This window comes from Phyllobates terribilis, unplaced genomic scaffold (assembly GCF_046119375.1).
Source record: "Phyllobates terribilis strain yellow unplaced genomic scaffold, ASM4611937v1 Scaffold_11__3_contigs__length_659146591, whole genome shotgun sequence".
NCBI lineage: Eukaryota > Metazoa > Chordata > Amphibia > Anura > Dendrobatidae > Phyllobates > Phyllobates terribilis.
In genome coordinates, this window is record NW_027362771.1 from 385,902,005 (window position 1) to 386,046,183 (window position 144,179).

The following is a 144,179-nucleotide window of genomic DNA, read 5'->3' on the forward strand; positions in this document are numbered from 1 at the left end:
ACACATTGTGCTTTTTGATACTCCAGTAACGTTGCAGCTCTGAAATATGGCAAAACTGGTGGCGAATGTCATCTTGGCAGCTTCACGCTTGATTTTCCTCAATTCATGGGCAGTTATTTTGCGCCTTTTTTCACCAACACGCTTCTTGCGACCCTGTTGGCTATTTGCCATGAAACGCTTGATTGTTCGGTGATCACGCTTCAAAAGTTTGGAAATTTCAAGACTGCTGCATCCCTCTGCAAGACATCTCACAATTTTGGACTTTTCAGAGCCCGTCAAATCTCTCTTCTGACCCATTTTGCAAAATGAAAGGAAGTTGCATAATAATTAAGCACACCTTATGCACATCACCAGATTTACTTAATTGGTTGCTCTCAAGCCTATGCAGCTTGGAGTAGGACAACATGTATAAAAAGTATCATGTGATCAAAATATGCATTTGCCTAATAATTCTGCACACAGTGTAATGCATGCAGCATTTACTCCTAGTATTAGGATATGTGCACAAATGTCAGATTTGTGCCATAACTTTTGCATGGGTATCTCCAAAATCCATTCAGATGTGTGGGACTATTAAAGAAAATGTAAGTGTGAACTAAACCTTAGATTCCCAGTAATACTTGAATGTGTAACATGTAAATTTTGCAGAGGATTTTTACTTCAGAGCCATCATGAATCTCACCCCTGATACACTGAAAAGGGAGAAATCTGCAGAGAAAACTTGCAACAGAAATTGACACAGTTTCTTCAATACAAACTACAGGTCAATTTCTAGCCAGAAAAAAATTTCACCTCATGTGAATAAAGTTTGTAAACCTCTTGGACACCTGACCATTTCTCTTTTTTTTGCGCTTTAATTTTTTCCTCCTCACCTTCCAAGAGCCATAGCTTTTTTTATTTTTCAATTAATATAAAAGGACTTGTCTTTTTGCAGGATGAGATGTAGTTTTGAATGACACCATTCTTTTTATCATGTAATGTACTGAGAAATGTGAAAAATCCAATTGGGGTGGAACTGAAAAAAAAATTCCAGTGTTGTTTTTTTTTGGTTTCTGTTTTCACAGTATAAAATTGTGCTTTGTGCTATGAACAAAACAGGCAGACAGCACACATCTTATTGCAGTTATCCAGAATTTTTTTCTTCCTATGGTGCTGAGAACTTACCAGCAGGTTGCTAACTACTTGCTATTCTGCTCTGTGATCTCTCGCTTAGGCGGCGCTTTTCCTGCTTCTTCACATCAACAGAGCAGCTCTTCCTCTTCTACTCTGCTGACAGGTTGTCACTGTCAACGTCATGCTGATTGATAGCCAGCTCCCTGCAGTTAGGCAGTGGAAAGCTAGCTGTCAGTCAGCATAACGTCTTTAGTTATTTAGTTATGTCCCAGCGACAGAGCAGAGTGGAAGAGAAGGAACTACTCTGTCAATGTGACATCACACGAAGCAGGAGTAATGCCAGCAGGAGCAGTCCGTGACCGCTCAGAGCCAGGAGGGATTGTTGCAGGGCAGAACAGGTTAGGACCTAACCTACTAGTAATTTCTTAGCCCCATAGGGTAAAGAAACAAGAGTCTTGGATAACTCATGGCCCCCATACACATTAGACAAATTAAGCTGAACCTGCCAGATACTGATAGGTTTGGTTAAAGGTCTAGTGTGTGCAGAGGCTAATAGATGATTATTGAGGGAGTTAAAGGGGTATTCCCATCTCCAAGATCCTATCCCAATATGTAGCAGGAGTAATAAAAATAATATTAGCAAATAACTCCAATTAGAAATGCAGTATATTTTTTCTGATTCTGATATAGTGACAGTTAGTTAGTTGCTAGTGGTCGTAACCATGGATACCTCTGAGAGCCCCACCTGGAGCTACACTACTTTTAACTGTATCAGCATGCGCCGCATCAGCGGGGAATGAGGAGGAGAGGTGAGTATTATATTGTATTTTTTTAGAACATTATGGTGGCAATAAAACTTTATTGAGGACTATGGGGGTGAGTTATACCGTATGGGAGTGCATTATACTGTATGGACTATGCAGGGGCATTATATTGTATGGGGGTGGATTATACTGTATGGGCTATGGGGGTGCATTATACTGTATGGGCTATGGGGGTGTATTATACTATATGGGGTGCATTATACTGTTATACTGTATGGGCTATGGAGGTGAATTATACTATATGGGGGTGCATTATACTGTATGGGCTATGGGGGTGCATTATACTATATGGGGGTGCATTATACTGTATGGGCTATGGGGGTACATTATACTATATGGGTGTGCATTATACTGTATAGGAGTGCATTATACTGTATGGACTATGGTGGTGCATTAAACTATATGGGATGCTTTATACTATATGGGTTATGGGGGTGCATTATACTGTATGGGCTATGGGGGTGCATTATACTGTATGTGCTCTGGGTGTTTAATATACTGTATAGGCTATGGGGGTGCATTATACTGTATGGACTATGGAGGTGCATTATACTGTATGGACTATGGGGTGCATTATACTGTATGGGCTATGGGGGTGCATTATACTGTATGGGCTATGGGAGTGCATTATACTGTATGGGCTATGGGAGTGCATTATACTATATGGGGTGCATTATACTGCATGGGCTATGGGTATGCATTATACTGTATGGGCTATGGGGGTGCATTATACTGTATGGACTAAGAGGGTTCATTATATGATATATATATATATATATATATATATATATATATATACACACAGTACAGACCAAAAGTTTGGACACACCTTCTCATTTAAAGATTTTTCTGTATTTTCTTGACTATGAAAATTGTACATTCACACTGAAGGCATCAAAGCTATGAATTAACACATGTGGAATTATATACTTAACAAAGAAGTGTGAAACAACTGAAAATATATCTTATATTCTAGATTCTTCAAAGTAGCCACCTTTTGCTTTGATGACAGCTTTGCACACTCTTGGCATTCTCTTGATGAGCTTCAAGAGGTAGTCACCGGAAATGGTCTTCCAACAATCTTGAAGGAGTTCCCAGAGATGCTTAGCACTTGTTGGCCCTTTTGCCTTCACGCTGCGGTCCAGCTCACCACAAACCATCTCGATTGGGTTCAGGTCTGGTGACTGTGGAGGTCAGGTCATCTGGCGTAGCACCCCATCACTCTCCCTCTTGGTCAAATAGCCCTTACACAGCCTGGAGGTGTGTTTGGGGTCATTGTCCTATTGAAAAATAAATGATGGTCCAACTAAACGCAAACTGGATGGAATAGCATGCCGCTGCAAGATGCTGTGGTAGCCATGCTGGTTCAGTATGCCTTCAATTTTGAATAAATCCCCAACAGTGTCACCAGCAAAGCACCCCCACACCATCTCCTCCATGCTTCACGGTGGGAACCAGGCATGTAGAGTCCATCCGTTCACCTTTTCTGCGTCGCACAAAGACACGGTGGTTTGAACCAAAGATCTCAAATTTGGACTCATCAGACCAAAGCACAGACTTTCACTGGTCTAATGTCCATTCCTTGTGTTCTTTAGCCCAAACAAGTCTCTTCTGCTTGTTGCCTGTCCTTAGCAGTGGTTTCCTAGCAGCTATTTTACCATGAAGGCCTGCTGCACAAAGTCTCCTCTTAACAGTTGTTGAAGATATGTGTCTGCTTCTAGAACTCTGTGTGGCATTGACCTGGTCTCTAATCTGAGCTACTGTTAACCTGCGATTTCTGAGGCTGGTGACTCGGATAAACTTATCCTCAGAAGCGGAGGTGACTCTTGGTCTTCCTTTCCTGGGGTGGTCCTCATGTGAGCCAGTTTCTTTGTAGCGCTTGACGGTTTTTGCAACTGCACTTGGGGACACTTTCAAAGTTTGCCCAATTTTTCACACTGACTGATCTTCATTTCTTAAAGTAATAATGGCCACTCATTTTTCTTTACTTAGCTGCTTTTTTCTTGCCATAATACAAATTCTAACAGTCTATTCAGTAGGACTATCAGCTGTGTATACACCTGACTTCTGCACAACACAACTGATGGTCCCAACCCCATTTATAAGGCAAGAAATCCCACTTATTAAACCTGACAGGGCATAATTTGTATTATGGCAAGAAAAAAGCAGCTAAGTAAAGAAAAACGAGTGGCCATCATTACTTTAAGAAATGAAGGTCAGTCAGTGCGAAACATTGGGAAAACTTTGAAAGTGTCCCCAAGAGCAGTTGCAAAAACCATCAAGCGCTACAAAGAAACTGGCTCACATGAGGACCACCCCAGGAAAGGAAGACCAAGAGTCACCTCTGCTTCTGAGGATAAGTTTATCCGAGTCACCAGCCTGAGAAATCGCAGGTTAACAGCAGCTCAGATTAGAGACCAGGTCAATGTCACACAGAGTTCTAGCAGCAGACACATCTCTACAACAACTGTTAAAAGGAGACTTTGTGCAGCAGGCGTTCATGGTAAAATAGCTGCTAGGAAACCACTGCTAAGGACAGGAAACAAGCAGAAGAGACTTGTTTGGGCTAAAGAACACAAGGAATGGACATTAGACCAGTGGAAATCTGTGCTTTGGACTGATGAGTCCAAATTTGAGATCTTTGGTTCCAACCACTGTGTCTTTGTGCGACGCAGAAAAGGTGAATGGATGGACTCTACATGCCTGGTTCCCACCGTGAAGCATGGAGGAGGAGGTGTGATGGTGTGGGGGTGCTTTGCTGGTGACACTGTTGGGGATTTATTCAAAACTGAAGGCATACTGAACCAGCATGGCTACCACAGCATCTTGCAGCGGCATGTTATTCCATCCGGTTTGCGTTTAGTTGGACCATCATTTATTTTTCAACAGGACAATGACCCCAAACACACCTCCAGGCTGTGTAAGGGCTATTTGACCAAGAGGGAGAGTGATGGGGTGCTACGCCAGATGACCTGGCCTCCACAGTCACCAGACCTGAACCCAATCGAGATGGTTTGGGGTGAGCTGGACCGCAGAGTGAAGGCAAAAGGGCCAACAAGTGCTAAGCATCTCTGGGAACTCCTTCAAGATTGTTGGAAAACCATTTCCGGTGACTACCTCTTGAAGCTCATCAAGCGAATGCCAAGAGTGTGCAAAGCCGTCATCAAAGCAAAAGGTGGCTACTTTGAAGAACCTAGAATATAAGACATATTTTCAGTTGTTTCACACTTTTTTGTTAAGTATATAATTCCACATGTGTTAATTTACAGTTTTGATGCCCTTAGTGTGAATGTACAATTTTCATAGTCATGAAAATACAGAAAAATCTTTAAATGAGAAGGTGTGTCCAAACTTTTGGTCTGTACTGTATATATATATATATATTACTTATTTATAGAATATGCCATTTTTCATGTGGTCCTCCATTGGGGAATTCTTTGTTTTACTCTTTATTCACAATTTTATCCTGTATTTATTGCCTTAATAAAAGTTATATTTTATGAGATTTATATGCACCATTTGGTTCTTGTGTTAGTAATTTGCATATGGGGTGTGCCTCCAGCTATATTTTATGCGTATTTACATGCTCCTTTCATGTTGGTCCTGGTTCTGTAATATACAGATTTTCTGCCTGGAGAATGCACTGAGTATCTACCCAATTTGCACAGACCCTTAGCTGTATAAGTTGCAATTCTCGAACATAATATTGGAGTTGCCCTTTTACAAACTGTTGCTATCCCTCTGTAATTTCTAATTTCCCACTGATGTAATGTAGAGGGATATCTGGAATTTTGGATCACCCTGCAATCATTGCAACCCTGTGAGTGCCAGGAAGTCAGGGTAATGTCACTTTAGTACGTGCACTTAAGGTTTTTATTCCAGGCTTCCGATTTTCATGATCTACAGAATATGATGGCACTATACAAGCAACACATAATAAATAAGGGTAGGTTCACACAAGCGCATAAATGATTGGTCAGAGTTTCATCAATAAAAGTGGGATGATTTTTTCCCACTTGCAGTCCATGTGCAATCAGTTTTTACAGCAGCAGCTATTAATCATTCACAGGACCATTTGTTCCCTATGTTACAGAATTGCAGTTTATCGTAAATTCGGATGTTATACTGTGGCTCCTTATAGCATCAGATTAGACTGGAATGGGTAAGTCTCTGCGATTTATGGAAGAAACTAGTCCATGTTGACATTTTTTTCACACGCAGATTCAGTCAGTGAAAAAAAAAAAATCACTCATCGGCTCTGCCCCATTAAATAACATTGGTCTGAAATATGGTTGTGTGAATGAGCCCTTAGGCTGCGTCCCCACAATGAGTAGTCGGTGTGGTTTGATCTTGCAGATTTCCTGCACCTATTTACTAAATTATGTTCCTTGCGGTTTTTCTTACATTTTTACACGTGTTATTTCTGCTGCGGTTTTCGTCTGTCTTGGGTATGTCATGTTTTAGATAAAACTGCTTGGTTTTGGAGACTCCGTTACTGATCTTTGATAACATTTTATTGATAGTCACGTGTGGATCACCAGTGTTTATAGTGTGTTTCCACAATGGAAAATCAAAATCGCTTATGAGTTTTTTACCTGTGGATTTTCTTTGTCTCATTCATATCTATGTGCAAACTCTGAAAATAAAATTGCATATTTACCGTGAGAGAAATTGACGTTACGGATTTAAAACACGGCAGGTCAGTACACGCAGCGTAAAAAAAACACAGCGGCCCGAGATTTCTATGAATCCCATCCACTTTGCTGGAGGATTGTCATTGCAGTAGCTGGCACACGGATTCCCTAGCGTTTTAGGCTCATTTGCGAGAGGCAAAATCGCACTGTGTGCACATAGCCTTAGACGCTGCGTTATCTGAGCAGTAAAAATACACAACCAAGGAGCTAATATAACCACAACTGCTATTATGCAGCACTACCAGCCATAAGACTATTCTTCATCCTGCTTATAAGATTCCAAACTTTAGATTTCTTTTCCCCAAAACTTAAGAACAAAAATTAGAAAGCCTCCAATAATCTGAGCAGAGGTGCAAAACCCATTATTATTATTATTAGTCGTATCACACAAAAATGGTTCCATTAACATTTGTGCAGGCGGCTCCACAGACAATTGTTTCCTGCACAAAGAAGGGCATTTCAGGGCACCACAGGACAGCCCTAATAATGGGAGACTAGGAGCCTGAGCCCGGCACTCGGTGCTGCCCCAGCCCCTGACCTTGTGCCCTGCACAGCCCAGTGTGTGACACTCTCCACATGCCTGAGCTCTGCTCCCCTCCCCCTGCCTGCAGCAGAGGATGCACTATTATGTAGTCCCGGCCACTCCAAGGTTTCCCTGTGTCCATCGCCCCCCACCTCTGTGCACTCTCCCTCCGCCTCCTTCCACCTCGTGTGCCTGCGCAGGAGCTCTAGGAAAAAAGTCCCGGAGGGCTGTGAGAAGCGCCCAGTGTGAGCTCCACACAGCGAGAGCAGCTGGTGAGAGCAGCCGGGTATGAGTGGCCGTCCCCGGTGATGGCAGCGGATAGAGGGAGGATGGCCCGGAGGGTACTGCTGCTGTGGGCGGCGCTGTTCAGCTTCCCAGGTGAGTGGGCATTTGTGAGAAGTAACTTTGCTGTGCCCCCTTATGTCTGGCTGCCCCGGGAGCGCACATAGCTGCACACCCATCCCCGGGAGGACCCCCCTCAGCGCCTGATGTTACTGTCCGGTCACAGCCCGGTATGGGATATTTTGTGCTATTGTGCACGTAGTGTGGATATCACTTATTAGTTGTAGGGTCTGTCTGCATAGTGTGATGGGGGTCTCCATGCTCAGCTTTGAGTTGCCCATATGCAAATTAGGGTGATGGTTATACAGATGTTACCATTGGTGCCCACTATGCAGTGTGGCAATGGAGAGCACATTGGTGAAGAGGGAAAGTTTAAGGGAAGTCAGAAGGAGCCTGACATGTCCTCTCCAATGATTTCCCATCTCCTGATTTAAAAGCAGAAATTGATTATTGCTGCTGACAGCCATAAGTTATTCTAGGTAGTCACAGAATGAAGCAAATGATCGTTGCCCGTACACACTGACACTGTGAGTCTTCGCGGCAGATTGTTGCCTGTACACACTGACACTGTAAGTTTTCCGAACAGGTCTTTGCCCGTGCGCACTGACACTGTGAGCCTTCCCGGCAGGTCGTCGCCCGTGCGCACTGACACTGTGAGCCTTCCCGGCAGGTCGTCGCCCGTGTGCACTGACACTGTGAGCCTTCCCGGCAGGTCGTCGCCCGTGCGCACTGACACTGTGAGCCTTCCCGGCAGGTCGTCGCCCGTGCGCACTGACACTGTGAGCCTTCCCGGCAGGTCGTCGCCCGTGCGCACTGACACTGTGAGCCTTCCCGGCAGGTCGTCGCCCGTGCGCACTGACACTGTGCGCCTTCCCGGCAGGTCGTCGCCCGTGCGCACTGACACTGTGCGCCTTCCCGGCAGGTCGTCGCCCGTGCGCACTGACACTGTGCGCCTTCCCGGCAGGTCGTCGCCCGTGCGCACTGACACTGTGCGCCTTCCCGGCAGGTCGTCGCCCGTGCGCACTGACACTGTGCGCCTTCCCGGCAGGTCGTCGCCCGTGCGCACTGACACTGTGCGCCTTCCCGGCAGGTCGTCGCCCGTGCGCACTGACACTGTGAGCCTTCCCAGTAGATAAATGTACTGTATAAAGGCCTGGGTGTACTGGGCAGTGTACACTGATTAGCAGTAGTCTGAATTTGAGCACTATGTAACGTGACTACATTGATCTATGTATGCCTATATACCTTATATTATGCCTATATACATTCCATAAATTTGTTGTTGATTTGCAGAGAAGTGACAGTAGTGTGGTAACATAGTTTATCCTGGCTAGTTACATATTACTGCTAGAAGGTATATTCCATTTACACAAAGGAATTGGCAGTATTGTTCTACTTCTATTCACAAATCTCAAGCAGAACTCTAAGCTTCAGTCTATGTATTGGAGATCGTTCATATTCCTACTGTATAGACTATTGGTAGTAGCACGGTGGCTCAGTGGTTAGCACTGTTGCTTTGCAGTCCTGGGGTCAAATCCCACCAAGAACAACATCTGTAAGGAGTTTGTATGTTCTCCCCATGTTTGTGTGGGTTTTCTCCGGTTCCTCCCACACTCCAGAAGGCATATTGATAGGGAATTTAAGTTGTGAGTCCCAATGGAGATAGGGATGATAAAGCGCTGTAAAATATGATTGTGCTATATAGGTAAGTTAATAAACATGTTATTATGGTTAGTTCAGACCTGTGTGAGTTCATAATATAGTAATATTGCATTGGGTGAAACAGCCTTTATTGATGTTATAATACACTGATATTCAGTTGTTAATATATTTATTTTGTTTAATTGGATTGTATTAGATGATCACTGATCACTGCATTTACCCATGGTTCAGGTTTTGTCCCATTGCCCCTTACATTATCTTTGCTTACAGCCATTAACACATTAGCTTGTAAAGAAAGTGTTAATGTTCTGGAGCATTTGGATGTGTATTGTAATTGTAAGGCAGATCCGCCTGCCATTATTAAGTTTGGAGATCAGATAAAGCCTGCTTGTGATAGATTTTACACTTTTGGATCAACAGTGAAACAACTAAAATTGTGTAAAATATATCCGGTTACAGAGTCTACTTATTGCCTCTGATCTGAAAAATCTATTGTTAATGTGGATTCCAGAACTATTTATATATATCACCTTAATGTCTTTAAAACCCAGCACAGATTAAAGGGACTGATAAAGTGGATTGCACAGAGATTGTGTCCTAAGGCAGGGGCTCTTTAAATGACCTGCCTTGTTTTATCTCTGGTTGTGATGGATGAAGAAGCCAGGCTTGTTGCATTAGGTAAAGAAGGCATGTTAACTTCCTTGAGAGATCTGTGCTCCTAAGAAAATGTGTATTGGGTAATTAAGTAATCCCCACTGCATGAGACAGTAAGCAGCCAATTAGTTCCGCATTTCTGTAACAGTTGGCAATACACAAACCTGGAAATAAAGGGTCTCTAATCCCTCTCCCACTGCGATCTAGCAGCAAGAGTCACAAATATTAGGAAGTCGCTTTGTCCTTCATTTAAATGCATCTGCTAAAATGTAGGAAAAATGGTAAATGAAGCAAGTTGTAAAGTTCTGAGAAGCAATCTCATGGTGCAACATGAAAAGTGCGGGAGTGTTAACTGACCCTAAACACTTTTTGACCTAGGACATAAACCTATTGTTTCCCCTCTGCTTAATAATAATTTTATGATTCACCTACATGCTAAGAATAACTCGGCCTCTCCAATAAAAGGTATTACAGGCTACATAAGTGCTGTTCTGGATGTAAACCTAACCACCATGGGTGTGAAAGTGCTAAATGTCCCCAGGGTAGAGAACCTGCTTGTATATAAAGAGGCAGGGATGTTAATGATTTCTTGTAAAAATCAAACTTTTATGACTTTCCTTGTTTAGGATCTCCGTGACAAGCTTGTAAAATTAGCAAATAGCTTTACCTCTTGTTTTGCTGTTAATGACGGTGAAACCTCACATTGTGACTTCTCATTTTGTTGAGTGTTCTAGTTTTACGAGTGTTTGGTAAATAAATATAAGAGTGTTAGTAAAAAGTTAAGATCGTTTCTTTCTTTGGGACTTGAAGACTTCATTAGATACATTGGCTTAGGTGTATTTATCGATTCTAACCCTCTTACAATTTATATCTGGAACATGGAGACATCTAGGATCAGTATCAATGTTGGTTTAATGAAAAAAGTGCTATGTTTTTATGTAACAATCAGAATCCATGTTTAATTACTGTCGTTCTGTTTAGAAAATAAGAGTAGGACAATGATTTGTTTTATTGGCAGCAAGGAAACTTTTTTTTTTTCTTGAAACCATTAGGGCTTGTTCACGTGTTGCGTTTTCGTTTGCATTTTATAGTACCAACGAAGTGAATAAAATTTCTGAAATCTCATGCACATGATGCTTATTTTTTTCCTTGCAGAGTTGAACTTTCGCAGCACTTTTTTTTTCAAATCTGCAGCATCTGAAATATTTCAGCATTTTTTGCACTGTTTTCACCCATTCAAATGAATGGGGGGGGGGGGGGCAAGTAAAAACACATAAAAAAATGCTATTTTCAACACCATTGTTCCTGCCAACACTGTGGATTATACAGCAAAAGAAGAAAAATCTGCAAATACTAAATGTGTATGTTGGCTCAGTGGCTAGCACTGTTTCTTTGCAGCACTGGGGTTTGGGGTTCAAATACCACCATGAATAACATCTGCAAGGAGTTTGTATGTTCTCCCTGTGTTTGTGTGGGTTTCCTGCGGATTCTCCGGTTTCCTGCGATACTCCAAAGACATACTGATAGGGAATTTATATTGTGAGCCCCAATGGGGACAGTGATGATGATGATATCTGCAAAGCACTTTGAAATTAATGGCGCTATGTAAGTGAATAAAATAATAATAATTACATAACCTTAGTCTTATTTTCAATCCTGCAGAATACCATATGTGGTGCTGATGTTGCCATAGCTTTAACCCAATACAGTGCGTGCGTAACTCATACATTTTCTGCCGATTTACCGGCTATTCCTGCAGCATAGCTTTCCTCTTAATGCCAGTGTGGCCTATGCCCTGTGTTATGTGATTTCTAAAATTGATCTATGTGTGGTCATAAATGTATTCACATCCATGGAACATAATTAAAGAACTTGTCCAGTACTTTTTTTCAGTTGCCCCAATGTATTTAGCATGTGCCCATAAGTGTTTTTGTAATTACCTTTAGTTGTATGTATTGCCTGTGAGTGGCGCTATAGCTGGCCGCTCACAGGCATCACGTGATCCCCGGCTTTTTCTTCCGCTGATGTCAGGTCAAGTGAGGTGTAACATCAGTGACGCGGTCCCTGCGGTGGCTGCTGGGTTGTGGGTTAGGTTACCCTGCGTGTCACACCCAGCATCCACCATGTGCCTTCCCAATGAATGAGGAGAGGGAAAGCGTGCGGTGAATGCTGGGTGTGTGACGCGCGGGGTAAACCCGCCCACAGCCCACCACTCACCGTGGAACACAGCACTGAGTGACCCCCGGCTGCAGCCGGAACTTGTGACATCAGCGGATATCAGAGCCGGCTGCCGCCTCGGGTCACGTGACACCTGTGAGCGGCCAGTGATAGCGCCGCTCACAGGCAATACATACAACTAAAGGTAATTACAAAAACACTTATGGGCACATGCTAAATACATTGGGGCAATTGAAAAAAGTACTGGACAACTCCTTTAATAATTTTAGATTCTGTTTATGTTAAAGGGGAAGACCAATGTTTCATGGCCTAGAAACCAATGATAATAACGTGTAACATGTCATTATTATAGGGATACATTGTCACACTTGTAAGAGTACACCGGTGGTGCAGAAGTGGGGTATAATTGTTAAGAAAAAGTAAATATATTACCGTATATAGTCTATTATGTATTTTAGGCCACTGGAAATCAATTTTAAAGCCTAGAAAACACTTAATTTCCTGCTGAGATCCTTAATTTCTTGTTTCAGTGATATTAGATATTTTAGATGCAGCCTTTACGTTTTTTTTTTCCAAACCATACTGTGTGTATTAGAATATATTCACATGCGGGAGATTGGTTTATGAAATGACTGCAAATATTTCATTAATCTGAAAGAGCTTGCAGAAATCTATGTGCCCGCTGTGAAAACCGCCCCTTTTACATGAAGGTAATTGTTACAGGCATAGAAAATTTTGTTTGAAATCTGTGCAGTGTAAATACATCCTTAAAGGGACAGTACCAGTTGAAATATGTGTGACATATCAATAGTATTTGCTATAAATGTCCAATAGAAAGTGGCTCACACCTCTGGGATATGCATCTATATTGATAACGGGGCTGTCACCTTACCGGAGAGGTGGCTGTGCATGCTTGTCTATGTTATGACTTTGTTAGGAATACTGAATATAGTCAGGCTCGAATGCCTGGCTCTTGTCAAAACTGTCATAGAAGTGAATGGGGAGAGCCACTTCTCTACTCACAGTTCAAGATGGGCCTTCTTCTACAGTTAGGTGGAGCCCATTTTGTGGCTATGCCATAAATATCTGAGATGGGAATATCCCTTTAAGGTGTTTCCTATGGAATTGACCAGTGTGGGCTCTTTACGTGGTACTTTAGTGACAACTAGTTAGATTCTCTGCAGAGCATTGCACTTTATGAACAGATCTGTGTCACAGTGGCTGAATTTCTTTTCCTTATTTATCATTCCTTCTGTTTTCTGATCTATTCTTTTTTTCTCCCATGCAGGATCTTGGTGTGTCAGCGACCTATTACTTGTAAAAGAACCCATGGACTTAACCGTTTATCGGAAAGATTCAGCGATATTAGATTGCTTAGCTCAAGGGGAACCTCCAGTCACAATCACATGGCTGAAAAATGGAGGGAAGATTTCTGAGACTGAACGGATCTCCACTTTACACAATGGCTCCTTGTACATCCAGGAGGTGGAGGGCAGGAAAGGAGAGCAGTCTGATGAAGGATTTTACCAATGCTTGGCTCTGAACAAATATGGTGCCATTTTAAGTCAAAGGGCTCATCTTTCATTAGCAAGTAAGTGTGGAGTTTAGTTTCATCTGAGCTGTCTGTCATGGTTTACTATAGACTTTGGAGAACAATTGAACTGCATTTCTACAAATATCTTAACAAAGTGAAGACACTATTCATCATACACTACTTAATTGAGCTTCTGTTTACACGAAACCACCGCAGATCAGCTACTTGTTTGATTTAATAGCCTGTTTACACAGGCAGACTGCTCTACAGAAGCCCTCTGAACAATCGTTCAGTGAGCATAGGCTGCTATTGATCTCAGCAGCGCGAGTCCTGTTTATACCGGGTCATGTGCTGCCGAGAACGATAATCCATAGGAACGCTCATTCACAATAGTCATGTAGTGTGAATGGACTTTAAGGGGGTACATTGAATAAGAATCTGTGCATCTTAAGGCCACCAAACACTTCGGACTAATCTTGGCTGAGCCCCCTATATGGACTGGTTTGGACGACCGTCTAATTAATGTGTATGTGGGCGCTGATGGTTGGGTGAGATGTCAATTGTGCATGTCCAATTTTGGACTGCTGATCGCAGTGTTCTCCCTGAGATATGCCTCCGGCCAATGTGTATGGGAGTGTTGACTGAGATGACTGTTGCCCAAACAGTCGGCCAAAGCCATCTACATGTACATGGCCAGGCTTAGAAAAAGGGTGCTCAAAGAACAGCCATGTGTATTCCCATGGGAAGCATCAACCTTCGCTTTTGATCATGATGGCAGCCATATTTAAAATAATAGATCCGAGCTGAAAACCTATGATAGTAGAAACGAATGAAGCATTTCAAATGCATTTTTAATATATGTGATGTAGGTCAGGTGTGTAAAATGCGTTCTTTATTTCAGCATTGAACAGATATTACTATTTAATGAGATGTGTGGGTACACATCAAGGATGGTTCGGTTAATTTATTTATTTCACACCAGAGTCCATCAATTTACAAGTGAAAAGAGAATTTCCCAGTCAGTAACTGAACATGTCTAATACATTAGAGACAGGTCCGCAGGGTGCAAACGTGACTGCAGACACCTTTACATAATAACACTCTCTTTGTAGTAAGATCGCATGACGGGGATGTGTTGTGTTCCAGCGTCTCACATAAGCCCTTTTCCTGAAAGGTTCATAGTAAAAAGAGACAGTTATGAAAAAATGGTTAAATGCACATTGATCCTCATATCTGCATTATAACTGCTGCTTCTCTAATTGCTCGGCCTTACAGTCCAAAGCATGTGCGTTATGCCAAATATAATCCCTTTCTTTGAGTTTTTTGAAGCATAATGGGTTCTCCGGTTTGACACTTGTGTATAGACCCTTAAGGATTAAACATTTATCTGTGGTTGTAAAAGCTAGGCTGTGAACCAATTGATTTTCCCATTAGCCTGTGTTTCCAAGGCAAGCCTTTTGCCTACCGTTTCATATTTGTACCAGATAACATGTCCCTACTCACATCCACTATTATTGTTCGCTATAAACAGTGGGTTGTTTTTTTTTTCAAATCGAAGTCAAGCAATTCTCTTGACGGTACCTTTTATTTCCACCTATTGCATGCGTCAGCTGCTTCTTGCCATTGTCACCTTCTGTTTGCCATTGTACACTCAAATGTGAAATGCGACCTCTTATTTTTAGCATATGTAATATATTATTTTAAATAACGTGTCTTTTTTATTGATGAGCGAACGTGCTCGCATAACATGTTATCCGAGTATCTTGGGCGTGCTCGGTTAATGTTTGAGTTCCTGCAGCTCCATGTTTTGCAGCAGTAGACAGACTCATCACATGCGGGGATTGCCTAACAAACAGGCAATCCCCGCATGTATTGTGACTGTCTACCGCCAGATAATATGCAGCCGTGGGGAGTCAAACATATTAACAGAGCACGCGCAAGATACTCAGTTAACACGTTATCCGAGCACGTTCGCGCACTAGTCTTTTTCTATGCAACACATTCTACAGATGAGTCTGCATCTTATTTGCAATGACTTTCTATGATCCACTCAAACTAGTAGATGTTTTTTGTATTTAGACCTGTCAACGTGCATTAGAACGACCACTCATCAGCTACATATCTGCCAATTGGCTGTTGTGTAGACTGGCCAGCCACACTTTCCACTTGCTTATAATCATCTTTTACTGACCTATGCCATTGTTCTTGGCACCACATCACCTGTTACATGGGATACTGTGCTGCAAAGAATGATGACTTGTAAGTAAGCTTAAAAATCATTTCACCTGATAACAAAGCGTTTTGCTCTTTTGTTGGGTGATTGGCCAATTTTGGCTTTCCTAGGAAGGCCCTTTTGCAATAATCAGACAGTATGAATACACCTTAAATGTCCACACTTAAGCATGTATCAATTTTTCTAGACCTCTTTTGGATATTTTTTGCTAAGATTGGACTTAAAGGCTTATGCTCATGGCGCTACTCATTGAGGCACCATTTTGCTACTTGACACCCTGTAGTATAGTACAGGATTTGTATACATGGCATTGCCTAATGCATGAACCTTTGGCTTAAAGGGATTGTCTAATCAAGAGAAACCCTTTTCAGATACAACTGGCCGGTTATTAGCTGATCACTGTGGGTTTGACTTTAGAATTGTAAGTTGGAGATAGCCATGTATTTTCCTTTGTAATGGCACAGTTGTTAAGTGAATGGCGGTCAGGGCTTGTCACAATTGATGGTCTTTGTTACTGCTCTTCGCACTGGCTAATAGATGGTGGGTTGTGCGTGGGGGGCACTCTTTGTGATGCCCATATGCCTTACTAGGGCATATGAGAAGGAGTTGTTTCAATGAAAAGTTATAGTGAATGAATCATTATGAGTTTCTGATCTGTTAATTCAATACTTCTGTTTTGTTAATGGCTGTTGAGGTCATTGCTGCTGTGAGACAAAATGTGCTCATAGCGGGTGCCAACAGCCCTCCTCATCCCATAAGGGAAACATCGCACTACAACACCTCTACTGCCTGGCTGTACTTTCACCATGTCATAATTCCAACTAGCGTTGAATCAAGAAGCATTAGCCAGTACTTTTCTGAAGTGTATGGACCAGAGCATACGTTCATTAAGAATCCACCATATGAGTGTCTGTCTGAATTGTCGTCTAATCGAAGAATCTTCCTGAGAAGAATCCTATTCTCTCCATCTATAATGTGCAGAGTGAATGGTGGATACTGTTCTTCATGATACTGTTGTAAGTTAACAATCCTCTAGATGAGAAAATAACATTATTCAATAGTAAATCACTGGGAGTATAAACCAGAAACCTAGATTGGACTAGTAATTCCAGATTTGAAACATTTTGTAACATAAAATTGTGATTATTGGATGTAATATATTCTACCGTATTCATCCAGAACGTGACTATTGCTCTAGTTGCCGTTAGTCATGAGACAGATAATAAGCTATTCAAGATAGTGTCTTCATTTTGTGCAAGGCATTTGATGGCTTAATGAGTCTAGACTCTCCCACAGTATATGGATAATGCTTGGCAGAACATGGCGCTGTGTGTAAGCAGATACATAAATTAGCATTGAAGATGATAATGGCGCGCTGTATGGAATTAGCACTGTTTTGAATATCAAATGCATAGTTAATCACTTCCCGTAATAGAGACATCAGTGGGTAGCTCTGAGAATATCCTAAAGCCTTTTTCACATGGGATAGAATAGTAAATAGGAGAAAAGGGGCAGTGTGTACTCAGGCTTAAGGCATTTTTCATTTTGTTTGCCCCATGTAAACTTCTCTTCAGAGTCGCCTAGAGACAACTGCAATAGAGCTGAACGTCTTAAATGAACATCTTCTAGATAAATACACACGCCTGTGGAAATTGGTGTTGGGGTCAAATTTATCCTGCTACAAAGCCTTATAAAAAAAAAAATATATGTGAATGGCAGTGATTGCTTTATCAGCATGTGCCTTTTTTGGGATATTCATCTACTTACCGGCTTAATTTTCTTTTTGTCATGCAACAAAGCTATAAGCTAATGTATGTAGATGGTCCGATTTCTAGGCAACTAAGGAAATTAACCCAAATGCTCCTAATTGCAAAAGATCTTCTTTTACCTAATGGATTGTAACAGAATTAAAAGCACAGACAATGTTTAAATCTAAAGATGTAAATGGGAAGACTTTTTTTTTTTTTTTAATATATATGAGATTTCCGGTATATTTTAGACAGAGCTATACATATTAATCAGGCGGAGAATAGGCATTAAATGGGCATTCTTTCTAGTCAAAGAGCAAGTACTATCTTAGTCAGTGGCAACAGCAGGGGGCAAGGATGTTCTTTTTCTGTGGCTGGCCAAAGCATTGACAAGATTGCCATTAGCTTTGGGATCACAATGCAGAGTTTTGCATTTTGAGATGCGTAGAGCTTTAGCCTGTGCAATGGTTTAAGGGCTGGACACACAAGTAGATCAGGACCAGGTTTCTAAGGTTTAAGAAGTGGAAACTGGAGGTTGCACTCTATACAGGAACGTCATTATGACATTGCAAATGAAGTCTTCACAGGGTTGAAAGGTTAGAAACTGGCCAGGGTGCGGCTTACCCCCCTGATAAAGGGCAGATGACCCTGATTCTTTGGCCAATTCTTTCATGTCTGTCCTCTTGCAAAGAGTGATTGCCAGGGATTGTTCTGTAGGAATGCACAGATTGGAAAGTAAGCAGACCTCCCTTTTTTTTGGGTGTCCCTTAGAATCTTATCTCCTGTTCCCAGCAGGTCCACCAGCAGACTCTTCCTAGACTGCTCTATTTAGTCATGCAGCTGAAGTGCTTTTATCTATTAACCCGCTTTTTCTAGGAAACCCCAGTGAAGTTATACAGATTGGGTGGCAAAATAATCTCGTTTATAAAAGTGATTATTTCATTTTTAACTCGTAAACCAGCAGTTTTATTAATAATCTTAAATTTCCTAGTACGTTGGAATATGACACAATTGTAACTGTCAATGTATAGCCATTAGGCAGTACTTGGCACTGTTGCTTATATAGCACCAGCATACGTCACAGTGGTATACAGTTTGTCATATGCATCAGTACCTGTTAGCAAGACACTTCTAACCCAGTTTGTCTATCTCCATTAGCCTTTATTTACGTTTCTTGTTGTGTGGAGGACACCAATGTACCACAATAAAACTTAAGCAGATGTGGAGAACTTGCAGGCTTCATGCTGATGCGGTGTTTGGTTGAAGGAAAATGTCCTGATGCACATATATCCATTACATAGTTATGTAGGTTGAATAAAGACCTAGGTCCATCAAGTTCAACCTTCCTTGTGAGCAAATGAACAAGGATAATATAATTTTATAGTTTAATATATTCACATGAGTTCTGACAAGTTGAACCCTTAAAAATGAATATATTCCACAATAGTAATCAAAATTATTCCCAATTTGTAATGTAACGTATATGTATATGTGTGTAATGAATAAATATATATATACATTACAAACCAAAAGTTTGGACAAACTATCTCATTTAAAGATTTTTCTGTATTTTCATGACTATGAAAATTGTACATTCACACTGAAGGCATCAAAACTATGAATTAACACATGTGGAATTATATACTTAACAAAAAAGTGTGAAACAACTGAAAATATGTCATATATTCTAGGTTCTTCAAAGTAGCCACCTTTTGCTTAGATGACTGCTTTGCACACTCTTGGCATTCTCTTGATGAGCTTCAAGGGGTAGTCACCTGAAATGGTCTTCCAACAATCTTGAAGGAGTTCCCAGAGATGCTTAGCACTTGTTGGCCCTTTTGCCTTCACTCTGCGGTCCAGCTCACCCCAAACCATCTCGATTGGGTTCAGGTCTGGTGACTGTGGAGGCCAGGTCATCTGGCGTAGCACCCCATCACTCTCCTTCTTGGTCAAATAGCCCTTACACAGCCTGGAGGTGTGTTTGGGGTCATTGTTCTGTTGTAAAATAAATGATGGTCCAACTAAACTCAAACCGGATGGAATAGCATGCCGCTGCAAGATGCTGTGGTAGCCATGCTGGTTCAGTATGCCTTCAATTTTGAATAAATCCCCAACAGTGTCACCAGCAAAGCACCCCCACACCATCACACCTCCTCCTCCATGCTTCACGGTGGGAACCAGGCATGTAGAGTCCATCCATTCACCTTTTCTGCGTCGCACAAAGACACGGTGGTTGGAACCAAAGATCTCAAATTTGGACTCATCAGACCAAAGCACAGATTTCCACTGGTCTAATGTCCATTCCTTGTGTTCTTTAGCCCAAACAAGTCTCTTCTGCTTGTTGCCTGTCCTTAGCAGTGATTTCCTAGCAGCTATTTTACCATGAACGCCTGCTGCACAAAGTCTCCTCTTAACAGTTGTTGTAGAGATGTGTCTGCTGCTAGAACTCTGTGTGGCATTGACCTGGTCTCTAATCTGAGCTGCTGTTAACCTGTGATTTCTGAGGCTGGTGACTCGGATAAACTTATCCTCAGAAGCGGAGGTGACTCTTGGTCTTCCTTTCCTGGGGCTGTCCTCATGTGAGCCAGTTTCTTTGTAGCGCTTGATGGTTTTTGCAACTGCACTTGGGGACACTTTCAAAGTTTGCCCAATTTTTCGGACTTACTGACCTTCATTTCTTAAAGTAATGATGGCCACTCATTTTTCTTTACTTAGCTGCTTTTTTCTTGCCATAATATAAATTCTAACAGTCTATTCAGTAGGCCTATCAGCTGTGTATCCACCTGACTTCTGCACAACACAACTGATAGTCCCAACCCCATGTATAAGGCAAAATCCCACTTATTAAACCTGACAGGGCACACCTGTGAAGTGAAAACCATTTCCGGTGACTACCTCTTGAAGCTCATCAAGAGAATGCCAAGAGTGTGCGAAGCAGTCATCAAAGCAAAAGGTGGCTACTTTGAAGAACCTAGAATATAAGACATATTTTCTTTTGTTTCACACTTTTTTGTTAAGTATATAATTCCACATGTGTTAATTCATAGTTTTGATGCCTTCAGTGTGAATGTACAATTTTTATAGTCATGAAAATACAGAAAAATCTTTAAATGAGAGGGTGTGTCCAAACTTTTGGTCTGTACTGTGCATTGCGTTGAAAATTTGGAATCTTTGCATGCGTTGAAGAAATATATTAATTTGAAAGAGTTCAACTTATAAGGACTCATGTAAATGTATTAAACCTCTGCCCACATGCTTATTAACATACGGTCACAATGGCTATATGTGCATCAGGCCTTCTAATTTTCTATACAAATATACATGGTTTCTGCTCATTCTTTGGCCCTTGGTGCACAGTGTTTGGCTGCTCTTTTCAGCAGACAGGTAGGCTATGCCTGAGGCATTCCTTTAGAAGATGCTGGACAGCAGAGATATGTCCGGAGTAGAGACCGCCATGGCACCGCTGAGCTGGCCACCTCTTCCGTTCCTGAATACCTAGCTGATGGAGGTATTCAGCCTGTTTTCTTTTGTTTGCACCCATGACTTCTGAATGGTTTCTATCTCCAAACAGTTCCTTAGTCCAAAGTCTATTGTCACGTTTTCCTATTCTGCAGCTGTGCCTATTGTGTACAATGTAGAATAATTTATGACCAAGAGTGAGATGGTTCCCATTCAGTGAATACTTTTTAATACATTTTTCTGTTCCTCCCCTTTAACACCATTTATTATATAATTTGGTTGAATCAATTGTCAGTCATACCCTATAAAATCATAGATTTCTGCTTTTATCTTTGGCTGCTTTAGCTTGTGTTTGTATACACTACGTGTGTGTGATTTATATTTCTATTGTTTATATAATTGTAATCCCACAATATATTATATATAAGGATAATGCGTTACAATAGTTATGTCTAGTATCGGATAAGGCTACATACATGCACACAATCTTGTAAAGTACTTTTTGTATGCTATCATGTGTTCTTCTGCTGTCATTGCACCTTCTACTGTTGCTTGTCAATCTTATGTTTTACGTCCACACACTTGCACAGTGCTAAAAATATGTCTATAGAGTAGATATGGTAATTCTGCTAATACCATGATTGAATGGCAGGAAGGTTTGGGTGACATGAATAGCTATATCATTGTTGCTTGCTTTGCCTTGAAATCCTCAGTTTTTCTCTGTCTAATGGTTTGATTCCTCTGAGTGATTTCTATTACAATTGGAAACAAAGTGTCAGAGTTGGAAAGCAAAGAGAGACTATCGCTTTATCCAAGGATTTGCATGTGACAATAGAAAGCAAGTCATAGATGCCTCAGAACCCCTTTAGAAAGATGAGTCAAGACAAAAAAGTTTCTAAAGTAAAACTGTTAGCAGATTTTACCCTGTCAAACAGCTCACAGCACTTCATAGGTGACACAAAATCAAGTGTGCGCATATATACCTGTGTTGCCATTTATTATCATAGCATAATGGAAAATAGAATTATTTTTGTTCCTTTTTTGTTAATTTTGTGTTCTGAGGTTTGACAGTAAACCCTTCCAAAATGTTCCCCTCCTGTCTTAATATATTTAGTGTTCCCCCTCTTTGTTCAGTGTGGGCTTGCACATAAAATACAGTAGGTCACTAAAGCAGATGGCTATAGAAGATGTTGCAGAGCCCATTGAGCCAGGGAATGCTAAATCTGTCATTGAGCATCACGGGGGAGGGGTTGTGGAGAGTCCAAACCTGGGGACTCTTCCTGCTTGAGCCACTCTGTGGTCAATTTCTTAGATGGAATAAAATGACATTTTTTTCTATTATGCTACCAGTGTGAATGTAAACGTAAGTACGGTATGTTGTACGAGCAGTTTGGCAGGGTAAAATATGCTGCCATACTCCCTTTTAAGCATTGGGTAGTGTTAGATCTGAGCAGGATGTATTACTATAGCCAGCATTAAGGCATCACTTATTCTTTGGAATATTTACAGTATATGGCCTTCTGAATCCTTAATGCATATTGGATTTCTGGAAATGCCTTTTAAAGGGTTGCAAAACTACTTTTCTTTATTGATGACCTATCCTAACAATGAGTCATAAATATCAGACTGGAGGGATCCGACACCACCCCCACTGATTAGCTGTTCTCGATGCTGGTGGTGGCGGCCGGATGTCAGCAGTTGCGGAGCTAAATATTATATCTCCGTCAAGTGGGTAGTGGCCGTGGTCGGGTACTGCACATCCTCTATTCATTTAACTAGGGGTTGGATGAGCAATACCCGCCTGACACTACACCATTGACACAGCTGTACTGTTCAGCTCCACAGCTGCTAACATCCGGGCACCAAGAGCTGAGCAGTGGCGGGTGACTGGGTCGGATCCCACCAATCTGATATTGATGACCTATCCTTAAGCTTCTAATACATAATTGTATTACTAATGGTAATTGTAGTATGAAACATTAATAGTTTTTCACACACATTTTGTGCAGATTTGGATAAAATACGATTTCCAATGGAAAATCTGCAGCATGTGTGCTGTATACTAACAGTATTATTAGATTGAACATCTTGGTGATCAAGCATTGAGATTTGATCACTCTTGGCAATCTAGATTGCCATTTTCGTTGACCTTTGCTTGTTATCAATTATGTCCAAGAGTGGGGGTGGGGGAGTACAGTGGATGTGAACATCAATAATGCCTCCTTGGACACAGGGAAAGGAAAATGGATTCCTGTCAAAGCTATCCACTATTTACAGTGCATGTAATACAGAAGTCCCCAATTAGTATTTACAAGATGTGATTTTTCTGTTTTCCATTGACCTATTGGAAGGATTTTTCAATAAAATGCACTGAATAAGTCCTGTACAGCTTACATGTTTTAATGTAGAGGGCTGAGGAAATAGTAGAACACCTCTAATTTAGCAGCCATCTGTGCAGCTTTGTAAAGAAAGGGCGAACCATCAATTCTAAAGTCCTAAATAGTCTACAATGCATGAGGTCTAATGGCACAGGTTAGTCAAGGTATGAAAAAGGGATGGTTGCAACAGAAAAGATCCCAAGGATGCTGCAGCTTTCCTAATGAACAGGTATCCAAACTTGTGTGCGTAATGAAGAAAACGCGTTTCACGGTATCACACCTCTTCATCAGATAGAAATAAAAGACTGGGTCTGATTTATCATTTGTGACCTGTTGAAGTCACTTTTTTGTTTTGTGGTATTTGCTGACTTTTTTTTGCACCAAATTTTTCAAAATGGCGCATGCAATTCATGAATTTGGCAAAAAATGCTTTTATGTTTTTTCACCTTTTAACCAGTTTTTGTGACACCAAAAGTTGCAAAAATATGACAATTGAAAACTCTTCAAGAAACTTTACTTTTGGGGTTGTGGGGGATATGGGGTAGGAGCTCAAGTGAGATGCCCCTCTCTCCCACCCCCCAAAAAAAAATCTGATATATTCGTGAAATGTGACAGTAAACAAAATATCTCAAGCATCTGGAAAAACAAAGTTGTTGAGGAGAAAAAAAAGTTTTAAATAGAAGGGCAACTAAAAATTGGCACAAAACTTATAGAGAATAAGGTACAAATGATAATGCCACTAAAAGGAGCAATTTACTCCAGAATAATGTAGAAGCCACAATGATGAATCTGGGTCTATGTCTGTTTGGACTGGTGAGGAGGTTTGATGCCTTGAAACGTGATCCCTGTGACAATAAACTATCTTCACTCCTGACATATACTTGGGTAACTTCATTGGGAAAGGCACAGCATCCTGGAGATCTTTTTCATGACAACCGCCACTATTTTCTACCTACCTGCACCCGGTCCGGACCTTCCTGTAGCAGTACATTTCAGTGGCTGCAACTTCTCCCCGTACCTGGTGTTGAATGCTTTTAAGCTGTTGTGTTATCACAAAGCTCAGAAAACTGGTCAGCTTTCCATTGGGGACACAAAGGCAGGCACAAAATATCAGAAACGATTCTACATAAGGAAGCACTATCTGTGTTTTTGCAGAACTATTTATTCTACAGGTTAGCAAAGAGGATTTTTAAAAAATAACATTCACACTTTGCAGTTTATAGACCACACATTTTAGGGGTCTTCAATTTAATATAAAAGCAACACGGAAACTCTACATATTTTTAATTGGGGCAAATCTTTAAATATTTCCTACTGCTGTCTTACAAACCTGCACTCTGATTTCAGCAAAAATAAACTACGTTAAAGAGATTTATCCATCAACTATTTTATTACCTCTCTACAAGATCGATCATAAGTGTGTGATCGCTACTGGTCCTTATGATGAGATCCTCACCAATCTTCAAAGGGAGACCCAAGGTCCCCATGTGAATGGATCAGAATCTGCATTTGTAGTCACTACTGCAGTGAATGGAATAGTAGTCGCACATGTTTTCTCCATTCTCATATAGGAATTTTGGCACCTCCTCGTTTTTGTGATCAGGGCACTCACAGCGGTTGGACCTTTAGCGATCATACATTTATGAACTGTGGTTTTGGTGCACTATTATTACTAGTAAACATGGCTGAAGGAGTACAAGGCTGCACTTGCTAAAAGAAGAAAACTGTGATCGACAAAAGTTGTTAAAAATTCCCAGTGTCCGAGCACCATCTTGCCCATCATGGCCACAACCTTGGATAATTGTACCTTTTGTGTTATGTCTACAATTTATTTATTTCAATCACTGAACCCTAGACTGTAGCTTGGATTTTGCTTCTAATTCATTCTGTCTCAAACTATGAAAATGTAGTAATTCGGTCTCTTCTTAGGATCAAATAAGAGGGTTCTGTGCTCAGATTATAAAAAATCTTTACGCTGACTGGCCCGATAGTGAAAAGGCAATGTTTAAAGGAATAGAAAACGCATGTGTTCAGGAACATAGCCTAATGTTTGTGATTTTGATTGTTATGGAGAAATGATTATATGAATATTCTCCATTGGAAGGGATCTTGTCAGAAACATGATTAGTATATTCTTGTATTAGATTAGAGATTCTCGTCAAAGAAATTGACTATAATGGCTGTCCACAGAGCTGACCTAACAAGCTCTGTGAATGAAAGAGAGAAAGTGGCATGGCTTACAAATTAGATGCGGATATCTGCATGATGAGCCAACCATCTACTGTGTGTGGAGGCTTCCTGAGTCTCCCCTATCTTTTTTTGGAAGATAAGCCGCTACCAAAGGTGTCTGCAGCATCTATCTCCCCTCTTCCTATTGAAATCACATGAACTCTCGGTCTAGCTGAGCTTTCATGTGTTTTGGGGAGTCGGGAGAGATGACTGTTGGCCTAACCCTCATTTGGGCTATGCTATGTAAGGCTATGTTTACATGTGTAGTAATCCGTCAGAACGTATCCAGCAGCAATATATTGACAAAAGTTGTGCAGACACAACTTTTCTATCAGCCTGAAAAAAACTGATTGTAACTGGATCCATTTTATTTTTTTAACATTGAAGTCCGTAGAAAAAAATCAGTCACTGCTGCCGTCTCCTATCTCAGTAATAGGAAAGTCGTCTGTCTTCATTGAATACAGATTCTACCTCAAAAATTTGAATTTTGATAATGAGTGATGAATTCTGGCAGAGAAAGAAGCAGATCACTCTGATAAGATATATTACAAAGTTGCTTATTTTCATGTACACTATTGATTTATGAAATAAGAGTAACCGTTGTTTGAAATCAATTTTTTTTATCGGGCGAACAAAAAAGTTGTGTGTGCACAATTTTTAGGCCAATGCATTGCTGCTGGATTCATTATAACAAATGATTACAGGACATGTGAACTTGGTAAGGTGTTTAAGCAATATACCAGCAATGTATTTGATGAGATGATGCCCTTCTAAGATACACACTCTTGAATTAAAAAATTAATGTAATGATTACTAGCTAAATATTTTTGTATTTGTCCTTGTTTTTAATGGATATATATCTTTATCTCTAGATAGCTATATCTCTTTGTATTAATTATCCAGCATTTGCATTCTGCAAAACCATTAGTTTACGTTTAGAATAAATGCTTGACATTTTAGGCGATATGTGTTAAATTGTTCTATTTTGTAAAGTCTTCCTTCCAGACCTCCCTTAATTACAGTACCAACGCCTAGGGCTAAACATATTCATGTAGTATATATGCTCCCCTAACTTCAGTACACAGTGTTTGTTAGGCTGACAGATATTTATCATTCGCTTCATTAAACTTGTCTTTGACATCCGGCAAATTAATGATGGAAATACTTTGGGGGAGTTTGGACATGACAATCCGCCTGAGGAATAAAACTTTTGAAGAACTTAGCACCTGCTGAAAATGCATCATTCATAGTTCACAAGCTGTTCAGGTCCAGCAAAGTGTCTGTTTGCCATGATCTTAGGGTGGCCATACGAATTAGATGGCTGTCGGCCCAACGATGCTCAGCCAACTCTCCAATACAGGAGCGCAATACAGGAGCGCTCATTGAACCCAGCACTTCTCTATAAGAAAAACACCAGCTGACACGTCGGCTGGCGACTTATCTCTGTCAGAACAATATAATTGGCTGTCCAAAATCAAATCTGCATGATCGACTGCTCTCCCGACCACCACTCGGCTGCCCCCCTACATATACATTGGACCATCGGCTGAACTCGTCGATATCGTTGAGTTCGGCCACATTTGTCTAATGTGTATGGGGGCCTTTACACTGCTGATTTTCATCGTAGTTAATATGTGGATGTTACAATCTTCACCGTAATAAGAACCAATATTAATTTTTAAGTGTAATATTACAATCTGTATAAATAACAGTACCAATGGGTTTTTTTAGGGTCTTTTGCAAGGTATCTTTCTTTGCTGTACAAATTTCCTACAGTCTCGCACAAGAATTATTTTATATTAATGTCAGTTGCATTTTTTTTGTTTTTCTACACTGTTGCACTCCCAAACGGTCCCCCAATGCAGCAAGTCTCATGCGGCCCTATTGGCTTTTCCAGTATGGCCTAACTTAATTCTGCTCATTATTATTGTATAATATCAATTTTTATCACTTAACTAGATGGAGGCCTGACGCTATCGCATTTGGGAGGGTGGTAATGTCACGACGGGGGTAGGCTTTGCAGCGTTGAGAATCTCACCCATCTATCCACTCTCTCTTTCCCCCATGTGCTGACTTCTCTCGTCTGTGCTCTCTTCTTTGACCTATCTACCCCATGTGCTATCCCCCTTGTCTGCTGTCTGTCCTTCCTGTGCTGTGTTCTCCCCTCATGTGCTGTCCCGTTTGAGCTGTCTCCCCCCTGTGCACTTTCTCTCTCTCCCCCATCTGCTGTATTCTCTCATGTGATCTCTTCTTTGACCTGTGTACCCCATGTGCTCTCCCCCTTGTCTGCTCTCTCATGTCGCGCATCTGCCGCCGGGATCAGCCGAATGATTCACTGCGCCTGCACGGAATCCGGCAGTCAGTATCCCGGGGCGGCGTGTTCGCGATGGTGTTCTTCTGGTAGTACCGCGCAATAGGCTGGTACCACCAGCGGTTTCCATGTTGAGACACCCATCACTTGGGTGTCCCAATATGGCGGTCAACGAACTTCCGCCGCTTGGAATTCTGGGATCTGGACGGAACTGGATGTGAAGACATTACAAGGTAAGTATATTATAGATACTGAGCAGAATTAAATGGAACCTGACAGCTGATACATGCTCACGATCCACGGACAGCATTTATCAGTCACTGGCTGTACGTTCTTAGCCAATTATGTTTGACTCTGAAATGCTGCAGCTTACTGTAACTGCCGGCGGAGACAGCCGTGCTTGAGACTAGTCGTACAGGCAAGACCCCCGCTACTTCTCCCCACCCACTCTCCTAGAATGACAAGTCTCTGCCTGTATGTGCACGGGGGAGAGACCTGTCATTCCCGAGCAACGGGCGGGAAGAAGTTGCCGGGGACCTGCATTTACAACTAGTCTCAAGCACGGCTCGGTCTCTGCTGGCTTTTAAAGTATGTTTTTCTCTGAAACGCCGCAGCATTTCAGAGTCAAACACACCTGGCTGAGATCGTACAGCCAGTGACGATGCATGTTGCCCGTGGTTGAAAAGAATGCATCAGCTGTCAGGTTCTGTTTCATTCTGCTAAATATTAAGTGATAATTCAAATAAAACAGTAATAATGAGCAGAATTAACTTCGGCCGTTTGTTCAGCCCTCCACAACAGTCCGTCTCTCATGTGACATTTTAGGAAAATGAATTGCCCATCCCTGCCCTAATGTAACAGTTACTAGATCAAAATATAGATATTAGAATTTTTGATGAATCCACTAAAATAGTTTTTTACATGGTTCAGTGTGCAAAGTTGGCCGTCGTTCATAAATTCTGCTGAACCATTGCTTGGTTGTTGGTTTTGCTCCCATAAATGATATTTAGACCTGCTATGTTTTCTGTTGAGCGTCATACATTGTAGACCTGGAGCACATTGTATTGCTGCGTGCTGCACAGCTCACTGGTCATGATTCACCATCGAACGGGAAATGGGCATCTCCTTTCTGCTGGGGACATATGCTCGCTTTTATCTGCATTCATTTCATGGTAATCTGCCTAAAGCTGCTCAATAGCCAGTGATATTTACTTTTCCCAATCTTTGTATGTCATGGAAATACAAATAAATGCCATGCAATGCACTGCAAATGATGGGATTCCTCTGACAGGATACATCCTACTTTCCTTACTCTTTTTCATCACTTTGAAGGTTTCCAAGATCAGCAGATAATAATAATAATAATATTATTATTATTATTATTATTATTTCTGACAAGATCCACTGTTCAATAAGCAATTTCATTTCACACCATTACCACTCAATGCCCCTGTTCAGACTGTGGGGGCATTGTAGGGCACCTTGTCAACCTTTTCAGTAGCAGGACTGGTAAAAAGAAGCTGCCAAATTTTAACTCTATATGGCTTGTTCACATGCTGCATTTTTTCCTTGCTGTTTTCAAGGGTAAAAAAACAAAATGAAGCGTTTTACAGTACTAGCAAAGTAAATTAGATCTGAAATCTCACACACATGCTGTTTATTTTTTCCTTATGGATTTGAACCATCAAAGTATTTTTTCATTAATAGATGGGATAAAAACACATAAAAAAAATTAGCTTTATGTTACGCAGTATTTTTCCTTAAAACACTTTAGTTTTGGTGCAGAAAAATCTGCTGCAAATACTCAGTGTGTACATACCTGGTATGGTTTGTGGTATAAATAAGCAGCGAGTGCATGAGATTTCAGAAATCCTATTCACTTTGCTGCTATTGTTAAGTGCAGCATTTTTACCCTTGAGAAACACACGGCAAAAACACAGCAAGTGAATAAGCCCTTACTCTTTGCTGTTACTTTATTTTCCATTGTGACAAGAAGAAAATTGTTAAAGACTTGGGTGTAATTCACGTGTCCATTTTTGTTGTAGATGTGCTTTTTCTTTTTTAAATGGACAGTATACTGGCATCTTTTTTCATTCAATGGCTTTTTTTTTTTAACTTCCCACTTTGGGCAAGTTTTATCTGCAAATAGGTCCATTCTGTTGAATGAGCCCACATTTCAAATGGACGGCACACGAAACACATCTGTGTGGCCTCCATATGCTGTCTGTTTGAAACATGTAGGTGTGAATAAGGCCTTAGGGTATTGTGTAGCACCCTGAGGATTCGGCTGCTACAGGAGTATTGCACCTCAACCCAGAGGTGTGATATTCCACTCCCGGGTAAGGAAGGAGTGTGGAACTGAGCTCAGATAGACTGCATGCACTACATACATCCCATTCCAGAGGAGCAGGCCGACGGCACTCCCACTTAGAAATGTGCAGGTGCGACCGAGCCTGTTCCTGGCTGGAGTGGGAGGGGGGAGGAACATCCCATGTAGTGTAGGGGCAGATAGGGGGAGCAGTCTGGGTAGTGGTAGGAGCTCATTGGGTGCTGGTCACCTGAGCTCACACATAGAGGGCTATATAAGGTGGGCACCATCAAAGATCAGGGTCAGACGCAGAGGAGCCTGTCGGTCAGACGCAGAGAGTAAGTCTGCTGCAGAGGAAGTCAGCCTGCAGCAAGGGAGCAGAACAGACCTGAGCCTGAAGAGTGAGAGAGTGGAGTACAGAAAGACCCAGAGGGGGACAAAGAAGGGACCCAAGAACCCAAATAAGAACACCGGGTGAGGAGTCAGCAGAAGGGTACCGGAACCCAAGCTGGTGGGGGTAAAGACATTCCCCAGCCAGAGACCGGAGACCGTGGGCAGAGTCTGTCACGGTCACCCACTACATTCACCCTGAAGGCACACCACATGGAGGGTCAGGGAACCTGAGGCCAAAGGTTGCCCAACAGAAGGCCCGAGGGAGCTGGATTTAGGTGAATCACTGGTGGGGACGGCTGAAGGAAGGACAGAGGGAGAGCTCAGGGCCACGCTCCGGACTTGTTTGGGGGTTGGCCGGATCCAGGACCTGGTGGACGCAGCACGGCTCGGGAGGTCACTTGGAGCTAGAGTGACCAGGAACATCTGCAGTAAGTAAAGACCCTTAACTGCACTACCCGAGTCTGTAATCATTACCGGCTGCACCGCACCACCACAACCCCCATCCTCTGCGCCTGTCCCCTCTGAGGCTATACCCCTCCCGTTGGGGGTTATCCCACCAAGCTGCGCATCCACCATCAGCCTCAGCGGACCCTGCAGCAGCGGCGGCCACAGTGACCGCATCACAACGGGTGGCGTAGTCGACACAACGAACTTTAATAACATCAGTAAGGACTGCCACATAACACATAGCTTGACGCCCTGGGCACGGGACCGGGTCTCAGCCGCTCGGAGACTACAACCCCCCATCTGATCCGGTGCCGGGTATTCCCCTCAAAAAGGAATATGTCCCAGGGGGCGCGTCAACTTTGGCGTAGTCGGCAGGATTACGTGCCCGCAACACCCGGGTACTGCGTGCCTGAAGAAAAGTGCAAGTTTACCTCAGAAAGAAGACTCCTGCCGGTTCCGGAGGGTCCACGCCATCGGACTCCATCACCAGTCGTTTCCCGCCGATTGTCCGCCATTTCCAGCTTGTTCCCGCCATCTGCAGAGTTTCCCGCCACTGGGCGACGCTTCCCGCCAAAACCGCAGATTTCCCGCCTTGGAAGAGCAGCGGACGCCATTATGGGCGTGCCAAAGGAGGGCGAGAGGCCACCTCCCATCGTGGGCCGGGACAGGAAATGGCGCCAAAAGTGGAAACCGCCCCCACCAACAGAGACTGTGATGCTGGAGGTGTCTGTCAGCGTGAAAGAACTACCCCTGGAGCTGACAGTCACCGAGTTGTCCCGGGACCGCCCTCGAAGTGGGAGGAGACGAAAGAAAAGAGCAAAGATGGGTGTCGCTTGGAGCAGTGTAGAACGAGCGCACCCGGAGGCAAGAGGTCTAATGAGGAGTAGCGGAGAAGCTCACCCGGAGTCGAGGAGAGAAAGAGTAGACCCGGGAATGGAGCGGCAGCAGAGCAGCACCGGCCCGCTGGCCAGGAGCCTGCTGGAGGAAGAAGGAGGAGAGCAGAGCAGCACCGGCCCGCTGGCCAGGAGCCTGCCGGAAGCAGAGCAGAGCAGCACCGACCCGATGGTCAGGAGCCTGCTGGAGTCAACAACCCCGCTAGGCTTAGCGGAGATCCTGGCGCAGCTTCCCCGAGATCGGGAGTGCGCGCGGAGTGCCCTGGAGGGCCTCGCGGGAAGGATGGCCCGAGTGCAGAGGGAGATCCTGGCGGAGTGGGGCCGGGAGATGGCCCAGCAAGCTGGAACCCGTCCACTTAACCCGCTCCCTTGGAAGGAGACATCGACTGCCTCTGCGGATGACGCGGGAGGACCCAAGGCCGGAGACGGCGCAGAAGAGGGAGCGAGACGCATGGCAGCAGGTAAGGGGGATGCCTATACCCCATACCGGAAGACCGCTTACCTGCCCCAGCTCCCCGTCGCAGAGCCCGAAGGTCCCCCGGCCGTACCCGAGACCGCCATGACATCGCCACCGACTAGGCCCCGACCGGAAGCCGCCGTCGCGACCCCGATGACGTCACGCATCGTGACCCGGAGCGTGGTGCCGGAAGAGGAGCCTCCGGCCTGGTCACAGGGCCTAGCATTTCCGGGCGCCGCATCCAAAGCAGAGCCATCTACCTCCGCGGAGCCTCCGGCCTGGTCGCAAGGCCAGGTAACCCAGGGCGCCGCCGTCCTAACGGTGCCCTTCACCTTCCAGGTGCCCCAGGCCTGGCCGCAAGGCCTGGGCAACCCGGGCGCCACCACCACCGCGCCCGCGCCCGTAATACCAAGGGTGCCACACCTGGGGGAGGACCTCTTCGGCCAGCTCACATGGCCGGACGGGCGGCCCTTCATCTGGCCCGAAGGGTACCCTGAGCTAGAGCGGCAGCAAAGACTAGGGCCCTTGTGTGAGCCCCTGATCCCGGCTCCAAAGCCCGTGACTCGGGTCTCGCCTCCCCTAGAAGAGGCTCAATTTGCGTGGGACCCCAAGGGAGAAGATCTGATGGGGTTCACCGGAGAGACTCGGGCAGCTGCAGCAGCGCGCACAGAGTGTTGCCGTCAACAGCTGGCAGAGTTCAAGAGAGAGCGGGAGGAGAGGCAGGCCAAAGAGCAATGGGCCCAGACCCGCAGCGCGGAGCAAAAGAGTCGGACCAGAAGGGACCCCCGTGCAGCAGATCGTCCCCGTACCATCGGGACGGTAATAAAGTTTAATGCGCAGCATGGGTGGGGCTTCATAAGGGACCGGAACACCATGGGTGACGTCTTCGTTACACGACGGGACGTCGAGTCCCACCTGCCAGAGGGTCACAAAGGCCGTGACCTCTACGTCGGTGATGAGGTAACGTTCACCCGGCACAAGTGTGCCAAGGGACCTTACGCCCTCCACGTGCATCGCTTGACGGAGGAGGAGTTGCGGTGCGAGGAGGAGGAGCAAGAGGACCCGGACGGGTCTGAAGAAACCACCAGCCGTAAGATAAGAGCAGGAGGCAGACGCCGTTGAGTGCGGCAGAGCAGGAGACTGTATATAGTTGCCTGTCGGGGCACAGTGAATCGGAACTGAAACTGAAACTGGAACTGTTGTTGCTGCTAAAATAGTCCCCGTTGGGACCAGCGAACTGTTACCTGTAACCCTTTCCATACCAGGCTGAGGACTGTGAGCAGCCATCCCTTTCCCCTTACCTGGCCGGGGACTGAGAACGGCCAAAATATGCCCTGTATATAGTTGCGCGTCCTAAAGCGCCCCCTACCGGTTTTATAGGAAAAACCATTTTTCTAAAAGACTGTCGCACTCTACCTGGTCACGAGTTGCACGGTGACCAGAGGAACAGAAGAAAGAAAAAGACGACGAGAAAGTTTTATATATATATGTTTTATGTGTTTTACATGTTTATAAAAATTTGTATGTTTTGGTGTTTTTGTCTTTGCAGCCCGAGGACGTGCTGTGATTTACCAGGGGGGAATGTAGCACCCTGAGGATTCGGCTGCTACAGGAGTATTGCACCTCAACCCAGAGGTGTGATATTCCACTCCCGGGTAAGGAAGGAGTGTGGAACTGAGCTCAGATAGACTGCATGCACTACATACATCCCATTCCAGAGGAGCAGGCCGACGGCACTCCCACTTAGAAATGTGCAGGTGCGACCGAGCCTGTTCCTGGCTGGAGTGGGAGGGGGGAGGAACATCCCATGTAGTGTAGGGGCAGATAGGGGGAGCAGTCTGGGTAGTGGTAGGAGCTCATTGGGTGCTGGTCACCTGAGCTCACACATAGAGGGCTATATAAGGTGGGCACCATCAAAGATCAGGGTCAGACGCAGAGGAGCCTGTCGGTCAGACGCAGAGAGTAAGTCTGCTGCAGAGGAAGTCAGCCTGCAGCAAGGGAGCAGAACAGACCTGAGCCTGAAGAGTGAGAGAGTGGAGTACAGAAAGACCCAGAGGGGGACAAAGAAGGGACCCAAGAACCCAAATAAGAACACCGGGTGAGGAGTCAGCAGAAGGGTACCGGAACCCAAGCTGGTGGGGGTAAAGACATTCCCCAGCCAGAGACCGGAGACCGTGGGCAGAGTCTGTCACGGTCACCCACTACATTCACCCTGAAGGCACACCACATGGAGGGTCAGGGAACCTGAGGCCAAAGGTTGCCCAACAGAAGGCCCGAGGGAGCTGGATTTAGGTGAATCACTGGTGGGGACGGCTGAAGGAAGGACAGAGGGAGAGCTCAGGGCCACGCTCCGGACTTGTTTGGGGGTTGGCCGGATCCAGGACCTGGTGGACGCAGCACGGCTCGGGAGGTCACTTGGAGCTAGAGTGACCAGGAACATCTGCAGTAAGTAAAGACCCTTAACTGCACTACCCGAGTCTGTAATCATTACCGGCTGCACCGCACCACCACAACCCCCATCCTCTGCGCCTGTCCCCTCTGAGGCTATACCCCTCCCGTTGGGGGTTATCCCACCAAGCTGCGCATCCACCATCAGCCTCAGCGGACCCTGCAGCAGCGGCGGCCACAGTGACCGCATCACAACGGGTGGCGTAGTCGACACAACGAACTTTAATAACATCAGTAAGGACTGCCACATAACACATAGCTTGACGCCCTGGGCACGGGACCGGGTCTCAGCCGCTCGGAGACTACAACCCCCCATCTGATCCGGTGCCGGGTATTCCCCTCAAAAAGGAATATGTCCCAGGGGGCGCGTCATATTGCACTCCTTTAATTGGCCCCATTGTCTCTAGATGTGGTGATTGGAATCACTGACTATAGAGACATTGTGTGCTGTGGAATAACTTTCCAATGTGCAAACATGGATTAGAAAATGCTCACCGGTAACTAGGCTAAAATGCATCAACCAATATAAGTCAACCCAAACAGAGGAAAAAAGAGATGGCCAAAATACCTTAAAACACTTTAATTATTTACTAAAGGCTTATACGCAGAAGAGAACAACCCAGGGGAAACTGATATCTGAGGAAAAAAAATCTCTAAGCCATGTCCAAGTGGACAAAAATCCTCTAATGGATTATTGTCCCCTTGGACATCCTGCTCTAAAATCCTACTAATGTACTGGATCCTTCTCTGGGAGGAGAGGTGGTGAGAGTTGTTAGGCCCCATATACATTAGACTGTTTGCTTATCCCGCAGATATCAGCGTGTTCAGCCAACTAATATGTATGGGGGCCATACCAAGCACTGCTCTCTGAAGTCACCAATACACGTTAAAAGTGGCTAAATTAATTGAGTTTGGCGGGACTGGCCAACCATCTAATGCATACAAGTGCCTCCTGGTATACGTTTTTGGTTGCCAGCTTTAGTTGTCGATGGCTATGTATCTCCCTCCATAGGGGAATAAGTCTTGATGATAATAAGTGTTTTGCAGAAATAGATGTGGCCCAAGATTTAGTATATTTCAAAGTTCTCTGTACCTGGTCAACATACCATGTCAAGTATTGACTGGACTGTTGTAATATGATATCACCCTACGATTAATTTATCAGTTCCTGTTATTTGCACGATCATGGTTCTTTCATTCTTTAGAAGTAATTAAAGTCAGTTTCGTCTGACTAAACATTAGAACAATGGACAGAAATATAAGGAATCTCTCAGATAGTCCTAGCTGGAGGACATCTAAGGAGAATGAATGTTGAGACCTTTTGTAGGGGCATCTTCAGTGACCCTGGGGTGACTGGTCTATTCAGAAGGTCTCCAGCTTTGCAAGAGCTTGACCACTGATCAGTGAACCCTGACAGGCATTTTTGCTAACCATATAGGTTGCAGGCTAGCAGCTGGAGATTGATTTGTGTGACCATCCAGCCCTACATTCTTGAGAGAAGAGCTTGTCAAGAGACAAAACAGCTCTATGGAGAACCATTTATTTCCTTAAAATGGATGAGACGTATTATATGATTGAGTGGATTACTTTTGGGTCAAAAGACATCTCTTTGCTGGACTATTTTAGTTTTGGTTAGCCATTAAGGACGAACTTAAGCAAGAACTAGGAAATCTTTGCTCAAGGAGGGAGTAAATGACTATGTTCTAAATCTACAATTACTTTTCAAATTGAAGTTGTCTGAGGAAACCATATAACAAACTATCAAAGCTTTCCCACAATGGGTAAATGGCACGTTTTTGATGCTGCTCAAAAAAAAAACAAAAAACGCACCATCTTACAGTGCCAAATCTGCAAATGTCAGTTTCTCTAGTGATTAAATATCCATTTTATTTTCAGATTTTCCCCATAGATGTGGAATGAGATGAGTAAAATCCCTAGGTAAAAAAAATCATCAGAAACACACTAGAAACATATGTAATCCGCACATGTCTGTATCAATAAAACGTTATCACAGCTAAGTAACTGCAAGTATCCAAAACAGACATACCAAAAAGACAAAAACTGTAATAAAAGCGCATATAAAAAAATACACTCAAAAAGTAAAGTGTACCTAATTTAACCAATTAGTGCAGAAAATCTGCAGCATCAAAACACACACCAAATATTCATGGTGAGAACATAGTCTAAGACCATGTGCGCATTTTAAGTGTTTGGTCAGTATTTATAAGCCAAAACCAGGAGAGGAACAGTCAGACGAAAAATTCAATAGAAACATGTCACCAATTCTTTTTCACCCACTTATTGCTTACCAAGGTGTGCACGTGTCCTAAGAGTGTTTGTGTATGTGTGTATGTATATATATATATGTATATGTATATGTGTATATATATATATATATATATATATATATATATATATATATATATATATATATATATATATATATATATATATATATATACATATATATATACATATACATATACATACACACTACCGTTCAAAAGTTTGGGGTCATTTAGAAATTTCATTATTTTTGAAAGAAAAGCTCATTTTTTTTCAATGAAGCTAACATTAAATGAATCAGAAATACACTCTATACATTGTTAATGTGGTAAATGACTATTCTAGCTGCAAACGTCTTGTTTTTATTGCAATATCTACATAGGTGTATAGAGGCCCATTTCCAACAACCACCACTCCAGTGTTTTAATGGCACATTGTGTTTGCTAATTGTGTAAGAAGGCTAATGGATGTTTAGAAAACTCTTGCACAAGTATGTTAACCCAGCTGAAAACGGTTTGGCTGATTTGAGAAGCTATAAAATTGACCTTCCTTTGAGCTAGTTGAGAATCTGGAGCATTACATTTGTTTGTTCTATGAAACTCTCAAAATGGCCAGAAAAAGAGAACTTTCATGTGAAACTCGACAGTCTATCCTTGTTCTTAGAAATGAAGGCTATTCCATGCGAGAAATTGCCAAGAAACTGGAGATTTCCTACAACGGTGTGTACTACTCCCTTCAGAGGAGAGCACAAGCAGGCTCTAACCAGAGTAGAAAGAGAAGTGGGAGGCCCCACTGCACAGCTGAGCAACAAGACAAGTACATTAGAGTCTCTAGTTTGAGAAATTGATGCCTCACAGCTCCTCAACTGGCAGATTAATTAAACCGTAAACGCAAAACGCCAGTGTCAACGTCTACAGTGAAGAGGCGACTCCGGGATGCTGGCCTTCAGGGCAAAGTGGCAAAGAAAAAGCCATATCTGAGACTGGCTAATAAAAGGAAAAGATTAATATGGGCAAAAGAACACAGACATTGGACAGAGGAAGATTGGAAAAAAGTTTTATGGACAAACGAATCAAAGTTTGAGGTGTTTGGATCACACAGAACATTTTGTGAGACGCAGAACAACTGAAAAGATGCTGGAAGAGTGCCTGATGCTATCTGTCAAGCATGGTGGAGGTAATGTGATGGTCTGGGGTGGCTTTGGTAAAGTGGGAGATTTGTACAAGATAAATGGGATTTTGAATAAGGAAGGCTATCACTCCATTTTGCAATGCCATGCCATACCCTGTGGACAGCGCTTGATTGGAGCCAATTTCATCCTACAACAGGACAATAACCCAAAACACACCTCCAAATTATGCATGAACTATTCAGGGAAGAAGCAGGCAGCTGGTATTCTATCTGTAATAGAGTGGCCAGCGCAGTCACCAGATCTCAATAGCATTGAGCGGTTGTGGGAGCAGCTTGACCGTATGGTACACAAAAAGTGCCCATCAAGCCAATCCAACTTGTGGGAAGGGCTTCAGGGAGCATGGGGTGAAATTTCTCAAGATTACCTCAGCAAATTAACAGCTAGAATGCCAAAGGTCTGCAATGCTGTAATTGCTGCAAAGGGAGCATTCTTTGACGAAAGCAAAGTTTGAAGGAGAAAATTATTCTTTCAAATAAAAATCATTATTTCTAACCTTGTCGATGTCTGGATTATATTTTCTATTCATTTTGCAACTCATTTGATAAACAAAAGTATGAGTTTTCATGGAAAACTCAAAATTGTCTGGGTGACCACAAACTTTTGAACGGTAGTGTGTGTGTGTAAATAAATAATATATATATACACTGCTCAAAAAAATAAAGGGAACACTCAAATAACACATCCTAAATCTGAATGAATGAAATATTCTCATTGAATACTTTGTTCTGTACAAAGTTGAATGTGCTGACAACTAAATCACACAAAAATCATCAATGGAAATCAAATTTATTAACCAATGGAGGCCTGGATTTGGAGTCACCCCCAAAATTAAAGTGGAAAAACACACTACAGGCTGATCCAACTTTGATGTAATGTCCTTAAAACAAGTCAAAATGAGGCTCAGTATTGTGTGTGGCCTCCACGTGCCAGTATGACCTCCCTACAATGCCTGGGCATGCTCCTGATGAGGTTGCGGATGGTCTCCTGTGGGATCTCCTCCCAGACCTGGGCTAAAGCATCCACCAGCTCCTGGACAGTCTGTAGTTGGTGGATGGAGCGAGACATGATGTCCCAGATGTGCTCAGTCGGATTCAGGTCTGGGGAACGGGTGGGCCAGTCCATAGCTTCAATGCCTTTATCTTGCAGGAACTGCTGACACACTCCAGCCATATGAGGTCTGGCATTGTCCTGCATTAGGAGGAACCCAGGGCCAACCGCACCACCATATGGTCTCACAAGGGGTCTGATGATCTCATCTTGGTACCTAATGGCAGTCAGGCTACCTCTGGCGAGCACATGGAGGGCTGTGCGGCCCTCCAAAGAAATGCCACCCCACACTATTACTTGCCTACTGCCAAACCGGTCATGCTGAAGGATGTTGCAGGCAGCAGATCACTCTCCATGGCGTCTCCAGACTGTCACGTCTGTCACATGTGCTCAGTGTGAACCTGCTTTCATCTGTGAAGAGCACAGGGCACCAGTGGCGACTTTGCCAATCCTGGTGTTCTGTGGCAAATGCCAAGCGTCCTGCACGGTGTTGGGCTGTTAGCACAACCCCCATCTGTTGTCGTCGGACCCTTATACCACCCTAATGGAGTCGGTTTCTAACTGTTTGTGCAGACACATGCACATATGTGGCCAGCTGAGGTCATTTTCCAGGGCTCTGGCAGTGCTCCTCCTGTTCCTCCTTGCACAAAGGCGGAGGTAGCGGTCCTGCTGCTGCGGTTGTTGCCCTCCTACGGCCCCCTCCACGTCTCCTGGTGTACTGGCCTGTCTCCTGGTAGCGCCTCCAGCCTCTGGACACTACACTGACAGACACAGCAAACCTTCTTGCCACAGCTCGCATTGATGTGCCATCCTGGATTAGCTGCACTACCTGAGCAACTTCTGTGGGTTGTAGAGTCCGTCTCATGCTACCACGAGTGTGAAAGCACAACCAACATTCAAAAGTGACCAAAACATCAGCCAGAAAGCATTGGTACTGAGATGTGGTCTGCGGTCCCCACCTGCAGAACCACTCTTTTATTGAGGGTGTCTTGATAATTGCCAATAATTTCCATCTATTGTCTATTCCAATTGCACAACAGCATGTGAAATGGATTGTCAATCAGTGTTGCTTCCTAAGTGGACAGTTTGATTTCACAGAAGTTTGATCTACTTGGAGTTATATTCTGTTGTTTAAGTGTTCCCTTTATTTTTTTGAGCAGTATGTGTGTATATATATAATTTAACCTCTTGGATTATCATAACATGATGTGCAAATTTGGCAGATTAACAATTAGAAATGGTCCAGAGGACTTGTGCTTTTTTCATACAGTGCCTACCAAATATTCATCCCTTTTTGATGGTTATAATTCCTGTGTTTATTATCACTTTCTATTTAGTTAGATTTTTACAGTTTAGCCTAATTAAAACCTCAGAATTCAATTGTATTCCATAATACAAGAAGAAAATTCAGGTAGTGTGGTTACAATTTTATAGGATATGGACATATAGGTTTTCATTATTCGGCAATTTTGTGAAGCACGGTGGCTCAGTGGTTAGCACTGTTGCTTTGCAGTGCTGGGGTCCTGGGTTCAAATCCCACCAAGGACAACATCTGCAAGGAGTTTGTATGTTCTCCCCGTGTTTGTGTGGGTTTCCACTGGTTTTCCACACTCCAAAGACATACTGATAGGGAATTTAGATTGTGAGCCCCAATGGGGACAGTGATGATGTCTGTAAAGCGCTGTGGAATTAATGGTGCTATATATAAGTGAGTAAAATAACTAAAATGAATAAATAAATAAATAAATTCTCCATAGTACACTACTATGGTCTGAATTTGTGTAGACTTGCAGGCGGGTACTTTAGATTGCAGGTACTCTGTACTGTTTCTATGGATGTAGGCAGATAGGTGGCTGCCATACTCTTATCTGATGGACGCTTCCTATTGACACAAAATAGGGATCTGCTGACAATCCCCTTATTTTATTGTGAGGTTAATACTTGGACAAACATCTCGCCTTCCTCTGTGTACAACTGGTGGCAGTACATTGAATTTTATTGAATATGTTTGTCAGATCAAACAAAAATCTACATTGGAAAAGAGCTGTTGGGGGAAAAAAAGCACATTTAATTTGTCATTTTCCCTCCTGCTCATTTGAATGTGAAGGTCAGTTTTTCAGTAACCCGGTTAAATGAGTTTTGTCATAATGACTTACTACAGTCATTTATAGGCAGTGTATTAATTGCACTACTTCTTGCTGTGGGTTAATCTCCATTCCTCCCCTTTTCCTTTGGGATTTTCCCTTTCATGGCCTGGTTCACAGTAACTATTACAGTAGTAGGGGAAGTGGCCATTAGATCACTTACCTTTTTAAATACGTGTTATTTTGTGGGTGGAATATTACTTAGATGTATTGATTTTTTTTTTCTTTTATATAGCGCTAACTTGAAAAAGAAAGAAAACTATTTCATCTATTGCTATTTTTGTTCTGTGCTGTTGGTAACTAATGGGTTAATGTTGCTTTACTCCCAGCTTTCTTCACTATTTCTAAATGATGGCAATAACTCTTTAATTTTTTTAAATCACAGCCCCCTCTGCGGCCGCTTTCAGACCTATCCATTAACATCTCAGTCATGCTGTGTTAAAATGTAATTTAATTCCACAGCAGGCAAGTATTTGGGCACTACAAAGGCAGATTCCCTCCCCCAGGACTGGAAATCTGATAAATCCTAGCATACAGTAACTTTAGGAGGGTTCCTTTGCTTCTAGCCATGTTTTGCAGCAGTGGTCATTCTACTCCCCCATGGACCTACACCTTTGCGGAGGTCATGTAATATTATCTTTAATAGGCCTATTGTAGTTGATTTCCCCAGGTTACCACATCTGTATTTTTTTTATTTGGATTTTCTGTATACTACCTACTAATATTTGTAATAATGGATGCACGGTTATTTCTTATACCTAACACTGTGCACCTATATAGAAAAACATAAGAATATTGTTTAATAATTTATTTGTCTTGCTGTTAAATGAACGTTTATTTGATCTTGTATTACTAATATATTCTTCTATTATAATAATGATTACACAAAGGGGACAATTCATCAAAGCTTTGAAAAGTTGCAACTTTTGGCGTGTTTACTCTCTTCTTGCACCAACTTCAACAAAGTGGGCAACACGGGTCAGGCCGGAGGAAGACCTGATCGTCAAATTAATGAAATATCCCTTTAATTGTGAAGCGTTGAGCTGTCTCAACTGCACTGGAAGTAATAATTGATGATGATATATAATAAGATTTGGCTATAGATCCCACAGTTAGCCTCCTGCTGCTGTTTGATCGTTCATACCAGACTTCCACAGATGAAATATGACCTAGATGTTTCTTTAGCTGCACTCGTATAAGCCACAAATTGTTTTGATATGGCTTATTCCGAGCATTCTGGTTGATTTCCAATTGGCTGATGGCCAGAGTGTCACACTCTTGAGTCTTGCGTGTGACGGAGTAAAACCTGCTGCTGGTTATGTGGTTGAACACTCAAGATGTACTTCTAAGATATGTAAGAAATCAGCATAATGTGAGGTTAGGGAATCTGAAGTTCAGTTTTCATGTAGATGATGTTCTTCCCATAGTCAGGCTAATTGACCAGATGAATGACAGGAGTAATAACAAGATTACAATTTACTATTCGGTATAGTTGAAATACCTTCTAACCGGCGTGACCCATTCTCTTCTGCTCAAGCTAATCCTTTATAAATCCCCCTCCCTCCAAAATAAATTTGTTCTTTTCATTAAACAGAATCTAATGAACCAAGCAACTATTTATCACACACACTTACATATTGCCTATTGTGTAGTATATCTATATATCAATTGTACCTAAAGCTCCATGAGTACATTCTTATTAGAGTTTCGTGCAAAGGACTGCCTGTGCATCAAGTTACCAGTAACACTACTTGCTTAATGTCCACATGGTGAGTGCAGAGGTCTTGAAAAATGTCACCTTGATGAACTTTGTTGAGAAAAGTTTTGCCTGGACATGTGTCAGGAAGTCCGAGCTCAGAAGAAGAGGTTGAGCTCTACTCGGCTGGAAGAAAAACACAGACTGAGCCCTTTGAAGTATGAAACATAGTTTAGTGAAGATTCATATATAGGCTGCGTGAGTGAGCGAACGTGTACCCCTAACTATTAACAACCGAAAATTGTGGCCTTCAAGTTATTTGGAATGTAAAAGGACTGTGGCGAGGTGTAGCTTTACTTTTCACATGTTATTAGATATGGCTGATGGTCACAACCTATAAAATGTATCATAAATCTGTGCTGTTAAGTAATTCTTTGGTGGTTAATTCCTGTGTCTGTTTTAGAAAACCTTCTTTAGTTTCTGTGACTGCAAACCGGCACACTGCTTATACCTAGAGGTCATTTTAGATGGGTTGATGTTGGCCATTAATGCATGATTTTAGAGAGGACAATAATTGGACTTTACAGCACTCGGAAGAACTCTCAATGCCTGTGATTTGGCAGTGTAAACGTGGATTTTTCATTGGCTGATTGTATATTTGATTTTTTTTTACATAGTGAGATTTCAACAATATATAGACTGTATGGGGACTGAACAGTCATACTGATAGGCTATTGTAAAAGGGTCTCTAAACTCTTCCTGATGTGTGATTTGCACATATATTACATAATGTGTGCCGTTGTATGGAGCGGGCTCAGGAGCTGAGCCTGCACCATACCAAGCAGATGCTGGTCCTGTTACACAGGCCAGTGTCTGGCTATTACAGCTTGCTCTGGTCGCTGCTGTATAAAGGGAACCTGTCAGCTGAGCTTATACATGCTGCCCAAACGGTGGGCAGCATGTATCCGCCACTGGCTGTAGTATCCCAGCCATGTATGTTTTGTATCTGAAACACTGTGGTGTCCGAGGGACAGAGTCACACTGTGCACTAGTCATGCGGGTGGGTCCCCGGTAGCTTCTCCCCGCCCACTGACATTGACTATCAGGTTTCTCCCTGCGTACTTGTATAGGCAGATGCTTGTCAGTCACTCTAGGTGGGTGGGGAGAAGCTGTTGGGGACCCGCCTGCACAACCAGTGCACAATACGGCTGGATCCCCAGCAGCTATTAAAAATATTAAACGTGCATGGCTGGGTTACTACAGCCAGTTACTGATGCATGCTGCCCACGGTTTGGACAGCATGTATCAGCTGAAAGGTTCCCCTTTAAAGGGAAACTGTTACTCTGAAATCAATATTAAATTATCTATACAGTGATATGGGACTTGGCCCCTATGAAAATCATACTGGCACTGTACCTGTTAATGCAGTACCTGAAAAATATATTTTTACTTTGTATGCACATGTACAGCCTTTGTGCACCATTGACATAGCCAAGAGTTTGATACGCCATCATGCCCCCCCCCCCCCCACCAATGCAGTTGTAGGGTGTTAGTGGGGTGTAATGGCTGCTGTGACGATACAACTTAAAATCTTAATTAGCCAGACAATTAGATTTGTTAATCCAAGAGAAATATCATATTGTGTTTTTATTTGAGATTGCTGGCTGTGTTTTATTAATGTTCTGCTTGCTCTTCAGTTTATGTACACTAATTAATTTAACTTGTAAAGTGTCCAGTGACGCACCCCCTGGGCCAGTGTTGTTGGGGATACCCGGAGCCGGATCAGATGGGGGTTGTAGTCTCCGAGTGGCTGTGACCCGGTCCGTGCCCAGGGTGTCAAGCTCAGTGTGTGGCAGTCCTTATGATGTTACTAGATGTTCTTTTGTGTCGACTACGCCACCCGTTGAATTGCGGTCAATACGGCCGCCGCTGCAGCAGGGTCCGCTGAGGCTGGTGATGTATGTGCAGCTCAGGTAGTATAACCCCCAACGGGAGGGGTATAGCCTCAGGGGGTCAGTTGCAGAGGATGGGGGTTGTGGTGGTGCAGCGAGGATGGAAATTAGACTCAGAGTCGGGCTGTGCAGTTCAGGGTTTGTTTACTTACTGCAGTTGTTCTGGTCACTCCGGCCTTAAGTGACCACCCGAGCCGTGCTGCATCCACCAGGTCCTGGACTCGGCCAACCCCCAGGTGATTCTGGAGCGTGGTCCTGAGCTCCCTTTCTGTCCTGTCCTCTTCTCTGGCCTTCCCCACCAGGGATCCACCTATGTCCGGCTCCCTCGGGCCTCTTGGTGGTAAACCCTTGTCTCTGGGTTCCCTGACCCTATTCCTGGTCTGCCTTCCGGGTGGATTTAGTGGGTGATCGTGGCAGATCCTGCCCACGACCTCCGGTTCCTGGCTAAGGTGTGCTGTAGCCTCTGCCAGCTTGGGATCCGGTACCCTGTTGCCAACTCTTCACCCTCTGGTCTAATTTGGGCTCTTGGAGTTCCTTCTTTCTCCCCCTCTGGGTCTTTCTTTCTCCTCTCTCTCTCTCTTGGCCTTGGAGCTGCTCTTCTCCTCTGCTCTGACAGACTGACCTCACTCTGCAAAAGACTGACTGACTCTGATCTAAGATGGTTCCCACCTTATATACTCCCTCTATGTGTGAGCTCAGGTGACCAGCACCCAATGAGCTCCTAGCTTTACCCAGGCTGCTCCCCCTATCTGCCCCTACACTACTGGGATGTTCCACCCCCCTCCCACTCCAGCCAGGAACAGACACTGTCGTACCTGCACATTTCTCTAGTGGGAGTACCGTCGGTCTGTTCCCCGGAAATGGGATGTGTGTAGTGCATGCAGCTAACTGAGCTCAGTTCCACACTCCATCCTTACCCGGGAGTGGAATACCACACCTCTGGCTTGAGGTGCAATACCCCTGTAGCAGCCGAATCCTCAGGGTGCTACACCAGCATTCCACTAATCTCATTAGTATCTCATAAGCCTTTATCCATTGTTCAAAAAATCCTTTAGGCCCATTGTGTAAGTGTTGAAAGAAGATCCGGTGGAGCCTTCACCACAGAGAGTCTCACATGTAGACCCAGGTGATGAGATCACCTGAGAAATATACCTCCAGTAATGCACACTTAGCTTTGGAGGGATGGTGAGAGCAGCTCTGCCATTCATGGGGCTGAGTCCAGAGATGCAGAAGGGACATGTGTTTTTGTAGCAGTCAGACTTGGGACAGAGAATCAAGGCGCATCAGAAAGACTTTACAAGGAGAATGAGAGAAAAAATCAATCACATCCATCAGGACATCTCAGCACAATCTCCCCAGTGCCTGGATCCCCTTCCCTGCCACACTTCAAGCTCACTTGCCTTCTTAGAGCCTGTTACAGAAGAAGTTACTCAGCTCCTTGCTTCTTCTCGGCCTACAACCTGCAACAGTGATCCAATTCCTTCACATCTCCTGCAGTCTCTCTCACCGGTGGTCACCACTCACCTGACTAAAATATTTAACCTCTCTCTTTCTTCAGGTATCTTTCCCTCCTCATTTAAACATGCCATCATAACCCCCTTTACTTTAAAAAGCCATCCCTGGACCAGAACTTCACTGCTAACTAATCTTCCTTTCATCTCTAAACTCCTGGAATGCTTTGTCCACTCCCATCTAATCCGCTATCTTTCAGAAAACTCTCTCCTCGACCCTCTACAATCTGGTTTTCGCTCTTCACACTCCACTGAAACTGCCCTCACTAAAGCCTCTAATGATCTACCAACAGCTAAATCCAAAGGTCACTGCTCCCTTCTGATTCTTCTGGATCTCTCTGCAGCATTTGACACTGTGGATCACCAGCTCCTCCTCACTATGCTCTGCTCTATAGGCCTCAAGGAAACCCTTCTCTCCTGGTTCTCCTCCTACCTCTCTGACCGCTCCTTCACTGTATCTTTTGCCCGCTCCTCTTCCTCTCCTCCTCCCCTTACTTCTCTCTATACACTGCCCCTATTGGACAAACAATCAGCAGATTTGGGTTCCAGTATCATCTCTATGATGACAACACCCAATTATAAACTTCTTCCCCTGACATCACCCCTACCCTAACACAAAATACCAAGGATTATTTGTCTGTTGTCTCTAACATCATGTCCTCCCTCTATCTTAAACTGAATCTCTCCAAAACTGAACTTCTTGTGTTTCTCCCCTCTACTAACCTAACTCTACCTAACATCGAAATTACATTGGAGGGTTCAACCATAACTCTCAAGCAGCATGCTCGCTGCCATGGGGTCTTATTCAACACTAACCTTTCCTTTACTCCCTATATCCGATCACTCACCCGGTCTTGTCACCTGCATCTTAAAAACATCTCCAGAATCTGACCTTTTCTCACCTTTGAAACTGCTAAAACTCTTACTGTTGCTCTTATTCACTCTCGTCTGGACTACTGCAGCTCTCTTCTGATCGGTCTCCCTCTTTCCAAACTTTCTCCTCTCCAATCCATCCTGAATGCGGCAGCCAGGGTCGTATTTCTGTCCAGCCGCTTCACCGATGCCTCCATCTTGTGCCAGTCATTACACTGGTTGCCCATTCGCTACAGGGTCCAATATAAACTTATCGCTCTCACACACAAAGTTCTCCACAGTTCTACACCGCCTTTTATTTCTTCTCTCATCTCTGTCTATTGCCCTACATGTGCCCTCCCTTCTACAAATGACCTAAGACTAACATCCCCCATAATCCGAACCTAGCACCTCCGTCTCCAAGACTTCTCTCGTGCTGCACCAGTTCTCTGGAATGCACTACCCCAGACGATCCGACTGATCCATAGCCCCCTCGTCTTCAAGCGCGCTTTAAAAAACCATCTCTTTAAACAAGCCTACCACCTCAACTACTCAGTAAACCAACTTTCCCCTGTTCACTCCTTCTAAATATTATTCAGAATCTGCACCCTACTAGTCATCTGTCTCCACACCCTCCATGCACACGATAACTGCACTTGATACTTGAGTATTGCACTTAAACATACGGGCTGATGACCGGATCATGCAGCTTTATATGAAAATCCCTATTTATAATTGCCAGACCTGAAATAACAAGCACTTTTCACCTATTGTGTCCCCCCATTTCCTTGTAGAATGTAAGCTTGCGAGCAGGGACCTCACTCCTAATGTAATTGTTTAAACTGTCTTACCTTGTATTGAATTTATTGTCTTTACATGTCCCCGCTTAATTGTAAAGTGCTGCAGAATATCTTGGCGCTATATAAATAAATATTATTATTATTATTAGGCTGCCTTCCCACGATGAGCATTTCATGTTGCAGAATTTCTACACCTATTAGGTTACATGTATTATTTTTTATTTTCATTGCATTTTTTTAATTGCATTTTTGACGCTGCAGTTGTCTCTTTTTTGGTATATCATGTATTTCGCTTTAACAAAACTTTTACACAGTCCTATGCGGATTACATGTGTTTTTAGTGCTTTTCCGAAGTGCAAATGCACTGAAAACAAATGTGCGTTTTTTACCTGCGGATTTTACGCATCTAATGCAATTCTATAAGTGAAATCTGCACAGAACTCTGTGCACCCGCAAGAGAAATTTGCGAATTTGAAACATACACCACAGGTCCATTCACGCTGCGTAATACTAACTCCACAGTGGGCATGAAAGTTCCACTTTGCTGGAACTCTTAGGACTTCTTTTTTTTTTTCGCAGCAATAAATAAGCCTCGTCAAAAGTAAATTGATCAGTGACAACTCATCACACAGATGTGGTAATGGGAAAATAAGTGTCACAGCTATTGGCAAACGGTGAGGATAAAATGTAAGCACAAAAACGAAAACTTGCCATTGGACGAAGAGGTTAAAAGAGCTAATCAACCGGCTATATCTTTGATCAGTACTTATGAGTAGAAATCTCTCCATGTGTCTTTAGTCCTTAGGAAACTCTGTTGGTCACAAGTGAGAAAACTATTACTTCGGTGGCTCAGTAGTTAGCACTGCATCCTTGCAGCACTGGGGTCCTGGCTTCAAATCCCACCAAGAATGACATCTGCAAGGAGTTTGTATGTTCTCCTCGTGTTTGTGTGGGTTTCCTCCTGGTTCTCAGATTTCCTCCCACACTCCAAAGACATACTGATAGGAAATTTAGATTGTGAGCCCCAATGGGGACAGTGATGACAATACCTATAAAGCACTGTGGAATATGATGGCGCCATATAAGCAAATATAATAATCTTCTATTCTCATGTAAGTTTATGTAATAAAATGCTCTGCAACTTCCCGATGCAGTGATTGTTCATCATCATTTTAATTTCTGTTCGTGTTTATTAATTGCAACCTTGTTCTTGACAGTTAGAGACTGAAGCTAGTACAGACCTAAGAGTATGTGCCCACGATCAGGAGCCTCCGCAAATTTTTTTTCTTTCACATTTGAACTTTCCTCAGTAATGCACGTCTATGGGGGAAAGTCAGCATGCAGCCCCGCAAGAGAAATTGACATGCTGTGGAACTAAAAGATGCACCGCATGTCAGTTTCTGCAGGTGATCCACAGGTCATAGTGGACAGGTGATTTCTAGAAATCCCATACACTATGCTGTAACATCTGGCCGCAGCATTTCCTGATTGTGGGCACGTACCCTAATGCTTCTCATCCGAGTTTCTTGCAAATTTTTCTTAAAGATCTTCACTTTGGATTATAGTCTTACACAATGTTACCAACACTCCTACATTCTAGCAAACCTGATGTAACATTTGTCCCATCGCTTTATAAGGCTATGTGCCCACTATGCGTTTTTTAAGCGTTTCCACAGCGGCTTAAAAAACGCATGGTAGAAGACCTGCCATGTTCCCCAATAATAATCCGGATGTGCTGTGCACATGCTGTGGAAATTTCCGCTGCGGGTTAACATTGCGGGAAAAAAACGTAGCTCTACCAATTATTTTGCCGAAGCGCTGCGTTTTCGCTGCCATTGACTTGCATTGGAACGCTTGGATTACGCATCACTGCATCTGTACATGCAGAATCCAAGCGTTTCAATGTGCGGATGGTGCCCGGGTCCGGAGGGCAGGAGACTCTCCTCCGGACCCGGGTACCATAGAACCTGTAAAACAAAGAATAAAATAAAAAATAAATTATTATATTTAGCTTCTGATGGCCCCTGGTGTGCTCGTCTTCACTTGCCGGCAGATCACGGTGGACTCAAAGACCTGCGCTGACGTCATTTAGTCATGTGACAGCAGGTCCTTCAGTGTACCGCGAGCTGCCGGCAAGCCATGCTGTTTGCATGGATTTATATAGTGTGACCAAGTTGTCAAGCACTTTCCAAGTGATGCTAAAATCTCTTGGAAAGCGCTTGTCAACCCGCATGCGGAAATGCATGTGAAGAACGATTCACATGTCCCTGGCACATGTCCCATGTCCCTGGCAGGAAAAACGCATGTACAATCCGCATGTACAATCCACATGCGTTTTTTTCTGCCAGGGAGATGCAGAAACGCTCAGGAAAAAATCCGGAGCATTTCTGCATCGTGGGCACATAGCCTTAGAGAGGACTGTACAGAGTTGATGCAATTGTATCCTCTTCTCTGCTATAATCTAGGTCTAGGCCCATTTTCTGTCTCTGGGAGTAAACAATGTTTTCATTCACTGGCCACAAGCAGAGATCTTCTAAATGGTAATTAAAAACACAAAGGCTCCGATTCATCAGTGTTTTTGCACCTTTTTTTTCTGGAGCTCTTACATGGAATTTTTTTTAAAATTTGCACCTTATTCATTTAATTTCTGGCTTTTTAAAAAAAAACAAAAAAACAAAACATGATTCCATTCATTTTACCATACAGTGTACTTGATTATGGAAAAAATGGCAAAAGATGCAATTTTGCAAAAATTTTTTGTATTTACAGTGTTAGAGAGTGTGTGTGGGTAACATTTATATTATATATTCTTTTTCTCTTTCATTCTATGTTTCGTTATATCTCTATATCTCGTTTGTACCAAGATGGCATCTACGGGGCTTTCACTAGACTGCTGGCTGCCGTGGTAGCCCATTGATGGCCTGCAATTGCATTAAGGGTCCAATGAGAGCTGGTGTACATGCAAATTCCATTTAAACGCCGCTGTGAGATATTGACATTGGCCTTTAAATGATTAACAGCTGCAGAGAAAGCTCAGTTTCAGCCGTGGCTGTTTGTCAGTTTGACACAGATGCCAGCTATGTAATAAAGCCGGCATCTGCCTTGTGTGGAGAGAGCCCAAAAGTAACTAAAATCTGTCTGTCTAATGAGAATTCACAATCCAAATTGCATACGTTAATAAATAGCTCTATTATACCTGATAAGACTGGTGTACTTACTTTGAAAATGCATGTCAGAATGGCTCTATTATCCTGATATTAAGATTAGAAATTTATGGGTCCAGCTAGCAAAAAAAAAATCCTTTTTGCAGGCCTTTTTAGGACAAATACATCTCTTTATTAATGTATGCCGTTTTGATTGTGCTGTCTGGTAAAAGATCACCTGTAAGTAAAGCTACACTGACAGCAGGTTCAGCATTAGGGTCAACTGTCAGTCAGTGCCGGGGGCGCAGTTACAGCTGCCGCTCAGTATACACAAACGCTGCTGGAGGAAACGAAGTGCAGGTGCTCGGCAGGTTTAGAATGCTATTAACCTGCAGATTATCCCCATATCTGCAGGTTAATAGTGTTTTTTCACATGACAGATTCCCTTTAAATGGTTAAACTGCAATGATCAAAGAAAGCTCCGGTTACTGCAGATGCCGGCTTGTTAACACAGCCGGCATGTGCCGCGTATGAAGCGGGCTCAGGTCCTGAGCCTGCTTCATACAGCCTTTGATGAGCTAGAACAAAAGATGTACGTCGTTGCTCAGTAAAGAGTTAAATTACTTTGGTTACCTCTGTTTCTTTTTTGTTCCAATGTGGCAATGGTTTTCCTTATCCAGATGTTTTAGCCCTAGGCTATGTGCCCACAATGCAGAAATGCTCCGGATTTTTTCCTGAGCGTTTCTGCATCTCCCTGGCAGAAAAAACACATGCGGATTGTACATGCGGATTGTACATGTGTTTTCCTGCCAGGGACATGCGGATGTGAAACGTTCTTCTGCATTTCCGCATGTGGGTTGACAAGCGCTTTCCAAGCGATTTTAGCATCACTTGGAAAGTGCTTGACAACTAGGTCACACTATAAATGCATGCAACCAGCATGGATTTATATAGTGTGACCGTAAAAGAATGGTAAAAAATGAATATATACTTACCTTCTGATGGCCCCCGGTGTCTTTATCCGATGCGTCTCGGCTTGCCGGCAGCTCGCGGTACACTGAAAGACCTGCCGACGTCATGCGTTCCAATGCCAGTCAATGGCGGCGAAAATGCCGCGCTTCCGCAAAATAATTGGTAGTGCTGTAGATTTTTCCGCAATGATAATCCGCAGCGGAAATTTCCACAGCATGTGCACAGCACATGCGGATTATCATTGGGGAACATGGCAGGCCTTCTGCCAAGCGTTTTTTAAGCGTTTCTGCAGCGGAATTGCCGCTGAGGAAACGCTTAAAAAATGCTTAGTGGGCACACAGCCTTATTCATCATTTGTGCAATTGTACTCCAGTACTCTACTATAGTATAAAATCTGTCTAATGTAGATTTTTGAGCAGTTGAAAGCTAATGTGCAACTTTAGAAAAAAAGTGACTTTTTACTCTAAAAAGAAGCAAACTTGTTAAGACAAGAAAAAAACGCAGAATTTGGTGCCAGAAAAGGCATAAAATGGCAGAAGTCTAAAAGAAAAGTCTCTTCGAAAAACCCACAAATGATGAATCAAGTCTGTCATAAAGTAGTGTCTTCATACAATTATGACGTTTTCTTTGCAGAACATAAAGAATGATGGCAGTGAGAAGTTGTAGGTGCGAGTAGTCACATTTCCACGAGGCGATTATTAGCTGTAAGGAGGATATTTTATTTCCCATAATTTCTCTTCCTAACCTCTAATTGCTAGTGAATACTTGCAGGGATTCAATGTGGTTTTCATGTGACTATTTAGCTACTTACTGGTGCTAATACTTAATGGAATGGGAGCAAGTCCTGGGAAAAGGTATGTGTAGGATTAGTTATCAACGCAAGGAGCCAATCACTTTGCAAAGTGTGGAGAAAAAGCACCCCTGGCAAGGGGAATCTATGTGCCCTTTGGCCCCTAAAAGCATTGTGGCCACACAGGATGAAGAGCTTTGAAGCTGTTTAATGTAGCTTGTTTCTTGCCTTCCTTGTACTAGTTTGTCGTTAGCTAAAAATCGGAAGGGGCCAAGGGAAGCTAATGATAAGTGTATTAGCATTTATTGTGCATTTCTCTGGCCACACACTGCTGCCTGCATGCTAGATAATCTGAGAAGGGGAAACCCATCTGGGATGCTTTAAAAGTGAGAAGATCAAATCACACTTGCTAAGCTCCCAAAATCAAATACATTCTGTCAACAGCACTTGGAATAAGTGATAAGACACATGATGCTCCTACATTCAGTGTTAATCAGAGCGGTTAACCCATGGACTGCCTGAATAGACGCAATGTGTCTATCAGGCTAAATGATTGGTTAGGAGCACGTTCACATAAAGATTGAATTTATTATTGTACTTGCACTTTGCCGGCAGTCTTGGCTGAGAAACACCGGTCAGTAGTTTATTGCTGGTTTGACGATCTGATGTTCGATTTAAATTCAGCACAAAATATTTGTCAAGATATGAAGCCGTGTGGGCCCCCAGACATTAAATGTCATGAAGCCCTTACCAACCACTACACTTGGTTATGGTAAATAACTTGCACTTTAGGAGTACTTACTTTCGTTATTTAACTATTAACCATCTGCCGCTGGCTTCGTGCTTGAATGCTCATTGCACACCTCTTTTGAGAGTATGAAATTTGGGAACTTTATTAATAGTTGTCCACTATTAGACAACCCCTAATAAATGTGCCGCTCCTCAGCCCTGAGCCTCGTCATGTCCCCTAGCAATTCTATGACATAAACAATCATTACGAGAGTCCTGCTCAGAGTGGAATAGTGGCACTGGTCCGGCAGCAAAGTTTGCATTTTTTTTTTGTTAAGCAGCAGTTTTGGGGACATATCCTATGGCTAAGGGTCTACATGTCTGTGCTGGAGATGGCACTTTAAATAAACCCTCCCATTTAGTTTTTTATTCATTAAATATGTGTATGTGCATGTAATGGAGCGTGACTTTGTTATTATACTCACCTACCGCTGATCTCTCCAGTGTCCAATGCCATTCTGCTCCTCTTCTCAGTGATGTCACCGCATTTGTGACTATCTGGCTCACTCCATGCTCTATGCATGAGCAGGAAGTCTCTTTTACAGTGACAGCCTATGGAGCCTCATTCTGACTCTCCATAATCTTACATTGTAAAAGCCACTTCTGGATCACGCAATGCAGTGTGATCCGGACAGTCTGCAGAGCGGTGACCTCACTCAGAAGAGGAGAAGAAGGGCTCTGAACATTGGAGAGAGCAGTGGTAGGTGAGCATATTAACACACTACACTGCATGCATATATACACACATTTAATGAATAAAAAACTTATTGGCAGGGCTTCTTTAATTATGATCATATTGCTGTCATTTAAAAAAACAAATGGATAGTGGAGTAGAAATGCATAATATGAAGTCTTTAAGGCTCCGTTTTCTATTGTCTTTTTGTATTTCTATAGAAACCGTAATGAACGCTAATAAGAACATAGTAATTTATGTTGTTGATAAAATAAAGTGATTGTTTAATCCATTCACTAAGATTAATGGGTTACTTTTAAATTGGGACCCATCAACGATTGCAAAATATTATTTCCACTTCCATTAGACGCCATAATTGTCAATGTTCGATTATTCCAATTATTAACTATGTTGATCTCCTATTATTAATGCCCTTTAACAAAAAAGAAACTCAAGATACCAACTTTGTAGACAATCCGTCCTCCCTTTATTACATGGTGCGCCTCACTTGACCGTACACTTTAAACCTTCTGCAAACCGAATGGGCGTAACACAGGAAGTTATTAGGGCCTGTGTCACGCAAGTAGTCAAATGGGGTATTTTTTACATGTAGGATATGTAATTCTACAATCTCTGGCTGTGCTTCAAGTGATTCATAATTTAGGGTTGTGCCAGTGAAGGTAATTAAATCTTACATTTTAATTCACTTTAAGCCCATTCTACATGTTAGGAGATGATGTAAGAAGATGCTTTATCTTTTAGATTCATAAATATATTTGTTCTCTGATGTGGAAATTATTTTTGTGGGTTATTTGAGATTTTTTTTCCTTTTAAACATTTTTCTGTTTGCTCCTTGACCTTTTAATTACTGCCATGTGGACAAGGGTGTTTAGCTGGTCATTTGAAATGTTTTTGTCATGTAATGGCTGCTGGGCTGCTCCTCACATCCTGAACTTTGAAAGAATTTGGTGATTGACATAACAAATGTGTACATTGCTTGTGGAGCTCCTGAAGCCATAGACTCTGCTACAGGAAAATAGATTGTTTTTTTTGTATCTTACTGTAGTGTTTGGATATAATAGTATTTAAATATGATTCTATAATTACCTTTTTTTTGCTAGATGTTTTTGTTCTATGTTCCTCTGTATGTACTCAGTTCATTGGCAAAACAATCATACCAAAATGGCTCACTGTTCTTTTATGTGTGTGCACCCCCAAAATAAGCACAGCCAATGAACTACATATATACACACATATAGGGAGGGATTAACCAATTTCCTTTAGGGAGGTCTAGGTGACTATCCATTATCAGCGGACGCTGCCAATGAATGTGAAATCTGATAAACTTTCATCTTGGACTGATTCATTCCCTAAGGCCATGCTAGAGTTACACATGGTCTGAATGCATTTGATAGTAATTAAATCTGACAGCTTGGGGAAGTAACAATTGTGTTTTAGGTTATTTTCATTTGTAAACTACAGAACAAATTAGCAAGATGTGTCCAGGAAATGAAATATGCCATGCATCTACCTTCCAGGATTAAAAGAAAAATCATCCAACTTGGTACGGATACATGACTGATCTTTCAAGCAAACACACACCTTCAAGTAATATAGTCTCACCTTCAGTGTCTGCTTTATACATTATAATGGCCATATTCCAATTTTGGGTAAAAAATATAAGTTTGAGCATAGTCCGATGGGTCCAGTCATTGCTGGATGAAATAATGGTCTACATGTTGAAGTAGCCCGAGAGTGTGGTGGTCATAGATGTCGGTGAACCCACTGTAATATTAATAGATGTGGCAGAACGTAAATATGTGGTTGGATATGATGAGCATTGAATTTTTTTTTGTTCTTTCTAATAGTTTTTATCTTATTTAAATCACAATTCAGCCCAAAGTGGAGGAAGCACAGGTGCTATGAGCATCATTTCAGAAGGCATGAGGATGTGTGTAGGACACAATAGCTGGTGTGGTTTTTGCCAGGTTGTAAACTTGAGAACTATCTACATACTAATAGAAAGGGGTGAACCTCTCATAAAAAGGCAATTACATTTATGATGTTGTGGAGGGAGCTGTTTTCTCGAACAACAGAACCCTCTCCTGAGCTTTGATGTTCTCGTCTCTTTATGGCTTGTTTCTCCCATCACTGCATTGCTTTTACAGTTTGGGTTTTAAATTGAGATTAGTACTGAATAAGAAGGGGCAGTAAGAGATTGTGCTACTACAAAGACACAAGTGTCCTGGAAATGACTTTGCAGCTGATGCCGGGCCAACAATGGAAAGGCAGAAATCTGAACTGTGAAAGAACTAAAACACTAAATAGAAATATTCTATCTGTACATATGATAATTGTATGAGCCTACGTTAGACTTGTACATGACTATATGATTATTTTGTTGAAAGAACCTTTCCATCTAGAATAGTAAAAAAATCACCAGTGAGTAAAATGTCTTGCAGTATTGTTTCTTCCAGTTTAGGAAAACCTTCAATTCTGTCATTGCTTAAGACCCCCATACACGTTAGATGTCTGTTGACTGAACAATGCTTTGGCCAATCATTCGGCCTGTGTTCTCTATCAAAAAGCAGCCGACAGACATCTCAGGGAGAACAAAGCGATTGGCAGTCCAAAATCGCATGCCCGATTGACCTCTCCCCCAGTAGTCAGTTGGCCGGCGCCCCCATACATATGAGAGTGTCGGCCCAATATTGGCAGGTACGGCTGACCTTAGTATAAAGTGTATAGGGGGCTTTAGGCTGGCCATTCTTATATGACTATTATTTATGGTCTTGTTGATCTGACAACAATCATACGTGTATGGAGACCTCCGACTGTCGACAGATGTTGGAGGAAATCCGATTCATGCTTTATTTTAGGTTTTAAGAAGCCTAATCTTTTTTCCCTGCTGAGAGATAAGTGTTTCCTGAGGACAAACACGCATGTTCACTCAAGTTTATTTTCCTTCCATTGGTCTTTGTTTGCTCTTTGATGGCTTATGTGGGCAAGGCTGTAAGTATTTGAGTAAAGAAGACTATCAGAAATAGTTGATTCTAAAAAATGAAATTCTAGGAATCCTTTTTTCAAAGCCTTTTTAGATCAATTGTGGATAAGGAAATACCTGTTTAAAGTAAGTGTAAAGAATTCATTGGAAGACCTAATTTGTGCATCTGCCTGAAGATAGGGTTTCATTTGCTCTTTTTGTCCATTGTCAGAAATATCCATAATGCAGGTACTGTAGAAATAGTTGTATGCAACCAAGGCAAGACATATGACATGTAACAACCTTGTGTATTGTGGTCTGCTGAATATACTTGAATACTTGGTGCTAATACTCCTTGGCTTGAAGGTCTTCTTTGTTGTAGTGTGATTGTTCATGGTGCTTGTAAATTATCTTGCTATCTTACTTTTATGCACTTTTCACCTTTCACCCGGGTACTCTCCATTGTACAGTGTACTCAATATTCTAAATTGCTATTTCTAACCATTCACATTTCCCTCACAGTGAAGTGAGTCAGGCCGCTCACTTGTAGGTCAGATAATAAATTTAGAGGTGACCAGACCAAACGTGGCATATTGAGCAGTACAATACACTTACTGGTGGCAATAGTCCTGTTCCATAAATTTCGTCAGCCATTATTTACATAATACATGATATGATAATACACATGATATTCAGTTTCATTATAAATACTTTTTTATGAAATGTGTGGGATATTTAGACAGAATATCCCTTAAGACTTCAATTTTATATTTCAGCTATGTCTGCCTTTGAAGAACAACCAGTTTCAATAAAGGTACAAGAAGGCGGGATGGCACGTTTCTCTTGTAGGATAACCGCAAACCCTCCAGCTGTCATTACTTGGGAAGTAAATCGCACAGCTCTACCTCTCGCCATGGACAGGTAAGTAACCAGTCTTTTGAAGAATTGATCTGCATATGTCCTGTAAAGTACTTCAATATGGTCTATAAGGCTGACATCATGAATATCTTCTCAAGGATCAGTAGGTTGGATATACACCACAGTGATGGTCTATTTTATTGTATAAATCGATGGGTTTTGTTTTTTTGCTTAAGACTATAGATGGCCTTATTGACTGCTATAAGGCATGTTTCTCACATTAGTGCTCCCTCTTTTAGTGCCTGCTTTTTATAGGCTCTGATCAGTAGCAAGTTCTATGTGTAAGTCATATTGATGACTTACACATAGAATAGGCTATCAATAACCGATCAGTGTATGACAAATCTTCTAGCGCCTGTTATTGCAACAAAGTCCTTTTCAATTGAATGGAACAATACCAACCCCTTCTAGATCTAAATGTTTTGGCCCCAATTAAAATAAAAAGCCTATACTCCCCTCCTTTGCTGGAGCCGTTCCAGCACTCGCGGTCCTAGGGCTCTCGTGCGGTTGTTGTGATGCCGGCACCCAATCAGCGCTGGCATCACCGTCTCCGCCTTCGAACAAATCAAACATGAAGAGGAAGTCCGGGCTGCAGCTGATCAGAGTTCCTCTTCATGTTCAATTCGACAGGAGGCGGGGACAGTGATGCCAGCGCTGATTGGGCGCCAAGGTCACGTGTCCCAGCAGCACGGGAGCCCCGGGGAGAGCGAGTGCTGACACCGCTGGAATGGTGCCAGCACGGGAGGTGAGTATAGAATTTTTATTTAATCCTGATGACAAGGAGTTGTCTAAGTAATGGACAACTTCTTTAAGGATAGACATTCGGCATCAAATTCCAACAAAGAACTAGAATAGGTGATTGGTTTTATCTTAAATTAATTTTTCAAAAATTTCAACAAGCTCCTCTAACGTAACAAATGATAGATTCAAACAAGTTTATATATGTGACATTACAGTTGGCCAGCCTGTCGTGACTGTCTAGCTACAGGTCTGTTACTTAAAGAGGTTTTTCCATGAACAAAGTGCATTTTAATCAATAGATTATTTAGTTATTTTTATTCCAAGATCTATGGATTAAAATGTACGTTGTTCGTGGGACCAAGGCTTTAAAGTATAAACGCATTATCACAAAACTTTTGACATGTAACTGAGACCAGTCAGAAATTTTGATTGCTAAATTAGAGGGGCAGAAGAGTTCTATGGCCGGGGTCACACAAGCGTATATGCTCTACTGCAAGAGAATTTGCTTGATTATGCTAAAGACACTGGGCTCAAAGTCTGATCAGAGTTCGAGACGAGTGTCTGTTTACTGTGACCAGATTCTCGTGCATGAGAGAATCGGAGCACTGGTATGGCGATCTTAATTTCTCCTCCTTCTCCATTGCCTGTGTTTGCGTGAATCGGACTGCACACAGATGACATCCGAGTGCAATCCGATGTTTTACGCGCTCCCATAGACTTGAATGTATGCGCATGCTATGCTTTGCATATTTACTCACAGCATGCTGCAATTTTTTTTTCTCCTATATATGAAAAAAAATAGCAGATCTGCACTACCCCATTGTATAACATTGGGCAAAGTGCTATCCTTTAAAACATCGCAAAGCACTCGTCCGATGAATATGATCGTGGGAGCCCTAAGGCCACGTTCACACGTTGTGTATTTGGTCAGTATTTTACCTTCAGTATTTGTAAGCCAAAATCGGGAGTGGAACAATCAGGAAAAGTATAATAGAAACACGGCACTGCTTCTGCATTTATTGCCCAAACCTTATTTTTGGCTTACAAATACTGATGTAAAATACTGACCAAATTCTCAACGTGTGCCCCTGTCCTGAGACTGAAAATGGGCTTATAGAATTTCTATTGAGCCCATCTTAAAGGGGTGCTCAAGTAAGATAAAAATTTGCCCAGGGAATAAGGATATGTTAAAAAAAAAAAAACTATCGTACTTGCCTACCAAGCACACACATGGGTCCAGAACTGGCCGCTCAGTGGTCTGTGCAGAAACAGGAAGGGGTGATGTCAGTGTACAGTGGCTGCAGTGGTCAGATGACTTGAGCAGCATGTCATCATAAAATATCTGACATGCTGCTTGGTCTTCTGACCGCTGCTGACAGTCATGCGCCACAGCTGTCCAGCAGCTTGTGGAACTGTGAGATCACCGCTTCCTGTCTCTGTGCCAACCACAAAGCGGCCTGAGCTGGGTCATAGTGGATTCCGATAAGAAAATATAACAGTTTGCCCATTGACTGGATTTGCTAAAAAAGAAAAAGTTTTATTTTGCCCAGACAACCACTTGTGTCTTCAAGGAGAGTAGCTTCAGTACTTCTGCACTTCTGTTTTAGTGATCAGTGGAGGGCTCTGCGCCAGGGCCACATCGATCTAAACTTCTAGCACATTTGTAAAACAAATTCTTTAGCATAGAGAGACTCACACAGACTCTTTAACACATGGAAAATAATAAGTTAAATAATACTTTGTTGTATTTTACATAAAGGATTACTGTGCTACCAAAAGGAGTACTTCAGATCTATGGCATCACTAAGAAAGACGCCGGAAGTTACCGATGTATAGCCACCAACTTGTTAAATAGACGGAAGAGTGCTGAAGCCTCCTTAACAGTTTTATCAGGTATGTTGTAACATTGGAATATATTCACTGGTTTAGCACAGCTCACATATTTACAATCTTATATGACACATGATGCATCATACAATCTATGTGGCTGAATATGGATTTTTGCTAGTGGCCACAAAAAATTGTACCACACGTCACATTCCTAGTCCATACAAGTCACGGGAAATTGTCATAAGACGAGGTAACTAAAGTAGTGTAACTTTATATTGACTTGTATGTAGCTGAAAAATAAATTTGCATTCAGGGCTGTGGAGTTGGAGTCTATTTTGGTGAAGTCTGAGGTATAAAATGGACCGACTCCAACTTCTGAAATATATAATAAATTGGGTACAGTAGTTCAATGCAGGATGTGCTGTAAATGTTTTCAGAAGAATTTGGGAGAGTTATGAAATGTCCTATACATGTCTGTTCTGTTCTTGATCTAAGGATCTCGGCTTTTAGTTGAGATGAATCTGTGCTACACTTTATGTACACGCTCAGTAGTGACCAGTGCTGTGGAGTCAGAGTCGTGGCGTCGGAGTCGTAGGTTTGCCTTACTGACTACACAGCCCCGGTTGCACAACTCTAAATGTTTGAAAAGTTGCTTTGTGACATTAGTCAAGTCTATGGCCACCTTTATTCATTATTCTGTTCCTCTAACAGCTAATGTAAAGTTTTTTTGGATGTCTTTTTTTCTAGCCACACCAGAAGAGCCTTTCCAGAAGCCAATCATCATTGCTCCTCCTCAGAATACAACTACCTCTGTGCACCAAACTGTTACACTGGAGTGTATGGCTAGGGGAAACCCTAAACCAATAGTATCTTGGAGCAGACTTGGTAAGAACTTTACTGAAATAAATAATGCATGAGAAAATGTTACCAAAATTGTAATGGGGCTGTCAGTTTTTAATACCAGATTAAATGTTGCAAAAAATATTGCCAATTTATTTTCTAGACCAAAAACCCATTGACGTCTTCAACACCCGAGTTGTGGGAAATGGAAATCTTGTTATATCTGATGTGAAAGTGCAACACGCCGGAGTTTATATTTGCCGAGCAACTACCCCAGGAACTCGTAATTTCACTGTAGCAATGGCTAATGTTATAGTCTTAAGTAAGACCTAAAATTTGTTCCTCTTCATTAATTTGTTGTTGTACTCCTACTATGCATAGTATCAAGAAAGATCAAAAATTATGTCATCTCACTAAATTTCACCAGTTCACTTCCCACTTCCGTTCACTTCCCAATATTAATTTGTTTTTCAGGTTTGTTTGTTTTTTTAAAAGCCTTCTAGGTAAGAGATTGGGGTGATGGCTTTGGTCTGCATGCTACATCCATGGTAGATAAATATTTGGCCATTTTTCACCATGTTTCACACTCAAATGGATTTAGCCAAGCATTGATAGGATGCTTGATTAAATCCATTTGATTTACATATGAGTGAGTTGGGTGACCACCAGGGTGACTTAAATTAGGTAGGGAGGGCTTTTGGTGACCAAGTGAAAGAAAAGCGTCCCCAGGAGAGCTAATATGACAATGGTAGCGGTCAACCATCGACTTCCTGCCCCACCATTTGAAGTCTAGAGCACAAGTGACTGAGATTACTGGAGAAACGCTGAACAGAGTCGCTGCACATCAGTTATGTTTTACAGGAAACTAATGAGTGGGCATTTGGCTTGCTAATATGTCCATTGTTAAGATTTAGCACCCACACTATCCGTATTCAACTTCTACTCAAATCCTAATTAATGCTTTTTCCACAATAGATTTTGCTTCAATATAAAAATGTATTTTTGGCCTTATCATGTGAGCGTTTTATCTAGAATTAATTCAGAAGATGCCAGTACATGCTACCAAATGTGTGTACTTTGCTGTAAGCAATATAAGCCTCTGTAAAGCAGAATGCAACATTTCTACTTCGTATGAAAATATAATATTTTAATGTGTATTTTGTAATCTTAGTTTAAATTGTCTCCAAAAATGGTTATGTAACATTATTATAGGGCTAAATATATGTTATCATTTCACATGTAGGGTGAATGAATTTTGAAGCCAGGTGTATGGAATATAGACCAAGAGTTTATATATGTGTCTTTACAGCTCCACCATCGTTTACTGAGCGACCGGAAAGTTTGACAAGACCACGTGCGGGAACGGCTCGCTTTGTATGTCAGCTAGAAGGAATCCCAACTCCCAAAATCACCTGGCTGAGGAATGGCAGAAAGATACATTCTAATGGGAGAATAAAAATGTACAGCAGGTAAATAAGGTCTACCTTGTGTGTAATATACATAGCGGCACAGAAGGGCATAGCTTTATGTGTCCCATCTCATTGTCTCTTGTTCATTCCACATACTTGCTACTAGAAGCATAATCTTTCCTATGGTTTGTTTTTTTAACTTATACAAATTTTTTATTTTGTTCTAGTAAACTTGTAATCAACCAGATCATCCCTGAAGACGATGCAGTGTATCAGTGCATGGCCGAAAATAACCAGGGCTCTGCCATGTCCCGAGCAAGGCTGACTGTTGTGATGTCTGAAGACAGGCCTAGTGCTCCACGTAACCTCCGAGCGGAGACAATGTCCAGTTCAGCCATTATACTATCGTGGGAAAGGCCTCTGTATAACTCAGAAAAAGTCATTGCTTATTCTGTGCATTACATGAAGGCGGAAGGTAAGAATAAGACTTGCAGCAAGTGTTTATGGAAAGCCTATAGATTTCTGATAGCTGCACACTGCTTTTGTCATCCCTTTTGGTTGAGATTTTTTTTTATTATAGAATTACCTTAGTTTTCATTCAGAAATGCTGTATTAAATTTAAGTAGATTTTTATTTACAAGTATTTCACATGCTTTTTCTTTTTTTGTTATAAAGTGCACCATACATTTGCTTTCTATTTGTAATATCACTTTCGTCATACTCTAATGTAGATGCTCAGGTATGGAAATAGGTTTGTATATTTTCTAGTGATGGTTTCATTTGACTTTACCAAAAGTATAGTAATGGTATGCAGTATATACAAGTTTCCATAGCGGCTAATTTTGTAACAATGCTTTTATCTTTTGACTAGTTGCTTGTTTTTTAGATATGTAAAAAGAAAAGCAAACCTCTTTTGTAACTCTGCCTAGTGAACCTATGCATCATGATATTTTCTATAGAGATGAATGCAACTTAATATAGAAGTAGTTAGTGTATAATAGAAAGTGTTGGTGTTAGAGAAAGCCAACAGGTGTTCTTTAAAAAGGGACAGATCTTGCATTTAAATTAGCGGGTTAGTGCGCCGGGCAAACGAAAGGTCTGATGAGAGTACATGAGTGTATTAATTCCTTGTTAGCAATTTGGAAGCTCTACAAAGGGTGTAGTGATTCTGTTTGTAGGCTGGTCTCACCCCCTATTATGGTCATTTCTTCAGGCCTCCACATGAGGCCCAGTGGCTCATTCACTCCAAGAACAAGGCCTTTTAATTTGAGCTTAAGGATCTTGTTTAGCGGGTCAAAAATCGTGCCACGACATTCCTAATTAACAAACCATCAACGGCTCTGTTGTGAGATGCCAGTAATCTTGTCTAATTAAAATGCTTTTTAGTCAATTCAGAAATGTGGGAAAGCTTAATAGTGGAATTTGGTCTTGGGTTTTGTTTCTAAATGTAATGGTAATGGGCGGTGGGGGAGTTTTGATTAAGTTGACATGCGTTTCGGTGTGAAATGGACTTGAACCACAACAGCCTTCAACAACCTTATTCCGCTTACCAGTTCCTATGTATAGGAATTAGGACACAACAAAGAGAATCACGGCAATGCAACCTCTGCATATTTCAATATGAATTGCTGAAATTTTTCCTAAGCTCATTAAGGCTCAACACATTTATAGAGGGCATTCTCCTTCAGTGCCCCTGCCTTCATCCTATCCCATGTCAATAATAGATTTCAACTATATAATCGCCCCTTTACAATGCAGCTTTTTGTGTAGTTGTTGTTTCTTATAAAACGGCTTGTTCTTGAATGCCACGACTCCGAAAACCTGGTTTGTTTTTTCCCAACATTAAATCACAAGGATTTAGGATGAAGGAATTGTAAGTGGGTAAATGGTCCATCGATTAGCCGGATTTTTTTTTTTTTTACTCCCTTCAATGAAACACTTTACCAAAACTTGTTGTGACTAGTTGTGAAACACAAGCTGATTGTTACTTTTAATGCTTTTGAGTTAAATGTGATTACTGATAGGATATAAGAAGAGACACAAGATTCAGTTGTTTGTGTTCTGATATTTGCATATAAAAGAGGAAAAACACTAGGCAGCAGCTACACAATGCCTAAAGCAAAACTGTATTAAAGTAGAGTCCTAACAGCAATGATAACATTAAGCTTCTTGTTAATAGAATGACAATTCAGAATAATCACATTGGCTTATGGGATACTCATAATCGCATTGTGTAGCTGCTGTCTTGCGTTTTTTCCTCTTTTCTATATGCAAATATCAGAACACAAACACACACATATATTCACACTTTTAATGTCTAGAAGTGATGGTACAGTGGTGATGAGGCATATTTGACTTTTTCTACTTAAGCAGAGCTTTGCCTTTACTCCACAACTCATGACACTACACTAATGTGTACAGTGGATTGTAGACCACTCTCTAAATTAGATCAGATAGATCTGGTTTAGAAAACTTATTGCCAGATGAAATTGATTCCGATTTTTTGGATGTGTGACTGCTGCAGTTAATCATTGACCAAAGTGGTGATTTGTTTTTCACCAATGTTATTATTATTATTATTATTATTTATTATTATAGCGCCATTTATTCCATGGCGCTTTACATGTGATAGGGATATACATAACAAAAACATTTACATAATCTTAACAAAACGAGTCAGCGACTGGTACAGGAGGAGCGAGGACCCTGCCCGCGAGGGCTCACATTCTAGAAGGGATGGGTGAGGATACAGTAGGTGAGGGTAGAGCTGGTCGTGCAGCGGTGGTTACTGCAGGTTGTAGGCTTGTCGGAAGAGGTGGGTCTTCAGGTTTCTTTTGAAGGTTTCCACGGTCGGCGAGAGTCTGATGTGTTGGGGTAGAGAGTTCCAGAGTAGGGGGGATGCACGGGAGAAATCTTGTATATGATTGTGGGAGGAGGAGATAAAAGGGGAGTAGAGAAGGAGATCTTGTGAGGATCGGAGGTTGCGTGCAGGTAGGTAACGGGAGACTAGATCACAGATGTATGGGGGAGACAGGTTGTGGATGGCTTTGTATGCCATGGTTAGAGTTTTGAACTGAATTCTCTGGGCAATGGGGAGCCAGTGAAGAGATTGACAGAGAGGAGAGGCCGGGGAATAGCGGGGGGACAGGTGGATTAGTCGAGCAGCAGAGTTTAGGATAGATTGGAGGGGTGCAAGAGTGTTGGAAGGGAGGCCACGGAGCAGGAGGTTGCAGTAGTCGAGGCGGGATATGATGAGGGCATGCACTAGTGTTTTTGCATTGTCTTTGCTGAGGAATGCACGGATCCGGGAGATGTTTTTGAGTTGGAGTCGGCAGGAAGTGGAAAGGGCTTGGATATGTGGCTTGAAGGAGAGATCAGAGTCCAGGGTTACTCCAAGGCAGCGAGCTTGTAGGACTGGGGAGAGTGAACAGCCATTGACTTTGATGGATAGGTTAGATGGGGGATATGAATGAGAGGGTGGAAAGATGATGAACTCTGTTTTATCCATGTTGAGTTTTAGAAATCTGGCAGAGAAGAAGGATGAGATGGCGGACAGACATTGTGGGATTTTGGTTAGTAGGGAGGAGATATCGGGTCCAGAGAGGTAGATCTGTGTGTCGTCAGCATAGAGGTGATACTGAAAACCGTGAGACTCTATGAGCTGTCCCAGGCCAAAGGTGTAGATGGAAAAGAGCAGAGGTCCTAGAACTGAACCTTGGGGGACACCAACAGATAGGGGGCAAGATGAGGAGGTGGTGCGTGAGTGGGAGACGCTGAATGTCCTGTCTGTTAAGTATGAGGAGATCCAAGATAGAGCCAAGTCCGTGATGCCAAGAGATGAGAGAATCTGGAGTAAGAGGGAATGGTCCACTGTGTCAAAGGCAGATGACAGGTCCAGAAGGAGGAGGATGGAGTAGTGTCGCTTGGATTTGGCATTTAGTAGGTCGTTGGTGACTTTGGTCAGGGCAGTTTCAGTCGAGTGATGCGGTCGGAAGCCAGATTGCAGGCGGTCGAAGAGGGAGCAGGAGGAGAGGTGGGAGGACAGTTCAAGGTGGACATGTTGTTCTACTAGTTTTGAGGCAAAGGGGAGGAGTGATATGGGGCTGTAGCTAGTCAGAGAGGAAGGGTCAAGGGAGGGCTTTTTGAGGATGGGTGTGATTGTGGCATGTTTGAAACATGAGGGGAAGACACCGGTTGTTAGTGACAGATTGAAGAGGTGGGTTAGGGTTGGGATGAAGACTGTGGTAAGGTTAGTGATGAGGTGGGATGGGATTGGGTCAAGTTCGCAGGTGGTGAGGTGTGATTTGGAGAGTAAAGAGGAGACTTGACCTTCTGTAATGGTGGAGAAGTGGGGTTTGGAGGAGGAGGGTTGAGTAAATATGAGGAGGGGTTGTGTGGACTTTAGGCAAAAGTTTTGTCTGATGGTGTCAATCTTCTGTTTGAAGAATGAGGCAAAGTCGTTGGCTGAGATGAGAGAAGAGGGAGGAGGTGCTGGGGGATGAAGGAGAGAGTTGAAAGTGTTAAATAGCTGTTTAGGGTTGTGAGATAGGGAGGATATGAGAGATGAGAAGTAGGTTTGTTTTGCTGTAGTGAGTGCGGACTTGAAATTAGTGCGGGATTGCTTGAATGCGATGAAGTGCTCGATGGAGTGAGACCTTTTCCATCTCCGCTCCGCAACCCTGGAGGCCCGGCGAAGTTCTTTAGTAAGTTTAGTGTGCCAGGGTTGCCTGTTGAATGTGCAAGATGTGGTGTGTGTGAGAGGGGCGATCGAGTCTAGAGCTGCAGCTATTGTGGTGTTATATGAAGCAGCAGCAACGTCTGCATCGTGTAAGGAATTTAGGTCTGTAAGAGGGAGGAGGGATTCAGAGAGTGAGTGTAGGTCAAGGTGTTTGAGATTTCTGCGAGGGTGTGTAAGTTTGTGGAGTGGGGATTGTGCACCTGGAGAGGAGAGGGTAGAGAATGTGAGGAGGTTATGGTCAGAGAGAGGGAGTGATGAGTTAGAGAGGTTAGATAGGGAACAGAGGCGGGTGAAGATGAGGTCCAGTGTGTGGCCATCTTTGTGGGTGGGTGTGGAAGACCATTGAGTGAGTCCGAAGGAGGAAGTGAGAGATAGGAACTTAGAGACAGGCGAGTGGGAAGTGTTAATGGGGATGTTGAAGTCACCCATTATGATAGTGGGGATGTCAGTGGAGAGGAAGTGAAGCAGCCAGGTGGTGAAGTGGTCTAAGAAGGTGGTGGCTTGCCCTGGGGGTCGGTAAACGACGGCCAGTTGGAGGTTGGAGGGGGAATGTGGCCACTGATTGACTGCAGCAGTCCCGTGATATCTCTGCCGGAAGAGACTGCTTAAGGACCAACTGTGGAAATGGGGAGCAGTAAGGTAAAGATTGGCAGCTGAGTATGTTTTTATTTTCATTTATTTCAGCTGGGGAGTTTAGTTTAAAAAAACAAGTTCTGGGTACTCTCTTTTAGCCAGGAATGAACATTTTGGAGAAGTTTTAATGTTATGTAGATCTTTAAATGAATGTGTGTAATAACGTGCAGTGTATATTTCTGTTGTTCCATAGGATTGAATAATGAGGAATATCAGGTGGTTATGGGGAATGACACAAGTCATTACATTATTGATGATTTGGAGCCAGCCAGCAACTACACATTTTACATTGTTGCCTACATGCCAATGGGTGCAAGCCAGATGTCAGACCATGTGACACAAAATACACTTGAAGATGGTAAGCCATTTCTGCATTGTCTATATCAATCCCATGTGATTTTACATAATAATAATATCTATATTTGTCAATATATCTGTAGACAGATACTTTGTAAATTAGGAGAAATCCTAGGTTCTATATTGGCAATGTACGTATGTACGTACTAGCTGCTGGCACAAAGGATCTTAGGTTGTTTTTCATTAATGTCTATGGCTAAGTCTACAAGTTGGTAATCCTGGCTGAAAATATTACTGCCGACAGTAGCATATTACCCCGTTTGTCCGATTTTATACTTTTAGAACACAGGTAAATAGATAACAATTATAGGTTACACATGCAGTCAAATCTCTTTTAAAAGACCCTTTTGTACATTTGATTTTTGTGGGATAGATGTTCACTTCCCTTACACTTTGTGATTTTGTGACAACAGCCCCCCTAGAAGGTTATCGTTTAATCCACATTTGGGTGGTCCTCTCAAAGATATTGCACTGTTCTTATACATACTTTACCTGTGTGCTTACAAAGATATTGTTTGCTCTAAAATATAACAAAATGTTTGTTTATTTTTCCAGTTCCACTCCGTGCCCCAGAAATCAGTTTAACAAGTCGCAGTCCTACAGATGTTCTAATCTCGTGGCTTACCATCCCACTGAAGTTCCGCCGAGGAAAAATCATCCTGTATCGCTTATCCTTTCGAATGAGCACTGAAAGTTTAGTCCAAGTTGTAGAACTTCCAGGGACAACACATGAGTATTTTTTAGAAGGTCTGAAACCTGACAGTGTTTATTTGGTACGCATAGCAGCAGCAACTATAGTGGGATGGGGAGAATCCTCAGCTTGGACCTCACACAGAACACCCAAAGCAAGCAGCATCAGAGGCAAGTGCTTTGTGAAATTCTTCCTTGTGCATGGCTACAAGTTATATACTATTTATCTCAACATGTAATCATGTAGCAATTCTCTAAAATGCTTTCTTGATGAGCAGGAAAATCAAACTTTCTGAGGTTTCTGTGTGTCTGTCAACAAACACAAACAATTTTTTCATTTTCCATTATTGTTAAAAACACCCAAAAATCAGCAGTGATTGTTTTGTTAGCAGCTACCAGCACACCTTGCCTACAAGGGTCCTTCAAATCCCATATGCACATGTTCAAAATCAAAACACGCAATGAGATTGTACAATTCACGATTTTAATGACATATATTCTTCATTATTTTTTTGTAAACATCAAGATAGAGTAAAACGGCAACATATATACTTTGATCTCCGTGGTTTTGATTAGGATGGTCCTTATTTACAGATAGCTGGATAAGGCTTTGCAGAGACACTGGCAGAGGCACAGGAGAAACCAGTAGGAGATCACATTCGTGATGTTTTTGGGGCGTTCTCATTTCTCAAGCGTCCCCTTGGCTTGCAATAGGGGAATGCCCCCAAAACGCCATGAGTGTGATCGCCTGCTAGTTGCACCTGTGCTTCTACTGCCATCTGCGCAAAGCCCTATCCGGCTACCTCAATAGAAGGACCATCCTAATCAAGACCACGGAGATATAAGAATACATATTGGCGTTTTGTGCTATCTTTATTGTTACCAATCTTCCACTGATGATCTAGATAATTCCAATTATAAAAAGTTTGTCTTAGAATTTCACTGTGTAGTTCTCTAATTTTTTTCAAAAAGCTGTAGAGGAGGAGGTTGAGCTAGAATTGCAGGAAAACCTGTTAAGATAATGCAGAACAGAAATGCATGGCTATGACATGACTGAGGTTAGAGAAGATCAAGTCAGGTAAACTTAAAACTGGATTCAGAGAGGCTACTCCTATGTGACAGCATGAGCAAACAAAACTAGCTCCAATTTTGTGACTTTTCTATTGCATAGTTTACAGAGGAACCTACCAGTAGCTAGACTTTAGATACCAGTCTGCTTCATATCTTGCACTTTACATATATAAATCTGTTTAATAATATAAAGTGGCTTAAAGAGTTTTTGTCTCCAAAATATAAAAAAAAATAACATCTGGTATGAAAAGATCCTATAGGGAATGTCACCCATCAATTCCAAACACTTTGAATATTATGTATCCAATTGTTATTTTATACCATCCCGGAAAAGTCAGATAATAATCCCTAATTTATTAGTGCAATGGTTGCCACTAGTGGTAGTCTTCTTTTAAAGGCAACCTGTCACCAGGTTCTTCCAATTTAAAGTAGGGCCAGCACCTGTACGCTCTCTGTTACAGCATTATATGTTCCCAATCCGCTCTCCATAAAACAAAACCTATCTTTTATTATACTCGCCTACAATGTGATCCGGTCCGATGGGTGACACTGGGCTTGATCCAGTGCCTCGTCTTGTCTTGCAGTCACCATCCTCCTTCTTGCATGTGGATGATGCGCCCTACATCATCCACACAGTGTCCCCGGCTTGCTTCTCTGGTCTGCTGAGGGCAAAGCAAAGTATTGTAGTGTGCATGTGCCAGCGCTCTTTCATATTTTTCTGCGCATGCACATTACAGTAGTTTGCTCTGCCCTCGGCAGAGAGCAGTACACCTGCGCAGGAACGCGATGCTGAGGACACTGTGTGGTGATGTAGCACACGTCATCAACACAACGCAAGAAGGGGAACAGTGATCACAAGAAGAGGCGCTGGACGAAAAGCAGCGATGCTGACCTGACCGCACCGCACCATAGGTGAATATAATATAACCTTTTTTTTTTGCTTTCTGGAGAGCAGATTTGGGTCATATATACATCATTATAGAATGCTGCAACAGAGGGCGTACAGGTGCCGGCCGTAGGATATTATTTTTATTATTTATTATTATAGCGCCATTTAATCCATGGCGCTTTACATGTGATAGGGATATACACAGCAAAAACCTTTACATAGTCTTAACAAAATGAGTCAGCAACTGGTACAGGAGGAGAGAGGACCCTGCCCGCGAGGGCTCACAGTCTACAAGGGATGGGTGAGGATACAGTAGGTGGGGGTAGAGGAGGTCATGCAGTAATGTGGTGGGGCGGTGGTTACTGCAGGTTGTAGGCTTGTCGGAAGAGGTAGGTCTTCAGGTTTCTTTTGAAGGCTTCCATGATAGGCGAGAGTCTGATGTGTTGGGGTAGAGCGTTCCAGAGTAGGGGGGATGCATGGGAGAAATCTTGTATGCGATTGTGGGAAGAGGAGATAAGAGGGGAGTAGAGAAGGAGATCTTGTGAGAATCGGAGGTTGCGTGCAGGTAAGTACCGGGAGACTAGATCACAGATGTATGGAGGAGACAGGTTGTGGATGGCTTTGTATGCCATGGTTAGGGTTTTGAACTGGAGTTTCTGGGCAATGGGGAGCCAGTGCAGGGATTGACAGAGGGGAGAGGCTGGGGAATAGCGGGGGGACAGGTGGATTAGTCGAGCACCAGAGTTTAGGATAGATTGGAGGGGCGCAAGAGTGTTGGAAGGGAGGCCACAGAGCAGGAGGTTGCAGTAGTCAAGGCGGGAGATGATGAGGGCATGCACTAGTGTTTTTGCAGAGTCTTTGCTGAGGAATGCACGGATCCGGGAGATATTTTTGAGTTGGAGTCGGCAGGAAGGTGAAAGGGCTTGGATATGTGGTTTGAAGGAGAGATCAGAGTCCAGGGTTACCCCAAGGCAGCGAGCTTGTGGGACTGGGGAGAGTGAACATCCATTGACGTTGATGGATAGGTCAGATGGGGGATATGAATGAGAGGGTGGAAAGATGATGAACTCTGTTTTATCGATGTTGAGTTTTAGAAATCTGGCAGAGAAGAAGGATGAGACGGCGGACAGACATTGTGGGATTTTGGTTAGTAGGGAGGAGATATCGGGTCCAGAGAGGTAGATCTGTGTGTCATCAGCATAGAGGTGATACTGAAAGCCGTGAGACTCTATCAGCTGTCCCAGGCCAAAGGTGTAGATGGAGAAGAGCAGAGGTCCTAGAACTGAACATTGAGGGACACCGACACATAGGGGGCAAGATGAGGTGGTGGTGAGTGAGTGGGAGACGCTGGATGTCCTGTCTGTTAAGTATGAGGAGATCCAAGATAGGGCCAAGTCTGTGATGCCGAGAGATGAGAGAATCTGTAGTAAGAGGGAATGGTCCACTGTGTCGAAGGCAGATGACCGGTCCAGAAGGAGGAGGATGGAGTAGTGTCGCTTGGATTTGGCGATTAGTAGGTCGTTGGTGACTTTGGTCAGGGCAGTTTCAGTCGAGTGATGCGGTCGTAGAGGGAACAGGAGGAGAGGTGGGAGGACAGTTCAAGGATATAAGGGAAAAACCTGGTGACAGGTTTCCTGTAAGTTACAATTTTTGATCAAGATAACTCATAAGAGACCACCTGAATAGGCCCCATAAAATGTTATTTAATAGCTTGCAGCTCTGTCCCCATATTATCCTCCCCTATGTAAGGGCTGCATGGTATTTGGATAGTTCTGCCCTTTTATTACCCAAAAAACAGTGGCGTATAATGGTGGTAAATGAAATTGCAAATAGGGTGCAAATTCTCCTGGCCACCTCCATTGTTAAATGATCGCTGCCTTCAAGCGCAGATTTTTCTTGGTGCGATGCAGTAAGTGCCCACCTGTTGCTCCTTATACAGAGCACAGCATGTGAGATGAGTTGGTCATTGGCTGTTGTGTTCTGCGTAGGAAGCAACTGTAATAACAAAGCTCCTTCTTCTTGGTTGCTGCTTATGCGAAGCACAGCAGCCTATGACCAACTCCTCTCAACTGTTACGCTCTGCATTGGCAGTTACTGAAATGACAGAAGATGAACTGTGATGTGTTACACAGGGCAGAATAGTTAGTCTGATGACAGATAATGCTTGAAGTTACCGTATTTGCAAATTGTTGAAGTTACGATGTACTTGTCCTTTCTTTTTTTTTATTTCCTTACTGAATCTCGCCATAAAACATGTCCATGAGTTATTTTTTTATACTATGAACATTGTATAATGTTTTATCAATCAATTAAAAAATGCTGGCAGTAAGGTTTATCTTGCGGCATAAATCAGTTCCTGAATGGGCCGAAGACCAATCCTAAGAACACAATGTGTTGCCGCGCACCCAGGCTTTCACTATGTAGCGAGCTACTTGAAGCGCAGGGATATCAATCAAGGGCATCCTGCGGCATACTTTGACATAGGAAAAATGCTTTTAAAGGCAGAAAGAATTCCCACAAGGACAACTGAGGAATATTTCCAGGTCAATTTTACGTTCTTGTATGAAAAAAAATATTGATTACACAATTTATCCTTCCCACCATGAGAACACTGTAAAAGGTTAATACTTAGTATGACTTTTATTTTACAGCACCAAGGTCCCCAGAATTACGCTTGGATCCATTGAACTGCACAACCATAGCTGTGAGATGGCAACAAGATCCTGAGGACACAGCCACAATTCAAGGCTACAAACTTTACTACAAGGAGGAAGGACAGCAGGAGAGTGGACCCATCCTTCTGGATGTCAAAGATTTTGATTACAACATTGGTGGATTGGGTAAGTGCCAACTTTACTGATAAACTGTCATGTGTACATTTTTGACCACAGTCCATTCGGCTTTTCTCTGCGTAATCTTATATGAACTGACATTGAATAGGAAAAAGTCTTTGGTATAGGTAGCAATAGAGGATCTAACTTTTTGGATATTATCCCACAAGAACGTGTATCTATAATCTAATAGAGTTAAAATGTAGAAAACAAATAACCTATGAATACATCTCAGAACTGCATTAAAGGGGGAGTCTCATGTAGTCAACACCTTTTTAGAGATTGAAAGAAATGTGTAATATAAAAAATGTTTTTAAACAGTTGAAAAAATGTAACTTATTACTGTTTGTTTTTTTTTATATTTTTTACTAGTATAAAATATGAAGCATAATTAAAAACTATTTTTAATTTTTAAACACTAGGGGGAAATTTGCCATGAAGATCTAGTGTAATACTAGTTTGCATTATGACTGCAGTAAAAGTGGGCGGGATCTGCCCAGATGTGTGATGTCACTTTTCTCCTCCTCTTCTGAGTATTTGCAAAAAGATAAAGGAGGATGAAGTTAAGGATCACAGTACAGAAACATTTTGTTGGTGACTGCAAATTGATACTGATATAAGGACCATGTCACCGAGGATGGCTGGCAGCGCCAATTCTGTTAGTTGGCGCTGCTTGCTGTATCACACATGAAAGGATTAGATACATGGCTCGGCAGATTGCATCACACTTGGCAGGCTTAGATACAGGGCTTAGCAGACTGCATATACAGGCTTAGATACACAGCTCAGTAAACTGCATCATGCATGCATAGTGTATCTAAGCCCATGATGGGCTTGGTTACATGGCTTAGCAAACTTTATCGCACATGATGGGCTTAGATACATGGCTACATCACATATGATGTGCTTCGATATGTGGCTTTGCTCAGTCAGTGAAAAGCCTCATTCAGATATCTGTAATGCAAGGACGTCTGAGGCTTTACACTGGCTAAGCAAAGCCGAGTCAGTGTTCAGAGCACAGCAGCATGATGATTACACTGCTGTGCTCTAAACACTGCAGTGACAGCTGCAATGAGCAACACAGGTCAGCAACCTGACGTTGTACCAGTAATACCAGGCTACGAGCTGTTCTCACCACTGAAAGAAGTCTCCTCCGCAATCCTGTTCTCGCTGCTCCAAGAATCCCTGTGGTGGTGACTTCTTCCAGCGGTGAGAATAGGTCAGTACCATGGTATCAGTACTACAATGTCAAGCTGCCGCCCTGATGCTTCACCCATCGCCTGGCATCTCCGGTCATCGATCGCCTCTGAACATTGTGTGAGAAGTGATAACAGTTAATTGTATCTCAAAGTACAGCTCTGGGCTACACAAAAATGGCGCCTAAGGGGCGATCCCAGTTCACAGCTGAGGAAGCCACAGTGTAGGAGATGCAGTCAGACAATGACTGCTGTCTCCTATGACCTGGGGCTGCAATTCGCTGTGTGCAAGTGTTCTACTCAGACACACACAAGCAAATATAAATGGCAACCCCTAGTGACTGCAGAAGAAAATTAATAAATACATTTACACAGAACATTTTATATAGTTTTTAAAATAAATGATTGCATAATTTAATAATACAAAAATCTAAATCGTGACACAATTCCTTTAAAAAAAAAAAAAAAAAAGTTGGGTTGACACACTCCTGGCAATCATCAGTTCTCTGCTCTAGGTGGGAGGTAGACATAGACAGAGAGCCCCTGTGCAAGAACTGTACTAGAATTCTGACTGTTTGCTCCAGAAAATGATGAACAAGCCTGGTGCCAAGTTTACTGTGTGTTTTTAGACAAACTTTGTGCCTCATTAGAAATTAAAATAAAAATTTTGCTCTAAAGTAAGATGGTGTAAGGAAGAGAAAAGTGTTTAAAAGTGTCACACTGGCCTTTTTTACGCCAGAATTCTGTCTTATACACTTTAATAAAGTTTTGCACCAAAAAAATTGATGCAGGAGATAAATTACTGATTAAAGTCAAATGAATCTTTATTTACTATAAAGATCAAATGGCTGATAAAAATATTGTACATACGATTAAAATATCAGGGAAACGAAGGCTGCTTGGACCGGGTATCAAGGTAAAGTAATAGACATTGAGAGATTTCAACATCAACAAATAGACATAGAAAGGTACAAAAATACATTACCACGTGATGGTAAGTGCCCGAGTAGCCTCTGTTTTCCATACACTTGGTATTTTATCCCTATGTCCTGAACATGTATATGTTTTATCTGCTATTTAATTAATAAAGAGTAATTTGATTTTAATCAGTAACTTTGTTTCCTGCATCAATTTCCTTTTAGGACACTGGATAGCTATCTAGGTGCTTGTTTATGTACTCTAGCTTTTGAGACTTTATTTGGTATTAGTCTACTGACGGGATTTCCATCTGAATCTCATTTTTCGAGGATTCAGATTGATCCCGGGATACACTGCATAAACGCAATCAAGAAAGATGTTCCAAGTCTATGCTCCATTATTGTAACTTTTAGTGATGAGCGAGCATGCTCGAGCATTTTCTTCGGCGTGCTTGAATGTTATGTTTCAGTCTCTGTGTGTGCATGATTTGCGACTGACATCTTTAATGCATGTGAGGAATGCCGGTTTGTTAGGCATTCCTCACATGTATTAAAGCTCTCAAACAGTCGCAAATCATGCACACATAGTGACTCAAACGTAACATTCGAGCATGCTCGCCGAAAGGGTTAACAGAACATGCTCGCTCATCACTAGTAACTATGTCTCATCCTCTGCTTGGTGTAAGCTGTCTAAATTTAAGACAGTAATAATAAACCTGAGCCATTGCCCCTCTGTCTCCGTTCATCTGACGTTTTCATTTGGAGCATGGTATGCTTTCTGTATTTTGAGAACTGCAGATAAGAGATATGAAGCAGAATTCTCCCAGTAATGAAGCTGAGAGGGTGAGAATCCCTAATCTCAAATACTGTTGGGGCTGTTGCCGGACCAGTCAATGGACATTACAGGAATTAAGAAAATGGCTGCACTTACACAAAACTGAGTTTGATAAATTGCTATTGTAAAAAAAATAGCGAAGGCGATTAATCAGTTCAGGTCTTCCACAGTCTACGGCAGGTCTCAACCTTCAACCATTTTGTGTTTCCAAAGTGTTAAATCCTCAATATAATGTTTAGATTTCATAGATTTCACTGTTATAAAGTTTATTCTTTCTGTTGGTTTGTACATTCTTATAGCAAGTGATATATATGTCCATTCACTGCTTCATGACCCAATGTATCATATTTTTCTGACTATAAGACGCACTTTTTAACTAGAAAGAACTCCTGTTAAAAAGTGTGTGCATCTTATAGCCTGGAGGCAGCCTCCTGTAATGGAGGAGAACACTGACACCCCGTCCTCCCCGATCAGAGAGCTGCCCTCTCTCCTCCTGCACTGCACTGATCTGTGTGACGGGGCAGATAAGGAGAGGACGCTTCCTGGGACCTGAACGGAGCTGGCAGGAGCTGAGCAGCTGAAGAACCTTCCACAAGAATAACTTAAGAACTCAAGGACCTTTCAGGTCATGTGACCTGAAAGTTTCTTGAGTTATTCTGGACATTTCTGCACTTCCAATATTCTTGAAATCCACTATTGTTGTGTTGCTCCACTTCCAAATGTTCTAGATATGATAAATCTAGAACAAATTAGTTTACATTTTGAAAGGCTTATGACAGGAATTTAGGGAACTGTTAATGAATATGGGTAAGCAAAATATTTTATTTGGAAAAAACAGAGTTTTTTTTATGAATAGATCAACAAAGTACACAGTTCATGCATACAGCTTCTACTTTGCAGCTAGAACACAAGTTTGCCACTCATCCAGAAATCATTTTAAATCCGCCACTTGCGAGTGTTAATGCCCATAACATAGAAAACCAATATCCATTGCACAAAAAGGATTTCCTTTCTATAATGTTTATCATAGCCTTGCTTTCTGGAAAGTCTGATTTGTGCTCTTGTATATAGACCTTTGTGTGTCAGGTCTGTCGGCTCTTAATTATCGCCGTACTTCAATGGAGGAGGACCATGTTTTATTGACGACATTTGTACATGCAGCTGATATCAAAAGCTTTTTGCCTTTTAATTTCTTGAGTACGTGAATAATGAGAAACCTAATTTGCATGAAGAGATCTTTTGTATTGTTGGTATATGGAATGCTGCTAACAGGTATTTTTAAATGAACATTAGATGAATATGAGATGAGTAGACAGCAGATATTAGAATGCTCTGTGACGTTGCCACAAACAACGAATAAATGGATGGATTGGTTAGATATATTTTTTATAAATGAATAGATCATGCAGTGAATATTGTTGTTTATTCGCCCCTGTTCTAATATTTCTTTTAGTACAACTTTTTTTTAATTTAACTTACTGTATGTGACCCAGGATCAAGGTGCTGTTGCTGGTGCCAACCACTGTGGCCTCGCCAATCTTGATTAACAGTGTGCTGGAATATGGCACATCTTTCAGCTGCTGTGCACCACTGCAAAAACTGCACTCCAGTCTTCAAGACTGAAGAACATTTCTGGCATAATTAATGCCCCTTTGTGGCATAAATTTATGATGAATTTGTTGGTCATGCTTTGCCCCACACTATACTTTGCCCCACCCAGCCCTCATAAAGGTAGTAGAGCTGGCCGAGATGGTCATGAAAGCATCAAAAGTTGCAAAATCTTTGACTGTTTGCAGATGTAAAACGGCTTTAAATGCATAAACTGCTTGATGAATGGGCCCTTTGTATTCAGTGTGTTTGTATTTTATATTTTACTATAATGGATAGATGGACAGACTACTTAAAGGGATTGTTCACTACTCCTTCTCACTCTGAATGTTTGCCCCCATGAAAATAAATACACCTAAACTCCCCTCACGTGCCGGTGCCGTTCCAGAGGTGTTGGCACTCGCGTTCTCGGGGCTCACGTGAGGTTGTTATGACACGTAAGCCCTGTGCACACTTAGCGCTGGCGCCCCTGTCCTCGCCTTCGGACATATAAGTAATCAGGAGAAAGTGAGGGCTGCGGCTGGCCACTCACTTCCTCTTGATTACTCATACGTCCGAATGCGGGGACAGTGATGCCAGCACAGGGCTCATATGTCATAACAACCTCACGTGATCCCCAGGAACAGCTCTGGCACAGGAGGTGAGTATAGGTGTTTTTTTTTTATTTTCACAGGGGCATACATTATGAGTGAGAAGAGATTGCCTTAGTGATGGGACAACCCCTTTATCACCTATCCGCATGAATGATAACTTGATGACTGGAGGGTGTCCCATTGCTGGGACCCACACCAAGCAAAAGTTCAGAGAATTTTTATCCCTGATGGCAAACTTTTATCCCCATCAGGGATAAAAATCTCCTGACCACTGCTCCATTCTTTCTCTATAGCGCAGTGCTCGGAAGCCACATAGGAAATAAATGGAGCAGCGGTCAGGCATGATTACTGGGGTTCCATTTTAACGGGGATAATGGTGCCCCATTCTGCTGATCGGTGCAGGACCTTGTGGTCGGTCCCTCACTGATAAACAATTTATCACCTATGTTATGGATAGGTGATGACTTTTTTTCACCGGACATCCCCTTTAAAGTTTTAAACACAATGTGCCATAACTTTAAATTATGTACCATTGCCAAAATAATTGTAACCTTTTGATTCCTATATACATACCAATATGCAATATAAAGCAGATGTATTGTGTTGGCAATAACACATGACAACATAAGCACTAGTTCCTTGCTAGAAGTGTGATGTGAAGTCTCCACTTGACGTACCAGAAACCTTTATTACAGATTCCGGAAGTTGTGTTTTTCATTCTTTCATTTCAATTTGAATGTGTCAGTGTTTTAATGGGTTTCTTTGTGGCAAGCACTTTGAAGATCGAGTTGTCCGGATTTCATTAAATGGTTTAGAAGAAAATGAATTATGTGGCTATGTTCACGAGGTTCAAGATGGCTTTTGTTGTTGGAGAATTTATGCAGACTCCTTAGTGTCAGGTGGGAGTTTGGACGCAGAGGTCATGGAGTAGTACTCAGAGGAGGGGAGAGGAAAGAAGGCGGGTTGATGACCCTAGAAAAAAAGACTACTTTAATAATGAAACATTAGGGTTGCCTATTAAAATGCATTGTACTTTAAGTGCTACTTTAGTAGGATTAGGAGAAAAAGGCTTCTCTTTTAGTATGCTTGTAGCATTCTGTATTATTTGTGCCTTGTAACTCTCATTACTTTTCTAATTTATCCTGTATGTCTGTCTCTACCTATTTTTGGAAGTGTTACTGTATTACAGAGTAGACAAAATATACGTCACATTATTAGAAGCCGTTGGTTTAAACATAATTAAAAGATTTCATTGTGCAGAACATGGAGAATCCACAACTTTCTATTAGACAGTCTGATACTATAAGAATGGGCAGAACCAGGCTAGCCTAAGAATTTATGCCGGCTTTTTTTGCCTCAGTGGATTCGGCTTTTTTTATGATCTTAAGATTTTACTACTAAAGTTACCTGATTGGTGGCAGATCATTGTGATAAGTAATGCGTAGTAATATCCGGACATTTCATTATTTGATAAACTGGCTCTACAGGTTGTGTCCGTAAACCAGTGACTATTACACAGTTCTCCTTTTATACCTATGTAAGTTATTGTTAATCATTAGACTTCTCCACAAGAATATTCTGCGTTTAATCCCTTTTGGCCGTGAACATTTAGTTGAGTTATGACTGTTGTTTGCGGGCTGTGCTTCTGCTATGCTCTTTTGTGATTATAGAGGGGTCTGGGAAGCCCCCTCCTCCCTTATTCCTTCAGGGCAGGAACAGATATTCAGCACATAGTTTAATGACATTTTTGTTAAAAGAAGGGTAAAATCTCCTGGGATTGAAGAGGCCAGTAGGTGAAAGGTGATGGAGAGGCAGTAAAGAAAAAGTGCCGGCTTTGCTTCCTGGCTGCGAGCATTCAGTCTTCCTTCTTTGCAGATGATGATCTTGGATAGTGGCACACAGAAGACTCTTATGTCCCCTTCCCCTAAATCTGGTTTACCTCAAAGCACTAAATGTTCGCTTTCCTTCTAAACCATAAATGTTTTTACAAATGCCACTAATGCCTCTTCCAAAGAGCCAACACATGGAATGCCGAAACGTACAGTCTCCTTTATTGAATACAAATGTATTGCAATGCAACGTTGTGCTACCAAACGTTGGTTTCCACAATAAAAAGTAGGACCACCAGCATATTATCATAAGGCTCCTTCTCATCAAGCAGCAAAAATCATATGGCTGCAAATGCACTTTGTGCTCCTGTGGGGAAGTTGAAAAAAACGTTTTAGGATGAGTTAGAATTGTTTCTTGTTGTCAAACACACACTCGCACTCAAATATACACACCTAGTCACACACACATACAACGTCACCAATTTTCTAAGTAAATATATTTCTAAAGGTGCTATTAACATGAAATTCTCACCAGATGTCTGTAACAACCTATCCAATACCCACAGGCAAAGAAATCAAACCATAGATGTCCATAAATTATGTGTAATAATGAGAAATGATGCAGGGTAAAAGTATTGAACACCTAAAGAAAGAAAGGTGCAAAAAGTCACAGAAAGTCATGACCCCAGCTGAAATCTATCAGTACTTGGAAAGCAATCCTGCCACTTAGTGGAAAAATATCATCTGGTTCAACTGATAGCTTTTAAAAAGGTGTCTCATTACAAAGATGCCACACAAGAAACATCTCATAATGGGTAAAGCCAGTGAGCTGTCTCAAGACCTTCACTACATTATTGTTGCGAAACATACTACTAATAATTTTCAGGTGTGTACGCCTACTGGAGACTGACACCCAGACACAGTTTACTACGTCTGAGTGTTCTTGTCCAGTAGGCGTTCACACCTGAAAATGATGCACAACAGAGCACACGTTCACTTTGTCAGCACCATTATAGTCTGTGGCCCTTATTCACTCTCTCACACACACACACACACTTTCTCTCTCACATACACACTGTCACGTACACACTCTCTCTCTCCCTCTCTCTCACATACACACACTCTCTGTCACTCACACACACTCTCACTCTCTCTTACTGTCACTCTTACTCACTCTCACTCTTACTGTCACTCTTACTCACTCTCACACACACTCACACACACACACGCTCTCTCTCTCTGTCTCACACACTTTCACACACACACACTCACTCTTACTCATTCTCTCACACACTCGCTCTTATTCTCTCTCACACACACACCCACTCTCACACACCCACTCTCACATACCCACTCACACGCCCACTCTCTCACACTCACTCTCTCACACTACATCAATAGCATTTGACATTTATTAATAAGTTTTTCCTTCAGATAGCCAATAATGGATAATTATGCTGAAGTTCAATTTGCATCTAACACAGAGTGCAGTAATCCAATATGCTGTGAAACTTTCATTAACTTCAGTAGAGATTTTAGCCTGTGGCACTCAGTTCTGAGAAATACAAGATCACTTCCGAAGAGAGATTATTTAAGGCAATTGCAGGATCACAATTTTCTAATATATTGATAATTTATGCTTTCAAAATCAGTTCTAAGTTAGTCTCATTGACTACTTGTTGTATTGGCTATAATATAACTATGTATATGGATGGCTTCTATACCTATGGATAACACTAATTATACGAAAAGAGAAAGCCCTGAAAGACAAAGCACTTCCCAAAGATCATGATTTAAATGTGGGCAGCTGGAATTTAAAAGCTAAAATTCAGTGATCCTTGATAATAGCAGATCTCTGCTTTAGAAAAAGTGAAGCCTTAGGCTGTGTGCCCACGTAGCGTTTTTCAAGCGTATATGCTGCGGAATTTCCGCAGCGTAAACGCTTGAAAAACGCATGTATATCCGCACCCCATGGTCCCCAATGGCATTCCGCAATGTCAATGCCCATGCTGCGGATTTTTCCGCAGCGTACATGCTGTGGTCAAAAATCCGCAGCATGTTCATTAATTTTGCGGAAGCGCAGCGGAATCAATGTGCCGATGGTACCCAGGTCTGGAGGAGAGGAGACACTCCTTCAGACCTGGGTACCAAAGAACCTGTAAAAAAAAAGAAAAAAATAAAGTTTATACTTATCTTCTGATGTTTTCCCTCCGTCGCGCTGTTGTCTGAAGGACCTGCCACGTCATTGAGTCATGTGACCCACCACTTGACTCAATGACGTCACCGCAGGTCCTGCACACAACAGCGTGAGCCGCTGAAGCCTCCGGACGGGGCAGAGAATGCATCAGAAGGTGAGTATAAAGTTTATTTTTTTATTTTTTACCATTCTGAACAAGTCAAGCACTTTTCCAAGTGATGCTTGGAGAAGTGCTTGATAACCCGCATACGGAAATGCATGCAAAGACGCCTCACAAACGCTTCTACCTGGCGGGAAAACCGCATGTAATATCCGCATGCGATTTTCCCGCCAGGGAGAAGCGTAAAAAATATGCTTCAGGTCCGCAACGTGGGCACATAGCCTTAGGCTGTGTGCCCACGATGCGTTTTTGGTGCATATTTGCAGCACGTAAACGCTCCAGAAACGCATTGCATACCTTATCCCATGACTTCCTATGACATTCTGCAAGTTCTGTGCACATGGTCCGGATTTTTTCTGCGCAGATTTTACTCGCAGAAAAAATACGGACATGACCAATTCTTGTGCGTTTCTGCATGCGTATTTGCCTATACAATGCATTGGAAAAACGCATGGCAAATACGCGTCAAGGACGCATGTAAAAACCGCATGCGTTTTTCTGCCAAGGAGATGCAGAAATGTTCAGGAAAATTTCTGCTTCATTTCTGCATCGTGGGCACTAAGCTTTAAGGCCTTTAAGGCCTTTTTCATTATCAGATGTCACTGACTTACGAGCTGTGGAAAGACTTCTATGTATATTTACCAAATCTGTGAAATATAAATGCACTCGTTGCTAATAGTCAGTGTTGCCCTGGCCATACATGATGGGAGATGCCAAATCTTCTTGTCATATTTATAGCAAGTTGTACAAAGTTGTCACTTAGACTATACTTGCAATATTGCAATCACTGGTAATAAGTCTCCTGAGGCACTTTGTGCCTTAAACATTAACTTCCAAGTTACTGGCTAACTAAATACCATTGTCTTGTTGGCCTCCCACTTTAGTTTTGCTGTTGAAAAGAAACTCAAACCATAAAGAAGAGGGCAAATATCTGAGCAGCCAAGAAAATGAAAACATTTAAAATATGCCAATCAGAACAAAATATCATGCCTCTGAATGAATAGCAAGCCAATATTAGGCCAGGTTTTAACATGGCTCCTGAACTTCATTTTTCCTGGAGTCGGCAGATTTATCAACTTCCCATCTACATATTGCAGTTTGTTCTGATTTACTGAGAGTTGAGAGCAGGTTGTATTTATTGCCTAAAGGTCCCCATATACATTGGCCAAACCCGCTAATATCTGCCAACAGCAGTCTAATGTGTATGGGGGCCTCCTGACACCCAACTCTCTCCCAACAGATGCTGTTGTGGTAAGAAACTGATCCCACATGTCAAATTTTGGGCTGCCGATCCTTTCGTTCTCAGTGAGATAAGCAATCACCAGAGATGTCTGACAGCGTCTTTCTCCAAGAAGAAAGGACCGCTCCTATGTATCGGGGAGTCAGGAGAGATGGCTGCCAGTTTTGTTCTGTGTATGGGGCCCCTAAGTTGCTTACTAATTGGCCTGTGTGTCATACTCATGTGGCCATTCTTAAGGAGGTTCTCTGGTTCCATGATATTGATTACCTATCTTCAATATAGTTTATCAATACCTGATTGGAATGGCTCTCAAACCCAGCAGAACAAATTGCTCAGCTCTTATTGTTTCCGGCAGCCAGGTGTAAACATTTAATGGAGGTGCACTTCGCTCCTTTCGACGTGTGTAGTGGCCGTTGCCAAGTAGTACAGGTCCAAATGATGGGTCATTAATATGTGACCATAGAATCCCTTTAACTTTTAACTTAATACCAATTCAATACAAGCTTGTGCCCTCCAGTAAGGGTTGTGGGTCATGGAGAAGTGACAAAAGAGCTTGTGCTCAGAGAAGAACACATCTACAGACCACTTTGAATACATGAAGGTCATTGTGGGAGGTCTCACAATCTCTGGTGGGTGGGTCATTTTTTTATGCTGTGATGTCTTGTGCTGCAGCACAGCTGGAGTGCAACATTTTACCTTTTTAAAAATTGTAGAGATTTTCCACCAAATCATAGCATTATATATGAACAGATTTAGTAACCATTCAGTAATGAAGAACTAAAAGTGTTGTAGCCGCAAGCCACAGATGTTAAATGACCTACTGATAACTGTGTCTTTTATCAGCTGGCTGTGACCTCCTGATCTTTAGAGAGAGAAGGTCTGTGTTCCTTAGAAAACAGAACTCCTAGATTGATAAAGGACATGCAATGGGAAGATAGCTTTCTGCTGACTTGACATGTCTTTAAGATCCCCCAAGAAGTTATTTGTTGTGAGGTCTTATCATTGAGGTTAGTTGGATATAGTCTATTATTGGTGAAACATAAAGCCTGTGACATGGTGGCACATGTCTGCAAGTTGTGACCTCTAAAAGTACTAATGACTGAATTGTGCCCTCAGATGTCTAGAGTTAAGCAAAGAAAAGTTTCTTGGTTTTAATATAGTTGATCATCATGATGATATTTATTATCTATTATGTAACAACATCATGCAGAGAAAAGTACAATACCCTATTGCTTCAAAGCTGAATAGGTAAAAAATGCACAAAAACAGTCACCCTAGAACACATTAGAAATATATAGACTAAACTACTGTTTGTTGTAAAGAGTAAGCATTTTGGAAACCATTATGCATATGATTTATGGAAAAAAAAAACACCTTAAATTTTGCATACATCAATTCACAGAATTCCGTTACTTAATTTTATTTTGCAGATTATATTTGTACAGTGTTATTGAGAGCTGATTTATGTTTGTCAGTCCAACAGTCCGTGGTTTCCATGATTTATATCCTTTCTGGTGATTTATCTCAAAAATCTCATCGCCAAATTCCAAAATGCTCTGCTTTCATTAACATCATTATGCAAATATAAAAACCAACCACCCTTACATGATTATATATAATATCCATAGGTGTATATGTATAAATCTATATTTAACTACAGATAGATGTATGTGTGTGTGTGTGTATATACACAAGCAACAATGAAGGCGTAGTGGCTTTAGCGTATGGGTCAATTTTTTAAATTCCAGCATGTTGGCTTTCCAATAATTTAAGGGCTTGGATAGTAATCTGGTTTAGTAGGCATCTCTACAGGCAATAGATCTGGGCTTCTATTGATCACTAGGTTACACGTGACAAAACATGACAAACACTCTTAATAAAAAAAATTGAGTGAACCTCTAGGCTTACTTGAATTAATGCAAGGTCATGATTTTGCTTGCGAAATATGGAGCTTCTTACCTAGCAGTGGCTGGAATATTAAGCAATCATTATCCCCTTTTGCTTCATCTCTCAATGAAATGTAATTAGTTTTCTCTCACATATTCAAGTGAACTTAGTATAGCAATTCGTCTTGGTTATCCTATTTACTAAGGTAACGCATTGACACCGTATTTATCACCAGGTGCCACAATTTCCGTTAAATGTAGGAGGCTACGACCTGAATGTATCACGTTAAATCTGCTTTTATTGTACCTGTTAAATATGAAGTCAATGATTTTCCCTGCAGTGGCAGCTCCGGGGATAATGAAGTATTACATGACAGTTATCCAGATGAATGGTTGTCTATGTAATACGTTGACGGCTTGGGTCCGCCGGACCTAGAGATGCTGTTTGAGAACTACAGCTCTTTATTTTAGCCTCTATGATGCCCATTTGCACTAATAAAGCATATGGACCAGGGGTATAGTGTAAAGCTCCCACTTAATCAATATTCCCAACCTTCTTACGCCCCTTTGAGTTTATCTGACGGAGGAGGATATTGATTAGCAAACAGACCTACATTTTTCAGTTTTTAGTAGACTTGGGCATTACCTGTTTTCCTGATACTGACACTAATTGATTTCCGTTCTGCTGAAAGGGAATATGCGACCTCTGCTTTGGAACCGTCGCGGTCTCTGATTTCTCTCTAACTAAGGGCACGTTCATACAAGTCAAAAATTCTTTGTGTGCGATTTCTGTTTTTAATTGAGCTTCAAAAATCGAATGCTCTATTCTGATCCACAAAAATGGATAAGAATATAATATGTACAGAACAGAGACACAGCTTTTTATAACATAGATGTGTAAATAGTTCCATTAATTTCTATGGTTTTGTCTGTTTTTTGTATTTCACACTGACAGCACAGGGAGGAGAAATACTGACTTATTAATATGCCCTTAAAGGTAATCTATTGTACCCCAAAAACTATTTATATGCACATGTAGCTCGTTCAAAGTCCAGCAATACCATTACATGGCCAGTCTCTTCCTCCTTTATGGAGAATCAGTGTCTGAATTAATATGCAAATAAGGCTGAAGAGCTATATGTAGATCTGAAGCCTCTGTCACTCCAGCTCTATTCCTCGCCCAGCACCACCTCCTCCGACTCCTGCTTCTTGTTTAATGGCTCGTGCACACGATTGATTTTCATTCTACGAGTGTTATCCATGGTGGTCTGCTGAAAAAAATTAGAAACCGGTCTAATTTTGATCTGAGTGTCAGATTAAAATTGGCAATAGGAGTCTATATGGGTTTGTGAAAAAAATCAGACTGCACTTGGATGACACCTGAGTGTGGTCTAATTTTCACGGACTAACAGAATGGAGAAGGTGAAGAAATTTTTTTTTCTTTCCGCATCTAAGAAAAAAAAGTGATGCCACTCTGATCATAGTTTGATCAGAATAATCTGATCGGTTTTCTCGGATGTGGAAAATCTGTCATATGAACCTACCCTAAGCCTCCTACATGGCTGTTTCTGTTCTAGTTAATGACTGTTTCAACCTACATGTAAAAATGATGAGCATTATCAACTGTTTATTATAATTGTTTACTCATACACCTGACTCTAATCCTACACAGTCTGTGCAAGTGTATAGTACCTTTAAGAATTGATGCTGTTTTAAAGGCAAAAGGTGGTCACACCAAATATTCATTCGAATTAGATTTCTCTCTTGTTCATTCACCTTGTATTTTGGTAATAGATATAAATAAATTGTTACCACTTCTATTTTTGAAAGCTGTACTGAGTAGGTATGGGAATGTGTGTATGTGTGTGCGTGTTTGTGTGTGTGTGTATGTATGTATGCATACCTAAATACATACCGGATTTTTCGGACTATAAGACTTACCGGACCATAAGACGCACCTAGGTCTTAGAGGAGGAAAGTAGGAAAAAAAAATATTTAACCCTAGAACGCATACCTGGGGCCTCGCAGGCCCTCCCTGTTAATTTTCTATTTTCTGCAAGATTACTTTAGTTACAATTTTGAAACTCTAGGTATTCCTCAGGTATATAGTTGTTTGTCATTTTTGTTTGAGTTATTCCATGTTATTTGCACACGGGCCTAAAAGGCCCCAGGTATGTGAAAAAGTAGATTTTTATGGTCATGCGTTCTAGGGTTAAGCAAAAAATGTGGTCATGATGCCCTGTTATAGGGGAGGGAGTCTGCTGCTGTCACTGGTATTGGGGTAATGTCCCCCAATTCTGTTAATATCCTCCATCCTGGTATGTATGGCCCCTCCTTCCTGGTATACGTGGCCCCCATCCCATCTTGGTATACGTGGCCCTCATCCCCATCCTGGAATGAATGGCACCCCTTGATCCCCCATCCTGGTATTCATGGCACCCCTTGATCACCCATCCTTGTATGCATGGCACCCCTTGATCACCCATCCTGGTATGCATGGCACCCCTTGATCACCCATCCTGGTATGCATGGCACCCCTTGATCACCCATCCTGGTATGCATGGCACCCCTTGATACCCCATCATGGTATGCATGGCACCCCTTGATCACCCATCCTGGTATGCATGGCACCCCTTGAGCCCCCATCCTGGCATGCATGGCACCCCTTGAGCCCCCATCCTGGTATATATGGCACCCATTGAGCCCCCATCCTGGAATGCATGGCACCCCTTGAGCCCCCATCCTGGAATGCATGGCACCCCTTGAGCCCCCATCCTGGTATGCATGGCACCCCTTGAGCCCCCATCCTGGTATTCATGGCACCCCTTGATTCCCCCACCCCATCCTGGTATGCATGGCACCCCTTGAGCCCCCATCCTGGTATGCTTGGCACCCCTTGAGCACCCATCCTGGTATGCTTGGCACCCCTTGAGCCCCAATCCTGGTATGCTTGGCACCCCTTGAGCCCCCATCCTGCTGCCCACAAATAAAAATGAACAATTATACTCACTTCCTCTCTCCTCCAGCGCTGTCCCGCTCTGTTGCTGACACTCTCACTGTGTGATCCGCGCATGGCAGGGCACGCATGGCGTCCCTGCCATGCGCCCTCACACAGTGTGAGAGCGTGCACACTGTACCGCAGCGCGGCTCCTGCTGCCACTCTGCGGTCAGTGTGCCTGCTATTAAAGAGCATGGATATTTACTACAACTCATGGGAGTGGGTTGTAGGGAATATTCATGAGCTTTAATAGCGGGCACACAGACTGCAAAGCACAGCAAGAGCCGCGCTGCGGTATAGTGTGCCGGCTATTAAGGAAAATTAATATTCCCTGCTCCCCACGCGAGGAGCAGGGAATATTCATTTTCTTTAATAGCGGGCACAGCGCAGGCTGCAGCAGTCGGCTCCTGCCTCCTGTGCCCCGCTGATCCCCCGCTGCTGCTCCCCCAGATCTCCTACCACGCAGAGCCACAGTATATACAGAGAGATAGTATTCGGACTATAAGACGCACCTCCCACTTTCCTCTAAAATTTTGGAGGAAAAAAAGTGCGTCTTATAGTCCAAAAAATACGGTACATACATAGGTGTGAAAAAGTGTTTGCCCCCTTCCTGATTTCTTATTCTTTTGCATGTTTGTCACAGGGCCCTGTGTGAAAAAATGATTGCCAATTTTAAAACATGAATTAATTGTGGGTTATCACATCTTTGGGAAACTGAGTTCAATTTCCCCAGCCACACACTGGCCTGATTACTGACACACCTCTTCTCAATCAAGAAATCATTTAAATAGGACCTGCCTGACAAAGTAGACCAAAAGATCCTCAACAGCTAGATATCCTGCTGCGATCCAAATAAATTCAGGAACAAATGCGAAACAAAGTAATTGAGATCCATCAGTCTTGAAATAGCTATAAAGCCATTTCTAAAGCTTTGGGACTCCAGTGAACCACAGTGTGAGCCATTATCCACAAATGGCGAAAACATGGAACAGTGGTGAACTTTCCTAGGAGTGGCCGGCCGACCAAAATTACCCCAAGAGCACAGTAACGACTCATCTAATAGATCACAAAACCCCACAACAACATCCAAAGAACTCCAGGCCTCACCTCAGTTAAGGTCAGTGTTCATGACACTACCATAACAAAGAGACTGGGCAAAAATGGCATGCATGCATGGATGGCAGAGTTCCAAGACGAAAACCACTGCTAAGCAAAAAGAACACAAAAGCTCATCTTAGTTTTGACAAAAAATGTCTTGATGATCGCCAAGACTTTTGGGAAAATACTCTTTTTGGAAGGTGTATGTCCCATTACATCTGGCATAGAAGTAACACAGCATTTCAGAAAAGGAACATCATACTAACAGTAAAATGTGGTGATTGTAGTGTGATGGTCTGGGGCTGTTTTGCTGCTTCAGGACCTGGAAGACTTACTGTGGTAAATAGAACCATGAATTCTGCTGTCTACCAAAAAATCCTGAAGGAGAATGTCCGGCCATCTTTTCGTGACCTCACACTGAAGCGCACTTGGGTTATTCAGCAGGACAATGATCCAAAACACACCAGCAAGTCCACCTTTGAATGGCTTAAGAACAAAATTAAGACTTTGAAGTGGCCTAGTCAAAGTCCTGACCTTAATCAGATTGAGCTGCTGTGGCATGACCTTAAAGCCGGATGCTCAGAAACCCTCCAAATTCCTCCAGAGTGTTGTAAAAGACTCATTGCCAGTTATCGCAAACACATGATTGCAGTTGTTGCTGCTAAGGGTGGCCCAACCAGTTATTAGGTTTAGGAGTCAATTACTTTTTCACGCAGGGCCCTGTAGGTTTGGATTTCTTTTTTCCCTTAATAATAAAGACCTTCATTTTAAAAACTGTATTTCGTGTTTACTTGTGTTATCTTTGTCTAATATTTAAATTTTCTTTGTGATCTGAAACATTTGTGTGACAAACATGCAAAAGAATAAGAAATCAGGAAGCAAATGCTTTTTCACACCACTCGCTATTTTTGGATGTGCTGTTAAGTCATATTTGGGCTTCTGAGCAATACTAGTATAAGTACTTTCCATTGCTGCTCCCTGTAGCTTAAAATTTGCCATTTGGAGTTGATGATAAAATAACTTACTACACCCTGGGGTTTAATATACATAGGCACAGTATGCACATTTAAAAAAATAAAATACATATACATCATATGAACACTTAAAGCACTTTTTGTTTTAAGTTCATTTCACAGTGGGAAAACGCTTAAAGCTTGAAGTGAACCATAAAAAAACTTAGAAAAAATAATGAATAGCAACTTGAGACGTCTCTGCTGAAGACTTTTAACAAAAATCCCCTAAAGAAAATTAAATCAGCATTGTCCATTAATCATAGTGCATGCCAGACCTTAGGCCTATATCAATTGTTCTCTATGAATGGAAGTCGCCATTTAGATGTGTGGGGCCTTTCTGAGGTCTTGAAAAGTCAAAGGGGACGACTTAAAAAAACAGCACTATTACCACATGAAAGCTCAGAGTGGACAGCAGAAAACATTTATTGTGCTTGGGAAAAAGTAGTGTAGTCTTCCTGCGTGATCTGATTGCATGGATGACCACAGTAATGGTCATCAAGAGATTATGTCACACAAGCTTAAGAGCAGAAGGATTTCTATTGCTGGATGACAGTGTTCATACTTGATATGATGCATTCCTGCTTATGCTAGTATGCACATTGGAGAGATAGTCGTGACATATTACAAATGACATTGCTTTCCATTTTATGGATATAGGTGAATATTATGAAGATTGATGCACAGACAGACTGTTTACTCTTAATATTCTTATTTTTTTCTCTTGTAATTTTTTTTTCTTCATGATCAGCACTGGGTTCTAGCAACCTTGTGTCTACACCTTTCCGTACCGCAAATTTAGTAGAAAGTTATCAGAAGTTATACAATGGACACTCATTACTCAGAGCTGCTACTGCTGGAGGAACTGGAGTTGGGGTCTAAAAAATTTGAAAAACCCTTAGACCTTGGATCTATGTATTTTTGTAACAAGCTGCAACCTCTGATCTTAAGGTCCTTACTGTAGGGAGCTCCTTCTTCCAGTTATGCTGTCATATGATGGAAAACCCTACATCCTAGTCCATCAATTCTAAATAAGCTTGTCAGCTAATAATGGAGTCGCCCCTTGACACTAAGTATACATGTCATAAATGGAATTTAAAAGCATACACAGCCTTAAAAGCTGCGACATTGGATATTACTATAACAGTCAAGTTATGTTTTAACGACTGTATCTGCTGACAGTCCCAAATCACATTATTCGTGTTTTCTCAAATCCCGTAATTTCAGTCCTGATATTGGTACTTTCCTGTAATGAAAATTTTTATAGTTTAAATGGCTAATTTTGGCTGATCATACTTTTAAATAAAACATTTTTCTGTGCCTTCTGCAAAGTTTTGTCACAAACAAATGGTTGTAATAGTATCAGCCATATATCAGAATGGTAATTTCTAATGTCTATTATCTCTTTTATTAAGTATTGTCATCACCAGCCTAAAGGTACTCATATATATTAGGCCGGGTTCATACGTCCATGATAGAAGGTCTGTAACATGGATCATGATATAAGTCAGTTATTAGCATGTTTTTGCTCGGAGAGCAGCATAATCTAGGGAAAAGTGAGGCTGATTCCAGAGATGTATCACTTATTAGGAAGAATGTTTGTAGTTTCAATGCAATCAGTATTTTATCATCAGAAGATTATCACTGCCTGACTAGGTATGACATGCACAGCAGTCAGGCTAATCTGTGTAACGCCGATCCCACCACTGATTTAGCAGCTTGCAGGGGTGGGGAATTTTTTTTCTGCCAAGGCCCATTTGAATATTTATACGATCCTTCGGGGGGCCGCACAAATTGCGTGCTAACTTTACATACAAAGTACTTCCTGCCGCTGTTATTGCTGTCGGGACATAATCTTTCATTGCACTCGCCACAGTGTTCACTAGTGAATACTGCGTGTGCATGCTCACAGAGCAAGGAGAAAGTAATGGGCTGGTAAAATACAGCTGCCTGCCGAAGTACTGCGGTCCCCTGGCATCTGCCCGATAAAAGGTCATCGAGGCCCCGAGCCTTAGGTTCCCTACCCCTGATGTACAGTGTACACAGGAAGCTGCCAATCAGGGGTATGGGCCGGGGTTATACACAGCTCATCATTCTGACCACTGCTACATCTACAGCAGAGAAATGAGGGATTCTATCAAACCTGCACCAAGCAGCCCAGTAAGTGACACGTTGTTGGAATCAGGCTCTCTGCAGGTTTTTGCTGTGTAATCTGAGAGTATCATAATATAGGGCCAAATTCCCTTTTACATGCTGGTCGGGTATTGTGAAAATTGCAAGTGTATGACAATTTCATAAATATGTTGCAGAATTATGGGGCATAGGAAAAAGAAAATTGTCCTACAAATGACATTACTGATGTGCACACACTGATGCCTTTACTTGCATCTAAACTGCACACAATTTGCCATGTTCACAACTTTTTGTTGATTGCAATGTATTTGGAACTGCACCCACACAAGTGCATTGTCTGTGAGTGAACAAATGCGAGATTATCTACAGACTAAAAATTTGGGATAAAGTGGATTTGTGTAGATTAACATATGATTTGCATCTATTTTTTGTCTTCATCAACAATACACATACCTTTTTAAGTACAACCTTATGTAAAATGTTTAGTGTGCATCATTTACAAATAATGACCATGTTCTCATTAAAAAAAAAAAAAAAAAAAGATATATATATAGTCATTGTAATAAGTAATGCAAAAAAGAAATGTCATCTATTCCCATCTGAATCTAAATGCAGAATATCCTCTCCATGTGAGGATTTGCCCATATGCTGCTTTATTAGAACACACAAATATTAGGATATTTTAAATAGAAGAATAGACAATCATTTCGCACAGCAGTTGGGAAAACTTAGAAATACTAGATCAATTGCTCAAAGACAAACTCAGAAGAAGGTCAGTTCATTACAAATGCCACGGCAGCTGCTGATTGTACCTGTGTAAGCTGCTGTAATGGCAGCATCTGCCGCTCCATTGAGATCCTGGAAAGCAAAACATATTGTGAAAAAGAGTCTTAGAAGACCCGATTCTTTGAGTTACATGGGAACCATTGAGAACAAACTGGAGATTAACATAATGATGATGAGAATTTACTTTGGCTGCTGTAATATTATATTATTAACTAATTGCTGTGCCATCTATCTTATTGTCATGCTCCCCAAAGGGGAAAAAGACCTTATTTTAAGTAACCACAGGAAATCAAGAGAATTGACATAAATATTCACTACTCACAACCATGGGACATGACAGTCATTGAACCTCTTTCTGAAAATCATCTTCTTTTTTTTTTTTTTGTCTTATTTCACCAAAATTTTAGAAATGTGAATGATTATTTTAATAGTGGTGACTTTAAAGAGACTAGAATATTTTATAAATTTTACTGTATAGGTTTGTGAGACTTTTTAGCATTTATGCAATGACTACCAGCTATTTATTTCATAGAATTCTGTAGATTTATGTGTGGTTCCTCCATAAATACATTAAAAGAATGTTTCCTACAAAAATGTAAATATGTTCCTATATTAAAGAAGCACTCCTCCCATCAAACTTTTTATCATCTTACTATATTGCGATCGTCATATTATATAGCACTATGTACTTACAATTGCTCATTTTGCCTTTCTACCCAGCTAATTCTTCTCTTTTCTCTTCTCTATGCAGAAACAGGAAGTCTTCTTTCCCTGCATTTATCATTTTCCTCTTCACCTCCTGACCCAGCTGCTCTACTCCTCTTTCCTACCAGGAACTTTTGCAGTGACTGATGAGTCATACAGGGAAAATTGACCTCATGTTTCTACATAGAGCTTAGACAGATCCAGCTAGTCAGTTTTTAATCTTGTGATGTCAAAGATCTAATGGTAAAAGTAAGAATTAACTGGGGTGAAAGGCAAAATGAGTAATTATAAGAACACAGTGCTATATAATATGATGACTGCAATATATTAACAGAATAACAATTTTGATGGGAGGAGTGCTTCTTTTAGTCAGTTTTGGTAACTTATGCTTGCTTTCATGATTTCTCTGTTTTGTTCCATTGTCCACAACGTCTTGTCTTAAAGGGAACCTGACACCATGAAAATGCTGTCCAATCTGCCGGACCATGTTGATAGACAGCAGGGGGAGCTGAGTAGATTGATATAGTTTTGTGAAAAAAGATTCATTATAACCTGTGATTTAATCCTTTAATCATCTGCTCTTTCTGGGGCTTTCAGTCCAGTGGGTGGTCCTATCAGTGACTGACCGCTATTTCTGTATGCACACTTATATAAAGATAGTATTTTTGATAGCCCACCCACTGGACCAAAAATGCCAGAAAGAGCAGAGGATTAAATGATTAAATCAAAAGTTATACTGAATCTTTTCTCACAAAACTATATATCAATCTACTCCGCTTCCCATTCTATATATCATGATTCCTGCAGTTTGGACTTCTTGTTCATGGTCACAGGTTCCCTTTAACAGATATTTAAATGCTTACAAAAATGTAAGGTGATAAAAACTAGGCACTGAAGTCAACTTTACATTTCATTTCTTTGTAAATGGGAGGAGCAGCTTTTTGACCAGCTATTCAAATTCTTAGAAGAAATTTTGTGAAGGCAATCCTGACATAAGCGCCCAATGCACATTAGACTAATGTCGGTCACACCCGCTGATATTGGTGGGTTCAGGGGACAATCTGTTTGGACATGTCTAATTTCGCACTGCTAATCTCTTTGTTCTCCTGGAGATAAGCCGTTGGCAGAGATGTCTGTTGGCGGCTTTCTTTGTATGGGAGAGGTGGCCAAAGTGGATGTTGGCCGAATAATTGGCTGAAGCATTGTTCGGTCAACACCCATCTAATGTGTATCAAGGATTATAGCCATTAGATTTCCCTCATTGGGTTTTAGTGATGCTATCCCTATAATATCTATGGGGAATGCCTGATGGTTCATGGTCCCTTTTTTTTTTTTTTTTTTCAAAACCATTGAAATACATAGATACATTATTTATTTATTTTCTTAAATGGTGTTGAAAAAAAAAGAAAAGCTTAGGTATACATAAAATGTAATTGTGATAATCTCCTTTATCAAGTAATAAGTAATCCAGAAATATAAAATCAGTACAGTACAAATCCATAATTGTATCATCTACAAGTGGCTGAATACATGTTAGCTAATGTTGTTCATAATTTCCGTGTTTATCAGCCAAAATAGTGTTTTGACTGGACACCATTAACTATGTAAGTAAAAGATGTTAAGTAACTGATAGTATAATAAAATTACAGCTATGAAAGTATATATTTCCTCTTTCTGTGAAGTCATTGTATTGTTGTATTTATTCCTTTAATCATCTCTATGGACATCAACTTCACACCTATTTTGTATTTATAGGAGATATCTTCCATAAAAATTCAGTTGAAAGTTTATTTTTTGATATTTACTAGGTAAAACTGTAAAACTAGACTTTCAGCAATGGTAAAATAATGCTCTACTAATTAGATTGTTGTGAAGACATTTCTACTGATGTCCTACAAACAGAACTTCAACCATGTATTGCAGACCAACGCCCAGATTCATCAAAGCTTTTACACCAGAAACTAGCAAAAAATGCTTTCAAAAGTTGCAAAAACTGGAGGATGTGCCAAAATGTTGCAACTTTGTGTGTTTTCACATTGCTTATGCAAATATGAGCAGAGCCGATACGGGAAGTGGTGACTTCCGCCCGTCCAATTCATGATGAGGTGTGGCTAGGCGCCCCCACTTTTAAGACGTGCCTCTGACTCCAGCAAATTCCCTCATAAAATCCATTGACTGGAAGGATTGTGTCCATAGCCGATCGCATGTATTTTTAAAGCTTAATATAGTATTTGGTGTAACTTTCTAGATTTTGACATATAAACGTTTAAACAGTTATCCAGGTACAAGAATCCATGCTTTCCTTATCGATCACCTGCTGCTTTCCATTTCCCCACTGGTTTTTACTTCCCGCACCAGTGATGAGGTCCAGACATGGACTTGTGACTGCTGCTACCAATCACCATTAAGCACAAACCAACAGGAACCTGGGAAGCATTAGAACCTTACAGCGGATCTGTAGGGTGTATGACTTCTTTAGTTACTTTATAACTTGCTAAGCTGTTTTCAAAATAATTTTATCTCTCAAAATTACTTAAAGGGGATGATTGCCTATTAGGTCATCAACATGAGATTGGTGAGGATCTGACACCCAGATCCCCAGCCGATCAACTGGTTCTGCTTCAGCAACGTCTGGATGCAAGTAATGTACGTTGCTTCGTGGCCGCTGCAGAGCACTTCACCTTATTAAAGGGAATCTATCAGTAGGATCAACACTCCTAAGTTGTCTATATGGGCGTGTAGGTCATAGGGAGCTGAATAAAATTATACTATGATATCTGCGATCCAATGTCTTATTCCAGTGAAATACACATTTTTCTTATATGTAAATGAGCTGTTCCAGGGAATTGGCCCAGACACTGATCTGCATGAAAATCTGCCTCCAGAGCTTATTATAAATGACAGGGGGCGTTAAGAGTGTAATGTGTAATGGCCGCTCTCCTGATCTTACTGCAGAGCTGTGTGTGATTATACCTGACACATCTGCAGGTTCCTCTTAGCTTCAGCTTCCATCCTACAGGCAGACAATGCTGCAATACAGCAGAGCTGTGAGAGCTGCAGCAAATGTGTTTGTAAGGAGACAAAGTTCTACTGTTCTGTATTAGTTACATGTCTCACACTGGTAATTCCTCCTTTCATATAAAATTAATCTCTGGAGGCAGATTCTCAATGAGATTAATGTCCGGCCCTTAGTTCTGAACAGCTCATTTACATATAAGAAGCTTGGATTTCTCCGGAAGAAAACATCGGATTGCCGATATCTATCAGGTATTATTTTATTCAGCTTCCTATGACCTACATGACGATACTGACGGCTTAGGAGGGGTGATCCTACTGACAGATTCCCTTTAACCATTCAAGTGAATGACTGTCCCGGGAAATACTTTGTGTGTAATGTGGAATTTTTCTTTGTCTCTGAAATGCTCTGATAGATTATGACTATATTTTCATATACTAAGAAATAACAGAATAGTTGACCGGTGCCACTTGAACAAAACTTAAGTTTTGGCAAGAAAAACAAAACTAACTTTAGAGATTTAAATGAGCAACAAATGCCTGAAAAGTGCAAAATGATGCTATAAGTCAGGGGTGGGAAACCTCAGCCCCACGGGCCGTTTACAGCCCTCTATGATCTTTTATCTGGCCCTCGGGCAGATTCCCAGGGACCGCAGTTCTTGGACCGGCAGCTGTATTTTTGATATTTTCTTCTTGCTCTGTGGGCACACGCAGTGTTCACTACTGAACATTGAGGCGCATGCAATGAAAGATTACGTCCTGACACCAGTGTTAGTGGCAGGATGTACTTTGTGGGGGGAGTTAGCGCACAATTTGTACGGCCCCCGAAGAATGGTATAAATATCCAAATGGCCCTTGGCAGAAAAAAGATTCTCCATCCCTGCTGTAAGTCGCTAACAAATATTTGGACTTTTGCCGATGTATAGTATTCATCAGTATGAATATATGTAGCAAAAGTCACAGCTCTTATATAACAGTTTCCAAGTTATATTCCGCAGCGCTTCAGACATTATCCAGTTAATACATGGAGGTGGATGTGCTTAGAGGGTGGAAAATTTGTCTTTTAATAGCCTGCTATATAAATGTGCCTACAAATAATATACATTTTTATCCTCAGTTTGACCTCTTCAAATATTATGCCGTTTGGATTGATGGTGTATAGGGAGTTGGATTATGGCACTAAATCAGAAAAATATCTCATCCTGTTTCTTTGTATTTGTACCTTACTTTGCCCCAGGCTTGCATAATATATTGGATCAACCACTAGACACGGTTCTTCATTGCAAGTGTAAACCTGAGAATGACTACATTGATCTGTTCTGCAAGAGATTCCCCCTTAGCATTGGAGAGGTTAAATGTGTGCTACAAAAGTGTGATAATTGCCCCTTGCTTATGACATGGTCATATATATACTTAAGTGCTGCACATTTCTCTCTTCTTCCATATTAGTTGATGGATCACTTAGAAAGTAGTTTCCTTATAGGACAGAAAATGCGTTTAATGGGCCCTTTGGGTCAATCTGAGGTTGCAGTGCGCACACAAGTGTGGCGATTTTCTAATGATTACCGATACAGTATACTAGCATTACCATTGAGCAAAAACAGAGTTGAGGCCCTTGTTGTAAAACATTGCCTTAATTACTGCATTATCCAATTAAATCCCCAAACATTTTGTATGTCTCAGTAGAAAATCGAATGCCATATTAAAGACTTTTCTCTGCCAACAGATATACAGGGAAATAATTTGCAAAATTCCTCTTACTCATCCGTATGTGTTATCAAATTTTAGACTTTACCCCTGCTACATTTTTTTCTTTCTTACTCCCATTTTATCAATTTATGTTTTGGAGCCTGCAGAGTTTGTTTTCCCACCCATCCCCCTAAATCAGTTGCTTTGCGCATCAATTGCTCCATGCACACTTTGGTCAACCCCAGGTTTTATGGCAAAGGTCTTGACCCAGATGTCACATTAGCCCATACTGCTGCCCCTTTGGCTGAATGATGATGTAGACTTTATTGTGTTGAGAGGTTGGTCTTGAGGGCAGTGCACTCACCCTAGAAATCGGGACCAATGAGCTTTCCAGCCGGACTCTTGGTGAACAATGGGTTGGTAAGACATACAAAAACTGCACAATACAAAAGGGCTTGTAAAAAAATGTCCATTTGACTGCAACATACGTCTAACCTTAGCACCTCAGTTCAACTCTTCAACTTCAACAATTAAATAGAAATTATGGATGAGTACATTTATATAAACCAGATCTATACTCCAGGTTAGTGTCCAATGACCCGTTTTATGGAATGTACTGTAAATCTCCGTACACAAATCCTTTAGGAGAAAGAACTTCCACACTTGACCACTGAAGCTTTTATAGTGTTGCTTTATAGCTGGAATTCTCTGTAGGGACGTTTTAGGACGTGATTTGCTGTTTGCAGACCTACCATTACATTAGGGGCTTCTTTTTATATATCAGAAATGAAATCAATCTCCCCATTTCTGTTAAAAGTTGTTTCCACGACTTGCCGGCTTCCTTCACTCCACCAGGCAAAATAGTAACGTTATTAGCAATTCTGAGCATGAATATGAAAATATTTAGTCATAGCTTGGTTCATATTACAAGGTCAAGAAGTGCCATTTAAAGGTGCTTAATTAGAGAATCGCTTTGCTCTTTGTATGTCATAAGCGTCATTATAAAAGAATCGTTCTGCTATATGCGCTGATAGAACCATGCTGCTTGGAATTTTCCTAGAAACGGAGAGATGTAAAGAAATACATTTGAATAATATGAATTATGGATTAGATGTGTAATTATTTATGACTCTAGCCAAAGGCATTGTAGATTTATATAGGGCTGAAGTGTTTACATATCCAGCCAGCTTGAAAGCACATTGCTTTATAAATAGAGAATTGATCCAATAAAATATCCTCTATAAAAATAAATTGATGTAGAACATCCTTGATTCCCTCCAGTTACTGTAAGCAACAATGAGCCATAGAATTCAAAATTGCTTTTCTGCCTGCTAAAAACTTCTAAAGCATCCCGGACATGGGAATTACATGAGATACATTAAGTTTCCAGCATGGCTAATGGCTTATTTGTAAGCATTTTTTGTCAACATGGTAGGCATTTCATTTTCACTGTCTCTCACACGGGAGTAGCGGACCATTACAGGGAGGTTAAGTGCTTTAATAGTGTTATTAATTATTGACACTTCTTATCAAGAACGTCATTACTAACAGCAGCCGCAGAGTCCTGTGAACAGTATGATTGCAGCGCCATCTACTGGTAGAGATGTGCCTATTGCATAAATGCCTTGCTTTCTAGGAACTTCTATTTTTGGACAGAAAAATAATATTGTAGTTAATTAAAAATGTATAGAATATGGATGTTATCTTGGTTTTAGATACAGATATGCACTCCTCTGGCAATATTATTTTTTGTTTTACCGTAATTTTGTAGTTTTGTGCTCTGAGTATATCATTTTAGCAAATTAAAACTCCACAGGACGATAGGGCATTTTGAAGAGCATTGGTGTTAATATCAATCATATCTGCCATTTTCCATCTTGCGCTGATTGACTCTTACTAACCCCAGGGGAGAACTCGAAAAGCAAAGTGTGGCATTTGGTATTCTGTTCAGTTACCTTCAGCTGTCAACCTCAGGTTGAGGATCGCTGCTCGTTGAGGAGAGTCCAGAAAACTAAGCAGTGAACCGTTTACAGCATTCTTTCATTGCTGTGTACACATGGGGCTTCAGATAAGTAGGACCCTGGTTGTCTCTTCATTTCACAGATACCTTGACTAAACCTGTGGTAATGATGAGCCGCTCAACTGGAACTCATAAATAATGATTGATTTTACAGAGGCCTGTGAGGTCCACTGCTGTGCAACACGGGATCGAGCTTGCAACAGCACAACTGGATTCCCATTACCGATTTGCAGAAAGTTAATCGATGTCTTCCAGTTGGGTCTGTTAAAGCTCTTATACGTGATGAACCGATCACCTGCCGTTAGCCACATTTTCAAGCTGTCCATAGAAGTAACAATTCTGATTAAATGTGAATAAGAAATCTCATATTGTTATATTCATCTAGCTACTAATTGTTCCCCAAAATTTTCTCTCATATTATAATTTATTATTTTGTAAACTCAGTTTATCCAAAAGTAGCTTAAATGATTAAATGTGGAGTAGAGCCACATGCAGAGATCTTGTAATGCATTAAGTGTATGGGGGAGGTTGGAATAATACAGCCATAACTATAACACATATGTCTTGTATGTCAAGCAGTTGTGTGGAAAGATAAGATACTAAGTGTTGATAAATGGGCATCAAAAGGTTAAGAGAAGATGTTTCTTCACACTGGTCTGGCCATGGCGGAGGCTGCATGATTAATCCTTCTCCGCTTCTATAGACAGATTTGTAGTAACACAGAGTTTCTCAGCTGTGACTGAGTGTAAAGAAATGTCTTTCTGTATGATATATTGTCTTGCCTATGGCGTGATTTAGAAATATTGTGTTGCCAAGAATAAAATGTAATCTTTTATGAAAATTTTTCCATGGTTAGCTTGGTCACAGTCATGGATGTCACAAGGATCACAAATACAATGTCATATGGACAACAGTGTATGAATTCAGCAGCCTATGGATGCATACTCATTCCTCATATTTGGTTTTTATGGATTTTGTGAGAACTCCTAAGTAGAAATGGGCAAAAAGATTTGCACCACACTGGTCTGGTGTCCACTTCATACTCCATGGCAGCCCAACCAGGGCAGTGCATACTCCGTCAGCTAGCACTTTGAGTGCTGATATCCTCGACTCTTTTCACGATTAGTAGGCCTTCATGACGTCTTGACATTACGTGAGGCATAGTCACAGGCATCATACACCGTCATGACATGCGCTGCGTGGGCCTAGTATTCCCAAGATTCCAGGTACTGAAATGTATGCTAGGCCAGGATAGTGCAATTGTTTTTGCTCATCTCTACATATAACCCATGTATTCTTCTGCAGTGTGTTGTATGTAGTATGCCATGTGAATGAGGGGTTATGCCAATTTGTCCATGTGCCATTCAGGATTATTTTCCTAAAAAAAAAAAGTGCCATCATAGGAGTACAATTCCACTCTTGGCTGTATCATACACCTCAAATTTAAAGTTCAGCTTTAGCTTTTGGTTTTATTGCAACACTGGAGTGGTGCTACTAATTTAAGTTCCCTGCCCCTAGTCTTCTACTTACCAGCCGCCATCCTCCTCTCTTTCCGGCTTTGCTACAGTCCCGTGCCACCATCTTCTGACTGACTAGAAGTCAGAGATAAGTCACAAGCTCTCATTGTAAGTCCATGAGCCTCGTTCTGGCTCTCATAGATTTCCATTGTGACTTCTGGATCGCCCAGCAAACACTGGAGCTATCAGGCGGGTCGCAAACTGCTGAAGACTAACTGGAGCAGTGGCGGGAACAGCTAAAGACACCATTTGGTGAGTATAAGACTAGGGGCAGGGAACTTGCATTAGTAGTACCACTCCAGCACTGCAATAAAAATAAAAAAAAACCTCTGGAGTGGTGCTTTAACCATGTGAACAAGTCCTAATTGGATATTGGTTATTTTTATAATATAATTACCACAGTAGTAATCTGATTATTGAAGGTATGTATCATGCTGCTGACTTCAGTTATTTTGCTAATGTTGTTTTTGTTTCATCCTTAGATCCCAGAAGAAAGTACCATGTAAGATTGCTGGCTTATAACAATATGGATGAGGGGTATCAAGCTGACCAAACAGTCAGCACACCAGTCTGTGTTTGTAAGTAACCTAAAGTATCTTTACATGAAAGTTCTAATAAATTATATTCAAATTGCCGCTTCAGAGAAAAAGAGGACTTGAACTCTATAGCGCCACCTATTGGAAGCCGCAATCCTGCAAGTCACAATCAACCCTTTAACGAGTTGTGCAATATGACTTGGGATAAAAGCCAAATCAGAATCTCAATTTTCAGACACGGTGTTTCGGGCTGTTGCCCCTTGTCGGTGCAAAGTATGAGAACTAATTTGACTAGATGAGAGGCTCTGGACTGAGGTCTACAAATCATCATGGCTCATTTAGGCACCCCTTATTATAGGTCGTATATTCTTATAAAAATGCAGAGTATTACTGCAGCAGGTGGTCTAAGCTTTAGGAATCTCAAATTTGGTAGTTTTCTTATATTTATCACTAATTATTTTTTTCCCCAAACAGCTGTCCCTGATCACTTGATTCCTCCTCCTCCCCCACCTCATCATCTTTATGCCAAAGCAAACAGCTCATCTTCCATCTACCTATACTGGGGGCGGCCTGCATTTTCCTCTGGACAAGCTATTAACTATACTGTGCGCTGCAATCCCGTAGGTCTGCAGAATGCTTCTTTAGTGCTTTACCTCCAGACGTAAGTACAGTACTACTAAGAACATTCAGCAATTTGTTCTATTGTCTCCATAACTATGTGGAAGAAAAGGTTTACAACCGTCACATGCAGTAATAAAATCGTTATTAGAAATGCTAAAGCATGACGGTATCTTGGCTTTGTGATATGACATGTGCCTGATATTGTCCGCCGAGAAGAGCATATCAGGGAGATATAGCCAGTATGGCTGCTGTATGGCAGTTCACAAAATTGATGATACAAATGTTGTGGACGGAGGCTGGTAATGTGATTTCCCCCATCACCTCCAGTTAAAGCAATATGTATTCTGCTCTTGCTATATACAGGTCTGAACCTCATATTTTAGTTCAAGATCTTGAAGCAAATACCAAGTACGAGTTTGCTGTGAGGCTGCATGTAGACCAGTTGTCAAGTCCCTGGAGCCCTGTGGTTTACCACTCCACACTTCCAGAAGGTATGAATTATGAAAGCCATTTACTTTTAGAGCATATTGAAAAGTCCCACAGGCCTTGTAAACCAGTGCCTGTATTGGCTGCTGGCTACATGGACATGAAGCAGTTATTTTAAGCATCCGTGCCGACGGTATTGTGTGAGCATGGATCAGAAGGTGTACACGCATAAGGGTGAGCGGCTCTTTTACACAGAATTTTGCACAGAATAATTTGCCATTTTGCTATTCATTAATAATAATAATAATAGGCTCTTGCTACGCAAATCCATCACAGACGACATAGGGCCATATGCCGGCAGACAGAGCCAGTGTCTGGTCATGGCCTGTTGGAAAACCACAGAGAATTAGCATTTTCCTCTGCTTCCCTAATGATTTCTAATATAAGTTTATACAGTGAACTAGGGAATTGTCATTTTCTCTTCATACGTAATTGTTAAGCAGTAAACATTCCTGTCACTCGCATTTCTTTTTCTTGTGATTGAGAACTATTATGTTCTACTTTTGCTCGTGCCTACATCTGTGCAGCAGTAGATGGTGCCACAGGTCTGTGCCAGTATTGTGCGAGGATGTGAGTAGTGACCAGCTGATTCATTTTATTCTGCCATACCCATGTTGTGCTTGATTTTGTCATTTTCACGCAGCTCCAAGCAGCCCGCCTGTAGGTGTCAAGGTGACGCTGATTGAAGAAAATACCGCTTTGGTTTCCTGGAAGCCCCCTGAGGACATGGAGTCAGCTGTCACCCGCTACACAATATTGTATGCATCTAGAAAAGATTGGGCTGTCGGACAGTGGCAGATTATGCACAGAGATGGTAATTTCTTTCTTTTATGATTTACTGATATTTTGTATTCTTGTTTGGGTCTTGTTCCTTTTGCAGAGGACAGAATATACAGCAGTTTGTCTATGGATAGTCGGTAGCATTTAGGAAGGACAGCCATGATCCAGATTTAGTGTTGAGGTTCACCGCTGCACATTTTCTTATCTGACATTGAAGCCTATATAACACCTCATTATTAGGAGGCTTTATTACGTCAATTATTAAGTATTTATTACCTTGCTACTTTTCTTAGCTTTGGTCTCTGCCACCATCCTTGAAATCATTAATATGTGAGGTCATTAAGAGCCATTAATGCTGGAGCAGAGAATTCATTAATGAATTAATGGGCTCCTGATGATTGAAACAGTCTGGACACACATGCAATGTATTATATATATGTATATATATATTACACACACACACACACACACACACACACACACACACACACACACACATTATAATATCTATATATATTACTATATTACACACACACACACACACATTATATATTATAATATCTATATATATTACTATATTACACACACACACACACACACACACACACACACACACACACACACTATATATTATAATATCTATATATATTACTATATTACACACACACACACACACACATTATATATTATAATATCTATATATATTACTATATTACACACACACACATTATATATTATAATATCTATATATATTACACACACACACGTGTCTTTGCTTAGATCTGACTTCACTAGACGTCTTTCAGACTTGCAGTCTCTTTACTGGTATTTGATCAGTGTTTTATAGTGTGAAAGTCTGTGAAGTATCCAGGACTATGACAGCTTTATACCACTATAGCAAAGGTTATGCCACAAAGGACAAGACACAGCTGCTAGAAAGCGAGCCATGGTCAGCTCACACCTCATAACACGGGGGGTTATCTGGACATTTCCCATCCTGTGAATTTCTTTGATGCAAACAAGCTGCAGAGAAGCGTGATGGCTGAATTCATACTCCAAAACATACGAAACAATATCTTTAAAGTAACCGTATAATGGCTCTGACATCAGCCATTGTATGGTAGAAAATTGGCTCCGATAGGTTCTGTTCACATTATCATAATTAACGTTGACCCATGTTACTGGCACCTGAAGGCCTCTATTGAGGTAGAGTAGGGGGAAGCCTCCAAAAATATCACTGTAAGCCTCTGACACAGATGTGAACACAGCCTTTTGTTCCAAAAAATACAGCATGTAAAACTGGTGGCTGTGTATTAAAGCAATGCACGGGGGTATCCACACTCACACTTCAGACACGAGGTTTGGGTAGGCGCCATGTAATATGCTAGCTACCCACATAGTGCTGTGTAGTCTGTTCATCCACATGAATACAGGCTAGGGGGGGTCATGAAAATGTTCTCTCCAGTTTAAACTGCAGTAAATGTGTCAACAAATTATTAGTACAAAATAGTCATGAATTCCTAAATATCTATCATAAGCAAATTAGACTTGTTTTGTGTAAGGAGATCATCACTATAATATTAAAATGGCCGCTGTTGTTACTCTGACAGGAACCTATCCGATAATGTTAGTAGGACACCTGCCTGTGAGCATGTGCAGTAGGAGGCTCTGCCCCATTCCCTTCACGTGTAGGAAGATGACCTCTCTGGATAATCCCATCTAATACCAGTGATATCAGGGATGCTGAGGCAGCTTGCACTTCTGGCTCCTGTTCTTTTCTGAATGCTGCATGGCTGCTGTGACCTGGAGATGACTTATATTATGTTCTATAAAAGGTATCGCCATGTCACAGCAGCATTCAGTAAAAAACAGTATTATCCAGAGAGGTCATCTTCCTACACGTGAAGGGAATAAGGCAGAACCTCCTACTGCACACCCTCACAGGCACGTGTCATACTAACATTCTTGGACCAGTTTATTTTTTTTATTTATTATGCTTTGCTTATATAGCGCCATTAATTCCACAGCTCTTTACAGATATTATAAATTCTGTCCCCATTGGGGCTCACAATCTACATTCCCTATCCGTATGTCTTTGAAGTGTGGAAGGAAACCGGAGAACCCGGAGGAAACCCACACAGACACGGGGAGAACATACAAACTCCTTGCAGATGTTGTCCTTGGTGGGATTCGTCCTAGGACCCCAGTGCTGCAAAGCAACAGTGCTAATCACTGAGCTGCCCGATTTCTGCCATTGTAACAATACAGCAGCCATTTTAACCTCTTGTTCATTTGGCCAATTTGTGTTTTCATATTTTCTTCACCTTAATCCAAGAGCCATCACTTTTTTTTTATTTGGCGCCATTTTCTGAGACCCATAGCCTATCCATTTTTCAGGAACTGGCGCCGGGTGAGGGCTTATTTTTTGCGCACCGAGCTGACTTTTTTCTTTGGGGTAGATTCAAATTTTTTGATCGCCCGTTATTGCATTTTATTGCAATGTTTCAATGACCAAACAACCGTAATTCTGGCGTTTTGACTTTTTTTTTTTTTCTTGTTACACCGTTTACCAATCGGATTAATTCTTTTTATATTTTAAGAAATCGGGCATTTCTGAACACAGCAATACCAAATATATATTTTTTTATTGTTTTGTTTTTAATGGGGCAAAAAGGCGGTGATTTGAACTTTTTTATATATATTTTTAAAATATTTTTAAAAATATTTTTTTTTTACTTTTTTTTTTGCTTCAATAGTCTCCTTCTGATCACTTGTGCTACACATAACAGGGATTTAGCCGTGCTATGTGTAGCAAAAATAATCATCTGCTATGAACACGGGTCACAGGCTGGCGTTTATAGCAGATCAGCAATGACAAGCACTGTGGCCATCTGCAGACTCCTACCACCTCCCACCACCGGTTGTCATGTCAACCCACCGGTGCCCCGTGATTATGTGACGGGTGCCGATGGGTGTAGTTTGTGACACGCTTCCCATGCAATCATGTTAAATACCACTGTCAGAGATTGACAGCGGCATTTAACGTGTTAACAGCCGCAGGTGGATCACGATTTCACCCTCGGCTGTTAGGAGCACATGACAGCTGATCAAATCAGCTGTCATGTGCCGGAAAAGATGTGGGCTCACTGCCAAAGCCCGTATCAAAGGGGAATACATGACTTTCCTATACATCATGGGTCTTGAAGGGGTTCATTTTTAGATTTTGGTCAAACTTTTATGGATGTGATACCACCTGTGTATTTTTTACTATTTTAGTTGTAGTGGGGGTAAACGGGTTGATGCACATGTTTGTTTTTTTTATTTACATATCTTTTAAAAAAAATTTTTTACTTTTTATTATATTCATTAACTTGTGATCGTCTAATCGCTTGTGCTATATGCAGCAATACTTCAGTATTGCCGGATATGGTAAAAATCACAGTCTCATTTGAAGCCCAGTCACAGGCTGAGTTTCATTGTAGCTCAGTGATGGCAGGCACAGGGTTCTTCAACAGCCCCCCGGCGCTGATGGCAACCCATTGGTGCCCCATTACCACGTGGCAGGGCAGCCAATGGCTGCATAGAGGCGCACAACTGTCAATGTTGTTGCCACAGATTGACAGTGGCATTGAACAGGTTAACAGTCATGGACACAGCTGTGACCTGTAGCCATTATCTGCTGGGTATGGCAAACGGCAAGCCACCTCCATACATTTGCTCACAACTTGGGCACGTACATGTACGGAGGATATCGGGAAAGGGTTAATGTACTGTAGTAATTGCCTCCCTAGACCAATCTTATTTCTTTATAATGTCTTTAATTTGTTTATTTACTTTCTTTTCCTGGAGACCCCCTCTTAGACTGTGAGATGTCATGGAATCACAGCTAAGTGCCACTACGTCCAAACACTTAAAAAGTGGTGAATGTTCCCACATGTCTCCAGCCAAGTCCTTTAAAGCACTGTACATTGGTGGTGTTGGAACACACAGGCTTTTATAATTGACACTTGAAAGCAGGAAAACACATGTTGAATATCATACATTTTTAAGATTTTCTCACATGTCCTTTCATGCATTATTAATCTGTATCCCTGTGTGGATACGCGTGTTTATTGATGAGCCTAGAAGCTGCCGCCATCATAAATGTTTATTAATGATGCACAGAATGTATTTCAGAAATGTTGATTTTCTTGCTGATTGTATTGTCGGACAAATTGAGTGTGTGTGTGTGTGTGTGTGTGTGTGTGTGTGTGTGTGTGTGTGTGTGTGTGTGTGTGTGTGTGTGTGTAATATAGCAGGGGAATGTGGTGATATCCTCTTTCCAGTGGATCTCCGATCAGCCAGACATCAGGTTAAAGACTGTCTGACAGCAGCCTGTAATCTAACAGCTTTACTGTAGTGGTGATCCACGCTTATAGACTGCGCTACTATGGTTGGTGCATGGTGGACATTTATCTATGACTATAATTTTAACTGGATTCCCAGTTATGCTCATAAACATTACAATATATTTTATATAGACCAGGGATGTTTCTGTCAAACTCAAATACAGAGAGGGCCAAAATAAAAAAAACTTTGACAAAGTCGTCAGCCAACCTTGATACAGTGGGGCCCATTATACTGTGTGGAGGGCTATTAATACATACAGTGAAGGAAATAAGTATTTGATCCCTTGCTGTTTTTGTAAGTTTGCCTACTGACAAAGACATGAACAGTGTATAATTTTAAGGGTAGGTTAATTTTAACATTGGGAGCTAGAATATCCCAAAAGAATCAAGAAAATCACATTGTATAAATTAGATACATTTATTTGCATTTTGCAGTGAGAAATAAGTATTTGATTCCTCTGGCAAACAACACTTAATACTTGGTGGCAAAACCCTTGTTGGCAAGCACAGCAGTCAGACGTTTTTTGTAGTTGATGATGAGGGTTGTGCACATGTCAGGAGGAATTTTGGTCCACTCCTCTTTGCAGATCATTTCTAAATCATTCAGATTTTGAGGCTGTCGCTTGGCAACTCGGAGCTTCAACTCCCTCCATAAGTTTTCTATGGGATTAAGGTCTGGAGACTGGCTAGGCCACTCCATGACCTTAATGTGCTTCTTTTTGAGCCACTCCTTTGTTGCCTTGGCTGTATGTTTTGGGTCATTATCTTGCTGGGAGACCCAGCCACGACCCATTTTTAATGTCCTGGTGGCGGGAAGGAGGTTGTCACTCAGGATTTTACGGTTCATGGCTCCATCCATTCTCCCATTGATGCGGTGAAGTAGTCCTGTGCCCTTAGCAGAGAAACACCCCCAAAGCATAATGCTTCCACCTCTTTGCTTGACAGTGGGGACGGTGTTCTTTGGGTCATAGGCAGCATTTCTCTTCCTCCAAACACGGCGAGTTGAGTTAATGCTAAAGAGCTCAATTTTTGTCTTATATATGACCACAGCACCGTCTCCCAATAACTCACAGAATCATCCAGGTGTTCATTGGAAAACTTCAGACGGGCCTGCACATGTGCCTTCTTGAGCAGGGGGACCTTGCGAGCACTGCAGGATTTTAAACCTTTAAGGCGTAATGTATTACCAATGGTTTTCTTGGTGACTGTGATCCCAGCTGCCTAGAGATCATTAACAAGTTCTCCTCGTGTAGTTTTAGGCTGATCTCTCACCTTCCTCATGATCAAGGATACCCCACAAGGTGAGATTTTGCATGCTGCCCCAGAGCGATGTTGATTGACAGTCATTTTGTATTTCTTCCATTTTCTTACTGTTGTACCAACAGTTGTCTCCTTCTCACCCAGCGTCTTACTTATGGTTTTGTAGCCCATTCCAGCTTTGTGCTGGTCTATGATCTTGTTCCTGACATCCTTAGAAAGCTCTTTGGTCTTGCCCATGTTGTAGAGGTTAGAGTCTGACTGATTAATTGAATCTGTGAACAGCAGTCTTTTATACAGGTGACTATGTAAGGCTGCTGTCTTTAATGCAGATAACGAGTTGATTAGGAACGTCTAACTGGTCTGTAGGAGCCAGAACTCATCATGGTTTGTAGGGGATCAAATACTTATTTCTCACTGCAAAATTCAAATAAATTTATCTAATTTATATAATGTGATTTTCTTGATTTATTTTTTTTTGGGGATTATCCATCTCTCAATGTTAAAATTAACCTACCATTAAAATTATAGACTGTTCATGTCTTTGCCAGTGGGCAAACTTACAAAAACAGCCAGGGATCAAATAATTATTTCCTTCACTGAATGTATTAATAGTCCTCCACACAGTATAATGGGCCCCAGATAGTCCTCCATACAGTACAATGGGCCCCACATAGTCCTCCATACAGTATAATGGCCCCACATAGTCTTCCATACAGTATAATGGGGGGGCGTTGCTGGTATCGCGGGCCAAATATAATCGACCTAAGGGCGAGATTTTGACGTGTGATATAGACGTAGCTGACATTTCCACTGCTGTTCAGTCCTTGTAACCAGTGAGAATTCAGCCGTCCTAAGGCAAGCTTGAGGCTTTGTGGTATGCATGGTGTTAAGCTTCTGTGATTACTGATGGCTTGTGAGCGTCTTCCAATATTTACATGATTACAGGGACTTTGTGAGCAGCTCCTGAGAATGTTTGAACTTTCCCTTGAATAAAACAGCCGCAGTGTTTGACGCTTATCTTTATTGTTAGGCAAACATTAATTTTTGAATAGCACAAATGAAAAGGGTTGAGAACAAGCTAATTATTGACCATTGTCAGAGGTCACCTGCCATTCTTGTGCAGCTTAATAAAAAAAAAATTATCTTACTAATTCATCCACATTTACAAAGTTGGTACTTTCCTTAAAGTGAAACCTTATAAAATTTAATAGGATTTTGTATTGCTGACATTTTGGTTCATAAATATGCACGTTGCATTCAAGGTCTTTGATTATGTATGTATCAACTTCTTGGATTGAAAAAACAAAACAAAGGCCTGATCCAGAGACCACATAGACATATAGGATAGGTAGGTTCCTAAGAAGTTGTTCTCAGTTATGAGCACATACAAAATACAGGGCCATATTGGGTTGTACAGTGAATATGAAATTGTGCATGAACTGTACCTCGAGTTTATTGATTATCTGATGTAAACTGGATGGCAAATTACAGGGGCGATCACCATGGCTCTGCTGGAAAATCTTATACCTGGGAATATCTATCTGGTAAAGATCTCGGCGTCCAATGAAGTAGGAGAGGGCCCATTTTCCAATGCACTAGAGCTGGCTGTAAAACCCGAGGAGACCGTGCGCAGCAGCATGAAGTCAAAGCAGTTAAATTCTGCCAACAGTCAAGGTCAGTTTGGAAGTACTTACAGTAAACAAAGAGAACCCGTTTCATTATTTACTTGGGAGCATAAATTCTTTCAGACATCCATCTGTGGCTTTGTGTCTGCCCAGCAATACTCTATTCAGCCAAGACTAATGACTGCAGACTGAGAAGAACGATTCTGCATGAGAATTACTATGAGGAGGTGATACACTGTCATTGTAATAAACTTAAAATAAACAAATTAATGACAGTGATTTATTTGTAGATGAAAGTGCAAGTCTAAATCGTATATCACAGAATTTGCAGTTCTCAGCAAGACGTTACAGATCAGCAATAGTGAATGGAGAGCTTTGTAATTTAGTCCACGCTTTATTGATTTTATACACGTTTCAGATTTTATTCCTTTGTTCAAAATGTTTTTAGATGTTTCATTTGCAACCTTGTATTTTTCTTGAATTGATGGGATTGTTAAACTCAACATTTGGTGTATGTATGCGGGCTTCTGATACTGGCAATGATGCATTTGCTGCTCCTGCTTGAATGGTCTTGTTTTGGTCAGCAGAATAGTTATCTGAACTTTTAGAAAGTAATCATTGCGAGGAAGAATCGCTGCAGATCATAGTTCTAAACTGACAGCGCAAAATCGCAACTGAAATTACTAAGTAACATGAATTTTACATGTTAGAAAGACCAGTTAAAGCACCACTCCACCGCTTTTCTTTTTATTTAGGCGCTAGTGGTATCACTAGTGTAAGTTCCCTGCCCCTGGTCTTATACTTACCAGCCTCTTTCTTCTGCTCTTCCTGGCGTCACTCCAGTCCCGCTCCGCCATCTAGGTGATCACAGCTTCTGACTAACTGGATGTTAGAGGGAATGGTCACAAGCTCGCAGTGTAAGTCTATGAGACCCTCATTGTGGCCTTGTTCTGGCTCTCATAGATTTACATAGCGAAGTGACTTCCAGGTCACCCAGCAGGTCACAATACGCAGAAGACGACCGGAGCAGCGCAGATGACAGAAGAATACAGGGGTTGGTAAGTATATTACTAGGGGCAACATGCATTAGTGATATCACTCTGGCAGTGAAATGCTAAAATACAAAACAAAACATTGGAGTGGTGCTTCAACAATACAACATATACGTTCATAAATTTGTGTTTCAATAAATACATCTAAAAGCTTCTTCATGGAACAGGATACATTCATCATTTATTCAGCATGTAGCCCAGTGGTGGCTAAACAGTTGATAGTGATCTCAAGCAGATGTCGATATCTGGCTGTTCTGTTGCTGGTTTCAACATAGAAATGGAAAACTACCTTCATAGCAATTTATGATTCACTTTGACCGTCACCACTTTAATAGCTACATCTTCATTAGCAGGTTTTATATGGACCTGTGAAGATTGATCCGTGCTACTAGCCTATGTAGGTCTTATATCCATTGTTAACACAGAGCACGGGGGGAGAACCGCATGGACATGTATGAAGAAGGCGGTGTAACTAGGGCAATAAGCAACACAGGCTGCCATAATGGGGGCCCTAGCGGGGGTGGATTAAGAGTAGCAAGGGCCCCGGCCAGTTTAGAAGCCGCGGTCCGTCCCCCCACACACACACACCTGATGTATAACGTGACATGTCACATGATCCCCTGTGATAGATCATGTGATAGTTCACATGAAATTAATTTGGCACAATATTAATATACTAATTATAATAATTTTTTTTACATTACTTGTATAACTTAATATTGAGCATAATGAAGTGTGCTGACATTCCCTATATACAGTATGAGACCCTACACACAATATGAGCTGCCACAATCCTCCCATACACAGCAGGAGGCCGCACGTAGCCATCTATACACAGCGGGAGGCCGCACGTAGCCATCTATACACAGCGGGAGGCCGCACGTAGCCATCTATACACAGCGGGAGGCCGCACGTAGCCATCTATACACAGCGGGAGGCCGCACGTAGCCATCTATACACAGCGGGAGGCCGCACGTAGCCATCTATACACAGCGGGAGGCCGCACGTAGCCATCTATACACAGCAGGGGGCCGCACGGTGCCGTCTATACACAGCAGGGGCCCGCACGGTGCCGTCTATACACAGCAGGGGCCCGCACGGCGCCATCTAGACACAGCGGGAGGCCGCACGGCGCCCCCCCCAGAGACAGCGGGAGGCCGCACGGCCCCCCCCCCCAGAGACAGCGGGAGGCCGCACGGCCCCCCCCCCAGAGACAGCGGGAGGCCGCACGGCCCCCCCCCAGAGACAGCGGGAGGCCGCACGGCCCCCCCCTAGAGACAGCGGGAGGCCGCACGGCCCCCCCCCAGAGACAGCGGGAGGCCGCACGGCCCCCCCCCAGAGACAGCGGGAGGCCGCACGGCCCCCCCCCCAGAGACAGCGGGAGGCCGCACGGCCCCCCCCCCAGAGACAGCGGGAGGCCGCACGGCCCCCCCCCCAGAGACAGCGGGAGGCCGCACGGCCCCCCCCCAGAGACAGCGGGAGGCCGCACGGCCCCCCCCAGAGACAGCGGGAGGCCGCACGGCCCCCCCCCAGAGACAGCGGGAGGCCGCACGGCCCCCCCCCAGAGACAGCGGGAGGCCGCACGGCCCCCCCCCCCCCCAGAGACAGCGGGAGGCCGCACGGCCCCCCCCCCCCAGAGACAGCGGGAGGCCGCACGGCCCCCCCCCCCAGAGACAGCGGGAGGCCGCACGGCCCCCCCCCCCAGAGACAGCGGGAGGCCGCACGGCCCCCCCCCAGAGACGGCGGGAGGCCGCACGGCCCCCCCCCAGAGACGGCGGGAGGCCGCACGGCCCCCCCCCAGAGACGGCGGGAGGCCGCACGGCCCCCCCCAGAGACGGCGGGAGGCCGCACGGCCCCCCCCCAGAGACGGCGGGAGGCCGCACGGCCCCCCCCCAGAGACGGCGGGAGGCCGCACGGCCCCCCCCCAGAGACGGCGGGAGGCCGCACGGCCCCCCCCCAGAGACGGCGGGAGGCCGCACGGCCCCCCCCAGAGACGGCGGGAGGCCGCACGGCCCCCCCCCAGAGACGGCGGGAGGCCGCACGGCCCCCCCCCAGAGACGGCGGGAGGCCGCACGGCCCCCCCCCAGAGACGGCGGGAGGCCGCACGGCCCCCCCCCAGAGACGGCGGGAGGCCGCACGGCCCCCCCCCAGAGACGGCGGGAGGCCTCACGGCCCCCCCCCCAGAGACGGCGGGAGGCCTCACGGCCCCCCCCCCAGAGACGGCGGGAGGCCGCACGGCCCCCCCCCCAGAGACGGCGGGAGGCCGCACGGCCCCCCCCCAGAGACGGCGGGAGGCCGCACACAGTCACGCATATACACACAAACATATACAGACATATACAAACACGCATAAAAACATTTGAAACACAAAAATACATATAAACAGACATCACAAAATGATATCTGCGCGCGCACACACACACACACACACACACACACTCACTCACCATCCCCCGGCTCCCGTCGTCCAGCTCCTCTTCGGTGGTAAGTAGCAGTGCAGGGCGCGCACTGCGTGACGTTACACTAGCACACACGGCCGCGCACAGGGCCGTGTCTCCTAGCTGTGACGCGGCCGAAGAAGAAGCAGCGGCCGTGCGCAGCTGCTGGGGGAGCGGTCCGGGGGCCCCCCGCCTCTGACTGCCGGTATGTGCCGCTGCTCCACACATATTATAATGAGGGCAATCTGGCCATGAACCCCCCGGGGCCCTGGGCGGTAGCCCAGATTGCCCTCATTATAATCCGCCTATGTGCCCTAGCATATCCAACAAAGCGACATGCAAAAATAATTGCATTAGCAAAGCTGTATGTGACTCTGCCGGGACTTCTGCTATAGACTACCTGCCCATAACTAGCAATCTGAAACTGAATGTAGGGATTTGGCAACACTGAACAGCTGAATAACTAACTTAAAAAAATAAGTTAAAATAAATAAATGGGAGGTTCCTAACACATATTTTACTTGTTTATGTGGTGCTATTAATTCCACAGCACTTTACAGACCTCACCACTGATTGACGGCTTTCTGTGGCTGCTGTGCATAGACTGCTGCCAGTCAGTGGTGGGGTGGGGTTGCACAGAGGACTAGATGACAGCAGGTTTACTTGTCCTCTTGATAAAATCACTATTTTATGAACAGTAGATTAGTACTAAACTACAGCAAGCAGCCCTGTAAGTGATGCATCGCTGGAATTAGGACCTCTGTCTCACAATATTCTGTTCTTGGATTAGGTGGCAAAAACCTGGTAACCTCTTACATTTTTGTCATCAGTCATTTGCACTGTTTTAATACGAAACTGTATACATTGATGGGATCCACGCTGTAATTTTACCTTTACTTGATTTATATCCGGATGATAAAGACTTTTAATTATATATTTGTTGCAGATTACCTTTATCACCTGGACCAGAAATCCATGACCGGAATTGTGGTGGGAGTGTGCATCGCTCTGACTTGTATCCTGATCTGTGTGCTTATATTGATATGCCGCAGCAAAGCCAGGTGTGTATGAGGAGTATTGCTAAAGCATTTGAGTGGAATCTTATAGTTTGTCTCATTTCATTGTTGTTGGTAAGATTATGTATTACTTTGTAAACCCGGTAAAGAAGTAAAACTTCTGGCCTGTGTGAATTGTGTGAACACCCTTGTAAGAGAGGATAGAAATCTATGGGCCTCCTCTGTGGGTCTATGTACCCAGGCTAACAACTTCTGGTATAATTTTGTTTTCTATGTAGATATTATTTCCTTTTAAAAATTGTCAAAAACAATAAATTGTCCTATGCAGAGTCTTGAATTCAGTCTTTTTATGTTTTAGACAAATTAAAGGGTTCTTCCAGGTTTTTAAGAAACTAGGTCAATACTAGCACTAACCATGACTTACCCGTTAACGCCCCCCTGTGTTTTAGTGCCGCAGCTCTGATGGTCCCATAGTCATTATGTGCTATACATCATTCACGTGATCACTGTAGCCAATCACTGACCTTGGAACGTGAGCACTGAGGTCAGTGTTTAGCTGCAGCGGTCACTTGAATAACAGGATGTCATCACTGCAGGATCTGTAGGGACTACTGGAGCAACGGCATTGGAATAGTGAGATTCATTGCGTGAGTAATACTGATTTCTTTATTTTATTACATTCTGTGCTACTGGCCAGGTTTCCTCCTGGAAGCCCCTTTAATTTGAACTTCTACATGGTGCCCAACTCAAATACAAAAATGTATTGTATGCAGGGTTACAGAGCAGATTAATGTGCCATGTCGGAGTCTGTGGCAACATCTATGGTGGCTATAATGATGGGTATTTGTGGTTGTCACTTAGCATATGTTACCTGTGCTGAAGATCAGTAAAAAATACAAGAGTATCTGAAAACCGTATTAAAGAGGTTGTCCACTACATTTACATTGCTGGCCTATCCTTAGGATAGGTCATTAATGTCTGATCGGCCAGGGTCCGACAACTGCCACCGCCGCCAGCTGTTATCTGTGTCAGCGGCCGATAGTGGCCACCGAAGGGTACTGCAAATCCACCTCCTATTGATTTGATGTCGGACCACGGCCGATCAGACATTGAAGACATATCGATAGGTCATAAATTAAAAAGTAGTGGACAACCTGTCTAAGGGACTTCAGAAAAAAGCCATATTGATGAATTTAATGTAAAACAGAAATGATTTTTAAATATGACTTATAGGTCACATCGATTACCACTGTTATAACTAGACTGATGGATGAATTTAGACTTCATAGGTGGAATACAGCAGTATTTTTTTCTCCAAATTAAGCATCAGAAAAATCAGATCTTTCCATAGTTTAAAGATATTGTATCTATCTGACCTGCAGGAAAGCATCCATTGCAAAGATTGCTCAGCAAGGAAATGATGGAACACCTAATTCGGCTACTTTAATTGCTCATGAGACTCAAGAGAGCAAAGCCATGCATCAAATGGAAGAAAATGCAGATCCCTTAATCCCTACTGTTCAAGTAAATCACTACATAGATACAAAGGTAAGTTTTCTGGTGTATAATCAGATTTTTTGTTAATAAAAATTGCCTGGTAGATTTTCAGTACAGCCCAATACTAAAAGCTGTAAGGATTAGTGATGAGCGAGTATGTTCTGTTAACTCTTTCCGCGAGTATGCTCGGGCCGAGCACCGAGTAGTTACAGCTGCTCGGTGTTATGTTTGAATCGCTCCCGTGTGCATGATTTGCGACTGTTTGACAACTTTAATACATGTGAGGAATGTGTAAGAAATAGACATTCCTTACATGTACTAGCTGTCAAACAGTTGCAAATCATGCACACGGGAGCGATTCAAACATAACACCGAGCAGCTGTAACTACTTGGTGCTTGGCCCGAGCATACTCGGCGAAAGGGTTAACAGAACATACTCGCTCATCACTAGTAAGGATCTCTCATTAACATATTAGGTAACTGCGTAATAATTCTCCAATATTCAGTTATTGACTGAAAAAAGGTAAAGAATTACAGCAGGGTGGCAGTGTAGAAGTGAACTTGCATTGTTCCTTACTAGTGATGAGCAAGCGTGCTCAGGGCCACGCATGTTTGGCGCTCTTTAGACAGCGAATAAACATGCGGGGATTGCCTGACATTCACTGTAATGCCGTAGCCATGTTGATTTGTGACATTACAGTGATTGGCTGGCCGCATAGCGTCATCGGGTCTACATAAGACTCGGTGAACCTATGCTCGTCAGTCTACCCTGGAAACAGACAGAATAGGGAGAGCTGCTGCTGAGTGAGAGAGAGAATTGGCGGTTTATTAGTGAGGTATTAGGTATTCCACAGCAAGATCTATATCCATCTGAACTAACAGTCCTTCTGAGGACTAATCCAGCTGCATATATTACTGGTGATAGCAGGAGTTAGGCAGGCAGAGTTTGTGGACACTGTATACAGCAGAATAGGGTCTATTGCACGTTCTGTCTGCTGCTATTACAGATATCCATAGCTCTAGATATCAGGGCTAATTTTTTTTTTTGCTCTTAATCGTGATTATTTGCTTAAAAATCAATACAGTACACCATTTTACTGCTCCATTTGCTTGTTAACAGAATACAGCTCGATTTTTTTTTATTATTATTTATTTATTTTTATTCGCATTGCTGTATTGTGGAAGCAGAGAAACTTGTCCATCATCAGACATGATCCCATATTACTGCCGTAATAATCGTGATATTTTTTGGAGCGTACCAAATATTAGACTCCAGTTAAAGACTAAAACTGTGATCATCAGACGGGATCAGATATTACTGCGCTAACGATCCAGAATTTTTTGGCCGCGTGCCAGATATTACACTCCATTTAAACTATCCCAGTTGTGCGTTGTTCAAACCCATTTTCCCTTGGTTGCTGACCAACAGCATATCTGTGAACAATGTTGTCAGAGCATTACTCCACTTTTTCGGACTGACATTAAAGCTTACAAAAACAAAGCTAAAATTGATTTTCCTGGAAGAAATATTAAGAAACATTCAATGCAGGGTCGTGACTTGTATATAAGGCCAAATAAATGATAAAAAAAGAAGAAAGTCATGGACTGTGGAAGAGATTTATGCGACCAGAATGAACACTCTTCCTGAGCTGATGATACCACCTAGCAGCACCTGTCCCTATTTCAAATGCATCTAACAGCGGTATCGATAGGGAATAGAATAGATTTGTAAATGAATTTCAGATAAGACAGGTAATGTAGAATATAGAATATATTTGAATTGTCCTTCCCATTATTAAGGAGTGGGTCTCCTATACTGTTATTGCTTATGCTGTAATTTCTGTCAGGACACACCTCAATAAATATATATATATATGTATACACTGCTCAACAAATTAAAGGGAACACTTAAACAACAGAATATAACTCCAAGTAAATCAAACTACTGTGAAATCAAACTGTCCACTTACGAAGCAACACTGACTGACAATCAATTTCACATGCTGTTGTGCAAATGCAATAGAAAATAGATGGAAATTATTGGCAATTATCAAGACCCACTCAATAAAAGAGTGGTTCTTCAGGTGGGGACCACAGACCACATCTCAGTACCAATGCTTTCTGACTGATGTTTTGGTCACTTTTGAATGTTGGTTGTGCTTTCACACTTGTGGTAGCATGAGACGGACTCTACAACCCATAGAAGTTGCTCAGGCAGTGCAGCTCATCCAGTATGGCACATCAATGCGAGCTGTGGCAAGAAGGTTTGCTGCTTCTGTCAGCGTAGTGTCCAGAGGCTGTAGGCGCTACCAGGAGACAGGCTAGTATACCAGGAGATGTGGAGGGGGCCATAGGAGGACAACAACCCAGCAGCAGGACCGCTACCTCCGCCTTTGTGCAAGGAAGAACAGGAGGAGCACTGCCAGAGCCCTGCAAAATGACCTCCAGCAGGCCACAAATGTGCTTGTGTCTGCACAAATGGTGAGAAACCGACTCCATGAAGGTCGTATGAGGGCTCGACGTCCACAGATGGGGGTTGTGCTCACAGCCCTACACTGTGCAGGACGCTTTGCATTTGCCACAGAACACCAGGATTGGCAAAGTCGCCACTGGCGCCCTGTGCTCTTCACAGTTGTAAGCAGGTTCACACTGAGCACATATGACAGACGTGACAGAGTCTGGAGACGCCGTGGAGAGCGATCTGCTGCCTGCAACATCCTTCAGCATGACCGGTTTGGTAGTGGGTCAGTAATGGTGTGGAGTGGCATTTCTTTGGAGGGCCGCACAGCCCTCCATGTGCTCGCCAGAGGTAGCCTGCCTGCTAAGCATCTCTGGGAACTCCTTCAAGATTGTTGGAAGACCATTTCCGGTGACTACCTCTTGAAGCTCATCAAGAGAATGCCAAGAGTGTGCAAAGCAGTCATCAAAGCAAAAGGTGACTATTTTGAAGAACCTAGAATATAAGACATATTTTCAGTTTTTTCACACTTTTTTGTTAAGTATATACCGTATATTCCGGCGTATAAGACGACCCCCCTACTTTCCTGTTAAAATATAGAGTTTAGGATATATTCACCGTATAAGACTACCCCTTTTCCAACGCATACCAAACACCGGTAAAAATTAAAAAAAAAAACAGATTTGAATTTAACATGGTCCTTTTTTAATTTAAATTCTTATGACATGCAGGTATATAGCAGGAAAACTGTCACTCATAAACATAAGGCATACAACAACAACATTACTATCATCCATTTTCATCAGTGGCATACACCGGTACCCGACAATTTACAACAGAAAGAATAGAGCTTCACACATAGATTAGATAGATAGAAATATGTCAGTCACATATATATGAAGTACAGTGACATTGTTGCTTACTGTACTTGTCATTTAGTGTAAAGGATTTATTAAAAAATATAATAGTGTTTTCGTGCACCGTCTCTTTAAAAAAGCCGGCCGGCAATTCAGCATCTGTACCCGACAATTTAGAATAGAAGGAATAGAGAATCATACATAGATTAGATAGATAGAAACATGTCAGTCACATATATATGAAGTACAGTGACAGTGTTGCTTACTGTACTTGTCATTTAGTGTAAAGGATTTATTTAAAAAAAAATTGGCGTGGGGTTCCCCTTAATTTTAGTCTCTAGCGGAGGTTAAGCAGACAGCTGGGGCAGATGTTTGAAGCCTGGGAAGGGGGTAATACCCACGGAGCTTCCCAGACTACTAATATCAGCCCCCAGCTGAATACCTAGCCTTTACTAGCTATTAAAATGGGGGACCCCCCCAAAAAAATGACGTGGGGTCCCCCCTATTTTAATAGCTAGCAAAGGCTAGGCAGACAGCTGGGGGCTGATATTAATAGCCCAGGAAGGGTGCCATGAATATTGGCCCCCTCCCAGGCTAGAAACACCAGCCGTCAGCCGCCCCAGAAATGGCGCATCCATAGGATGCGCCAATTCTGGCACTTAGCCTCGCTCTTCCACGCTGCCCTGGTGCGGTGGCAGGGGGTAATAGGGCTGGGGTTCATGTCAGCGCCAGCTGCCATGAAGCCCAGGTTAGTAATGATGGGCGTCTATAAGACACCCCCATTACTAACCTACAAAGTGTTAGAAAGAAAAAACACACACTACACCAAGAAAAAAATAATTTATTTGAAATAAAACACACCATTTTATTTAATTTTTAGTTTACTAAAAAAAAAATAGTTACCTGTCCACGTTCCTGCGCTGATCTCCCATGCACAGCTGTCACATCTGGAGATGGTGACAGCTGTGCATGGCTGCTGTAAGCTCACGCTGCCGGGAACACGTCCGCTCCCGGCAGCGGGAGCCACTGACTGAGGTCACCGGAGTGCATTCAGTCAGCGCAGCTCCGGAGACCTCCTTTATGGCACTGCTGTACCGTGGGAATTTCTCACGATACAGCAGGGCCGTAAAGCAGCTAACCGGAGCAGCGCTGCCTGAACTCCGGCGAACCCGCTTATGCAATGACGGGGCTGCTTTACGGCCCCGCCATTCTAGCGGCGGCAGCAGTTCAGAGCGGTCACATTCTATGTGGCTGCTCTGAACTGGAGATCTTCGTGGGACACTCGTGGACTACTACGGAGGGGTAAGGATAAGGTTGTGGTTTATTATTTTATATTTTATTACAGGAGATCGATGGCTTCGGGGAATTAGGTGTCTAGGTGAGTATAGGTGTAGTTTTTTATTTTTTACTTTATTTTAGGTGGCGATCGGTGGGGACAGGTAATGTATGAACTAATTTATTGTAGGTAACCACTGGCCACCAATGACATGTATTTAACATTTATTGGGGACACAGTAGGGCAATTTATATAGCAGGATCAGGCTGATGGGAACTACTGCTCCCATCGAGCTGATCCTGCTGGCAGGAGTGGACGGGGGACAGACATAGGCCGATGGGAGTAGTAGTGTCACATCGGCCTATGTCTGCCTGCACGCACACACCCGCACACATCGCACAGACACCGCGCACACCCGCAGACATCGCACAGACACCGCACAGACACCGCACACATTGCACAGACACCGCACACACCCCCAGACATCTCACAGACACCGCGCACACACTCGCAGACATCGCACAGACACATCGCACAGACACCGCGCACACCCGCACACACTCGCAGACATCTCACAGACACCGCACACACCCGCAGACATCGCACAGACACCCCACACACACTCGCAGACACACGCACAGACACCCGCACACACCAATCATGACGGGTCTGGGAGGTGAGGCTGACCTGTGAGACCGTGGGAAAGTTCATGTGAGTTCATGCAATGCAGTCAAGCATGAACTCACATGAACCCTCTGAGGGCACCGCGGCGACTTCAAATGAACAGCTGATCGGCATCACATGATACCTCAGCTGTTCATTTGAAATAACACGCGGGAAAGCGCAGCACAGAACGGGAAAGCCGGCGGTGAAGTCTTTTCACTGCCGGCTTCCCCGCCCGGGTCCTTCGCTCCCCGCTCCTTTGTGCTGCACTCCCCGCCCAGTCCTAACTTACGATCGGGATGGGAGGTGGCGAGGGGAGCGGAGGATCGGGGTGGGAGGCTGCGGGGAAGCAGTATGGGGCTGTGTGATTGTTTAAAAGCCGGCGGCTTTTTACCGCCCGCCGGCTTTTAAACAATCAGGAGAATTCTCCCACGCTGGGATGGCATTCTGATGACAGGCTGGATCTCAGCTGAGCTCTGCCATCCAGCTTGTCATCCTTCAGAGACACTGCAGAGCGCAGGCATTATGGGAACTTCCGATTCCGGTATTCGATATTGTAAAAGTATCGGAATTAAGTATCGGAATTCCGATACCGCGAATATCGGCCGATACCCGATATTACAGTATCGGAATGCTCAACACTACTTGTCACAGAAGCGATGCGAACTTCCCAGCTCCGGACACAGCGCAGCGCTTCTGTGACAAGTGAAAGCTGTCGGCACAGAAGCCCTGCGCTGTGTCCGGAGCTGGGAAGACACTGCGATGTGTCAGAAAAGTTCGCTAGGTTCTGTCTGTCTCCGCTGCTGGGAATACGCTGCGCTGTGTCCCAGGCCTGAGAAGACACAGCACAGCGATGTGTCAGTTTCAGCACAGAAGCGCTGACTGTCTGGACCTACCGCCGCCGTATTTTAACTCCCTCCACCTTATATTAACTCCCACATGGCAGGGATACGGCCACGGCAGCTTATTAACACCCCCAGAGTATCCCCGCATGTCAATTTTTGAAAGTTCAAAAACATTATCGGCATATAAGACGACCCCAGACTAGACAGAAGATTTTTCAGTCTTCAAAAGTCGTCTTATACGCCGGAATATACGGTAATTCCACATGTGTTAATTCATAGTTTTAATGCCTTCAGTGTGAATGTACAATTTTCATAGTCATGAAAATACAGAAAAATCTTTAAATGAGAAGGTGTGTCCAAACCTTTGGTCTGTACTGTATATATGTGTGTATATACAGTACAGACCAAAAGTTTGAACATACAGTACAGACCAAAACTTTGGACACACCTTCTCATTTAAAGATTTTTCTGTATTTTCTTGACTATGAAAATTGTACATTCACACTGAAGGCATCAAAACTATGAATTAACACATGTGGAATTATATACTTAACAAAAAAGTGTGAAACAACTGAAAACATGTCTTATATTCTAGGTTCTTCAAAGTAGCCACCTTTTGCTTTGATGACTGCTTTGCACACTCTTGGCATTCTCTTGATGAGCTTCAAGAGGTAGTCACCGGAAATGGTCTTCACTTCACAGGTGTGCCCTGTCAGGTTTAATAAGTGGGATTTCTTGCCTTATAAATGGGGTTGGGACCATCAGTTGTGTTGTGCAGAAGTCAGGTGGATACATAGCTGATAGTCCTACTGAATAGACTGTTAGAATTTGTATTATGGCAAGAAAAAAGCAGCTAAGTAAAGAAAAACGAGTGGCCATCATTACTTTAAGAAATGAAGGTCAGTCAGTCCGAAAAATTGGGCAAACTTTGAATGTGTCCCCATGTGCAGTTGCAAAACCATCAAGAGCTACAAAGAAACTGGCTCACATGATGACCGCCCCAGGAAAGCAAGACCAAGAGTCACCTCTGCTTCTGAGGATAAGTTTATCCGAGTCACCAGCCTCAGAAATCACAGGTTAACAGCAGCTCAGATTAGAGACCAGGTCAATGCCACACAGAGTTCTAGCAGCAGACACATCTCTACAACAACTGTTAAGAGGAGACTTTGTGCAGCAGGCCTTCATGGTAAAATAGCTGCTAGGAAACCACTGCTAAGGACATGCAACAAGCAGAAGAGACTTGTTTGGGCTAAAGAACACAAGGAATGGACATTAGACCAGTGGAAATCTGTGCTTTGGTCTGATGAGTCCAAATTTGAGATCTTTGGTTCCAACCACCGTGTCTTTGTGCGACGCAGAAAAGGTGAACGGATGGACTCTACATGCCTGGTTCCCACTGTGAAGTGAAGCATGGAGGAGGAGGTGTGATGGTGTGGGGGTGCTTTGCTGGTGACACTGTTGGGGATTTATTCAAAATTGAAGGCATATTGAACCAGCATGGCTACCACAGCGTCTTGCAGCGGCATGCTATTCCATCCGGTTTGCGTTTAGTTGGACCATCATTTATTTTTCAACAGGACAATGACCCCAAACACACTTCCTGGCTATGTAAGGGCTATTTGACCAAGAAGGAGAGTGATGGGGTGCTACGCCAGATGACCTGGCCTCCACAGTCACCAGACCTGAACCCAATCGAGATGGTTTGGGGTGACCTGGACGGCAGAGTGAAGGCAAAAGGGCCTTCAGTGTGAATGTACAATTTTCAAAGTCATGAAAATACAGAAAAATCTTTAAATGAGAAGGTGTGTCCAAACCTTTGGTCTGTACTGTACCTTCTCATTTACTGATTTTTCTGTATTTTCTTGACTATGAAAATTGTACATTCACACTGAAGGCATCAAAACTATGAATTAACACATGTGGAATTGTATACTTAACAAAAAAGTGTGAAACAACTGAAAATATGTGTTATATTCTAGGTTCTTCAAAGTAGCCACCTTTTGCTTTGATTACTGCTTTGCACACTCTTGGCATTCTCTTGATGAGCTTTAAGAGGTAGTCACCGGAAATGGTCTTCCAGCAATCTTGAAGGAGTCCCCAGAGATGCTTAGCACTTGTTGGCCCTTTTGCCTTCACTCTGTGGTCCCGCTCACCCCAAACCATCTCGATTGGTTTCAGGTCTGGTGACTGTGGAAGCCAGGTCATCTGGCGTAGCACCCCATCACTCTCCTTCTTGGTCAAATAGCCCTTACACAGCCTGGAGGTGTGTTTGGGGTCATTGTCCTGTTGAAAAACATATGATGGTCCAACTAAACGCAAACCGGATAGAATAGCATGCCGCTGCAAGATGCTGTGGTAGCCATGCTGGTTCAGTATGCCTTCAATTTTGAATAAATCCCCAACAGTGTCACCAGCAAAGCACCCCCACATCATCACACCTCCTCCTCCATGCTTCACGTTGGGAACCAGGCATATAGAGTCCATCCGTTCACCTTTTCTGCGTCGCACAAAAACACGGTGGTTGGAACCAAAGATCTCAAATTGGGACTCATCAGACCAAAGCACAGATTTCCACTGGTCTAATGTCCATACCTTGTGTTCTTTAGCTCAAACAAGTCTCTTCTGCTTGTTGCCTGTCCTTAGCAGTGGTTTCCTAGCAGATATTTTACCATGAAGGCCTGCTGCACAAAGTCTCCTCTTAACAGTTGTTGTAGAGATGTGTCTGCTGCTAGAACTCTGTGTGGCATTGACCTGGTCTCTAATCTGAGCTGCTGTTAGCCTGCGATTTCTGTGGCTGGTGACTCGGATAAACTTATCCTCAGAAGCAGAGGTGACTCTTGGTCTTCCTTTCCTGGCGCGGTCCTCATGTGAGCCAGTTTCTTTGTAGCGCTTGATGGTTTTGGCAACTGCACTTGAGGACACTTTCAAAGTTTGCCCAATTTTTTGGACTGACTGACCTTCATTTCTTAAAGTAATGATGGCCACTCTTTTTTCTTTACTTAGCTGCTTTTTTCTTGCCATAATACAAATTCTAACAGTCTATTCAGTAGGACTATAAGCTGTGTATCCACCAGACTTTTGCACAACACAACTGATGGTCCCAACCCCATTTATAAAGCAAGAAATCCCACTTATTAAACCTGACAGGGCACACCTGTGAAGTGAAAACCATTTCCGGTGACTACCTCTTGAAGCTCATCAAGAGAATGCCAAGAGTGTGCAAAGCAGTCATCAAAGCAAAAGGTGGTTGTGTAAGGGCTATTTGACCAAGAAGGAGAGTGATGGGGTGCTACGCCAGATGACCTGGCCTCCACAGTCACCAGACCTGAATCCAATCGAGATATTTTGGGGTGAGCTGGACCACAGACTGAAGGCAAAAGGACCAACAAGTGCTAAGCATCTCTGGGAACTCCTTCAAGATTGTTGGAAGACCATTTCCGGTGACTACCTCTTGAAGCTCATCAAGAGAATGCCAAGAGTGTGCAAAGCAGTCATCAAAGCAAAAGGTGGCTACTTTAAAGAACCTAGAATATAAGACATATTTTCTTTTGTTTCACACTTTTTTTGTTAAGTATATAATTCCACATGTGTTAATTCATAGTTTTGATGCCTTCAGTGTGAATGTACGATTTTCATAGTCATGAAAATACAGAAAAATCTTTAAATGAGAAGGTGTGTCCAAACTTTTGGTCTGTACTGTATGTATGTATGTATGTATGTATTTATATATATATATATATATATATGTATATATATATATATATGTATAATATATATATATATATATATATATATATATATATATATATATATATATATATATATACACAGTGGGTATGGAAAGTAAAGTATTCAGACCCCTTTCCATTTGGTAAAGTTCATTTTTTTTCTCATTAATGTACACTCTGCACCCCGTCTTGACTGAAAGAAAAAAAGCAGAAATGTAGAAATTTTTGCAAATTTATTAATAAAGAGTAACGGAAATATCACATGGTCATAAGTATTCAGACCCTTTGCTCAGTACTGAGTAGAAGCACCCTTTTGAACTAGTACAGCCATGAGTCGTCTTGGGAATGATGCAACAAGTTTTTCACCCCTGGATTTGGGGATCCTCTCCAGTTCCGTCAGGTTGGATGGTTAACGTTGGTGGACAGCCATTTTCAGGTCTCTCCAGAGATGCTCAATTGTGTTTAGGTCAGGGCTCTGGCTGGGCCAGTCAACAATGGTCACAGAGTTGCTCTGAAGCCACTCCTTTGTTAGTTTAGCTGTGTGCTTCGGGTCATTGTCTAGTTGGAAGGTGAACCTTCGGCCAAGTCTGAGGTCCAGAGCACTTTGGAAAAGGTTTTCATACAGGATATCTCTGTACTTGGCAGCATTCATGTTTCCTTTAATTGCAACCAGTTGTCCTGTCCCTTCAGCTGAAAAACACCCCCGTAGCATGATGCTGCCACCATCATGTTTCACTGTTGGGATTGTATTGGGCAGGTGATGAGCAGTGCCTGGTTTTCTCCACACATACCGCTTAGAATTATCACCAAAAAGTTCTATCTTCCTCTCATCAGACCATGGAATCTTATTTCTCATAGTCTGGGAGTTCTTCATGTGTTTTTGAGCAAACTCTATGCGGGCTTTTTTATGTCTTGCACTGAGGAGAGGCTTCCGTCGGGCCACTCTGCCATAAAAGCCTGACTGGTGGAGGGCTGCAGTGATACAGTAGTTGACTTTGTAGAACTTTCTCCCATCTTCCTACTGCATCTCTGGAGCTCAGCCACAGTGATCCTGGGGTTCTTCTTTACCTCTCTCACCAAGGCTCTAATCCCATGATTGCTCAGTTTGGCTGGACGGCCAGGTCTAGGAAGACTTCTGGTGGTCCCAAACTTATTCCATTTAAGGATTATGGAGGCCACTGTGCTCTTAGGAACCTTAAGTAATGCAGAAATTCTTTTGTAACCTTGGCCAGATCTGTGCCTTGCCACAATTCTGTCTCTGAGCTTCTTGGGCAGTTCCTTTGAGCTCATAATTCTCATTTGGTCTGACATGCACTGTGAGCTGTGAGGTCTTATATAGACAGGTATGTGCCTTTCCAAATCTAGTCCTATCAGTTTAATGAAACACAGCTAGACTGAAATGAAGGAGTAGAACCATCTCAAGGAGGATCACAAGGAAATGGACAGCATGTGACTTAAATATGAGTGTCTGAGCAAAGGGTCTGAATACTTATGACTATGTGATATTTCAGTTTTTCTTTTTCAATAAATTTGCAAAAATGTCTACATTTCTGGGTTTTTTTTCAGTCAAGATGGGGTGCTGAGTGTACTTTTAATGAGAAAAAAAATGAACTTTTTAGAATTTACCAAATAGCTGCAATGAAACAAAGAGTGAAAACTTTAAAGGGGTTTCTGTAACCACTGTGTATATATGTATATGTGTAAAATATATATACATACGTGTGTGTGTGTGTGTGTGTGTATATATATATATATATATATATAGAATATATTATATTTCTATTATATATTATAATAGAAACCAGACTCGCCGATGTAACCTCAATGTAATCACATTGTACAGCTCCTCCACCTCCTCCTCCTCTTCTGCCTCCATCTCCGAAATTACAACATCAGTCGCAAGCTGGAAGCACTGCAGCACTGCCTCGGTCAAGCGGCAACAAGCTGTGCTGAAGATAATATGCTTAGGTGACAAACCGCACACTGCTGCAGAGTTGTTGAAAGCTGAAACAGAGCAAGCAGATCTGTGTCTCTCACCGCTGAACATACAGCCAGGCATGGTCATGTGTGACAATGGCCAGAACCTAGTGGCGGAGAAATGACAGCCGGAGTAGATACAGTTTCCCTCTATGCCAGTCCTTTCACCTACCTAAAGAATATGGCTGTGGTGAATTACAACTCTCACCCTGGCTAAGAAAAGCCTGTGTGAAGGTTCCCAGACACTCTATGGGTTTTGTTTTTTTGGTTTTTTTTTTACTGTGGACTGGCTCCAGCAATCTATAAGATTTAAGATGCAATCTGGCACCTTGGCAAAATCCCAATTCTGTTTTCCCTCTGATATCTAGCAAACAGGTCATGCTGTAGAAACTTGCACATACTGCCACTCAGTGTCTTCAGCTCCTTTGTGAGAAACTAATGTTTGGGCAGCCAGTCTACCAAATAAAATTCCTGAGATGGAAATTGTGGATGGCTTCACTTCTGGTACTGGGTGCTAATACCAAACCATGCCGTGCCATTCTCTGGATATTCCAGGCTGGTTGGAGACTCTCATTCCCACAGAAAAGTACCAGTGTCATGGAACAACAAGAGGATGTCCGGCTGACGGCACAACACACGGATGCAATGGGAGATAGAGGGGGGAAGGAGGGCCCAAGCGGTAGGGAACAAGGGAAGGGACACCTCCTGACACAAACCTGTGTCTGTCCCTATTTTTGCCCCTATCGTCCCTAGACGGGTCTTTCTCCCAGTGCGCGATCACGTGCCTAAGCCCTCACTGGTCTTGGACTTAACCTAGCTAGTTTGCAGGCCAGCGAGACACTAGTCTCACCACTGCAATAGGACACACAAGAAAGGGAAGACTAACAATAGGAAGATAACAAAATAAAATACCCCTATCTCACCAACAGAAAACTTCACCTCTACAATAGCAACGAACACCACAGCTTCTCCAAAGACTGGCTCCTTCAAAGAGGTCAGCATAGAATGAACTATGACCAGTGGTCAGCTGATGGATCATGTGGCTCTTTAAAGGGAGGTGGGAGTGTCACCAATCAACATCAGCTGACGGTTAACAAAAGGCTGCCACCAAGAGACTAACATTATCCCTTGCTGGACCAAAAGGAAAAAAATTTAAATTACAGCATAACCAGAGCTGCCACGAATCTCCAAATTATTTGTGACAACCAGCAAGCTAAGGAGTTTGCTCGTTGTCTAGGAGACCGACCACCACTACTGTTTACCTTGTGAACATAGTTTTGAAGCTTTATTGACCCAGGGCCCATAATCCTCTGGGTCGGGAGGATGTGTTCTATCCCAGGGTCCGACTGGGTCCCGGCTTCCACTATATTAACTCAGTGTGCCGTCAGTGAGATGTACCATCCCTGGCCACAAGCACTTGTCCATGTGTCTGTGGTTAGGTGGTCCTTCCCCCTAACTGCGTTGGTGAGGGTACGGGTAATGTTCTGGGACCCATGCTTGTATAAGGCAGGGACGGCACACCGGGAGAAATAGTGGCGGCTGAGGACTGAGTACCGAGGGACAGCCGCCGCCACGAGGTTGCGGAAAGCTTCCTCCTCCACGACCCTAAAAGGCAAAATTTCTAGTGCAAGCAGTTGAGAAATGTGGCAGTATGGTATTGTAGCCTGTTTGGCTCGTATATGCGCTTGCATTCCAAGGACTGGGGTAGGGACAACTGAATGCTGAAGGACAACTGAGGAATATGCCGACTCCAAGCAAAAAAAAAATCTCCGTGATCCGCACATTCCTCCAACAAGAATCTGCAAAAACAATTGTTCTTGCCCTCATCATCTCCCGCCTCGACTACTGCAACCTCCTGCTCTGCGGCCTCCCTTCTCGCACCCCTCCAATCTATCCTAAACTCTGGTGCCTGACTAATCCACGCCCGCCTCCGCTATTCCCCGGTCTCTCCTTTCTGTCAATCCCTTCACTGACTCCCCATTGCCCAGAGACTCCAGTTCAAAACCCTAACCTTGGCATACAAAGCCATCCACAACCTGTCTCCTGCATACATCTGTGACCTAGTCTCCCGATACTTACTGCACGCAATCTCCGATCCTCACAAGATTTCCTTCTCTACTCCCCTCTTTTCTCCTCTGCCCACAATCGCATACAAGATTTGTCCCCTGCATCCCCCCCTACTCTCTAACTCTTTACCCCAACATATCAGGCTCTCTTCTACCGTGGAAACCTTCAAAAGAAACCTGAAGACTTACATCTTCCGACAAGCCTACAAGATTATTGTAATTGTTTTTGCTATCTATACCCCTTTTTCACATGTAAGGCGCTATAATAATGTGGTCCAGACTCACGCTACGGAGACTGGACCATGTGGAAGTCAGGGTGGTGATGGTTGCAAACTGACTGGAAGCATTATCTTTTTATCTGCTATCTAACCAACAACCCTTTCACACTAGTCTGCCTTCAAGAGTGGTATTCCACGGCCCCGTAGAAAGTGGGACAGGAAGCTAGATCGACATGATGTGGGTGCTTGTTGTGCTCCCTCAGCAGGCACAGTTTCATCTTGCCCATGGCTTCGGCCTCTGCGTGCACCATCACCATTACGTCCACTTCCAGGTCCCTTGCCATGCACCTTGCCCATTTTAAATGGAGTTTAATATTTGTCACGTTGCCAAAAATGTCTGTATTATTACCGCAATAATATAGGATCATGTCTAATGACCACAGTTTTAGGCAGTGACCTGGGAGTCAGAGAGGCTTCCAGGGGTCTTGCTCATACTGTTCCCATGTCATTTCAGCACTGTATGGTGGATGTGTCTGATCATGTCTCACACACATGACCAAATAAGATAGTAAAATGTTAAAATTACATTTACCTGTGAATGTATTTTTCACCGTTGAAAGCAATGCAGAAACGCATCAAAAACGCTACATGTGAACATAGGCCAAGGTGTGGAGGAGCATTTTTGTTTTTGGTTGTTTATTTAATTTTTCCAGAAAAATCCATTTTGGCTTTGTTTTTGTATGTATTATTGTGAGTCCGTAAAAGTGGCGTAATACTCTGACCACATTGTTCACAGCAGCAACCTGGGAGTCAGAGATGCTTCCAGGGGTCTTCCCCATGCTGCTCCCATATCATTTTAGCACTGTTCCCATCAATTTGTTAAATTTTTAGGCCCCCTCCAGACCTCCGATGGGGGGGGGGGGGCACCGGAGAATGCTTGCGTTTCCCATTGACTTACATTGGGCTCGTTAGTCGGGTCGAGCACCCGAGCATTGTGATTTGCTCGACACAAGCACCCGAGCATTTTAGTGCTCACTCATCACTATTCCTTACCTTTCCTCTTTGCTCAGTATATGGTCAAATAAATGGTGGCCCCACATAGTGCTCCACACAGTGTAATTGGCCCCTCATAGTCCTCCATACAAGTAAACAATTATTCACCTCTCCCCGGTCCCTCGCTGCTCCAGTCTTGGCACGAGCAATCTGAAGCTCTTCAGTGCTCGGCACTGCGGGCGCAAATTAGTGACATCATCACGCCCTATGCACTGAAACATCAGACACAGAGAGAGAATGATGGCTGCGGGAGTGTCAGCTGACAGCTCCCTCTGTTGTCATTGCTTTCAACTCTATCGGCATCCAGGATACCGATACAGTTGAAAATGTGATGCTGGGCAGGGGGTGGCCTGCCCGGAGTTGCAGGCCAAATATGCCCGCCCCGTGGGCCAGATTTGGCTCGAGGGCCAGAGTTTGCTATGTGTGATTTAAATGATGAACAATGCGATCATAACTCACAACGCACAAACAGTGTTTATATAGGATGAGAATCATGAATGAAACAGTTGAATAGTAATAGTTACATCGTAACATCGAGCATTGTGTTTCAAGTGAACAATCTTCATTTACATTACACAATTGTGTAAGCTTTTTTTTTTGGACACCAATCAGTTGCTCAACCCACTCACATTGCACAATTATCGTAAATAATGGGTCGTTAATGTTCGACTCTGAACGATTATCAGCTAGTGTAAATGCACCTTAACAGTTGGCTACCATTAGTATGGATCTCATATGCAGACTGCATCTTGTAATTTATCTGCTTGAGATAATATTTAAAGGTATGTTAAAATGCATTTTTTTTTATTGCAGGGTGGTTCAGATCTAATCATTAATGGATATGGACCGATTGTCAAGCAAAGCACAAAGAATAAATGGTTATTTTTCAAGGGCAATAGTAAAGACAATGCAGGACAAGTAAGCATTTATGGTGCCAATGTTTAATACATTTCTGTATTTACCGTATTTTTCTGACTATAAGGCGCACTTTTTTCCTCCAAAATTTTGGAGGAAAGTGGGGGGTGCGTCTTATAATCCGAATACTATATTATTGTATGGCCGCATGGTGGTGGGTGTGGGGGAGCGGCAACGGGGGATCAGCGGGGCACAGGAGGCAGCAGCCGCCTGTTGCAGCCTACACTGTGCCCGCTACTAAAGAAAATGAATATTCCCTGCTCCCCATGCCCATGGGCGTGGAGAGCAATGAATATTCATTTCTCTTAATAGCCGGCACACTGGAGCCGCAGCACGGCTCCTGATGTCGCTCTGCGGTTAGTGTGCCCGCTATTAAAGCTCATGAATATTCGCTACAACCCACTCCCATGGGTTGTAGTGAATATCCATGGTCTTTAATAGCAGGTACACTGACCACAGAGCAGCAACAGGAGCCGCGCTGTGGTACAGTTTACCGGCTATTGAACAGACTGAATTGTCACTGCTCCCCACGCACAGGGTCCCGGTGTGGGGAGCAGTGACTATTCCAGCACAGCATCTCACACTGTGTGAGGGCGCATGGCAGGGACGCCATGCGCGCCCTGTCATGCGCGGCTCACACAGTGAGAGTGTCGGCAGCAGAGCGGAACAGCGCTGGAGGAGAGAGGAGGTCAGTAAGAGTTTTTTTTTTGTTTTTTTGTAGGCAGCGTGATGGGGGCTCAGAGGGTGCCATACGTACCAGGATGGTGGCTCAGAGGGTGCCATTCATACCAGGATGGGGGCTCAAGGGGTGCCATGCATACCAGGATGGAATGGGTGCCACTTATACCAGGAAGGAGGGGCCATACATACCAGGATAGAGGATATTAACAGAATTGGGGGACATTACGCCAATACCATTGTCAGCAGCAGACCCCCTCCCCCATAACAGGGCATCATGACCACATTTTTTGCTTAATTTTTTTTTCCTGTTTTCCTCCTTTAAAACCTAGGTGCGTCTTATGGTCCGGTGCGTCTTATAGTCCGAAAAATACGGTATATATAAAAATAGTGCTTTATATTTAATTTTATTTTTTTTCACGCAGTACAAAAGAAAAATTAAGACTTCTGTATATTGTCCTGGCACAACGGTCCTGATGGGAGAGGACGGGTCTCCCACATCACCTGGTCATCCTGGCACATTCCAGATGCGACATAGCATAGCAGCAGACACAGAACATTCTGGGAACAGCGAGGAAAGTCATGAAACCAGTGATTCTGGGCGGTATTCCCATGAGTCTACTGATGAAATTCACCTCTGCTCTGTGATCAGTACCTCACCGCCCACACCCGACTCATTCAGTGTTGAAGAATGTGGAAAGGACCCTGCCTTAAGCAAACATGGAAAAGCTCCCAGTGTCAATTCTTGAGGAGCGCATTTCCTCAATACCTCAAATTATCCATATTTCCTAAACATTTCAAGAAAAAAAAATTCCTGAAGCCAGATATTCCAGCCATTGGTGCCTGTTCGAAGGACAATGACAGAGCAAAAAAAAAGAAAATGTTTGTGAAATCTGGTGTCTCAGATCAAATCTATCATTTTTCTTCAGAATGTTTCGCTGAGTAAATCTATTGACATTGAAGGTTGCTTTGCTGGATGGTGAATGGCTCTGAAACTCTCCAGGTTTTATGCCATTTGTCTTTGTTGTAAAGAGACGTCAAGCAGTCTCTTTGATTTATGTCTACCTCAGCTGGTCACATTATGGACTTCATTTCGCTGCTTTACCCACATTTGTGTTTGTTTGTCTCCCCTTAACCTTCATCCAAGGTACTTCCTAAATGTATGTATGTTTGTGGGTTTTTATTATTATTGCTTTTTATGTGTGATGAATGTGTTACTTAAGGAGTTGTAAAGGCAACACCCATTACATGGCTTTTTCTAAAGCTCTGCTAACGTATTACAAATGGATAATGCTATGAACCATCTCTACCTTAATGAATTGATGACTGCCTCTATATGTGTCTTTAAGGAGACCAACTTTTCTCATGAACAGTCACTACCTTGTAACAACTGTGCCTTCAAGTATCTCCGTTACACAGAACTGCCTTACTGCGAGGAATTCAGGACATCACTCAGGACGATGACAAGATGCCTTAACTCCTAGAAATATATTGGAAACGATGAAATCAAACCATATCTTACAGTTTACAGATGCTGAGTTTTAATGAGGCAGTGATCTACCTATGCTGGTCTGTGCTGAGCTTACCCATATTGCTCAGTCCATAGTTTCCATCTGCTACCTGTGTAACACTACAACTACGATGTCCCCATGGCACAAGCCCGCCTTACCTCTGGGATCAGTAACCTGGACATCCACCAGTGATCCCCACAAGGACAGTGGAAATTACATGTAGACACAAGTCAATGTATTTTATTCTTTTTTTTGCTATTTAAAAGATGTAAAATCCATGTTTCTACCGAGTCTCAGGTTGACCAAGGGTGGTCAGTTTTTTTACAATAGCCTTTCACTTCTTTTCAGTGGATGGTGTAAAAACCAGCAATTAGACTGATCATTGCTGATTCAGTGTTAAGCAGAGGCTTTAGAAAATGACTTCTTACAGGGCTATTACTGAATGCTGCCTTTACAATTCCTGTTTTATACTACCTCTTTTTTACATTTATGTACATTTCCTGGACTCAGGGAATAGTGTTTTTTTGTGTCTATCCCATAAATATATGGGGCTAATGTGACAGGGTATCAGGCTCATATTTGATTTTGAAAGGAGATGAAGTAAGTCAGTTACTTGGCTACATTATAAAAGATTACCTGTCACGTGTGACTCATTGAGAGCAGAGATAACGTGGCTAAAATTAAGACGCAAAGCCTTCTATAGACATTAGGAATGTGCAGGACAATGCTGCTTTCAGCCTAAACGGTGACGGATTCCTTCATGTGCCTGTTTGGTTGGGTCTGATGAGCATCTTCGTTCCATGGAGGAGAACGCGAGCAGTTGCCAGACACTTTGGACAAGTGGTATAGAAGTTATATCGTCCATCCTGCATATTTAATGTCTATAAGCAGCTTAACACCTGATAGTTAAGATGTGGGAGCAGATAATCTCATTTCCAACTATCCAAAATTCTTCTGTACAGGAGTTCAGGAAGCTGGGATCTGAGGAGTCCTTACACTGCATTAATGGGAGTCTGTCATCAGAAATTATCCTGTTGTTTAAATCCAGTTTTTCTGCTGCATGTATCTAAAAAAACAAAACGGGTAATTTTTTTTTGTTTTGTTTTTTTTTCTGAAATTTTAACTCTGGTCACTTGGGCTTTTTTAGACTCCTACTTTCTTGTCCTTTTACTAAGGGTTTTCAGGAGGCTCCTTATCATCAGACATTATTACAATGACAGCTAACCACTTTATACACAGCTGATAACACAAGTTCCACCATTCACAGTAGTGATTTCACCTCCCTTCACAATGTCACTTTGCACAGGATCATCTGACACTTCAATACAAAAGATAGTCTGGAGCGGACCATTGTGGTTCCTGAATCAATAGTCTAAAAAGCCCATTGTGAAAATTGCAAGATTTCTTTTTTTTTTTTTACTTTTTTTTTTAATACAGATTGCAAAATGTTTACACTTAACACAAAAAACCTGATTTAAACAATAGGTCATCTTTTGATGATGCTTGTACACATGAAATATTTGCCCACTGAACTGGCATTTTGGCTATCCGCTCCTTCCTGCCTCCCCCAAACACATGAACACTTGGTTTATCTGGCAGGAGAATAAGAGGACTGGGAATTTGATTCCAATCTGCCCAATCTTTCTCTTTCCTGACACCTGTGATTGGGCCTGAGCTGGTCCCATCAAAATAAGTGGGTTCCGACTACTTTCAGGTAATGAGTATGGAAGCCTATAGTATGGAGGAGAACTAAAGGACAAGGTGATCAGTGGTGTTTTCAGGCATAAGCCAGCTCTCTAGTGTAAAGACCCTGCGGAAGGACACCCGATATCTCAGCTTCTGCAGCTCCTGAGAGTATGAATTATTTGGTGAATACTTTTGATAAAGTAATATTTTTTTAAGTTCATTAGGTACTTCATTCCTCAGTCATGTTTTCAGTACCTATTGAATTGAACTTTACTTTATCACAAAATAAGTTCCCATAATCTCTTTACTTCGTATGTGACTGGTAAATTATATACAGTCTTCAAAAACTGTGCTTGCTTTTCTTTTTTTTTTTGCCTTTTCATACCAAAGATTGTTCTTTATAGCTTAAAGGATAAAATATTTTTTTTCCCAAAAGAAAAAAAAATTTACTATTTTGTTGTTGGCATAGCTGCCAAGTAGTAGTAGTGACTGTATTAGTGCAGAAATGCATTTTAAACTACCTTAGACTTTAACTAGTCAAGTCCAAAAACTTCCAAGTTACAAGTTTAGTATTTAGCTATTAGCTCTTTATTATAACAGTATTAGATGACCTATTTTTGAACAAATTGCTTTATATACTAAGGGAAAAATTGTAACCAAAGATGTATTTTTCGGTCGTGTCTTGCTATTTTAGTGTACAGAAAGCAGCTTTTGCTATAAAAACTGAGTAGTTTTAGATGCTTTGTGTATAACTGTTCATATCTTGTGATCATCAGTTAATGTTAACCAGATGACATGCAAGGGTAATTAAAAAACATAATCCTTTACTTGGTTAATCGTTCAGACAGGTTTGCTATTGCAAAGTGTGCGCAAATTATCATGATATGGCACGCCAGGTGCCATGTCTGTGCGCAGTGTCTAGCAAACATAAGTTATGTGTCCACTCATCTTCTGAAAATGGAGAGATGAAATCACTGCAGGAGGACAATGTGCAGAGGGAACTGGAAAAATGTAATCTGTGCTGGCTGCATCTTTACCCCAATGGCTGGCTATGGCAGTACATCAGTGTCATCTAGTTATGTCTTCAAGGACAATTGGTCCCCTGAGTCATATATCTGTCAAATAGCAAGTAATTTTTCATGTTTATTCCCCAATATATCACAAAACAAGTATTATGGCATGTGTTGCCCAAAACATCTGACCTCATAAAACTCTTTTGAAGACTTTGACAGTGTTTGATAGTTGATATTACAAACCTATGCAGCCTTGCCATTGTAATAGTGGTTTATAGCATTTAAAGGCTACTATATATATATGCTGTTAAGATGCCAAATTATTGTTCCTTGTAGCAAACTGTCTTTTTAAAGCTTGGAATAGTTTCACATCAGTGTTTCCTAAATCGTAGAAATCAGCAGGTTACAGATGTATCATGTATATGAAGCTTTGAAAATCTGCTCTTAAGTGTATGTTCACGCGTAGTTTTTTTTTTTTTTTGAGTTTTTGAAGCAGAAACTTTACAATTTCCCAATCAAAACTCAAGTTTTTTTAAAGAAGTTATCCGGGACTATTGTATTTTTTTCTTATGGGCCTAAGAACTGACAGGCAGGTAGTTGCAACCTACATGCCTGTTCTGCCCAGCACCAATCTCTGCCAACTTAGAGTGGTCCCAGCTCCTGCCAGTGATTCTGCGGCTTCCAGTGACGTCACATTGACAGAGCCGTTGCTTTTTTCCGCTCTGCTCTGTTGATGGGGCGTTACTGCTGATGTCATGCTGATGGACAGCCACCTCCCCTCTGCCTAATTGCGGGGAGCCGGCTGTTAATCAGCATGACTTCAGCAGTTACGCCCCGTCGAAAGAGCAGCCTGAGAGCGTAGAAGCTGCTCTGTAGAGATAAGGTCAAATGAAGCAGCAGAACAGCTGGCCGCAGCCGTCAGTGACCGTTCTGAGCCGGCATCGGGCAGAACAGGCAGGTAGTTAGCAACTACTTGCCTGTCAGTTATTAGAAAAAAAATAAAATAGTCCCAGATAACCCTTTGTGGTTTTGTAGAGTTTGTGCTCCTAAAGAAAACTTAGTGTGAACATAACCTAAAAGTGAAATGGGGCAGTAGAGTTCAAAACTTCACATAATTTCAGTTTTGCTAGGCACTTCTGAAATTGTGGGTGTTTTTTTTGTTTTTAAACCAGAGGAAAAAATTGCACCTCATCCCACTCAGTAATATGATATTGTGGTTCTCTGCTGCACCGTACCACTCATTCTGATTAGGTGATAAATTGCTGCTTTATGTTGTGCTAATTATTCCCATGAACATTGCCTTCCTCGATTAACAATTTATACCAAAGATAATTATGGTTGATCCCCTGCATATTAGATGATAAAGCTTTAAAAGTATGTTGCTCTTGTTGGCCAAATGTATTGTTTATATACTGAAGAGCCATTTCTAGGTAAAATGGACTTTAGTCTTATCACAGTGGTTGTGTTCTACCAATATGTCAATTAGTGTAACTAAACCTTCAAGAGATGAATTGACACCATGTTGTATATACTGCATTTCCAGACCATACTGCCAGTGGCTTTACAATTTTGTTGGATTTTTTTTGGGCCCATATGTTTAGCAATTATAACTAGAGTTCCTTTAAGTCCAGTACTACTGTGATAGAGGTATCATGTTTTTTGGGTGTCTCATCTTTTGAAGGACAGTGACATCTCTGTATTACAACCATTTGATGTTGGGTTTTTGTTTTGTTTTTTCATTTTATATGTGAAGATTACATGTTTGGTATATATGTATATATGTAATGTACACTATTATTTCCAAGGTTTATTTAGCGTTCACTACCTTAGTGTCCTTGTCTCTGGCAGGTCTTTTCCTTGTATATTACTATGATCACTGATATGCACCTGACCATAGCATCTGTAAATGAGATAATCTGTGTGTGATTATATAATACCTTATACTGCAGCAATCTATTAGAAACCAACCATCTATGACAGAGGGTGCTGCCCTGTAATAGTTTAGAATCATCAGTTTTCATGTGCGTTTTATAAAATAGAAGGGCATCACATGAATAAAACAGTTCCATAAAGGGAATTTGTCTACAAGTTTTTGCTAAATAATCAGCAAGGGATTGCCACTAGAAGTCTAGTTGTAAGCTATGTGTAACTATTCATGAGCACTGTGTAACCACGTCCACACCACTGATTGGCAGCTTTCTGCCTATGCACAGTGTATACAGAAAACTGTCAATCAGTGGTGTGGGTGAGGTTATAGTTATGCTCTGTGATTTTATCAAAATTTAAGCAAGAAACCCAGTAAAGTGACACATTGCTGGAATTTGGGCCTTTGTCCGTAAATCATGGAGCTCTCAGATTGGGGTAGCAAAAACATGGTGACTGATTCCCTTAAAGAAATTCCTTGTTGAAATTCCTCCCTCTTAGCACAGACAGTGACCTGAAATTAGAGTACAACAGCCACAAAAAGTAAATTAATTGGGAATAAATGTGTTTGGAATGAGCTCCTCTAATGCGAAGCCTCCGATATACTTGATGCTCACACTTTCCATGTGAATAGGCTACAGAGCTATGGAGGGGCAGGCAGAGAGGAGTTTAGTTTCTCTGCAGCCATTATAGATACATCCTGATTTAACATAAAGTACAGTGTGTGGTAACTGTGAGCACTTTAAAACCCAAGAGTCTCACCCCTTCCAAATCTCCTGTCTGAACTAGGTTTCCTTTGGCAAGCTGAAGGCAACAATTCCAGCATATTTGAGTGTGTACATATTATTACACAGATGTACTGTATTATGTTCAGGGTTACTCAAAAATGACATAAAGCTGTATTTGGTCAAAGTGCATATGTAGATTAGAGCCAATCATCATCTCATATCATTTGGCTCAGGCAGTAACAGAAACCTACTAGTTCATGTGTGTGCCTCATAATTGTGTAATGAACTTTCCATGAACCAGCTGTGAATCCTCTGGATAAAGCCAGACTATTACTTGTGTATATACCGCCATAGTCACCCAGCCAGTGTCCTTGGGTTTTGGTTTGTATGTAAAACGTGTTATGTCTACATAGAGGATCTGATGATTTATTTGTGAATTCTCGTCATAATGTCCTTGGAAGTGTTTTTCTGGAACATTGAGTTACATTATTTCTGAAGATGCTCAAACATAGAGATGAGGGCAAGTGTATCATACAGACCGAAGATACGCTCACGTAAACTGTTGTAGGCTGCGTTCACACATTGTGGCCACGGTGTGTAGTATGTTTTGTTTTTTTGCCACAATCATGGTAGAACAGAAATATATTGTCATAAATTGCGTCCGCAAGTAGTGAACGAATCCTTAGGCTATGTTCACATGTTGCATTTTTTTGCAGTTTTTTTATGCAAATTTTAAGCTTCATTTTACAGTACCAGCAAAAGCTATGATATTTCAGAAATCTAATGCACACACATTGGGTTTTTTTCCTGAATGAATTGGAAAACTGCTGCATTTTTGAAAACTGCAG

General features: G+C 42.4%; 1 protein-coding gene across 1 annotated transcript; it reads left to right on the plus strand.

Moving 5' to 3' along the window:
* The first annotated feature begins 7,266 nt into the window (after positions 1-7,266).
* On the plus strand, positions 7,267-120,263 carry PRTG (protogenin). The gene is made up of 19 exons (XM_073654718.1): positions 7,267-7,532; positions 13,279-13,581; positions 58,435-58,579; positions 61,077-61,210; positions 61,895-62,032; positions 62,151-62,309; positions 63,297-63,456; positions 63,624-63,871; positions 68,961-69,125; positions 69,680-69,985; positions 74,426-74,614; positions 104,520-104,615; positions 105,048-105,234; positions 105,558-105,685; positions 106,324-106,494; positions 113,600-113,782; positions 118,170-118,284; positions 119,622-119,787; positions 120,243-120,263. Exons 1-19 carry the CDS (start codon positions 7,463-7,465, stop codon positions 120,261-120,263), a joined length of 3,084 nt encoding a protein of 1,027 aa, XP_073510819.1. The 5' UTR covers positions 7,267-7,462.
* The last annotated feature ends 23,916 nt before the right edge of the window (positions 120,264-144,179 follow it).

Excerpts from the sequence above, each read along its gene's own strand:
- PRTG (XM_073654718.1), top strand. The coding sequence starts at position 7,463 with ATGGCAGCGGATAGAGGGAGGATGGCCCGGAGGGTACTGCTGCTGTGG. Across the intron at positions 104,616-105,047 it reads CAGCACACCAGTCTGTGTTT|CTGTCCCTGATCACTTGATT; the intron begins GTAAGTAACCTA and ends TTCCCCAAACAG. Across the intron at positions 119,788-120,242 it reads ATCACTACATAGATACAAAG|TTATTGACTGAAAAAAGGTA; the intron begins GTAAGTTTTCTG and ends TCCAATATTCAG.